The sequence below is a fragment of the Columba livia genome, chromosome 18 (genome assembly GCF_036013475.1).
Source record: "Columba livia isolate bColLiv1 breed racing homer chromosome 18, bColLiv1.pat.W.v2, whole genome shotgun sequence".
Lineage (NCBI taxonomy): Eukaryota > Metazoa > Chordata > Aves > Columbiformes > Columbidae > Columba > Columba livia.
The window spans coordinates 10,020,119-10,142,014 of record NC_088619.1 but is presented as its reverse complement, the minus strand read 5'-3'; the positions used below and the strand labels follow the sequence as shown (position 1 = coordinate 10,142,014).

The following is a 121,896-nucleotide window of genomic DNA, read 5'->3' as shown; positions in this document are numbered from 1 at the left end:
TCTGTTCTACTGGGGCCTGAGGCTGGGGATGGCGGGGGAGGCCTGCAGAGAAACTGAGGCAGTTAGGGCTAAACCTCAGAGTAAACCTTGTCAACCTTGCATCTTGTTTTCAAACAATGTTATAATCTCAATTTTGCTGAAGAGCTGGCAACATTGAGAGAGAGAAAAGGATCTCTAGGCTGACGAGGTTTGAGTTTTGTTCCCATTGCCTGAGATACGGAACATCTTTAGCAAGTTGCTGGGTTTTTTTGGGTGGTTTGTTTTATTTTTTCACCAGCTGAATATTCAGTGCTCTTCCCAGCTGTGCCACTGAAATGCCTTTGTAAGAGCTGCTGTATCTCTTTTTGTCTTTGTGCCTCCTGCCACACCTCGTGTGGGGGTTTTGGTTGTAAATTCTTCAGGACAGGGATTATTTCTTAGTAGGGATCATTTGCAGCACAGTTAACTGTGCAGTGGAGTTAACTCTTCTCCAGTGAGCTGTACAGGGAATTGACAGAGGTGGCTTGCATGTGATAATGTCATGTTGCTTCTATGTAGGGTAACGTGCTCATTGAAAGCACCCTCCAAAGTCAAAGCTTTTCTGTGTAAGTGGTACTTTGAGTGAGGACAAGACCCACATCGTTAGCTGAGTTAAGTCAGTGGTGGAAGGAAGTCCTAAGTAACTGTGCAGCCCATAAGAAATTGTATCTCTGGTCTTCTCTGAGGCCACCAGACATTTCTGAAGTGAAAACCGTGTTAATTTGAAGCTGTGACCAGTGTTCAGGTCCCCTGATGAGTGATGTGTTCATCTAAACAAACTGTTCAACTCTCTGTCTCCTACAGCAGGATGTAAAGGACTTTCCCATCTTCTCTGAATGGAACTGAAATAGTATTTGTATGTTCTGGTGTGGGTTTTGGGGCAGGAGCAGGATAAATCCCTCTAATTGTGCCATTCAGTAGACACAGCTTTGTTTATTTTTTAAGCTGGCACAGAAATGCAGGATAAGCTTAGCTGACCACAAGCCATTAAGCATTATGACTTGAATTGAATACTGAACGGTATTGTTAAAGCATAAAGGGAAACTCTGGAATAAATTAACAGGTCATATAATATCTCACATTTCCCAGAAATGCAACAACAGCCACTCATCTCTTTTCAACTACTTTCCCAGCTAAGGGTGAGATATTTCTGCTCTAACTCAAGGCATCCAGAAATCAGACATGTAGGTTTGAGCTGGACACAGCTGGAGCCGCGCTCCCTTCGCAGTGATGAGGGGCAATGGGAACCTCCAGAGGGTGATTCAGCTAAGACGGATGTTTAAGATGGATCAGATGAGTTAGTTGCTCTCAGAATGTTCCTGTTTCTCTCCACTGAAGGAGTTCTGTAACCACTTTCTCCTCCCAGGTATGGGTGATTATTGCTTCACTGACTTTATGAAAGGCTGGTGTGCAGCTCTGTACTGCTGTGCCTGGAGCAGGATGGTGCTGATCACCCTTTCCTTGGACCATTGGGATGTTTGGAGGAAGAGCCTATCTGGCGCTTATAGACTTCTGTTTGCCATTGGCAGATGGCAGGGCTCACGTGGCACACGGTGGATCTGGTTCATCCATAGTCTGTTTTGTTAGTTTTCCTTGTGTTGAGGAATTCTGCGCTTTAAGAGAATTCAAATCACACACTGACAGGAGCGGACACAGGTATGTTACTGTGAGAGGGCACAATTGCGCGTCTCTTCTCTCAAACAGGCTTCAGCAGATCTGAGAACAAAATAGCTCCTGTCTTTTCTGCGAGGGTGATTGTGGGACCCGGCTCTGCTCTGATTAAAGACGTCCAAAAGCTTGGGGGCTGCCAGTGCTGGCGCTGGGGCTGAGCTCAGCCCAGGACACAACCCCAGCCCATGCAGGCTGCTCAGTGTGATACACGCCACTCAAAATAGGTGGTGTCACCACACTGGGATATCAAAGCCACCTTCTATAGCCGACTTGATGCAGTGGACATGTCTTCTGGTAGTTGGTATGTGTCTTTGAGCTGGCTTAGGGAAGGGTTTAACACTTGAGCAGTGTCCTTACATTCGTATTTTGACTATTTCTAGGAGGCAGCAGGCAAACTGCATTGAGACTGAAACCTTTTTTTGTGTGGACGCTGTCTGCTACAAATCCACATTCACATGTGTAATCCCAGAAACTTTGATTGGAAGACTGGAGCTCATTGGAGTAGGAACTTCCAGGATTAGACCCTAAAAATATATGTTGTTATACCAAATAATACATATTACTGCTTAAAATAGCACAGTTGTAAAGCAGTGGCTGGCATCCAAAGCCTGACATCCATATTTCTGTTGCCAGGATATTTTCCCACTAAAAGTGAATTAAAAATATAAAAATCAATGTCTATTTAGACTGTTCATTATTATTGCTTGGTTAAGTATAAACTATTTGTCAACACATAACAGACACTTGGAGAGGATATTTCCTTGCAGTAACACAAATGTGCAATTCTCCTGGCTGTTTCTTAACCTGGCACTCGCAACCTTGGATCCCAGTGCACAACTCTCAAGTTTTGAAACTAGCCTTCTGAGCTGGGCTGGGCTGGGGGGAAAGTTTCTCGGCAGTATATAATTATTCCCGTTATACCTGTCGTCAATGATTCATTGACCGCTGAGGCATACATACAAGCTATTTTTCTCTTTATGACTTTTCGGGGGGATGATTCACTGGTTATAAGTGTACATTATCATATGACTATATAAGAAAAAAAGATAAATGGAGTGAAGCACCACTGAGGTTTTCCATATTAAAATGAAAAAGAGCTCGGTCAATAAAATGGTGATGCTTCTCCCATGGAAGGCCAGCAAACATCTGTAAAGCTTCCAAACAGCCAGAATCCATACAGCTTTACTTTGGTTTTACACTTCTACAATTCAATACATTGAAATTGGTGGAGTAAAACAAAGTAAATCCAGCTGGGAAAAGGCAGGGGTGTATGAGCTTTTCTTCGGAATGACCTGACCGTTCTCCGCTCAGACGTCGGTCATTTGTTGTTCCTTCTGGGGTGCCAGGGGAGCGCTCGTTCCTCGCTGTGCACGGGGAACTGGGGTCAGTGGAACCGGGGTGCTCCAGCACGTCTGTTCTGCTGCGTCTGGCAACAGAACAGGGGATTGATCCTGGGCATTGACTCCAATGGAATGAGATCAGTCCTGGGAGATGGTGGGGCAGCTCTTGGAAATAAAATAATCCGTGTCTGTGGTTGGTGAAAACCCCAAGCAGTCACAGGACTCCCTTGACTTCAGTAGCTTTGAGTAAGTTTGCAACCCAGAGGTTGATGCAAAGGTGGGTAGCAAGCACCATTCAAGGTGCTGACTGAAAGACAGAAAGAAAAAGCCTCTTCCACTGCAAAATCTGGTTGGCAGAGTGAGATGGTTGAGCAAGAGGGAAAATAGATTTATGTGTCACTGTTAGCTTCTACGAACAAGCCAAATTGCTTTGGCACAAAACTCATGATATTTATTCACAAAAATGTGGAATTAATTGCTATCATCCAGATTTTTTAATGGGAACATATTTTAATTTTTTGGTTACAATAGTGCCGATGCTCAGTCATTGTCAGGAGCGGGGCTGCCGCGCCGCGGGAAGGGCCTGGCAGGAAGCGGTGCTGGGTCCAGGAGGGAGCGCGATGGGAACGTCCATCCTACGGCAGCCTTGGAACGGAGGGAGTTCACTTACGTCTCTGTGGAGTTCACGTGTATGCCCGAGTACAAAAGTCTGCTTACATTACTTGTTACCAAGAAAACAGCCTCCCAGACATTTTACTCATTTCACAGTCTGTAACATTTAGTTGATTTTCCTCTTCTCTGGCTTTTGTAAGCAAAGGAGGTGAATTCTCATCCCTGCTCTCTGTCTATATCTCTCTTCATGGATGACCTGACCCATCTTGAAACTGAATCATGGGTTTATTGTCTTGGATCCAAAATTTTCTACCTGGATCATCCAGGCTCTTGCCAAAGGAGAGGCTGAGCTGGGGCAGAACGTGCTCAGTTCCTCTGTTAGGAAGGCAGTTCCTTTGGGTTAGCAGGAGACGTTTCTGTTCTCACCTGAACTGTGACTTGGGTGTTTTCCGGTGTTTGTCCGCACCATTTGTACAGCAGCAGTGGAACTGTAGCTGTCCCTAGACAGACTGTCCATGGTAGTACTGGAGATGCTGAGCTGGGCTCAACGTGCTGTATCCACATGTGCTGCACTGCCTGGTGTAGACCTGCCAGTTGATGGTGATACGTGGTCTATAGCCAGCAGCAGCACTAAACTCTTCTCTATTTCCCCATTCTCATTGTGCATTTTAGGACATAATTTACCTACGCTTTGCACTCTTCACAGTTTTGCTGTATCTGGGTTATCTGCTCCTTCCATTTCCTTGGTTGATGAAGAATTGACTCTGTCTTCTCAGTGCTTTCATACATGGGCAGAAGAAAGAGATTTTTATCTACAGAGACAGAGATCGCAGATATATGAATTATGTGAGGGGTGAGCAGGTCATTCTGATGCAATTCCATGGAAACAAGCAATTACATTTATAGGCACAGTTGAGGAAGGTGAATTGGAGCACAGCTGGCCAGTAGCAGGGATTTTCTGCTCTCTAATCATTGCTGTGGACCCACAGGCTGGAGAAAAGCCCAAGTTGAAAGGGTCACTTGCAGGCCAATAAAAGAATATATGTTGGCTGGAAACACACCAGACTCGAGTTTCAAAAACATGTTTTTCTTCATCTTGTTGAAACACAAGATTACACTTAGTCATCACTTATATGGTTGGACTCTTATGATCTCACAGCTACAAACCTTTTCCTTTCTTCCTCCTCCCCCACTTTTTATTTTTTTTTAATTTTTTTCTGAAGAACCATTTATTAAACGTATGTTTTATTCTTGGCTGGGGATTTCCACTCGCTGTTCTGTGGTTGATATCCCAATGCCTGGAGAGTTCTCAGATGAGGGTTGGGGAGATCTTAGTCAATGCAGCAGGAAAGAAGTCATGACTATTCCCTTGCATTAAATAGGTGGGTCAGATTTCCAGCTGGTGTAGATTATCCTGGCCCATAGATCTGTTCAGATGGTGTTTGCAGCTTCTTTTGGAGATGTGGAGGAGTAAAGCTTTGCTAACAGAGATGCTGAGGGAAGCGTTCAGTGCTCGTGAAGACGTGTTCGCGTTGCCAGAGCAGTGTCTTGGTCTTGTCTCTGGGTCGACTCTGTTGGGAAGGATTGTGCCTTGTCCGTTCAAGTGAGTGCTGCATTAAAGTTTGTGAACCGTCTCCATTCGTCTCTCTCTGCTCTCCAAACCTTTTTCACCATCTCCTAGAGCTTTGACTCTTGCCTGCAGTACCCCTAAGCTTTCTTGGTACTGCAGCAATTCACTGGGGCTGGTAAAGCTGGCCTCCATATCTAAACTGCCACCTTGGTTTTTGGAGGATTTCCATTAGTTTATTGCAGTGATGCACTTTTCCTCGTCCCTTTCCAGGCAGAAACTCTGTCAGCTTCCCTCTGCTTCCCCGCTGAAATGCTGCTACACAAGTCACTGCTTCACCCTCTCACCCCAAACTCATTATTTCAACCCGTCTTCATTATACAATGTTCTTATTACATTTACTATCGTGTCTCAAAGGCTTAAAATGCAGACACACAAAACAGATGAAACCCATTTGTTCTGCCCCAGTGATCTTCCTGGTTGCTAGAGACTACTTCAGCAACCTCCAGCTCCATTTACTCGCCAATTAAACCAAATCCTTGTCATTTAGTAGCTCTATATAAATATTTGCTTGAAATAAGTTTTCTATCTGATTTCATACTGTGTTGTACAACTTTAATTGATACAGTTAAAATACAGCCAAGATTTGAATGATTTTTTCTTGTGACATGTCGTGTGCTGGGGTATTCGAATTGCTCTTGTATAATGACGACTAATTCCTAAACTAAACTCCATCAGTAAAATCTCAGCTTTGTATCTTTTTCTTTTGAAGAATAAAATATCATTATTTCAGCTCCGTGATATTGTTTATATTTGTCTCTTTTCAGTACTATTGCACAATTATTTACCAGCATCTGTAGTATCATTTGTTGTGCATATTTTTCAAGAACTGAGTCTTAAGTATTGCAAGTGAATTTGAGCTGTCAGCTGTGGCTTACGTGGTGAATGTGTTCTCAGGACAGTGCTAGTTTAACCTTGAGGAAGGTTTTCTTGATTTTCAGTGGGGAAAGTTGTGCCTTTTAGGATCTTCCTGCTTACAAGCTCCATGAGCTTCAAACTAATCTCTATTTGGTCTCAGGTACTGCTCCCTCTTGAAGAAATTGTAATCTGAAGGGATATATTTTGGATAAGAGAAGGTAACACATCAGATGAGACACTGCGGCAGGGAGCGTGTCCCCTCCCCTCGGCACAACTACACCTGGTTACACCTGTGACTGGAGCGAGGACTTACAGCAATATCGCTGCATTCCTGCGGCTCTTTATAGGTTTGGTTTCTCTCCCAGTGTTCTTCCTTAGCTGTGAGTTTAGCTCAGCTCAGAAGCAAACTGGATTCCCTATTTTCAGCTTGTACAAGGCTGAGGTAAGCCTTGTGTTTGGTTTTGACTTTTCATGAGACGCACTGCCTTTACATTTGTTCTTCTCATTTATAATTCAGAATAGCTCAGCGCTGCTTCACCTCTGCCTAGTGCTGTAGAAGCCTTTTGTTGTCGTCATCTCTCTGTCCTGTCCTCTGTGATGTTCATGTACAAGATGCTCGTTAGGGGGTACACTAGAAAAGCCAAAGAACAGCACTTCTGAAGTTGTATTTTCAAGCAGCCATTTTGCACATTGCACCACTACAGGTGAATCCGTTAGGCTGCTTTGTTTCATTTCACTGGGATTAATTATAGAGTGAGAAGGTACGTTTTATGGCAGTGAAGAGCAAAATCTTTGCTTTTAAACTCCCCAGTCTCACAGTCTGCAGGGAGAGACAGGAGAGGCAGCACCTCTTCTAACTTTGTGTACATCAATTAAAATTTGTAACCTGGGGTCTGAAACTTAGAGAGTTATTCAGTAAACAGAACCTGTGCTGAACAAAAACCCTACTCCAGAACAGACCCTGCTTGAAAAGGCTGGTACCCCAGTTTCGTCCTGGAAATAATAGCTCATCTTATTAAAGCCATCGCTTGTTCAGTGTCAGAAAGTCTACAGCCTGGGCAGGAAAGTCAGTAGAAATAGAGTATGCTTAATAAGTTATTAGTCATATCTAATGTATAGAAAAGAGCTAAAACACTGTAGCTGTCTCGCCAGTGCAGTCCATGCCCGAGTGATGTGGAAATAGCAGAAGCCCTTGGTTTCCAGTGTCACCATTGACTGCCAGACAGCCTAACATGGACTGAAACAACAGGCTTCAGATCAGAGGAGAGGATGTGGGTAATAAGGATGGGATAACAATATCCAAGAGTGTAATTTAGGAAATAAAACAGCGGAATTGATAAAGCAAGCTTCGGAAGCATGCAGCAATGGTTCCGGTGCCTGCAGAAACCATCACCAAGTCCAGTTGCTGTGAGCAGGACCCTGTGCAGTGGCGCCTCACTCTTCCGTGCTCCTCAATCCCTTCATCTTCTAATGCCTCTATTCTTCAGCTGCAAAACAAGGACCCAGTATCACCTTTAGGAGGGTGTGGATTGTCTTAAATTATGAATGTCTGTAAAGCACTTTGAAATCTTCGGATGGCTCTTGTTTCAGCTCTACAAGGTATTGTCTGCTCTATCATTGCTGTGTTTGTTTGGGAAGTGTACAGTGGTTTTCATTTGCAGCTGTGGTCCCAGTGAGCCCTGCGGTTGGATGCTGGGGGAGAGGTGTTCCATTAGAGCTGCATGTGGGAGCTTGGCTGCCTCTAAGTGTGAGAGCTGCAGGAGTCATGAGAAAGAAAGCTGCAGGATAGAGATAGGTAAATGCTAGCTGCAGCTTTTGCTTTATTCTTCCCTTTTTTTTTGTCACAAATCTGGCCAACTAGAAATAAGAATTTATGCCTGTATCTATTAGGGAAGCATGGCTGGAATGTAAGATTTATTGGAACCAAAATAAGGAGCAATTTCAGAAAGAGCTCTGGAAATAAATTCATGTGTTGGGGTTTAACTTACTCTGAACTCTTCCTCTACAAGAACAAGTGAGCAGATCTGTGCCAATTAATCATTAACCCGTGCCACCTTTAGCAAAGATTCCTAAACCCTCTTCAAGGTTGGCACTTGGTGCCAATACAGCTGTGGGGTGGGAATTTTAATACTGTTTTCAGCTGGACTGGAGAAAGTGTGTGATTCATTCCAAGCCTCACCAAGTCAATGAGAGCTTCAATAAGACCCAGGCATGAGTGAGAACTCTGCTCTGCCCACATGGCCAGGGCTGAGTTCCTACAAAATCCGAGCTCCCCGTGTGGTGGAAGCACACGAGAACTGTGTGAGATGTAGTGATGAGCAATGATTTAACATAGTTGTAAACGGAGGTGATTTTTCACCTCCTTTGCTTTTCTTGATCCTCTGGATTTAGCAAAAATCCTGGGAAATGATGTCCAAAGTGTCTTTCTCCCCACCAAGCTGAGTGGCAGCCAAGAAGGCTCCGTTCTTTGTGTGTGAGGAGCCTTTGTGGCTGGACACCTTCTTTCCTTAAACCTCCAGGATGCCCGGGAAGTCACAACTTGGAAGTCATTAGGAAAGGATCATTAGATAAACCGTGTTTATGTGTGAGATAGTCACCTTAGCACTGGCTTCTCACTCATGCACAGCTGAGGCTTAACACTGCTCCAAGAGATCAGTGTGTAACGATGCTTTTCCACGTCATTCCAAAGAATGTTTCTTGTGCCCCTCCTGTTCACCTGCCTCTTTGAGCTCTGGTGAACTGCAATGGAGAAAGTTCACTCATGGAGCTTATTCTGCTTTCTTGCACTTTTGCGATTGGTTGCTCAAGGAAAGGCAACTCGGTCTGGTTTTCAAAGCATTTTTGTAGAACTGAGTGTAAAGCTTAATGGGATGCGTACTGTTTTACACAGAATGAAGCTCTCATGCTGCGTGCTGAAGATTTACAATTATTTTAATTTAACCCAAATGAAAGTATTATGAGCCAAGTTATTTTGCAGACATCTTTTCTGGATGGTTATTTGATTCCTTACACTTCATATGGAAGATTTAAGTTGAGGTTTGGCCGCTGTTTTCATGTGTCCGCATGTATTTTGGGGTTTGGTTTTTCAAAGCAGACCTCCTCAGCTTTTGCAGGTGCAGTTTTTTGTCCTTGCAACTAATTTTGCCTTCAAAGCGGCATTTGGAGCGGGTAAAGCGGCGCTCCCCTTCGCATGCAGAACAGCACAATGTGGTGGGCAGAAATGTGGGGTGAGTTTGAAACAGTCCTGCAATTCTGTCTGCAGGGATGGGGAGGATCAGACCAGCTGTGTTGTTGGGGTGAAGGCTTCAGTATCAGGCGTTGCGGTTACTTCTCTTGCTGTGTTCTGTGTGCTGCCATGGGCCTGATGTGCGATATGGGCATCTGTCCCTGCAGAGCCCCAGGGCTGATGGTGTGCGAGGCTGCCTTGGTATCACAAGGTACTCTGGGCAAGAAAGGCTGTTAGTGCAGAGCTCTCTTTTACCGTTCATGAAGAGACTGAGCTGCTGCTTGGTCCCTGCGGTGTGCCTTTGTGAGAGCTCGCCGAAATGACCCCTAGAAAGAGAATCTGGAGGCTGTTCAGTGCAGATGATGTGAAGAAAGGGCTGTTGCGTCCTTGCTAGCTCTGCACTGGCATTCAGCTTCTGCACGGGGTGGCCACGAAGTCAGGTGTGATCCTGGGCTTGTGTTATAAGATGTTTTCTAAGGCACTGGAGAAGAAGAAATGACAAGTGGAGATTTTTTTGTGTATTTGATTTGTATTCAATGCAGCGAGAGCCGAGAGAGCCCAGGCCAAACAGAGACATTGTTCAGTTGGTCAGGTAACTTCCAGAGCTGTTGTTGCTTCTAGCAGATCCCCAGGGGCCAACAGAGGGGCTGGTGGCTCCGACAGGAGCGGGGACTCGGGAGCGGCGTGCGGCCATCGCTCCCAGGAGCCACCCTCAACCCTTGTCAAATGCCTCACCTTAATGGAGGAGGCTCCTTGTCAACTGCAACTGTAAATTGTATTTAACGGGCTCGGCTGCTAACACCCCTCCCAAAAATGTTCTCTCTTCATATTTTAAATTCCAGCATCCTTTTGTGGAAATTATTGATGTGGAGATGGTCTAATTGCATAGAACTTGGGTTGAGCAAGAATCAAGATTTACTTAACCTCTTATTAAGCCCATCAGAAAGGTCTATATATTTTTTGAGGTCATATTGTTAGCGTGATGTGCTTTGCTTCATGTCTTACGGAAGTGTTCAAAAGATACTAGCACACGGTGAATTGAAGGGAAGAATGAAGATGCTGATATGAAGCCCAAGAATTTTAAGTCTGTTAAAAGTTTAACCGTAAAACCTTGGTTGCTGGACCATCTGCTTTTAATCTTCCTATTGCTATGCAGTCTTCTGGGGACTTCGGCTTGGCAACAGATTTCCAGATTGCTAAATTAATCTTGTCAGCTTCAGGAAGCACCAGAAAACCCTTGGGAGGTGGATTCCGCGCTCAGTTACACCTGTGTGAACTCACCGCCCTGGGCCAGCACAGTGACGCTACGTTTTCTCTATAGAACCATGCAATCGTATATCTAGACACATGGATCTGCAAACTGAAATCTAGCTGGATTACTTGTCCAAAGTCTTTTACAGATAAATAGCCCTGAAATACTTGAAACAATCTGCATTATCATCAGGCAGTCTCAAATATCCATGTGAATATTGAATAAAAATACTTAGCGACACTGCAATAGCAAGTCTTTCACAGCAGTATTTTTTTTAGTTGAGCCATTGGTTTATGTGCGGATGAGATGCCCTCATTGCAGCCCTGTTCTGTCAACAAGGGCTGCCAGGATCTACATGGCCTGATCAAAATAGCCAGAGCAAAGATGTTAAGTGCAGAGTGTCCCTCTAAAAAAAAACCCAAAGTTAAACCTTCTTCAAGTTCCTTATATCTGGACGGCAGGCAGAGCTGGGAGCTGGCTTTGAACACCTGTTAGCTTCAGGAAATAGCCATGCAGAAACTCTAATTCCTTAATGTGCGTGTCCAACAGCATGACAAGTGCTCAACAAACACTGCAACGGCAACGGCTGTTGCTGCCGGAGGCTTTGCTGGTATTTCACTGTAATGAAAGGTGCCACCTCTGCATTTCTGGCCTTCTCATTTTTAAAGGCTACAGCTCTGGCAACAGCTGAAGGATTCTATTAGAAAGCTGTGTTTTTGAAGACCTGCTCTGCACCTGCTTTGTTCTGCTGCAGAACATTTTGAGGCTCCACGTGCCTCATTAGATATATAAGGCCTGAACATCTCCCTTGTGCTGGGAACCTCTGGACAGTCCTATGGGGCCGGTCCCTTTGGAGCTCTGCCCTGGGGCAGCCGAGGTGGAGCCCCAGCAGCACAAAGGGGGAAGCAGAATTTCCACGTTGTTTTTCTTTTTCAGTTCTCAGGAAAAGCCTTTAGAAAAAATCCTGTCAGTCTCAGTTGTGAAATTTGACATATAGCCTAAAAATAGAGTTTCGGTGAGAGCTGAGAGCATCTACAGTGACTTGACTGGAGGAATAGGAGTTGGCAAATCCACACTGCTCAACATTTCCAAAACTAATTTTCTACATCAAGTCTCCTCATCCTTTCCCTGTGCTGTTTAAACAGGAATGTAAAAAGAAACTGTTAAGGAAACCCACATATGTAATTGTTAGGGGAGGAAGACAGTTTTGTGGCCGAGAAACAGGAGAAGAGCCAGATGATCCTGTTACTTCTCCTGCCACAGACTTACGTGACCTTGGCAAGGCAACACTTCCCAGATTGTTGACTAATATTGGCTGTTCGTTCCTTGGACGCTCAGCGTGGGACAGTTCGGGTGGGTGTTTTCAGAAGTGTTGAGCAGTCAGAGTTCCACTAGGTTGCTCGAAATAAGATAGATTTTCAGCTGTGCTTCTGAGCTTTCCGTTCCTCTGTCTGAGTGATGGAAGTCGCCTCCTCTGGGAGGTGTGGTGGTGGCCGGGGCTGCCGTCGGGCAATGGCCGTGGAGCTGTGATTTTTCATACCAGCCGAGCATCTGTCCTTGTCCCACGTTTCCTCATCTGCAGGATATTCAGTCCTGAAGCGTCAACAGTGAGTTCCTGTATTTAAAAAAAGCCTGTGCCCAGAGGAGTGGGGGAATAAGGCGGCTCCTGGACTGTACAGTTCCCCTGTTATATGCTCATTTCTCAAGATAGTTATATTTCTCAAGCGCAACTTGTGGCTTGGTGTTTGCGTCTGATTTATTTCTACGTGAGTAGATGGACATGGGAGCAAGATGACGCGGGGTCTCTGCTAGGTAAAGACAGGCAATGAAGCCGCTGTTCCCTAGAAGGGAAAATAAGAGGTTGTTTGTGTCCTGCACCTTCCCAAATTACAAGGGAAGACTTTGAAGTACAAAAATAGTTGCTGTATTATCCACATATTGTAGGATGTTTACCACTGGAGACTAATGCCTAAACAATGAATTTCCAAGGCACTCCAAATGTGATCCAGCTTTATTCTAAACAGTTGTGAAAAAAATCCTGATTACAACAAATGAAACTCTGCTATTTGTTTTCTTTTCACAGTTGGAGATTCTGTACACACAGAGAAGTTGCTTGGGGTCTGAAAGTGTTTATCCTGCCAAAAATAAATGTTCTAAAAATGATCACTTAGCATTCCCTGCATCTCTGCATATTTATTTACCATGAAGAATCTGCTTACAGAGCTTTTATTGTATTTTTTTTTACATTTCAGCTTCAGTGAAAAAAAACCGGAGCGTGCTTCTTTACCAACACCCATTTCTGCTCAGAGTCATAAAACTGTTTTGTAACTATTTTTTACGCAGGCTGTGGTTAATCTCCAGACAAGTTTATTTAGCAACCAAAGGTGATGCTAAGAGCCAGATTTTCAAAGCAGCTTTCTAAATACAGGACAGTATTTGGAACAGCTTCTGTTTGTATGTGCGAGAGCTTGTCAACTTGCAGGTTTTCGTGAATACAGCTGGTTTTGTATCCAGTATTAGTAAATTTAGAGATGATGATACTAGACGGTTGAATAAATTCACATTACAAGAGCAATGTGTGTATCAGAACAGCCTTTCTCCAGGAAACTGCTGGAGGATGCTTCAAATTCTGGATATTCTTGGCCCCACCTGTGATTTCTTCTCCTGTACGAATGCTCTTTTATCTCTGGATTTGCATAGTTACAGAGAATCTTTGCGGTTTTATTTGAATGCTTTCAGAATTAATGAGTTGAGCCTCCTGTGAAGTTGTATCACCACTTTACAGAGAGGGAAACTAGGAAAGAGAAGGGACTTACCTGAGGTCACAGGAGATGTCTGGGGAGCTTTGGAAGGTGCTCAGCATGTTACCTGTCACCACCTCCCTCCGGGCCATCTTCAGGAGAGTGCAGCAGCTATTGACCCTTTGCTCTGGGCTTAATGATGGCCCCTTGGGGAAATTTCTGCAACTGTTCCACCCCATCTTTCCATACGTCAAAAGTTTGTCCGTCTGTTCCCTTTCAGACCCGTAGAAACCTCTCAATGAATTGCTAAGGTGCAGTGGGAGGAAAAAGCCTCTAGAAGCTTTGCAAGTGCGAGATCACAGAGCACTTAGCGAAGCAGAAACGCAGTCTCCCCTTCGGCAAGGGGCTTGAAGACCTGGCTGCCTGCCTAAGGCTTCTGGGGCATTGGGAATCGTTTCCCATCGAACTCCGCTGGGCAGGACAGCAGGACAGGAGCTTCCAAACCGGGGCAGAGGAGCACCCGGGGGTGCCGTGCCCTGGGGGTTCCGTGCCCCGGGGGTGCCTTGCCCTGGCAGCGAGGGGCGTGAGCAGCTCAGCCGCTCCTTTCTGCTATGCGGGCAGGTTACGGTCTCTCAGCGTGGTCCAGCTGCGTGTACGCCTGCCCAGGCCAGCATCTGCAACTCAGTTGCCTGGTTTGCACGCTGGAGTGTTCTACTCGGTCAATGGGAGATGGTTTTGCCATGAAGTGTAATACTCTTGCCTGATCTTTGGAAGGAACTCCTGTGCGGAGGGCTTGGCATCTTCCCAGCCGAGCAGGGTCATCTCTATTTCTGTGACTTTAGTGTGGAGACAAGGGTCTCCCTTTACAGGCAGAACATGTGCAGGGCATGCTGCTTAGTGGCAGGTAAAACCATGATTTTATTTATTTAGCTTGTCCATCTCAGTAGGTTTATAATTTTAAGCCGGTGTTATTCCACCCCCAGTTCAATACAGAGAACGTGATGATCAACCACAAAGGTGAGGAAAAGCCCTCTGTGCTTGCAGTGGATAGCAATCCAGCAGCTAAACTCTGTACCGTGCCATTGTCAGATGTCCCTGTCCCCATGGCAGGATGCAGTGCAGTAGATTGCTTTTGTTATCACGGCACGGAGTGGCACTCATCTAAATAGAAGTCACTTGTCACTTAACGTGACTGACAGTTGCTATGTCATAGCTTGCACAGATACCTGCTATTGGTGTGTTTAGCAATTCTTCTGATCCGGTTGTTTTCCAGGCTCTCTGGAAGCCACTGGTCCCTGTGTTACCCACTACTTGGCACAAGCTGTGACTCAGTTAAGGGAGCCCTTGTCTCTTGTCGCTGTAACTTGTCTTCTGACAGCTCGTGTCTGAATCCAGTGACTCGGTGGAAATGGTCTCATTTGCAACAGCCATTTCACCTCCTAAAGCTGGGACGTTCGCTGCCGTTTGGATGCCATTACAGTTCCATGACCTCAGGAGACGGCTCTGCATCAACACTGCCAGGTTAGGAATAGTTGGCATTGAGCAAAAATTGCTATTGTGTCAAGGAGTTGGCCTGGCTCCCTACATGATGGGAAATAGGCGCAGAGCCCAGGCAGCATAATGCACTTGGTTTCTTGCTGATTTTTACCTGCCAAATCCGGAGCAGAATAAGTAGTTATGGCTGATGTCATTCTTTTTTAGGTTCTTATTTATTTTTACAGGCATCTGACTAGCTAGATTAGTGAGATCTAAGCTCATCCTACAAAATTCTATGCAAATACTTGACTGTTTTAACATTTCAGGTTCAGGGAGTAAAGTACATCCTGATCCGCCTGCCTTATGAAATGCCTGCGGTCTAATTGAAGAGCTCATAACTATTTTAAAGAACTAGTTGAGATTTTTCTGTTTCCACTGCAAAGCAGCTTTTTCCAGTTTTTTTCACCATCCAGCTAAAATGAACAACACAAATGTATCCAAAACTTGCTTTTAATGTGGTCCTGGCACAGCTGAGTACTAGGTTCAGTAATGAAGGCAGGGCGAACTCATCCAGAGCCCATTTTATAATAAGAGAAGGATTTCCCACTGCTGGAAATACAATAAATTGCCCGCATATTGATATACTTCTGACCTCACGTGCATCTTGTGCGACACGTTGCCATTTCTTAGGATAAGAAATACTCTGTGCTACAGCGACAAAAGTCAAATTCCCCAGCAGTGTTCCCTTGCCCAGCCGGCGGCTCTCGCAGCGTAACGCAGCCTTCTGCCCATCGCCTCTGGAATGGAGCTCGGCTGTGCCGAGCTGAACCGTGCTTAAACCCCACCATGCAAAAAGCCTGGTTATTTTGGCCTGGAAAGCTCCGTTTCAAGGCAATGCTGCCCATACGGGACTGTTTCCCTGCCAGCCCCCTGCCTCCCAACTCAGGAGATGGGATCAGTCCCTTTGGTGCTCGGTTTTGCAGCCCTGGAGCCCAGATCCTGAAAGGAGATCCTGGAACACAGACCTCTGAGCTCATGCAGATCAGTTTGCAGGACTGAGCCTTGAGAACCACAGTAATTAATAACAACTTGGCGAGAGTGTCCTGGATTTCAATAGTAGGAGTTTTGCACTAGAGCAGGATGAGAATACGGCATTAAAATAAGGCAGACAGTTCACAGCAGGCTGAGGAGAGAGGCCAAGATCAACAGGATAAAGCTCTCCTTTTACAAAAGCTGCCCCAAACCTTTTTGTCCACACACATAGGGCCTTAATTCAAGGCTTGTTGAAGTCAACGGAGAAAAAAAGCTCATTAATTTCAATAGGTTTGAATCCGTTTGAACCCCAGTTCTGTCCAGAGGACAAGTGTATGTAAGCTGGCTATGGATTAATTTAAGTTGGAAACTCAGGGTTGGTCTCCAAGTATGGAACAGGGAGGTTCTGGAACCACCTTCGGCAAAAGGGGGAGTGTCAGAAATGTCTTAATAATTATTAAGTTGGAGCTTGACTGAGCTAAAAAGGAGGCTACGTAATGCGCTGGGTGTGTGATGGCAGAGAAGAGCGCTCTGGTCCCTCCCCAGCCAGCAGCCCCGCGCGGGCCAGGCCGCAGGGCCCTGGTGTGGCACATTCCTGCTCTTCCTCTAACTGCTCTCAGAAAACCCTATTTTAGGCAACTGCTATTTTGTGCTTCCGGCATAGCTTCATTTCGAGGACATGATATATGCCCAAATTATTGAGTATTGGGGGCTATTTTGTGACAAACGCTGCTGACAGATTCCGCACAACCACCACGCTGTCTGGAATTTCATCTAGCATGGCTTTCTTTTTATCGTACTGATGACATATGATTTCCAGTCATGCTACTCTTTTTGTTACAGAGCACATGTTTAAAATATCTTCTTCTTAAGCCTTTTGTGTTTTAGCTGAGCCCTCATTCCCCTCCCAACACATGGTCGTACGAGTTCCTGAAAGCCACAGCGACATGAGTTTCTGATGGCTGAACTTCGATGTTTGGTGTTTCTCAAATGTTGTGACTCTGCCTTGTTAATGGCTTTGATGTGGTTGAGCTGGCATCCTCACTGCATTCCCAAATTGCCGTCTTCTTCCTCAAAGTTTCTGCTTCTTGGCTCTGTTTTACGTTGCTTTGTAGAGCAGGGGTATGTCTGTGTACGACCAAATAATACACTGGCTGTAAACTGTGCCCACTTCAGATGCCACAGCTGAGCATCCCTCTTTGCAGGGACGGAGAGCGTAGTGTTTGCAAGCATCTGAGGTGTAGAAAATCAGTTTCCTAAATGTTAGTGCAGTTAGTAGGAAGCACATAATTAGGTATTTTAAGGAGGGGCGTATTGCTGGATGTTACCAGGAGACTGTAACTGTTCCCTGCTGCTGGGTAGCACTGTCGCTGGCTGGCTAGTGTAAAAAGTGCACTGTTTGGCCTTTAATTCACATTATATTAAGTAAAATGTATGTGATTCAAATAGCATCAAGTCCTCACTACTGAAATTAATCAGACTCTAAATTAAGTTAAACCTACTTTATTGGCTACTTAACTTAGCTCACTTTAGTGGGAGAACGATCAGTTGCTCACTGTAAACATGCTGTAGTACTGAACAGAGCTTTGATCCAGTCTCTTAAAATCCCTTACAAAACAAAATTACTTTGTACTGTCATATTTAACTTATTTTCTTTTATCTGACATTACAAAATATATAACTAGTGGATTTCCAGTATCTCCCTACCAAAAAAGCCCAAATTTGAGACAGTGATAGCTTTTCACAGATAATTAGTAACATTAAAACCAAAACAAACCACATGTCAAAAAATAACACTTGTCCTCAGTGGATGTAAATTAGGAAATTACTTCAAAGTTAAAACCAAATTACGTTCTTTCTTGCTTGTATTTTCTTACTCCAGAGCGGAGTGCTGCCAGCAGTTAATGAACTTTTTAAACAAGATTGCGAAAATAAAAGTTCTGACATGGGGTTGAGCAAAATCAATAACCCTGCAAGAAATGTTAATTTCTGGGAATTAGCTTTTGATGGTAATTACACTGTCAAAACCAAACTTATCTCGCTTAATGTAATCGTCCTGTATGTCAGATTGAGAGCCACGTTGTGATCGAATACAGACCAGCACCAACCTGGGAGAATCGAAGCCGGTCGAGTTACTCCGAGTTTGCACCAAAGTCAAGCAGAGCAGAATCTGGGCTTTATTTCTTTTTCTTTTTCAAAACCAAAGCAGAGATGTGGGTGCTCTGGAGCACGTTCATCACACAGATTTGTTTTTCTTAACAACTGTGAAACAAACTGGCTCGGAGTTTGTGCCAGATTTGGCTGAACTCCTGCCAAGTCTCGTTGTGCTGATTTGTATGGCAACACTGGCAACCCGAGCGGAGGTTTTTGCGTCGCCTGCCACGTTACACATTTACACGGGGCCGGGGAAGCGGTTCCATTCCAGTCACCTCCTGCTCTGTGTGCCCACGGCCAGGCTGAGGGAACAGTCATCTTTTAATGAGCTCCTGACAAAGTGCTGGGGCTGAGATTGAAAAGCCATTTATGGGGCATACAGTGTATTGTGGCCTTTCCTCAACGCTGCTGTGAGCACAACATGCCATCGAGCGTTTTGGTGGTGGGAATTAAGCTATTTGTTTTATGGATAAGTATAGTCGCAGCTATTTCCTGCGCATTCCAGGGATGGAGAAGTCGCCTTGCCAATTCGCTCTTGACATATTTACAGACGGAGAAGCCACCTTTGGACTAGTTTTTGCAAACATTGTGTTCCATTATGAAAATGTTCCCAAGGCTGAGGGTGAAGAGTCTGGCTCAGAATATCTCCAGCTCCAGACAGCACAGGCCAGTGTCTGATCTCAGCCGAGCTGGGGAACGTCTGAAGTAATTCTGTTAACTTTTCAGCATGTGTTCTGGACGAGCAGTGGAGTAGCTGAGGTTAGAGCTTGACCTTCAGTCTTCAATAGGTCCAAAGTGGGCTACATTTCGCTGGGTTTTTCTTTTCTGTATTTTCTAAGCAGGAAATAGCCCCAGTGAGTCCTTTTATGGGCTCTGCTTTCTCAACAGTGAGAGTCTGGAAACTGTAAGGACATCCACTCGTATCCAAATTCCACAATTAATGATGCATTCCCGGAGTGGAGGGGGTTTGCTGCGGTTGCCAACAAGGGCTGGTAATTCCGCATGTCAAAAGCAGTATTGCGGAGCAGGCGATCTCGGAACGCAGCTCCGGCAACATTAGGGCCATGAATAATGAACAAAATGGATGTTCCATTCTGGTACTGGCCAAGCTTTTAAATCCATTCTTCAATCCTAGGACTAATGCTCATGCTAATGGGCTGGACTGAGCAGAGCTGGCCTGTTTGATTTAGGAAAATTGTGCTTAGCAAAAAAAGCAAACGAATGACAATTGGGCAGTGAGTTGTGTTTTAATAGGGCCTTGGAAGATGATGGGAAGATTCCCCCCACCCTTCGGTGAGCATTAAATGAGGCCATTGTTATTGCGTGGGCCTGAGACTGGTGGAACAGATGAGAAGACAAGTAACCTCTCTGGGAAAAGGGTTACACTGGTATCACAGTTGGGCCACTTCAGTGCTTGAATGGAGGTCTTTTCGGTTTACTACCAAAAGGTGTCTCTGCTAAATACTACTCTAGAATAAAATTTTTATGACCAAGTTCTAATCTCTTGGAAAAAGGTGTTTTAGGAGAGATGCTAAACTCCTCACACAGGCCTAACTACAGAGCACATTGCTTTACTGCAAAAGGAGATGGAGACTTTTTATTGAACACAGTCCTGAGTAGGCAGTGCAGATGTTACAGTGATGTGATGTTCAGATTCCATTTTGCAACAGGTAGGTTGCAAAGACAGCCTGGTTTGCAAAATTGCCAAGGTGTATTGTGCTTGCTCTTACCTGTCCGCTGCCGTTGTTGAAAAACGACAGGTATCACCAGCACAGCCGCTGGCCTGTCGTCCTCGTTCTCTGTATGTGTTGTCAGGTGTAAGTGCCCCTTGTCTGGTGACGAGCCTTAATGATAAACCTTGCTAGCAGCAAATAAGATACAGTAAAATGATGGAGCTCTCTAATAACAGAAAAACGTGTCTAAAAGAGATTCTGGCAGGTCCCCCTGTCTGTGTGTCTGCCCTATGTGGCGGGCACAGTGCTGCCTGCAGCAGGCTGGCCCGGCCGGAGGGGCTGGGGCCGAACGGGAGGATGATTGGGGCCAACCTCCTGGGTCGTTGCTGCTGAACCCCTGGGAGACTGTTGCTGACCGATCAGCAGAATGCACCAGCCAGAGGTTATTTTGTGTGTTCAAAGGGAAGGTGCTGTCTGTGGTCTTCCTTAGCAGGGAGTTAACCCTGTTTGCGATAAGCTTTGCTAAAACACATCTACTACTGAAATCATTGGATGTTTGCCACTGGCTTTGTAACAAGGTCTGGAATGAAGCTGTCCTGGAAAAGGAAGGGCTTTAAAACAGACCTCAGACAAAGCCCATGGAAATCATGGACTTTGTTGTGGTTTGGCTGAAGCCTTCTCACAGGCTAACACAGGCTAACTCAGTGTGCGGGGCCAGGTGCCTTATGTGGGTTTTGTCATCTCCCGTCAGCTGTGGCCAGGGCTGGGATCCTGGCTGGAGATGCACCAACAACCGGGGTGCTGCTGGAGGCAGAGGAGCTGTGTGCCGGGGACAAAGCCGCCCAACCTGCCCGGCCAAACCGCATCTTGCCCTCAGCCCCTCCTTGGAAGCCAAAAAGAGACAGGACATCGCCAACCCTGGGGATGGCTTGTGGTGCAGGTGGTCAGAACGGGCTTCCTCCTAACCCTCAGTGCCAGGCGGGAGCCTTGAGCTCCTGCAGGTCAGAGATAGAGGAACAAATCTGGAACAAATGGACACTGAATGTGTCAGCCCACTATGGGGATATTTTTAGTAATAGGCATCTGGATCCCAATGGGTCTGTTCTGTCACCTGATGCAGCAAAATATTTCAAATGCAGCAAAACACACAGTCACTGGATAGGAAGCATGGGAGAGGATTCATGGCATCTTGTGATTTCAATGAATTGCGATCTGTGTATCATTATCACATAAGCGTATTGCACAGGGATTCCTCAGAGATCTTGAACCTCTTGTTGACACAGCTTACAGATGACTTTCTCAAACACCGGAGTATCGTCTTGCCAGCTCTTGAAGTTGATAAGTATTGATTGTATTTCTGTGTGTGTGTGTTAAATATGTAAAAGCAGCAAGGCTGGAGATGTGACTCAGGTCATGAGTCAAAGAAACAGTGGGATTTTTAATTAAGTCTGCTCATTTTCTTTAAGGCTGACAATGCATCTGAGAATTTGACATTTATTTATGAATACATTCCAGATTTGCACACTGCGTATCAAAACCCAGGACAAGCCTAGGGAGGGGTGGGGTAGTCTGCTGAGATACTGTATCTTGACTTGCCCTCCTGCCCGCAAGGGAAATTCTTTCCATCTGAGTCCTCGCGAGGTGGTGCTGGGTGAAGCGCAGCCCTTGGCAGAAGGTTGTCTTGTCCCTGCTCCTGTCCCGGAGTCAACCGAGAAGGTTCGCTTTGTTTTCATCAACTTCTGCCTCCCCTCTGGCATCCCGTCTGCCTCCGAGGGTGGTGCCTCCGCCTCCTGTTCTCACCAGGGTGGGGAACGGATCATCTTGCCTGCCTGCGTTTTTCCACTTGCACTGTTGGAACGGGCCCCTGGGATTAAGCAGGACTCCTCTCCTTCCCCCATTACCATCTTCACAGTTTAGACCCACAGTGTGTCCTAACACAACTCCTTATTTTCCAAGCCTGTCTATGTGATGTTCTCAGGGAACAGCAGAGGGGGAGGCAGCCCCTGCTCGCAGCCCTCCCCAGGCTCGATGTTGTGCATTGTGTAGGTACAACAAACAGTTGGGGCAAAGCTTCTAACAGAGGCGTTGCTGGTGTATAAGCAGAAAGCGGCAATGACTCTCTTCTCCCCAGGGCCGTGCTGGCTCCATGGGCTAACAGCAGGGGCAAGCAGTGAACACATCCACCTGGTTGCTGAAGTGAGAGGCTTTGAGTTGGAATTCACGCGGAGATTAGGTCTAGTGAGTAAGTAGGCAGTGTTTGAAGATGACAATCACTTTGATGGCCTTATCTGCTCTTTGAAGCCAAGGAGCCGCTCCCTGCCCATACCCACGTGATAAGCCCCATCAGATTCTGCATATCTTCTCTGCAAAAGTGAGGGGCTGAGTTGACTCAGCTGGCGCTGGAGCCTGCCACTCGGAGTGTGGGTGTGCGGTGTTTTTCCCACACGCATGCCGAGTGGCTGGTGCTGGCACGGGGTGGCAGGGCTGGCATCTGCCCCAGGGGCTGCCCGGTGCACTCGGGCTGGTTGAGATGCCAGAAGAGGCGGCATCCCCACCTCCAGCTGCTGCCACCCCTCCCTGGAAGTGCAGAAACTCCATTCAGACCCAAAGGTGGTCAGTGACTCAGGAGGATGTTTCTTCAGGACGGCTTCAGTTGTCACACGTGGCTTTCGGGTGCCCATCACCACTCTGGCAGGACTTTGCCCTGGAGGTGCAGGGTCACCATAACTGGTTCGGGGTAACTCAGCGTTGAGCCGTTGCTCGTGGGGTTCCTGTGGGCAGTATGTGGGGAAAAGAGAGCTGGGCAGCCAGAAACATCAGCAGCAATAAAGCAGAGCAAAATTAGTTACAAAGCAACTGAATATTTTTCCTCCCTCCCCCTCACATTTTTTAACAAGCTTATTTTACCACTAAGAATTTAATCCTAGAGAAAACTGGCAAATGTCTGAGAGGCAGATGTACGTCTCACCACGGCGGGGAAGGAGCTGGGAGAGGGCTCGCTCTGGAAGGAAGACCAGCGAGAAATTGCCTTGTCATCTGAATTAAATCTTTCTAACCTATTAGTTAATGCAGCAACGGCACTTTTCAATAGCTGTGTCTTGGCAGGCATTTGGGTATTTCTGAGATATATTATTTGCCAGTAAAAAATTCACCTAGGCAGAGGGCTTGTGTGTAAATGGAGAGCAAGGGGATTGTTGGCCAGGGAGGGGCCCGTGGGGTGATCCATCAGCCTGTGCAGCCTGCTTCGAAGCAGTAAACATCCCGTGCTAAACTTGCTGTGGCAGTGCCTGATTGTATGTTAAATGATTTAATAACTAGGAATCCTGATAGCCGTAGATGGCTTTTTCTGACCCAAAGAATGTACATTCCACCTTGAGGCAAAAAAAAAAAAAAGAAAGAGTGATAGAAAGGAGAGAGGAAAAGAAAAAAAGAAGTTTTGTGTTTGTAAATTCTGCTCTGGAGCCAAAAGATTTCATGTCGAAAGCCTCTTGGATCCCTACAGTAATTGCAAGCAACACATACAAGATCTGAGCTCAAATAGCTCCAAGTGTTGAAATTCAACCCATTTTGGGTCAAGAAGTCAGTGGGGAAATGCTGCTTTTGTTAAAAGACAGTTGAAGCTGGTTTAGAACAGATAGAAAAAATGACTCGAAGCTACAAAGCGAAGCTGTCAGAAGCGCGTTTCACTTACCAGGCTAAAATGCAATTAGGGCCTGATTCAGCTCTTATAAAAAATGCTGGAGGCGCTTCCATCGATTTCCGTGGGTGCTGAGTCACCAGCGGCTGCTGAGTCACCAGCCCCGAGTGCCAGTCAGAGCCGTCAGAGCCCTGTTGAAGGCAGCTCTGATTCAGCGGGGAACAGAACCTTATTTCTGTGTGCAGCATCATGCCGGTGTGTGTCGTTGCCTTGCCTGCAGCAGCACTGTGTGTAACAGAGTGGCCTGACAGCAGGTGAAGTGAATGTTTCTTAAATACCTTCTGAAATGGCAACTGCTTTCTGTCCCTAACATATGTAGAAATTTTACATTGTTTCCTCCTCGGCTTTCTCCCCTGTCTTCTGTGGCAAAAATGGGAAAAGAAAGTAAAGGTAAAAAAGCGGCTTCTTAAAAACTAGAAGGGGACTTATTGTCAATTGCTTTCTAACAGTGTATAATCAGGACATTTCAGGGACCTGAAAATGGTCATCTTTTACATGTAATAAAATAAAAATAAAATAATTGTGCCTTGGAAACACATTCCATCCACTCCCTAGAGAATGTGAGAAAACTGTCAGGGCAGTCAGAGAGGAGGAAATGGTGAATTCAGCTGAGCTGTTCACTGCGTGGAGACTCTTTGTTGCAGAACTTCTGCAGAGGGCAGGAGCGCCTGAGCAGATCTGGGTTCCCGCAGCACAGGAACACACCAGACTGGGCTGGGAATCTCTCCTCTGTGCTGGCACCACTCAGACCAGTGGTGGGATGTGCTAAGGGCTTGTTGGGAGTAGCTGGATGCCCTGGAAGGGCTGTTTGTGGGTCTGTCAACAGCAGTTGCTGTCTCTGGAGAGGTTAGTGCTGGTGGCATCAAAATAACCAGGGACCCGAAACCTCCACCTTCCAAGGTGTGAAACATTAAGAAATCAGAATTGTTTTGGCTGGGGTTGGATGATAGCACGAGGTGAGCAACAGTGCAGAGCGATGTATCAGGTTTTGTTTTAATGAATTAAAGCTCCTGACTCTTCTATAAGTCAGGGTTTGGCCGTGTTTCCTCCTGATCCCTGAGCTGCTGGCTCAGGTGGTGTGAGGAGGGTGCCGGTGGGTTTGCAGAGGTGGAGGGAGCTGGGGGCGCTCTCACAACCTCCTTCCCTCTCCCCTCAGCCTGCCCTGCCTCCCCTGCCGCTGCCTGCTGAAGCTCAGAGGAGCTGGTGAGACTTCTGTGATGCTCCTTATCTCCCACTCCTGTGCAAACATCACAGGTACAAGCTGGTGATTTGTCCCCGCTGAGCTCGGCTGGCAGCTAAAGCAGGCAGCCCCAGCTGGGTGCTGGAGGCAGACAGAGCGTTTTCTCTCTTCTTCTCTACCTCCCAGTAAATGCACAATGTTCATAGCACTTCTAAGGCCTTTACCTGTTGAGCTTCACCAGACAGGAGCCGGCGATCTGGTGGTGGAGCGGGTTGGGGACAGGCGGGCAGTCACTTCCAGTCTCTGGTGGGAACTCCCAACCGCAGGGCTGCTCCGGAGCACCAGCCCTGGCGCGGTCGGTTGTGGAGGAAGTGCCAAGCAAAACAAATAGTACTTGAGGTTAAAAAGCTCAAAGTGTGTTAGTATCACAAAACCCGATCTCTGCATCTGCTTCTGCTTTTCCAAAATCCAGAGAGAGCAGCGAGCATCAGGAGGTCATGGAGATAAGTCAGACCCAGCTGACGCAATGCCACGTCTGGTGGAGGAGCTCTCAGCCCAGCACCGAGGGGACGCGCTTTCCTTTCCCTTCTGTTTCTGCTGCTACTGACAATTAAAGGATTTCAATAGTAAAACCAATGGACCAGGACTTGGAGTAGCCTGTGACACCCAAATAGTGGATGTTGATCCTAGATGGATGGGGCACTACAGCAGACGTGTGAAGAGTGTCTGCTCAGAGACCTCACTGCCCACCGTAAGAGATGGTGTGAGGTACACAGGCGGAAGGTCATGCTGACAATCGCAAGATCAAGCAATTACATGGGCTGACAATAGGCTCAGTTTGAATTGCAAAAATGTATTTGATCTTCACTTACAGGGGCATGAACTATGTGCGCGGCAGGGCTGGCCAGCCAGGGACTGACTCCCAGACGGCAGCCGGGAAGCTGGGGCCGACCTGCAAATTCTGTCTCATTTGGAGAGATTAAAGGGGGGAGAAAAACATGTTTGCAGTTACAGCTCTGGTACTTATAGGTACTTGATGGTATTTTTAGATGCTGTGGTACTTGTAGGTGTAAATGACAGGTTTTACATGAAATGTGTGAAGTTTGGGGCCTTTTCCAAATGACGACATCAGCCCAGGTGCAAACTGCCAGAGCCTGTGCAGCTGGGAGCGTGGAGCAGTTGATAATAGCAGATTCTGATCTGTAACGCCTCAATTTGTCCTTTTCTACCTGTAGTACTTCTGCAGCTCCTCCCTGGCATGCCCCGGGTTCTGGTACTCACAAGTACATCCACTGATCTCACCTGGAAATCGTTCCTTAACATCTGATGTGTTTTACCTCCATTCAGCTGATGCCTATCTCATAATAGAATTTCCCATGGCTTATCAGCACTTGACAATTAGATGCTTAACATCCCACTTAATGCAAAACAGATTACATCCTGGGAATTAACAAAACAATCAAATGCCTAAAGGGATAATGGAAGATTTTATATAGACGTGTATGTGTTTATATATATATTTATACGTACACATACATGCCTACTGAGAAATCTGGAGATGCTGATCGGCTTTCACTGCTTGATTGGTTTTCATGGCTCATTCCTGTGCTTGTTCTATGTTTCTGCGACTTTTTTTGGTAGAAATTGTGTTGCTTGCTGGAAGTGCCGCATGTTGACCTTCTCGAGGTGTGACTAGAAACCGGGGACAGGCAGGGGGTCCCAGTCGGGAGATCCCCAAGTGGGGGGTCCCCAGCCGGAGACTGAGCTCTCCCTGCTGGCCACTTTGCTCCCTCTTGTGGCAAAGCGGAGCCCCCAGTGGGCCTGTCCCCAAGAAGGGGGTGGCGTATCCCACCCAGCAAGTGTCTGTGGAAGTGGTCAGAGAGGGAGGACATGGGAGGGTGCTGGCCCAGGGCTGTGGGTCCCATCCTGCATCAACTCTGCCTGCCAAGTTTAAATATGGCCGGTTGTCTCGAGCTTTTTCACGGATCGTGATCGTTTTAACTCCCGTTCTTGCACGGTGCTGAGGCCGAAGCTGTCAGGAATAGCTGCCTTGCTGGCAGGGGCAGAAAGTTTTGCCTGCATTTTCTTATCCTGCCGTTAGCACTTTTGTCACTTGGGCTTCCAGAGGAGGCATATGGTCCAGCTTCGTGGGCTTGTGGAACCTGTCCCCTGGGACTTAAAAATTAGAGGAGAGGTTGAAAGGACTCAAGGGTCCCAGCAGATGCCCTGGACGCCCTCACGGGGAACGGGGCCAAATCCTGGGCTCTGCGATTCAACTCTGTGTGTCTGAGTGACCCATGTGGGCCTGTCCTGGCCCGTCTGCACGCTGTGTGGTGCTGGAGCACAGGTCCACACGTCCCGTGGGGAACGGTTGGGATGCCCTGTCTGAGTGCAAATGCTGATCTTTTGGCTGCCTGCCCTCAAAAAAGAAGAAATTTCTCTTGCAGTCTGGTCATCCTTCCAATAACGGACCAAATGCAGTAGTTCAGATCCTAACACACACAGCGTTTATTCATTTAAGTGGTGGTTTGTGTGACAGTGGTGCTCTGTGGAACCCAAGAGGAGACAGCAGCCCCGTGATACTGTGCCCCACACACGCACACAGAGACAGCCATTCGTGCCCTAAAGCGTGTAAATAAATGCCAGGCATAGCACTGTTACCTCTCTTCTGAAATATGAGAATATCTCCGTCTGATAGGGCTTTACAAAGAGCAATACTATTAAACCCATTTTGCAGAGGGGAAGACTGAGGAATCAAGCATTTATCCATGATCATCCAGCAAGCCAGGGATAAAATCGAGGTCCTGTGAGTCCTGGCCCTGCTCATCAGGTCCCAGTGCCACGTCTCAGGTCAGTAACTTGGCCTGTCCTCTGTCCTCCACCATGGTGAACCTCTGGAGGATGCTCAGGTCCTGGTGTGCTCCAGCTTCTGGCTGAGCTTCATTTGCAGTTTTTAAAGCAGTAAGTGACTCTCAAAGCCAAACAAATGGCTGGCATTTGGCTGTGCCTGTTTTCCTGTCGCCAGGCTGACCTTTATGAACACTGGAGTGACAACTGCGACAGGCAGCTCACTTGAGCTGTCCCTTCTGGGAGATTTGGACATTTTGTAATTACTGAAAGAGCCAAAAAGTCTTTCTTCAGACCCTGATTTTCCTTTAGCAACCAACTTTCCTCCTTGATTTCTCTTCTCTTCACCTTTCCCTTCCATGGAACACCCAGCTGGTACTCGTTCTTGAAACAATCTTTTTATTGATACAAATGCAATCGGCAAAAATGCTGAGCAGTTGCAGAGTTCAGCCCAGCTCTATGAAATCACTCATAAATGTGCCTGACTTCACTGAGGCTGTTCTTGTGCTCAGTCTTAAGCGTGTGCTTAGGTCTTTCACAAGTCCTTGGCCTTCTCATAGCCACAGCTGGGTCACACCGATTACCTGAGTGATGGCAGGATGAGGATGAGGCTCTCCTTGGGATCTCTGGGAAAGCATTTTTCTGAGCCTGTGCTCAGTGGTCTGCCCTGATGGCAGATGAGTGCAATTTGTGGTTGTCCAAAGAAGGAACAGAACATGAAATCCCCTACTAAGGTCCTCTTAGATATGTCTGCAAAACGCTGAGTAGCAAGGAAAGCGCCCGTGGCTGCCGCGTGTTGTGCTGGTCTCATCACTCGCAGTTACTCGTCTGTCTCTTGTTGGCTGGTTTCTCTATCTTATTCTGGGCCTTACCAAGTTTCCATCTTGCTCCAATGTTAAAAAAAAAAAAAAACACAAAAAACCCCACAAAACCACTAGCAAGGGTAGCATCATAAAGTTTTGAGATGGGTTTTTAAATGTAAGTCTTCAATTGGGATTTACTGTCTCTGCTTCGAGGAGTGTTCAAGATACACTTTACCTTGGAACCATGAGCGATAGATACCTTGTTCTTTTGCAGCGGATGCAGGATGCTCACCTAATGGCTTGACTTGAGGAATGAAAATAGGATTATATACTTTATTATTGCTATGTAGTAAAGTCCTATAGAAACTGTGGTTAAGGTCTGATTTGCTAAATGACTGAGAAGCACATAGATTCCATAAGACGTATTTTAAAACTGCAAATTGGCACGTACCACTCACTTCGGTTGCATATTCTTTGTGGCGGGGCTGCTCCCTGCTGTGTCCTGTTCAGCATCTAGCACTCTGTGGTGTGGTTCGCAGCACCCGCTGAAGGCAAATAATGATAATTAGTCCTAATAGCTGCTGTGTTTCACACCTCTTCTAGCTAGCCAAGAGAGATCGCCAGGAGATGTTACTGAAGCAAGTAATTACCATAATGCCAAACGACTTAGCAGGATTTCAGCACAGAGCGGGAGGATTTGCCTGTATGATCCAAGACAGAAGTGCTGAGGTTCTGTACATTTGCCTGCCCAATATTATATATTTCCGTTCCCAGCTTACAACCTGCGCTGGTTCTGAGTCTTGTTTGTGCTGAGGACTCTGACACACAGGCGAGTTCCTACAGCACAACAAGCTCCTGCATGTCAGGTTCTTCACCACAATTGCCTTGTTCATGCTCTTGCCCCGTGAAGGCAATGCAGCCATCCCCTTTCTTGTGGAAAGGGAAAACTGCCTTGGCTTACTTTGTGTTTGCCAAAGGTGGAGAGCAAGCACAAAAGGTAGTTATTACAGAATAGCTGGTACCTGTTAACTTGAGTTACTGTTCTTGTTCCTAAAAGTCGCTTCATATGTTGGGGTCATGCTCATCATTTAAGATACAAACCTGGTACGGAGCAGCCAAACGCTTTCATGGGTCTCCTCATTACCTTCAAACCATAAGGAGCTGTCTCCGTTGGATGAGTGTAGTAGCTGTGCCTGGGGCTGTTCAAGCTGGGGCAAGATATCACAGGCAGAAAAGAATCAACATAGGAATATTAACAATACTTTATTTTGCTGGTGCAGTTTTCCCATATGATTACAAGTGATGAGCACTCCGTGGGAGCGTGGAAAAAAAAGCTTGGGCCCATACTGATAGACTGTATTCAGCTGTTCACAGTCACACACCATCCTTTACTGTTAATTCGTTTGCTCTTATGCTGCTGTATTCTATCCTGAAGGCTAACCACATATCATATATATTTAAAAGAACAGTAGCATGTAACTGGTATAGATCTTAGGGTTTCTTTCCCAAAACATTATGATATTCCTGCTGAGAATATAAAGATAAAGGCTTTAATCCTTGGGAACAAAAGGGTGTGAGTAATTCCATTTCATTGCATGACCTGGAATCTCCACCCATATAAATACATCAAAGAGTAGCTGTGATTTCACTCTTTGACACCCATGGGTTGAGGTTCTCACCCTGGGAAGCAAACAGCTCCTGTGCTTGGGCTGGAGAGGGCCCGTGTGGCTGGGTAACATGCATGTTTTTAGCATTCTTTGATCTTCCTACTGGACCAAAATTATTCACATCTCCCCAGTGTTGCTGAAAACTTATCCAAGCACTCAAGGCAATTATTTTTAAACGTATGTATGTTTTGGGCCAAGTCCATGAATCCTGACTCATGACTGACTCAGCCCTTACTTAAGCAAAACTCCACTTGATTTCCTTACAAACGGAGGCAGGACTTTGTGTTTTAGCCCCCTGAGAGCTGGCTCTCGCAGCTGATGCCCTTCCACATCTCCCAGTGTGCTCCTGTGCCCCAAAACCCTCTGCACCTCTCTGGATCGTGTGAGACGGCGATGCCGTCTCCTTGGCAAAAGGACCCGTTTGGCTGCACTATTCAGGCCAGCATGATGGTGACGGAGAACCGCGCTGGCCCAGGGCTGTGTTGACTAACAGCTCTCAGGGCTAATCCTACCAACCGGCCATAGGAAATTCAGTGACCCGTGTTAATCAGGAGACAGACTAGATGATTGTGATAGCCTGACCATCTGGCCAAAACCTTGTACTGTGGATTTTAGTATTTTAATTTTGTTATAAATTAATTTCAAACATAACTCACCATTGCATGTTAGAGGCCAGAGTAGTTCATGTAAGGAGAGAAACAAGATAATAAGAGCACTGGGAAGAAGAGCGTAAAACACCCAGACAGGTCTACACGATAGAAGCCCAGCTAGCACTACTGAACGCTGCTGGATCGGAGCGAGTCCCGGTGCTGAGTTTCCTGGTGCCGCTGGCTCCGGGTGCGGGTAAAACCGTGGAGCAGCGCTGGACCTGACCCGGCTCCTGCTCCCACGGCTGCTGGAGTCAGCTCGGGTCTCGCCAGCCTTATTGCTCTGGCTCAGTGCCGGCAATTCCTATTCAGGCTGGCTCCACGCAACGTGCCTTGGTGTCTGCGACCTGCACATCCCGACATGGGAGCGGTGTCCTGGTGTCAGGAATGTGGGACGGAGACGCTCAGGCTGCCTGCTGGGAGCAGCATGGTCACATTCACACAACCCAAGAGGCTCTGCTGAAGCAAGCTGTCCTGCCTGGAGGCAGCCCAAGTGTCTCTGTGCTGGCACCGCTCATCCAGAAGCCGCCCAAGGGAGACGGGGAGTGAGAAAATAGTAATAAACTGTCTTGAAGCATCCCTGCTGTCCAGCGCTCCCAGGAGAGCCTATTAGAAACCAACCATTTTCTGCTTAGCAAGTGCGACTGCCAAGATGTGGCTAAAGCAACTAAAAAAACTTTAGTGGAAATGTTATTTATTTACGTGTCATTTAAGATAAAGCCATTGTGTTTTGCATGGCTGCACCTTGACAAATGGTCTGGTTGGTTTTATTCCTAGCTACAGCTAGAAATAACAGAGCTGCTGTGCATATTAGTATCATCTGTGTTATTTGGATTTTTGGCCTCGTCAGAAGAGGAAGCGTTTGTGGGTTTGGGCTCAGTGTATTGGCCTGTCAGATGTTGCTGCACCCCTGGTTGCCCTTAACCATTTCTTTCATCAAAGTAAACAGGTTTGTTCTCCACTTTGAGTAACTTACTGTTCTGGCTTTTGTAATGCTGCATTAATTGACTTTGAAGAGATCCATTTTCTGCCAACGTAAACACTTTCTCGAATGTAACAGAAATGAGTCCTCGCTTGCATTAGTTTGCTGTGAACATTAGGAAGGCTAGAAAATAATCATAAGTAGATGGCCACATCTGAATCTCCTTTAGGGTACTCCAGGGTTTCCTCAATAATGACTAAATGAGGGTCTCCTCAATAATGACTAAATGAGGGTCTCCTCTCAGCAGGCAGGTTTTTTCTTTATTTTATTTTATTGTATTGTATTGTATTGTATTTGTTTTTTTCCTCTGTCTCTTTTGAAAAGAGCAGACCTGGAGCAGCCTGGCCCGGTGATGTTCCCCCATCCCAACCCAGGCTGCCTGGGAGGACACATGAAAAGTGACTGTGCCCAACCCCGTGTTCTGCACAGCACTTCACCTCTGTGATACCTGCAAAGGAGTTCTGCGTCTCTTAGATATTCTTGAAAGGTCAGTGTATTTCACAAAGGGGTTTAGTCCTTTGTCCTTGGCCATCTCTGAACTCACAACTCTCACTTTTTCTGCTGCAGTGCCTGCTTTGCTGTATAGACTTGAGATCTAAACCCCACCATAGTCAAACATGATTCCACAGGTGTTAGGTCAGCCCTTTTATTTCTTCAAGGCTATCTAAGGCCCAGGCAGCAAATATGGTAAAATACAGAAAACTCTATGGAGAAATGTAAATATGTTGTCTTCAGCACTTTCACATCAACTACAATTTTGGCTCTTTAATTACGTAAAGATGCAGAAAGTAGAGTCACCGAGGTCTAAATCAAGACTAAGAAAAGCTGGTGAGTGGAGAAATTCTTCAATGTTAGCTCTTTTGTTTCTGCATTCTTATGACTTGAATTGAAATCCCCCACACTGAAAAGCCTGGAAACAAGATCTTCAGGTCTTTCCTATTTGTAATGAGAACACACCCAGGCAGGGTACATGAGGGGAATTAAAGAAAGGAGATTTGCAAAACCTCTTGAAACAGCAAACTTCTTAATTTTGCTTTAGAATTCAAAGGAACCGTCAGCCAAAAAATACTGGAGGACTGAAGCAGCAAAACCCCAGCAGAGTGCAGGGCTGGCTTGGTTTGCTCAGGCTTATCTGAATTTTGTCCTGTAAAAGCGTGAATTACTGACTCTCTCCTTTTCTCTGCTCTAAGTCCTCAGGTACCTGGAGGGCATCCCAGAAAAACACGAGGTTGAGCCAGCCCTCTCAAACGCTGGTGTTTTCTAAGTGCTGACTGCCTAAACCCAAGTTTGAATATTTAAAGATCTTCAAAATTCCCAAGCAACACCCCCCACCCCAAAAGAAAAACCAGCTGAGCCGCGGCATTCCCTGTAAACCCAGCCCAGACACACTGTTCTTCCAGCCTAGTGGTTTCCAGAAGCTGGGCTTTTATTGCTGTGGGTGAAATTCATACTGTGCATGGAGAGAACCAACAAGGCTGACAGAGGAGTGGGACTGAATAATGCAGAGGCCTTTGCGTAGGAATGGTTCCCACGTCCTTCAGGCACAGCAGAGCACATCAGTTTTGAAGAGTCTCTGCACCAGTACTGCAGCAAATTAGAAAAAATATTGCGAAGTATAGAAGAGTTTTGGTCTGATGCTCTTTAAACGTTTTTTTGGTTGGTGATCAGGCTCTTTAGATGTCTCAAATGATGTATTTGTTCTTGCAGCTCTTGGCCGTCCAGGGCCCTGGGGGCTGCCACAGAGCTGGGTTTGCAGGGCGCTGGGCTTGCTGTGCTTTTCATGGGGTCTTTTGCTCTCCAGCCCTGCACCATTTGCTTCTTTGTGCAGGGCAGGGTTCAACACTCTCCCTTGTAAAACCTTGAATTAAAAAGCAGTGTCTTAGAAGGCTTAGATGGGATTAAGAAGCACAAACCTCTTACACACAGAGCTAATGCTAAGTAAGCTTTTCTAAATTACCAATACATGATGTATTAAGAGGAGAGCTCTCCTATCACTCTCCACCTCAGCTGGGTTGTTTCAAGGGATATAATGGAAACTGGGTTTATTGACTTCCACTGGGACTTGGGTTTTTAATGCCTTTTTTTGGTCTTCTGATGTTCCGTAACTTCTAAAAACATTCACCACCTTCCCAGGACAAAACCAGAACTGGTGTGGTCAGATGTAGTTTCAGTTGCTTCAGCAAATCTGTGCTGAACTACAGCAACTGTAAATCTGGAGGTGGCAGGTAAAAGCAGAGGACCTTGGCTAATTCTGGCTCTGCTGCTGACCTATTATGGGATGTTATCTGCAGCTCTGCTATCCCCTCAGCCCTATCTTCTTGTATTTAGAAGACAAGACCTCTGGATAAGGATTCCTTTATTATTCTTTATTGCAGGAGTTAGTCTAAGGGGTTACAGTCATGTGCCACTTAAATAACTGACCCATGATATAATTTGCATTGCACAATTCAATGTGTGAAAAGCTTTCCTGTCCTATGTAGAGGCAGCTTGGAGATGTGGGGAGAGCAGCTCTGTCTTCTGTTTCCTTTGCTGCCTTACCCTCCCAACATAGCCCCAGTTAGAAGATATTTATTAGGTGGGGAAAAGTACAGAAAGGTGTAAATCTTGAGTATCTGGAACAGCATTGCTGTGTGAAGGAGCGCCTCCTTTTCGCATACATGCAGGGTTCTTGTTACATCTTTAAAGAATCACAACAAAGAAAAGGAGCTGACACAATGAATTTTGATCTGGAAGATGAAATCTGACACAACCAGTAGTTACATTTTTCTTATTTCCTAGTAGTTTGCCTAAAGGCAGCTTTTAAATAGTTCCTGCTTTTCACCTCCTGAGAAATAATCTATTTGCTTCTGAATTAATTAGGCAACATCATAAAAACCCCCTAGAGACTTCGAAAGCTGCTGATTTAACTTTCTAAAATATATGGTGGGCCTGATCCTTAGAGCAGTCAGTGAGAATCCTGCCCTTAACTTTGGTGGGAACAGGAGCAGGTGTTTTATGTGTGATTCTACTGAAAACATAGTGTTCCCAGGGGACAGTAGTAGGTGTTGCTTTTTCTGTCTGCTTTACTGGCGTCTGTTTCTATAATATCTTGAGTCTCGCAGTATTGAGAGAGTACATCCTTTCTGATTACATCTTCCTTTAGACAGACAGTGTTAGCATTATTTCAGTAATATTTCCATTGTTTGCTGCCTTAATGAGCAGATGTGTGCAGGACAGTCAAGTGTCCTCTCTCCACTTATGTCCAGTGTGTGGCTGATACACAGGAGTGGGTGGTTGTGCGAGGCCAGGGAAATCAGTGGAACTCTTGTGGGCATAACAGATTGTTTCAAGCTTATTTTTAGTCTCATTGGTATGAATTTTTTTGGCTGAAAACCAAACCAAAATAAAAAAAGCAGCCTTGCATTGACCAAACTGAAAATGTCTGTGCCAGTCTGTTTACAGGTGATGTGAAAACTTTTATTTGACAAGGCAGAAGAAGGAGATAGAAGAAACAGATAAGTTTTCCAGGGTCATGAGTTTTTCTGAAGCTGGGCTTTATGGCCTGGATGGTCTCTCTCTGTTCTACATTTCTTTGTTCTTACATTCCTGACTTTGCCTGTTGCCAGTGACATTATCACCAATACAAGTCAGGACAAGGATTAGATCAAAAGATGCATGAGGAACCCACGATGGCTCTGAGTGAGATCTGGAGCTCAGATTAGGAGATCTACACACCTGTATGTCTCTCAGGTGCAGGTTTGTGTACTGCTGAGGGGTTCGCTCACAGAGCTCGAGGAGCGTTCGCGGTCAGCGCGACGTCTGGTAAACGCGTGTCTTGAAACCGTTCTGCTCTTCAGAGCGACACAGACTAGAAATGAATGGATTTGCAGTGTGGACCAGAGAAGAAAGGCTTATTTCGGGGATCACCATGTCAAACCTCATTATTTTGCAGGGTTTTCTGCTAGCTTTTAGAAATGTGAAAACAATGTCCTTACGCTTCTGTTTAAACCGTGAAACCAAGTTCTATCCTAAAACCAGAAATGCTGGACCCGTTCCTCTCCCTTTCTGTGAGCTGGCTCGTGAGCGCAGCCGTGACTTTCACCATTCCTTCCCCAGGTCTGCACCCAGGCTCGGTGTCACCCGCTCCGACAGTCCCGCTTTGGGAAATAAAATGAGAAGAATTTGTCACAAGAAAGCCCAGATTGCAAGCAAGAGCAGGAAGGTAGATCCAACTGTACAATTATCAGTCTGATTATCCCCAGCTCTCCCTGGCAAAATAAGAGGTTTGGTGCCTTCTCTGTAAAGGTGTTGGGTGTTTGGAAGGTTCCTGGAGAGCCCAGCAATTTGTGAGGTGTGGGCTGAGGAGCCAACTCCAAAACCAAGTCAGCTCATCTCCAGCAAGATTTGTGTGGAAAGGAATGAAAGGCCTTGGGCCCAGGGGGCTGTTATCTGACATGTTCTTTTTTCAGCCAATGCCAGAGATTTTATTTGTATTTTTTTCAGATCTGCTTGTATATATTTTATGCACTGCAGCCTTGCAGAGCACAAATAACATTTTCTAAGATGGAGAGGTTCGGTTACTTGTGTTCCTGGCATCAGCTTGGTCTTCCATGTCAGTCTGCCCTGGGAGGTTTTAAAAGTCAGTGTGTTCTCCCTGCTCTGTATCAAGACTGAATTTCCAGTCAGGAAAAAACATTGTTGTGGGCAAAGTCCAAAGAGTTACAGCTTTATTTACAGTTTAGTTACCAGCTACAGCAACATAGCTCATCACTAACAGGGCCTTGGGCAGATTTCCACTGAGCCTGTTTGCAGTGTTGTCAACAGGAGAAATAAAGGACGAGGTGGAGCTATGGCCCTAGTAACATGAATGGCAATGGACTTCGTGGAGCAGCATTTCACTAAGTACCGTATGTGAGGAGCACGTATTTTGTTGTCACCTTGATGTCTGCTTGTTCAGCTGCTTTTCTCAAAGCACCTTCAGCCCATGGGCAGCCTCGTGGGCCCTGGTAGTACCTGAGGTACATTTTCTGTGATGATAAATTGCAGGTTGGTCTTCCTGTCACATCTGTCACTTTCTTCTCTGTCTTCAGATCACTGCTGTTTCTCTTTGGCTCTTGGAAATTATTTTATGTCCTCCTTTATAGTGGCTCTAGATCTGAATCCATGTAACGTAGGGAAGAGGAAGCAGAGAGGATGTCCGTGAACTTTCCCATGGCTACAAAAGAGGATCAGGAGTCAGTGAGAATTCCCTAGATTAACTAATCATCTGGTTCATAGGAGAAATAGATGAATCCTCCTGCTCCCTCCCCACAGCCTTTTTTACCCTCCACCCAGTTAACTTAAGTTGTGAAATTCTGGGCAGATTGTGTGTACATACGCCCACCAAGCCTACTGTGTAAAGATACACACATAAACACCCTGCACAAGCATACACTTCACATGGCACACAGTTTGGTAATATTATTTCCAGCAATTAATGTTCCTGTTTCTGAGTTTGGACGGATTCCTGTCTAATCTCCAGAAAGATAATTTCTTTCTACATCCTGAGTGCTGGTGATATGCAAAGGCCAGACTGCGCTGCACGGTGCCCTTTGGGAAGAGACTCCTGCTTAAAAGCCTTCCAGACCCTGGCTGTCACAGAAGACTATATTTGGAAGGATGGGAAGGCAACATGAGACGCACATGGAGCAAAACTGTGAGCATCAGCAGGTTACCACAAGTAAACAGTTTCACTTCTCTAGCTGTTGTGTTCATCAGTCTTGTAAACAGGATCTGACTACAGTATGATAACAAAACTGTGGGCCTAAACCTATCTTCTTGCTTGGCAGTTTGAGTTATCAACTGCCAACGCCCATGTCAGCCATTCTGTTTCATCCCTGTATGATCCACCATTGCAATGTTTAATACCACCATTGCAATGTTTAACTTGCCCCTGCAGGGTCCTTTGCTTTGCTGGAAGTGAAAAATCACCAACCTCGCTTCCTGCTCTTGCAGGGATTTACAAAGGAAGGACTTGGTTAACTCCCTGGGACCAGGCAGCACTCCAGGTCACTCCGCAACTGTCCTCTGCATTTTGGAGAATAGAATATTACTGTCCGTGTTTTATCCTGGTCATCAAGAGACAGACGGTGCTGGCAGCTGTTCCTGCTGTCCTGGTTAAGAGAGCTGCGTGATCTGGAAATGAGGGTGCAGTCTTGTCTGATAGCATCTGCTTTCCCTGAATAATTGTGGACATTCCCACCTCTCCACTCCTCCCTCCAAGCACCTTGGAGTCATAAATCGCAATGCTAGAGCAAATGGAGTCATGCCTAGGGAATGATCTCCCTCTTCAAGGTGAATCCTGATACCTGATGTATGAGAAGACCAGGCACATGCTAAAAATTCCTTGCTAATTTGGGTTGCTAGTTCATCAAAAACATCCTCCCAAACACGCACAGGATGTATTAAGTTATGGTATAGTAAGCGATCAGCTTGTCATACTGACATTTCTGCTCCTTGCCAGAAAGTCCTGGACTTCATTATTTCTCTCAAGAAATCGGATCTGTGAGTGTCACCCTGCAATAAATTTTTGTAACTGGAAACCTCTCCCCAGGCACACAAACATATGAGGACAAGTGAGCATTGCTGTTCTCTGAAGACTGATATATAAATATATACTGGACTGACTGACACGTCTTCCCTGTTTCGGGTCCAATGAAGTCATAGTCTCCCGGTCTTTATTTTGCCATTTGAGCCTTGGTCCAGTAGCACTTCAGCATAGGTGCATTGCATGTGACGAGGTGGGGCTTGGCTTTTGGGACTGTCAAATGTGGGGATTTAATTGTGTGGAAGTTACTTTGTGGTGTTAAACCCCTCATGCTCTTTAAATAATCACCTCAAGTTCTAGAGGGCTGGGGTGCCTTGTGTCTCTGAACCCCACAGTAGCTCTGAGTCCCCCGCTGTGGCTTCTCGGTGCGGTGTCGCTAGAACCGGACACCAATGTTACACCACGGGGTGTACGGCTGGAAGCCATTTTGGTAGAGTTAGAAAGGAGCATCCATCCTCATCTATGGCTGATACCAAAATTGGCCAGTGATTTCTTGCAGATAGTTAAACTAGTAGTAAGGAATCTCATGGTGTAATAATTTTCCAAATTAGCTTTCAAATGCAGTGCAGCAGGTAATAGTTTACCAGGTGCTCCTTGACTTCCTTATGAGGCTAATTTTGGCATACTTTGTTAATTTCAACATTTCTTATTGGTATTTTTAAGGAAAATCAGTATAAATAGTCTGTTTTGTTTTGCAGAGATCGTGCCAGTCAGGTTTTCTGTTTTATCCAGTTTCGTACTAAGGCATTAGCCCACACAATTGTCTCTCATTTGCAATCTTGGCTCATTAAGGTGATAAATTGATAAAGCGGGTTGTTGTCTTTACCTTGGGGGATCTCTTCTGGTTGATGTATTGATACTATGGACAGACCTGTCGTTGTGCTGCTGTTTGTTCCCGGCCAGCGCTGTAGCACGTCCCATGCTGGGATTCACGGTCCCCACCTTGCGCAGCCGCCAGCCCCGGCACCGTGAGCTTGGCAGAGCCATCTGGGGGTGTCCTGGGAAACAGCTGGGGATGGGCCGTGGGAAGGAGGTTTCTGAGGAGAACCCCATGGCCGTGGCTCCCCCTGACTCCTCTTGGGCGCTGACAGGAGCTCGGGGAGGAGAGCTCGTTTCTTTGGTAAGTCAGGTGCTGCAATGGATTGAGGAGGTCACAGAGGTCCATGAGGGTGTCCTGGATAAGTTTCCCTCAGGGAGAAGTCAACACACATTGAGTGGAGAGGAGTTCATTCGCCCTAGCAGCGATTAGGGGCTTGGCCAGCACCAACCTGCTGCTTCGAGGACCAGTTTGTCACTCGGGTGCCTTGAAGGGACCCAAGGGGTGGAAACAGCTTCACCCCAGCAGCCCCGTGCGGGGCTTGTGTCCCCTGCAGGGACAGGGCAGGTGTCGGAGCATCCCAAAGCGAGCAGGTGGCGATGGTAAAGCTGGTCCTGGGCACGTGGTGGTGACACAACGTGGGGCTCTTCCAGGAGCACCTTCAGGCAGGAGTCTGCAGGGAAGCTCCTGTCCCATCATGTTCTCTTGCCTGTTTGAGAAACCTGAGTATAATCCTGCTCAGCACCAAGACCAGTTATTTCCACACAGGGCTGGCTTGAAGATTAATTAATGGCACACAGCGTATGTTATATATTACCAGTAATAGTATTTTTGGAGATGGAGTGCTGATAAAGAGCTGTTTTTGGGGGAGAGGCGTAGACATTTGGCATTAAAACAGTGTACCAGAGCAGGTACAGAGGCTGGCCATCTGTGGGAAAAGGCAGAAATACACCAAAGCAGCCCCTGCCTTTTCCATGTACAGAAACTTGGTGGCGAAACATCACCTGCTCCTCCCCGATGATAAAAAGACAAGTTAGATAATTAATAATAATCCAAGTCTCAATGTGACTACTAAATAATTTTCAGTTAGACATTATGTAAATTTGAAGTATTTTTTTTTTTACTGGTTGTGCATAATAAAATAAGTATAGTGATTAATTTTTCACCTTCATAGTTTAATTAAGATCATTGAGGAGGTTTGGGCTGATACACCATCCTATAAATCACAGTCCAAGCCACTGAAAAATAACTGCCTAGCTTTCAGATTAGCTAATGATATTTTGGGGCTGGAAATGTTGCTGACAGCCTCACAAGTTGTCCTAATCAGGAAGGACCTTTGGTCTTAGCACAGAAATTATATACACTGGTTATTAATATATGCAATTCAATGTGTGCTTTTCTGGGTTTAATTTTAGGGATGGGCTCATTCCATCATCTATATTCCTGCATAACTCATTGTGAAATAAATAGAACGTTGTTCTATGTTAGCATAATTGGCTTTTAAAGCCAAAGTAACTAAACTGTCCAAAGGGATAAAGCGGGTAGTATCGAGTCACATTTCATTTTAGAATATTTGTGCCCAGGCTGCGGCGTTTTGCAGGAATAGCCATTGTGGTTTGAATGCACAACCTCTTAGTTTGAATCACTTCTCAGGCTTAGACAAGCCCACGTTTCCCAGTCTCAGCAGAAGTGCTGCAAGACACGCAGGGCAGCGTGGATTATGGTTCTTGTAATTGCAGCCTCTGCAGAGCCGTCAGAGCTCCTCCAGAATGTCCGGAGTCCAACACCAAGGAGCTGCTTTCCAGGACATACGCAGTTTTCAAAACGTGGAGTAAAATGAGCAGCATGCTGATATCCTGGGAAAAAGAATTGCCGGGGACGTGTCTCCTATAGGGTAGTTGCTGGGGTGCGTGGTGTTCTCCCTGGTTCCCCGGGTGTTTCCACGTGACGGGCTGCGCACACCTACGGCTCTGCCCCACAAGTTGCTGCAAGTCTGCGGGATGTGTCAGTGCACAAGACGGACCCTGACGCATGGGGAAAGCACGTTTGGAAAACATTGCCCTACTCCTACAGATGCTTGTTTTTCTTTTCTGCGTGATTCTTTTTTCCATTTTAAATAAATCAGGAGTTTGGCAATAAGAGCTAATGCTGAAAGGAAGTGGTGCAGGTGAGCCCTGTAGAATTTCACACTAATCATGAACAGAAACTCTTCAGGAGAGTCAACTGAGTTTGGAAAAAAAAATAAGGTGGAAGGTAGTTTCTCTGATGCCCAGAAGGTAAAAAGTAAAATGGCCATCTTGCTAAATCTTCATTGCTATACTTGCTACACCAGAGTTACGAAATAACAAGACACTACTTTGGAGTACCTATTCCTGAATCGTACCATTTTATTCCAAAACAAAAAGTGTCTTTTCTTCTAATTCGGCTGCATTCTGGGGACCCATTCAGTGCTTTAAATTCACATTCTATATTCTCCTAATTAATAATCAAGGATAGGCAAATTCTAATTTTCCTTTTAGTTTCGTTGCTGTAAATCCAGAATAACCCTGCTGAAATGAGCCAGTAGTGTTCAGCCATACCTGGGAAATGTATCGTTCCAAAGGAATTGCTCTGGATTTTACCACACAAATCTGGCCCACAGTGTGTGAGAAGAGACTGAGTTAATGAGACCAAACGGCTGCCTCGGCTGGAGCGTCCTCAGCAGCCCCGCAGTGATCCAGCAGGCAGCGGTTCTCACTGCGGCGGCGGCAGGAAGAACACAACAGCAAGGGAGTCATTAGCATCTAATTCAGCAGTTAGACCAGGACCTAGGTGGGTTCTGCCATTAGGTAATTGCTTCCAGAGGTGGGCAAGGTACCTTGCTTAAATGTAGTTACTGCAAGTGGCTTTAGAAACCTCTTAATTTTCCTAAAAGCCGAGGTTCTCAGCATAATCCTCTTTAAAAATCTGTCAAAGGCTTGTGGTTTGTGTTAGAGAAAATGGCCAACTTCCAGGCAGGTCTCTTTCTGGAGAAACGTGATTTGCTTTGCCAGATTCTTGGTGACTGTTTCCTACATTCTGCAAGTTTGGGTGTCAATGCATAATGGAGCACTGGGACCTTCCCTGCCAAGCGGCCACCTTCAGTGTTCCCATCACCAGCCATCGCCTCGCAGCAACACAACAAGATCTCATGAGAGGTTCAGGATTTCACATCCCCACTCTGTAACTCCACAGCTGGTTGAGATGGTCGAACCATAGAAAGAATAGTGTCTGCATCCCTCTGTCTGGAAAAGATCTGTGATGGAGCTCCATAACCTTTCCAGCTCCCAAAGGCAGGGACAGGCCGCACTTGTGTGTCCCTTTGTAGCCACCTCGTGTCCCCCGGTCCCTCCCGTGCTTCTCATCACAACACATACCCCATCAGCTTCAGCTTTCCCTGCCGTTTGGCTCCTCCCCAAGGAGACCACATCGTTTCAACACTTCTCTTTTTTTTAAATCCTTGATGCAGATTCTGGCTTTGATAGTTTATTGCCATTTGAAATGTATTTCTGCATCCTCTTGCTGTCCCCGTTCCCCGGCAGCGAGCTCCCCTGGCTGCGCAGCCTCTGTGCCCGCTTGCAGGCAACTGCTTCTGAAATTTTAATTTCTGTCATTGACTTGCTGGTCCCTTTGTTCAGCCTTTTAAATTTTCCTTTATTGTTTTAGCCTGTCTCTAAATATATATGTTTTTCTTCCAAAAATAAGCCTTTCCTTGCTCAATTAGCAAGAGAGCTCTTTGTGGAGGATGCCATGGCTCTGTTTCTGCCATGGCTGAGTGCTTCTGGAGCATTTGGCAACTCCTCAGCGAGGGTTTACCCTGCTATCCTCACAGCTGGATGTCTTGGTGCGTGTGCTGCTGTGGCACAGGGGTCTAAATGTCTTTCCATGGGCCAGGCTGATCCATGCTCTCCCAAGCTACGATTTTAGCTGCAATTTTTGCTCCCTGCCCTATTGGGTCAATAGTGTGTTTTCCCCACACATGGGCTCTTGCACCATCCAGATTTTTGTATTTGCTTTTGCCTTACTTAATGATTTTGCCGCTTTGTTTAGAGCAGAGGTTATGAGGATACAAGTCGAACCTCTCACATGTTGGGAGAAAAAGGCGAATGCCGGCTGGGGTAATGCTGGAAATACCTTTGGAGGTTTGCGTCCCACCCACCCCAGTCAGCTCTGATCCCTGGCCTAAGGCCCCCACCCTCAACTGGGACCTGGACACGGTCCATGCAGCATGGGAGGAGTTTGCAGAAAGAAGCCTTGATCTGAAGGCACCTCCCTGCCTGTCCCCAGGGCAGATGGGGCTGTCCCCAGCCTGCCCGGCCACTGCTGCACCCTGGCCCTGCAGGACGGAATTCGCGGGGACTGCCGTGCTCACCCGGCAGGACAGGCTGCAGGAGCCTCTGCCATCACAGCCACACTCAGTCTTTGCCTGGACACAGGATGAAAAATTTCTCCTCTCGGGGGGTTTGTGGCACTTTGTGTTGCTATTTTCTCTGTTTTTACAGTCTGTTTTACTTGTGGGTTTGGCCGGACAAGCTGAGGGCTAAAACCTAGTAGAAAACCATTTATAGTGCTGCTTACAGAATCTTCATGGAGTTCAGGGGCTATTTCAGCAAGGCATTCCTGAACAGTTCTTCCTGTTGGCCCCAATCTACTCCCTTGTCCACTCTGCATGCTATGGCACAACTGCTTGGACGATGCCCGTGGACCTGCAGCCTCCTCAGGCTCTTTAACCGCCACGTACAAATGAACATCGCGACTTTGTGAGTGTCCCATGATCGCAGGTAAATATTAGGAAGGCTTCTGGAGCCTTGCAGCCTCCCTGCAATCATGGGAGCTGCTTTGGCCTGAAAGTTGAGCAGAACTTGCCTTTATTTTTTAGGACAGAAATCATTCTTGCATAGGACACCCACTGTTTGGGGACGTGGCATTAGGATCTCTCACAAGATCCTGTGATCTGCACCATGTGGGTGCTGCTGGCACAGGGGTGACGTTTGCCCTTGCTGGGACTGGGTGGTTGTTGGAGCTGGTTATTTGCTTTGAGTGATTGATCACATCTGTATGGAACATAATGCTGCTTTGCGAAACAGCCCTTTTACGTGTCAGACTGACTCACAGCGTGACCTGATGTAGATTTAAGGAGATATTTAAGGAACAACTGAAATTCACAGAGAACCATGCTACTTTTTTATTCTTGCCCTGGAGCTAAAGGCCCTTGTCAGCTGATGGGAACAGGGCACAGTGTCCTACGGGGTCCCTCGTGATGGCCATGGACATGGAGCTGTGCCGCTAGGTGCTGCAGCGCTACACCCCACCTCTGCCTCGCCAGGGTGAACCTGTCCAGTTCACACCAGTGTAATTTGGTGAAGAGGATGAGGAAACTGTCCTGGTGTTCCCTGATCTGCTGCACCCCGCTGTGCGGTCTCAGGGAGGTCAGCGTGAACCACACCACAATGGCACCGAGGCCCCGCGTTTGCAGGTGGATGTGCCTCCTTCCAACTCCAGGTGATTTGTCAGTGGGAACTGGGCATCTAAGACAGATCTGACCCTGCACCTCTCTTTCTCCAGCTGTGTTTTGCCGGTTAGCTTGAACACGAGGTCTGCCTTTTGCCTTATGAACAGCACCCAGCACAGCGTGAGGTCTTTGCAATCTCGCTGATGTCTTCATGCACTTGCTTAGTGTTAATGCTGGGACTGCAGAACAGAGGAGACAACCACCCGGCTGGCTCATGGCCTGCTAGGATTGCAGAGACGGAGCTGCTGGGAGGGTGGGCTTTATCCCATCAACACCTTCCTATCACTGCTGACGTGATGCTCCCCTTACATGTCAACACTGAGAGCGTATCTCTGCTGCATGCAGCCCGTCTACTGGCAATGAATGCCAGAGTGAAAGATGCCCTTTAATTAACATACCTCGTAACAAGTAATCTGAAAATGGATCTGTGCTTGGAGCCAGGTGCTCCTGCGTGTGCTGTGGGGCTACTTGTGAGAGGAAGGGCTCCTCCTGTGCAGCGTTTGCATGACTGGCTCTTGAGCATTTGACACTGGATGGTAAATTGGCTTCCAGATGCCCAGTCTTTAACTATAGTGGATGCGTTGGTGAAGGCACCACTGCCTCGCTCACCAAGGCCGCTTCCGAGCAGCAATGAGCTGCAGAGTGACAGGAGCTGCACTTGTGTGTGATCTGGCACACTCACGCGTGGGACACCTGGCTGGGGACGCATGTGACAGGCACGCAGTGGTGGGTGGGTGACAGGAGGGATGTGCTGGGACACACGAAGGTTGCATCTGTGGCTGTGACCCTGTGCACAGAAGGAAAACCAAAACCAGCAGCAAAGTGAAAGGGATAGAGAGGCCTGAAATTAGTTCAGAGTTGGCCCTTTTATCTGAATTAGGATGAATGTGCAGTCTCTTTCCAGAAACCTTCTCATGACCCCAGCACTGAAGGGCGCAAGGACTGCAGGTTTGGGTCTCCCCATCCTTTGCGTTGGCCCTGGCCCTGATGGGAGGGTGAGATGGACCAGAATCCATTTCCCATCTCTGGTAAATCATGAAAGGCAGAAGGGAAAAAAGATCTCATGCTGAAATCTTGGTTTTAAAATGAATTCAAGAGTGTCTCAGAAAACTGAAAACAGGCTTGCCTGGCGAGCAATGTGCCCTGCTCTGCACAGGATTTAGTATTTTAGCATCCATGAAAACTGGCTCGGTGCACCTCAGGCAGAGCCAAGACGCAGGACTTGGCACCCGGGTTTGTTAGTGCGTTGCTTTTGAGTCCTGCCTGGAGTTGAGCTGAAGACGGCAGATGAGCAACCATTTAATGCTTGTTTGTCTGGCCCTGTTGACTACAATGAAATGCTTTTGTTTCACCAGGGAAGCCCGAGAGTTCCATACCCAGGCCCATCCTGTGAACTTCAAAGATGTGGGTGCAGATGTTGGATGGGAATCCAGCCCAGCCCTTCACAAGCTGCTGTCCCCGCAGGAGCCGCCGCTGCAGAGGGTATGTTGCCTCTTTCTGTCCTTTAACAAACACAATAACTAAGAAGTCTCCTGTAGAGGTGTGGTAACTCCATGGGACGCTTGTATACAAACCCACAACAGCAGAAAATCCCCCTGTGCAGCTCCGATTCTGTCCCAGCAAGTGCAGGGATGTGTTTGTCTGTGTGAGCTGAGCCAGCACAGGGATCTGCACCATGAGCCACAGTGAGAATGGCAGCTCTCAGAGTAAGAGTTGTGCAGAAAAAACGGGGTGGAAGCAGTGCCTGCTTTGGATTGATCAATAATGCCTTTTTTTCCTAGTGTTTCCTGGAAAAAAAAAATCCAAAACTCTGCTAAAGGAAATTATATTTCAGGTTGAAGCAAGTGTTTTATTATTATTTTTGAAATACTCTTTTCAGGCTGGGGATGCAATTTGGTTTGGGAATAGAGAGCCTGTCAAGCAGTGAGCTGAAAAGTTGGAGTTTTCAAAGGGAAGCACAGCCCCTCAAGTGCTGCCCGTGTTGAGGGCAGTCTGAGCTCCTGCTCATTCCCTGACATCTCAGCGCTGAGGGCTGACGGGGCTGGGGATGCGTCAGCCCTGTGCCAGGTAGTGGATTTCAGCCTGCAGCAGCACCAGCTTTTGCCATTTTACCCCAGATTTTGTTACAGTTGTTTTTCAAAGCTCTAGTTCCCCATGTCCTGTAATTACTTGGAAGTTTCAGCATTCTGAAAGCTGAAGGTAAATTGACAACTTTGGGGATTATACAGAATAGCTTGGAAACAACCAAAGAGTTTTAAAAGGAAGAAGGGCAAATAGAGGAAACCCCAAATTGTGTTTCTTTGAAATCTCAAGATTTGTAAGGCAAACTCATGATTTTGTGGCCTAGGACATGACTGCTAAGTGCTTGGTGTTGGCAGTGCTGTGCTTATTTTCCATGCTTGGATTTCTGTATAGCTTTATACACATTATGAAAAATACAGTATTTTATGTTATTTTTTAAAGGAAGCAGATCACTTTGTTGGATGATCTCCAAACCAGACTGTAACATACCATAAAAATTCTATAGTGCACTGTAACAGACTACAAAAGGCTAAGATGTTACTTTACCAGCACAAAAACCAGGCGCATTATGGAGGAAGATAATTATAAGGTATATTTATAGCCAAAGAGAAAGAAAAAATATACACTGTGTGTGTATCCTGCATATTGAAATTTCAGAACAAAATTTGATTAGATCTTTGTAAATGAAATCCCCATATGCTGGTTTATGATATACTTATTTCTCAGCCTTTCAAACGATGGCTGCCCTCGCCGCGAAAGCCGGTCATTGCAGACAGCAGCTCTGTAATTCACAACTGGCACAGGCAGAGTTTGTGGATTCGAGTCTGGCAAATGCCAGTCCCAGCGTATCTGTTTCAGAGGCACATGCCGGGATTCCCGTGAAGGAGGCAGAGGAACCATATTGCAAAAGACATCTATAACAACTTCTTTTTCTTCTTCTTTTTTTAAATGTGTAATTATAAAGATGAAGTCACTAGTTTTGTTCATTAAAAACCAACACTAATATAATACATAATTATAACCAAAAAGAAAATGTATGATCTTTGTAGGCTTCATCTAAATGTCCCCTTCCCTAGAGGGGATACTTCCTGCTATATTTGCAAAAAATGTGTGCTTAGTGCCCAAGTCATGAATGAGAACTAAAAGCAACTGGAACACGGCGCTTTCTCCTGTGAGACAGAGCCAGCTCAGGACTGGATCAAGACCTAATTAAAGGAGCATCTGAAAGGTGAGATTGAGATGCCTTTTCTCACACTAATGAAGTGTCAGTTTTCCTGAATCACGTTGCTGTACCATGGACTTCCACGGCTTTGCCCCTGTACTGAGAGCAGGTTCGACACCTGGGGTCCTTTCCAGCCCTGAGCAGGTTTGGAGATTCCTGCCTAAACGACTTGTGAGAACAAGAATTCAAGCATGATTTCTTGATGTGGTTTGAGCCATATTACAGTTTGCTGCTGCTGGAAGAGGGAGATCCTGTTCTTCCATGTGCTCCCCAGCTTCTGGCCACGTTCCTGCCAGTCAAGCTCTGTCACTCAAACCAGTGGATGTGCCACAGGGTCCTGATGTGACGTCCTCAGCTTCTGCAGGGACACCCGGGCTGCTGGACACAACACAGGACACACTTTCCCGAGCGCCACTTCTCCCTTTCTGCACGGGCCAAAGTTGCCTCCAGCTGCCACACAGAGGTCTGCAGGGAATAAAACACGAGTACTCGGTGCCAGCTCACCAGGAGTGTTACCTGGAAGGTCTTGATCAAAGCCTCGGAGGAAGGTGGTGGCTCAGCGTGAACCTGAGTGTCAGGCTCTCCTTTCACCACTCTTCTGGTTGTAGAAATAGGAGCTCAACTAGGGACAAAACAAGAACTAGAGGTTTTAGTGACTTCTGACTTCTCGCTGGAGGATGCGTTCTGTTGCGGACCAAAAGGAGCCCGCGACAACTGATTCGACTTTTAAGAAAGAAATTCATGGTTGTAACCACCTTAGCCTCTGCCATGGGGGATGTAAGAGGCTGCGATGGGTTGGTAGTTTAGTTTTGCCTCCAGTCCTGAAAATGGGTTTATTTTATCTCTTGTGGAGATTGGTTTGTGTGTCCTTTACTATGGAGCCTTCACGTCACGGGGCCCAGCTTTCCTCTCTGAGGTTGAATGAGGCAGCTTTCCCGGAGCGGGACTGTCACTGGGTGATGGCTTTGTCTCCACGATACTGAAAACAGACATCAAGGCACTTTTCACTAACACATTCCATCAATGCTAGAGGCTTGTCATGCAGGGAGCAAACACCGAGAGAAGCAAAGGAAGCATTTACAATTTGCTGCTGCGAAAGGAGACAAGATAAATCAATAGGAACTAAATTAGAACAGCCAGCGGCCCTCACACCTACTTTGGAAACTCTATTAAAATCCATGGCCTAGAATTTGCAGGAGGGATTGTATGCGTGAAGGGTGAGTCAAGATTTGAGAGCGAGCTAATGTAAGTGACACCCACTTCTCAAACTGCCTGAAAACACTTGCTGCCAGAATGCGCTGCCAGAGACAAGAGTTCTAGTAAGTATTTGCTGGCTGTCATTGGCCTCAGATAAACACGTTGGGAGGGGAATAGTGGAGGAGTCAATCAAAAGATAACACTGAGTAAAGCTCAGTTGTGTAACACAACAAGAAGTCAAATTTAACCAAAGCTGAACATATGTCAGAGTACCGGGGGCACAGCGAGACGTGTGAGGGCCCAATCAGAATCCAGAGAGTCCTATTTGAGAACAACACACAGGACTGAGATCTGACAGACACCTTGTGTGATTGAGTTGGTTGTGTGATCGTGCTGCTCTTGGGTGACCTTTTTAATTCAACTGAACTGAAATCTGTCCTAGGCGTTTGCAGAACTTTGTAGATTTCTGACAGCATCCCACTGACACGCTGAGGTACAAGAAGACTTGCTAAAAGTCAGCTTGAGGTAATTAGTCCTGCAGAAATCTGTTTATTGGTGCAGTGAATACAGCATTTGCAGGAAGCATCCGGTGTGCGTGTTCTGTGCAGTTGATCCACGCATGCGCAGTGATCTCAGACACTGGATGTAGTGTAGAAGCACCAAACAGCTCAAATCTCCAAGGCCACATGTGTTGTAGAGTTGATCCTGGTGTATGTGACAAATCAAGGATTGCCAGAAGTCCTGTAATTGCTACTCCCAACCTGGCTGCTGGATGTTCGGGAATCCTAGGCGAATGTATGAAGTCTGCTGCTTCTGCCAGGCATAACTTGTACAAGAAAAAAAAAAGGAAAGTATCCAGGAAAACCTGAGCACATGGCAGCTCTGTGCAAAGAAGATATCACTGTCAGCACGCTCGGTCCTGGCTCCCAGACTCTCACTTTTTCACAGCACCTTCAGGAGAATTCCCTTTTTCTCTGGCACTGACTGGTGTTTGGCTCGCTGGTTGAGCCCCCTGGACCTGCAGGGGAAGAAGAGCTGGTCAGGGCTGGCTGTGCAGCTGCGGATTTTTCAGCTCTGCCCCTTCCCAGAGCTTCCCAAGGAAATCAGTACATGGAAGCCCTGGCTCTATGCTATGAAAAGGGTAGAAACCTCAGAGTCGCTTACCCAGCGCCTGCCAGAGGAGCTGCGGGGAGAAACGAGTCTGGTCCTGCACCAGCCTGGCAGCCTTTGCAGAACACGGGCTTCTTGCAAGAGCAGAAAGGCACCACTCGGTAGTTAAAAGACAACTTAAAGTTGTCAGAGTAGTTACACAACAGGGGGTTCTGCCAGTCTTGGTGATATTCTTCAGCTTCATTTACATTTCTAAAGTGAATCGAGCCCTTCACCTGGGAGATGCTGTAGAAACACAAGGCACTAATAGCATGGAATATGCAATAAAAACTAAGCAATGTAAAACACATGCAGTATAAGTGGGAAGAGAATTCTGTGCATGCTCTCTGCAGTTGCCTGGGTCTTAAGCATGCATTGAATTGCAGCAAGTAAAGGCTATGGAGTACAGATCATAAACTTGAATTCCACTGCAAAACTGTGAGGGCAGAGATCTGACCATCACTATAAAATATGAGAAGTGGTTTTAGGAGCATCTGTTTTGATGAGAGGGATTTCAGAATTGCTTTTCAAAGGTCGACTGCACAGCGTTTTCCGAATATCAGGCGCCAGGATTGCTCTTCTCTTTGTAAACCCCCTGATGTTTCTTGTGCATTGGCACTGCACCTCGCTGGGGGAGACTTTGTTTCACAATGGGATATTTGGGCACTGTGGTAATGGGAACTAGGAAAAACTCAGAAGGACTTTCATGCTGCATCACAACTTATCTTCTGCATAGCAGAAGGAAGGGTTCCAGATCTTCTGCTTTTTACCTTTAGGATATTTATGGCAAACATCTCTTAAATGTCTATTTTTTTCTGTCTTTCCTACAACAAACAGCTGGGAGATAATTCACTCTTAAGTGCTCAGGCTAGCTGTGCTGGCTTTGCTGTTGTGTGTGTCCTGGAAATGAGCTACAGGTGGCAACGCAAGCTCCATACTTGGGCACCACCCTAACGTACCGTGTGCCACCCATACGGACGTTGTTTTTGCAGAGCGAGAACTAAAACCTGGAAGATGGGCTTGTAAAGTCTCTCTAGTGGATCGCTGGTGGGAAGGTTTGTCCTTGCTCAGTGCCTGTCCATGGGGCAGCCGTTGTCACCAGGCTGTTCTGATGTGCCAAGTTCCTCTGATCCATATTGGGGACCTTGGGGCTTTATGGGAGGTGAAGGTGAGGAAGGCTGCTCAGGCAAAGCCTTTACAGTTGAGCTTTAAAGTATTATTAGATACATTTAATGTGAAAGCAGATTTTCTCTTCTGTCCCTGTACAGGTTGGTGAGGCCGGGAGAGCCTGTGGTGCTGGCACTCTGCCTTGGATGAGTAGAAAGGACTTTGTGGGGCTTTGGCTCAGGGTCTTGCAGGCCTGGACCTTCCGCCTGCTCCAGCACTTCTACACCACATCTGGTTCAGTGATGGTGCCTACAAGCCTCTCATGGACCAGACACTACATGAACTGAGAGCGGCTGATTTCCCATCCCAGCAGAAGAATGCTTTTGGGAAGGAGAGCTGGAGGTGGCCGTACCAGTCCCGTGGAGCACTGCAGAGGAGTTCCCTGGGACAGAAAGTACAGGAACGTCCAGGTGAGATGCTGGCGGGCAACGGCTGTTGTGAGAAGTGGCCAGGTGCCCTAACCCTGAGCCCAGCCCAGGGGAACACACCGCACTGAGCGCACACAGCCCAGAGACGGACAAGGACTGAAGTGTGTGTTCAAAGAAATGTGTGTGCTGCCCTTGCCGAGGGAAAGGTGATCTGAGGAACATCAGCCCCATGCCTTGTTTCATCCATGACAAAAACCATCAAAAAGGGAGGGGACTCCACTAGGGTTAGAAAACACTTATTTAGGAAATTTTGTGTGCAAGCACCAGTGCTGCTCTGCCCTGCGTGTCCGGGCGGCTGCGCTTGGACATGGCACCGCTCCAGCGCCCAAAGCTTGGCCTTGGCCTTTGTGCAGCTCCCCAGCATCCCCAGCTGTGATTCATGGCACACCTGGTGCCAAATAGGATCTTTTCTATTCTTAATCTCTGATTAACAGGGTTGTTAAAGTCGTTCTCAGCTCTGCTGAAACCAAACAGAATTTTATATGACACATTGGGCAAAGGCTCTGTTTGAAGTAGTCTTTAATCTTAGTTCTAGCATTAAATCATATGTAAACAGTCACATTTTATCAGCTCAGCTACAAAGTAGTTTATTTGTTAGTCTAATTTTAGTAACTTGTAGGTAATTCAATATTCTTTGAAAGAGGTTATATAAGAGTGAGCAGATCTAACTTTCCACCGGTAGAGCAAGTCAGGGAGTCCCCTGATCCCACAAAAGCCCTTTGCCTGCCATGGGGGGCTTCACTGATTTTAGAGAAGCTGTTCCAAATGTGTGAAAAAGCCGAGTGACCAGATGTGGCTCTGCCAGACCAAGGCCTGCCGGTGGGGATTTTTGGCACTTTCGTTTGACATTGCAGTACATTTTTTGAAAGTGCTAGTCTTGCATCTATTTTTACCTTGTTGTGCAATTAGCCTTTTAGGACAAAGCTATAATTATTGAACATTTTGCTGGAAGTTACTGTATCCCAATGGAAGGCATAAGCTGTGTTTTCCTTATAACTAGAGCAGGATGTAACTGTGGAATCCCAGTCTCTTTGGCAAAGAGTTTTAGTGCCTTTTCTGTCAGCTCCTTCATGCAGTTCAACAGTATAATCCTTTATCATCCATATTTACTCCATGGGCATTCAAAGGTGGGAGGGTATCCTTGTGAATATAAATATTAGCTTAGATTAGCCTTTACTATAGGACTTAATTTTTCCTACTGGAAAAATTTCTCTCCATTGGAAACCTGAAAGATGTTCCCATGTGAAATGTGGTGTGCAGGGTGTGAGACTATTTCCCTATGCGCGAAGGCATTTCAAGATGATTTCTGAGCAAACGTGGATATAGTTTTGCTGCTGCTTGGCCCAGTGTGTTAGAGGAGGGAAGGGGCTGATTGCAGTGATCTTACATAAAATTGAACTGAGTCCAGGAACATTTTATAGATTGAGACTCTCCTTTCCGAAATTGCAGCACCTGGGATCTCCAGGTGATTTTGATGGGAGCAGGGGAATCTCAGCAACCTCTGGTGAAGGATTGTGGCTCTTTTTCCTATTCCTGCTTCTAGCCAGACATTGCAGAGTCAACTTCCAAACGGCCTGACTGTGCGTGCCCTACTCCTGTTTCATCGGCGAGCCTTATTGTGTCATGGGGGAATTTCACCCATAAATGACGATCCCTTTTTTTTTCTGTTGGGAAATTCAGGCTGAATAAATGCCAAAGAAAGCTTCAAATGTTCCCGATTTTCTGCCCAGCATCTTGCATGCTTGAGTACTGGTCATACCCAGATCAGTATTAACTCACGCTGGTAACTGAAATTCCTCCTACAGGGATCAAAGTTGTGCGATCTAAAGTAGAAATGCCTTAATTTGGTTTAAATTGATGTAATCCGGGATTCGGCCACGTTTGTAGCAGCTGGCCTGAGTTCTTGACTGTACACATCCCAGTCCTTTACAAAGGCAATGTTCACAGGAAACATCTTTCCCCCTTTATTTTGCAGTTCAGCCAGCTAAAGACATTATCTGCCTGACTTGTATGTCTGTATTTGGGGAGGACTGGAGTTTAAAACACTTTAAAGAATATTCCGAAATCGTAACCTACAAGGTTCTCACTTGGTTCACATGGTTGGGAAATCTGGATACCAGTGCAGGAAACACCAATATGAAGAGAATAATGTGGTTCAATTGACTGTGAAATTCTTCTAGGAACAGGTGTAATTGTGATCGTAAACATTTGTGAGATATTTTACTACCAGCTTTAATCCCTGCAGAGGGGGAATATTTAGGAGCAGGAGAATAAATGTGGAAATCACTTCAAAGGCTGAGTTAAAAGATCAGGAACACAAACCTCAGGTCCTGCCAACCAGCAGCTGAGCAGAGGGGTTTGTGGTTGGATTTGATGCACCGTTTTCCTCCAGGCTGGTGCACCCACGACTCCAAGAGACCCCAGTGGGAATCCTCAGGGTGGTGGTCACCCTGGCCAGACCCCTCTCAAGCATGACCTTGTATTTTTTCCATTAGTCTCGTTTCTTTAGTGGGGTAACACAAACTGTGTAACTAATTGATGACAAACCCCAGGAGAGGAAAAAACGAAGAGCAAAATTTTGCAGCTGTGGCACTGTCTCTGCTAGGGAAAGCGGTGCTGGGTTGGAGCAGCTCTTTGTGGGGGGAGGCACTGAGAAAATAGGTGAGAAAGGTCGTGTTTCCTCATGCCGTGTGGAAGGCACAAAGCTTTCCTTTAATGAATGCACAGGAAATGTAAAAGCAGGCGAGGGTCTGAGAACTGCCCAAGGAAGTTTGATACAGGTTGAATTCCTTCCTGTGCTTAGGGCCAGTGTCAGAAGCAAAATGCCATTTACGTTCCGCTGGAGCTCAGGTTTGCACGGTTCCCTGCAAAGGCCTCTTTGCTGGGTTTTTCCCACTGCCATTAAGGAAACGAAACTCATCGGTGATTTCAAAGAGGGAAAATGAGAAGCTATAAAGACAAACATGTAGGAAGTGCTATAGAGCGATAAGGAACCTGGGATGGTAAATCAAAGCCTAAGGAGGAAGGATATGAAGGGGCATGTGAGTATAAATCTTTCTAAACCGAGCAAGGAGCTGGTGGGGCCTTTAGAGGGATGTGAATGGAGAGTCAGTGGTTGGAGCTGCTGAGAGCTGAATTAATTCCTTGACTTGATAAGCAAGGGAGAGCAGCTAAAGGTCACATACTATAAGGAGGACAGGGAAACACAGTGGTTTTCTATGTGGGGAGAGAAGGCGTATCATTTCAAAGTTTTATGTGTGTAACCCAAGCAGACAGTGGGGAAATTGTAACTATTAAAATTGACAAGTCACCAATTTTAGATCAACTGCAACCTACAATTCCTGGACTTGGTTTCTGGCCTTGGTGTTTGAGAAGTCCCTGGGAGAGCAGTGGTGTCTGAGGAAGGAGACACAGAAAGCATTGTCTCCTTATTTCGGGGAAAAAATGTAGAGATGATAAAATAGATATTACTAAAGTGCAAGCAGCAGAAAATGTTTGAGAGCCATTTCTTCGTTATGGTCAGAACCATTGCCCCATGGATTTAATTGAATTACAGGGTCTGAGCCGTCAGACAGACACACCTTCCAGCGCAAGCTGTGAGATCTCATCCTGTAGATGCTGTGCTGATGGCAGAGAATCTTGGTCAGGTTATTTTAGCCAAGCCAGTGTTTTCCAACCTTATTTTTAATTTGTGGAGCTCTAAACATTTGACACTGCAAGTCTGAGCCCTTTTACAGCAAACCTAAGCCTGTTTACTATCTCTTTGCTGATCTAAATTCTTAGGAGCTTTTCACAGCCCTATAGAAAGAGTCGGTGTGCCTGAAGGGACCACGGCACAAACCACCTGGTTTAATGAAGCTATTGCTGCTCAGAGCCTTTTATTTTCATAAGCTGTGTGAAGATGGAGAGGAGCAAAGAGAGAAGGATGCGGTACCCCAGGCTCTTCTCACCTTCATGAAATTAGGAATACTTTTTATTTCGAGGAGAGTTTCAATAGAGTTCCCAAGACTCGTGTCCCACTAAAGAGCAGAGGCACAAGGCTGCTCTTGTGAGGTGTCACGTTACCCAGGAGACAGACTGAGCAGCTGAGAAATGTTGCAAGTTTTTGGAAAAGAGATTTATATATAAATGTGTTACGGGAAAAAAATACCTCTGCTCATACACATGGTAATTCTTCTGTCTTACTTTGTTTGCTATCTTTCTTTCTTTATTGTTTTCAGAGATTTAAAGGAATTTAATTAAAAAGGCAGTTTAACTACCCTCTTCTTGCCAGATGACAAACACTAAAATAAAATGAAGTGAAATATTAGAGAGCCTGCTTTATACCCCTTTTAAAACTAAACACAAAAGCCAAATGAGATCATAGGGTTTGCTGGGCAAGATATTTCCAGAAAAGATGAGGAAGCGCTTCCGCCACTGTATGAGGAGCAACTGAACCTTCGTGTGGAAAGTCACGGTCAGTTCTCATCATCCATCTCTGGGAAGGATAAATCCAAATCAGAAGGTGACTGGGACAACGGGTGACGCTTTACAAGGAGTGAGCAGAGGAGCATGGGTCATTCAGCGCAGCAGAGCTGAAGTGCGGGCACTGCTTTCTGTAGATGCAACAGGACAAATACATAAACGAAAGGAAATCTTTGGTCGACACAGCGATTATAAACTGTCATGGAACACGCTTAACCTGGAAATGATGAGGGCTCTGGACCTTAGAGCAACCGGTTTTGTAAGACCTTGCATCAGGACAGCAGGGCCAGGGTCCCTTGCGTAACCCATCTACAAAAGGGATCGTGCATGAAGCTGTGGACGTGGAGTCTGGCTGCAGTGATCATCTCCAGTCCTGAACGCTCCCAGAATACCATTAATTTCTTCCATTAGCCTGGTATTCCGTAGGCAACTGTCTAGCTGTGATATTCCAGAGAGCCGAAAGTAAGCTGTATTATTTAGGGTTTAGCTCAGCTGTAATACATCATTTAGAAAAGATCCTGCTGTGGTGAGATGCATTCAGTAACGCGGCAACACCCAGTGTATATATTAGGCTGCACTTTGTCAGCTCCTGTGTCAGCAGGTGAGTGACCAGGGTGCCCCAGACCCACCAGCTCTGCTGCGTGGAGCTCAGCCTGTCTCGGTTTTACATCTTTTGCAAACCTGGTGCTGCCACGTTCCTCACCAGCACCCGGCACGCCGGTATCAGTGCATCTCTGCTGGAACGAGCAGGCTTCGCTCCTGACCCCATGTATCCCTCTGTCTGCCTTTCTGTCCCTTCCCTCTGCGGCAGGTTTCAGCTGCTTGGTCCTCTGTCCTCAAGCCCCTCAAGCCCCTGCCCACATTCCCTTTCTAAAAGGTATTTTGGGGTTTCAGCTGTAGTAATCTGGGTGTGAGTAGCTGAGGGTGCAAACACCACGATCCCTGCAGGGGGTCTCCAGCCCTGCACCCCGGGATCCTGGAGTTCTTTCTCAACGCTGGTGTGACGACGGGGTCTCGGGGCTGCACCACAGCTTGGTCCAGGCAGTGGCAGGTTTATAAAACACAACGTGTCCATTGCCTCCAGCACAGACCGTAGCCTGGCTTTTCTCCTGGTGGCTGCCACAGCCATAAGCCTGTGTCTGCTGCCGTGCCTTCCTCTGCAGCAGCTGCATCCCCGACCACTCAGAGCTCTCCCATCGCGGTGGGGGCACTTTCAGCACCTCCCGGGCTCCTGGTAGCTGTACTTCATCCCACTTACTACCAGTAGCTGGAGGCGGGGTCTGGAAACGGCGATGCAGGAAGGGAGGGGACCCATAGGGCTGCTTTCATCCTGCCGTTCGCGCTGTTTGTCGGTACCGAGAGCTGTCCAGCTTTGCCGAGGGTCTCTGCTGGACCCTCCCTGGGCAGGAGGCAGAGCCGGGACGGAGCAGCCGGCGGGTGTCAGATGTCTGTTGTAGCCTCTGACCAGTGAGAAGGTCTCCATCTAAATCAACAGGAGCTCTCTGGACTTCAAACCATGGCGGGTGGATATTTTTAGAAGCCAATCAATCAGTGGTGACTGTTCAAGTTCAGACAAGTCAAACACAGCCTGCAAAGTTACACAGAAGCGCTGTGTGTCGTGGAGAGGCTGGTGAGCCTGATTATTTGACGAGCTGTGCCAAAGCCATGAGCTACCAGAGCTGAGCTCTTTTTAGAGAGATAGCTATAAAAAGTAGAAGTGTAAACAGACTGTGGATTGTAAAACACACACTTTTAAAATTGAAGCAATAAATTACAGTTTGGGCTTCCACAGAAACCTTCTTTCAAGGTGCTAAAACTGTTTTCCAAACCTGAACACAGTCCTAGGTTGAGGGTTTTTCATCCTGACCTTTTTGCAGGTGAGGAAACTGAGGCACAGAAGTGTTTTGGGGCTACCAAGGTACCAGAGTCTCTGAAGAACCCAGCTTGTCTCCAGGTAAGTGCTGGAAGAAGAAAACACACACCTGTGTGCTGGCATTGCCTTTCCCAGCCTGATCAGCTGGAAGCGCAGCCGTGGGGTCGGTCACCCTCGGGCTCTGCATGGCAGGGGCAGGATGGTGACGTTTCAGTGGCTCTGCTACAGGGCAGCACCGTCTGAAGCCCTTGTAGATGCTTCCTCAAAGAACACAAGCCAGAGATTGCTAACACTGAGCACAGAGAAGAGCTGATTCTTGCAGGAACCTCCAGATGCTATTGTAGTGTGTAGGGATGAAATAAAGTAATAATGAATCCTCTCACTTCATGAAAAATGCCAGCATGGCCTAGAGTCAGGCTGAACCTCTAAAACCAGCTACCAACAAATCAGTAGCCAGATTAGAAACTGTTGCTGTTCTGACTTCCAGAACCTCAGTTTATCCATCTTGAAAATGGGCCTGATGTTTTCCACTGTTAACCACTGAGAGAAGAACCTGTGGCTCCTGCCCTGTCTGCTTCTCTGCTCCTTCTTGTCCTTCCCCCTGTCGCTGCACAGCATCTGCTCCAGAGCTCCTTGCCGGGGTCTCTGCACAGCTGCACAAAATGCAGTGCATGATCTGATTCTCAAATTGGGCTTAACTCTCATGTCCAGTGCCAGCTGGAGGGGCCTGCTGAGTTTTTGCTGATGCATCAGAAATACATTTTTAGGAAGGTTTCTCTATAATTATCACATTATAGCTACTTCTGGTTTGCTCAGAGTATAGTAAACAATTGCTATACTTGTTAGAGGTCATGAATACAGAAAAACATTCCTCTGTGTGAAGTCTGCTGTTAAATAATAACTTGTCGTTTCATGGTGTAGGGGCAGCGAATGCCCTCAAAGGGACGTGCTGACATTGTTAAGCCAGTGATCCAGTTCCCGTGATTTACATCACTTTCTGCAAGCTGCTCCTCCGCACGGGAACAATGGATGTGCCGAGGGACAGCAGTTGCTCCACTGCAGCTCCCATCATCTTGTGTCTTGATCCTCTCGCTGTTTCGTCCACTACCCATTCTGCAGTAACAGGTGTCCTTGTCACCAAAGGTTTGGGTCTCAGGGTGATGGGCAGGTGGGTGAGAGAAGCTGTTAATGTGACAACTGTGCAGGGTCCAGCTCCAGGCAGGCAGGGAAGTGAGTGGCAAGAGGAGGTGATCTGGCACACTGAGATTATTAACGAGTAGTTTCATGATTAGCAGTCTAATGAACAGCATTCACCCTTGTGGCGTCTCTGCTGTCTGATCTGGAGGGAGCACTCGCTGCTGCCTTTTCCTCGGGGGATGCTAATGGTGTCTGTGTGCTCCATCTGTCATCCCCAGTGCACCTCTGGGAGCTCAGAGCTTTGAGAAATCCTCCTGTGTCTCGTTGAAGTGGTCTGACGTGCTCAAGAACTACTCGCACACACACATGCTGCGATCACATGTAAAGCTTTGTTTCCTTAGGAAATACAGGCTTTACAATAATCACCTCGCCGTTTGCCCAGACGTAACGTGAAGTTGCAGTTTTCAAGAAATGCAAGGATACAGCTGTAGCTCCAATCAGTTAACAAAATGGGAAAATTAATGATCTCAGGGCCCCAGGAGTCCCATCTCAAGGCCAAAGCAGAAACTGAGAAACCTGACTGAGCTGCAAAAGCTGGGCAGAGCGGAGAGCACCGGCCTGGGCAGGTGGCAGACGTGTCATTGCTGATGACTCTCGGTCTCTTACTGTGGTGGGGGGAATCTGTCGTTTTTATATGGTCAAAAGAAAATGATGTCTTGGCAAAAACGTGGCAAGTGTAAGGATTCCGTCTGAAAGGAGCTCAGTAGGGACGTGTAGGAGCTGATTGCAAGTTGAGGAAAAGCTCTTTTGTGAAATGGGCCTTAAGGTTTGCAAAGGACTGCAGAGATGGAGGAACATCTTTTGCAGAATAAGCCCTGAGAGAGAATAGAAGAGCTGAACTGTATCTAATGAACCATAGCAGCGTATGAGGGCGTGTTGCTGAGGTGGATTAGGATTTCAAGAAGACTGATTAAGTTCAACATCTGTGACAATCTGGTCAGTATTTGCAGCCTGGGAGGCTGACACCAGTCCCATCTGCTGCCACTGTGGTTGCTGGTGTCTGCTCCCTGTGCAAAGCCCAGCGTCCTTCCCTGCAGCTGCTGCCATTCGTGGGTTGGTGGCAGATGGCACACGGTCCGCAATCCTGGAGATGAAGAACACTTCAGGTGCGCAGCGGAGCACAGACTTCTCTTTAATGGTGGTTTACTTAGATTGGAGGGAGATACAGCTGAGGGTGGACACCTGTTGCCTCTGGGGAGATGGCACTGAAGCAAAGGTCTGCTTGGGGAGCTCAGTATGTGTGAATTGGCGGCTTGCATCAGAGCTGAATACCTGTCCCCGCTTCTGAACTGGGATCTGGGGAGGAGCCAGCCTCGGGTACAGATGTGGCACTGCCCAGATGTGCTGTGACCACTGGGCTCTCCACCCCTCCACGCTGCACTGCAGCGCTGTCCACAGTCATGGAGAAGAGGATGACTGAAGGAAGGAATGGCAGTCTCCACACTCAGCCCTCTTGCTTTTCTTGGTTTGCATTGCATGCTCCATGTTGGTTTAATGCAGTTCCTAGTATTTAATGCGTTTTTATTGCTTTCTCTAATAACACCGACTGAGCACTAAGAGCCAAATTAAACAAGCCGTGCCAATAAGCCAAACATCCACTTCAACCAGCAAGCGGATGCCTCTTACCCCGGCTCCAGCTCGGGGGTGTAACTGGGAGCCCACACGTCAGAGGGGCGGGCAGGGCTGAGCCGTGTCCCTGCACGGGTCCCTGTGCCCCCTCCCCGCACCTGCTGTGCTGATCACCCAGGGGCTCCAGGTGCAAGGCTGGTTGTTCTCAAGGCTGCAATGTGGCATCTTGTCTCCTGGGCTTTAACAAGTTTGGTCTTGTTTTTCGGTGGCTGTGAGCACCCCTAAACCACTCCGACTTCGGTGGAAGCTGGAGGTGGTGATCTGCATCACTGAAAACCTTTCCATGCAATTAAAAACCACCCTCAAACCTTCTCCCCTGGTGCTGAACAGTGGTGTGGTGTTGACGTAAGTGTGCTGGAGTTTCACTTGCAGCAGTGGGTAGCTGGCACTTTTATAGGGCATTTTTTTTATTTATTCTCTCTGTCTTTTGCACAATATTCCTGAAGTTTTTTCTCTGTTTGCTTTTCTCCAACAAGCCTTCATCTCTGTCCTCCGAGCGCTGCTTCCTGTTGTTCTCTGTGATCTCCCTTGTTCCATCTTTCTTCTCTTCTCTGGTTTCCTCCCTTTCATTTTAGGTCTTTTTTGTTCAGCCTGGCTCAGCCCATCCTCCCAAAGGGGAAGCGTATCTGTTTCAGTCCCTGTCTCCGTTTCCCTCCCAGCCCCACAGCTGTTCCCTCTCTCCCCCGTTCCTACAGGCCCCTCTCCTGCTCACAGCACCATCCACTGCCCTCTCTTGTTCCTCAGCACGTCCAGCCCCTTTCCTCCATCACTGGAGGTCAACAAGAGCGAAAACACAAAATGAACCAGGAGGGGGATATTACAGTGAAGAATAATTGTGCCTGCGAGATGCCAAGTATTGTCTCACCAGCGTTAGTCTGGACTGCTTTCATCTGGCTGGACGAGTTGCATCCACCAGCTCAAGCACTGACAGAGTTTTCGATGTTTAGTGCCACAAAATCTGTGATTACGTGAGAAATGTTAGCCTGTCGCTCTGCCCCAGCCTGAGAGCCGTGAGCTCTGCAGCGGGGAGGTGGTGGGTTGGCAATGTACACTTCATTTCTAAGGTCCTTTTTCCCCCCATGCACTTTACCAGCCAAGCACCAGGCATCTGTAGCTGCAGATCTCTGTGCTTTGGCCCATGTAATTACGTGTTTTCTGGTTGTGCTCAGTCAAAAGTAAGCACAGAGCTACAGTCTCAGCTGGGACAGAAAATAATCTAACGGGCTGGCTCATATGTGATCATAGAAGATACATTCTGCCACTAATTTGTTCTGCCGCTGTTTCACCCTCCTAAGTGGGACAAGCTGGTGGAAGAAACAAACAGGGAGTGCAGCTCATCCACGTTACAGGTCTGTCTGTTCACCTGGGGTGAATTAAACACAGGGCTTAAAGGTGCAAAGAGCTTTTCACTCCAGAGGGAACTGGGTTGCATTTGGGCTGCACTGTGCGTATCTGCCTCAGAAACCATCTGACCCCTGCCTCAGGCATCTTTTTACAGATTTAGGGAATGATCAAATCTGGAAAGAGAACCTGCACAGGCTGACCCGTCAGCAAAAACCTGACGGAGCCCACAGCCACCCCATGGGCAGCCAGAGTGGACGAGACCCCAGAGCTCAGCTGTGATTGCATCTCCAGCCTCTTCCCTCTTGCCTCTCCCTGTAAGCCCTGGTTTAGGCTTTGCCTTCTGCAGCAACAAAGAAAATGTCTTCAAAAACCTCCTTACGCTGCTGCAGCGGGAGGCTGTGATAGATGCAGTCAGGGCTGGGGAATGAGCGCGGAGCAGTGCCGAGCTCTCTGTGCCATTATTGTTCTCTGCTGCAAACTGGAAGCAACTGAGAGAAGGACAAGGCAGCCCGTCCTTCTGGAACGGCCCCCCTGGGACCGGGATGAACCTTCCGTGTTGCAGGGTTTGCACAATAGTCAAGACTGGCAATTTGTTGCGTGAAGATAGTGATAAAATCCCTCATCTCAATTTAGTGTCAATATCTAGTATTTTCACAGAGATTATTCAACAGTGATCAGCATTTAAACTGTGTTTTAAAAAAACAAGTAAAGACATGAAAGAGGAAGATGTGAACTTCCAGGGCAAATGCAGGGTGTGCTGAAAGAGAAAACAATGCGGCGATGGCCCCGGGTCAGTCTTGCTCAGTCTGACCCTCCTGGGGACAGTTAAACCACTAAAGAGCTCTCGTCCCATGTGTCACGGGCAGTTGGGGTGTGTTTGCGAGCGGGGATCCTCACAGGTTCCCTCCCTCGGACTCGGCTCAGAGCAGCGCTCTGGTACCTCAGCATGTCACAGACACCACAGGCGATGACTTTGAAATGACCATCAGCATTTTTAGGGGCAAGTACTTATGGAAGTGAGATGAAGAAAATGTCAAAGGATACTATTAGCTTGCATTACCCCTTGCTAATGTAGATGACTGAATTAAAGAAGCAGAGTTACGCCACGCAAACCGTCCATTTCCGAATATATCATAACGGCCCTCTGGCAAGCTCCATAGCCCATAAAAATGCCCACTCTGCTTATAGTATTTAATTGTTTTAGCTTTTGATAAATCATCTGTTACAGCCTGTTGAACATTTTAAAGCGTTTCTTGCTAATGGATTTTCACTATGTGGTTTAAGGGATGTTGTTATTAATAAATGTAACTGCACTGAATAGTAATTTGATAAAGATGAAAGAGGCATTTATGAATTCCACTTCCCTTTCAGCTGTTGCTAGGAATTTTCACTCCTTCAGAATATATTGAATTTAATCTTGATTTCTCATTGTTAAAACTGGGCTATTATGTTCTGATTCTCTAAAGAGAGTGTTGGTGGAGTTGGAGCAGTTGCAAAGTCCCCTGGGGTGGTGCAAACGCAGTTCTGAGTGCATCAGAGAGGTCTGGCCCAGGTGTCCCATGCAGACATCCTTAGTACTGCTGGAAAAGTGGAAAAGCCGTTTGGGGTTGGGGTAGGGTTTTTTGAAGATGATTAATGGATCTTAATATTGATGACAACATGAAAAGAAAATATTTTGTCTATGCTAGATAGCCAGTTTTGGCTAATGGGTTGCTCTCTGTTACGTTATCATGGCAATGACTGAAGTACTTTGTTGTGTATGGAGTAATTAGGGGCTTGAATGTCAGTGTGTGATTGGCTGCAGTGAAGCAGGAAATGTGAAATGTCCAAAGGCTGGTATCTGCCACAAAAATGGCTCTGTAAACACTTGTGGCACACAATAATGGGAAGTACTGTGAGTTATGTTGGGACTGCATCGTAAAATTATCGTAGGGCTAAACAAGGGCAATTGTGAGGAGGAATGTTAGCAGAAAGAATGGAAAACATATTCTTTTCTAAGAAGAGAGCTTTGCTTTACTAGAATTTAATCTATGCAGAGACTGATGTCTTTAGCACAGGAGACAGGTATTAATCGCGGGAAGGAATTTGTTTGCACAGCTAGCAGAAAGCTAGTTCTCTTGAGAAATAAGAGAAAAACTATTTTCTTTTTCTGGATTGAGCTTCTAGTTAAAGATGCATCATGTCCACACGAACAAACAGAAAGGACCGAGAGGCCGCGTGAAGCTGGAGGGGGCTGAGGGACACGGGCGCTGCTCCTGCCGCTGTTTGACGTTGTGCAGCTACCGCTCCATTCCGTGCCTCTTCCCCACCTCCCACCCTCTGTGTATTTTCTTTGTTAGCTCTTTTCAAGAGCAGAGAATTTCTCTTACCCTGTGTTAGTACCGCCTGTAACTTCTCCAGATGCTACAGTAATATCATCAGAACTAATAGCTAGGCTGCCACCCAGCTCGTTCTCTCAACTCATCCTTTTGCCACGTGGCACATCCTTGGGAATAGGCAGCTAAGAGATTTATATAAAAAGCAGTAATATGGATCTGCCTCTGGTCTTATGGATAAATCAGGGGTAACTTCAGTGAAATTCAGCAGCAATAAAATGGGTGTTTGCTGTAGAGGAACAGAGACATTCTGTACAAAATACACAAACATTGCTTACAATGAAGTTTGTAATTCAGGACAATAAAATGGTGTGAGATCTTGGCTGCCTGCACCTTGCACTAGACTCCTCCCTTGGGATGGCTGTATTACATTATAATCACTCAGTTTTTCTGGACTAATTCCCTTGCATAGCAGGCTATAAATAATCATTATTGGTATTGCAAGGAGACTGTGGGTTCCTGAACAACCGTGACCGCATTCTTAATTTGTCAGTTACTGATACAATCCATCTGTTTTTCTAATTATTTTAATGATGTTTTATATGCAAAGGAAAGAATACAAAATTAGTTTTTTTTTCTTTCTTTCTAGATTCATGGGCTAATTGGAGGACAGCCCACCTGTGCATGTCTCTGTGTTTGTAAATCCTGGGTCTAGACTAATGCGATACTCAGGGGTAAGTGTTTTGTGTATACGGTTTAGCAATGTAAGACCTTAGCCCCTGGCTGCTCTCTGCAGACAATACCAATATGTTACCAGCATCCCATGGGGCACATCTTATTACTGGAGGAAGAGTCTCAGCAATGAAAATGCAGTTTTATCCTTCTCAAAGTGCCCCTTGCCAAAGTCAGCTGTGCATCCAGAAGCACTTTGAATGATGCATCATTAATATTCTGCTGACTTGCTAAGAGTGCAAGGCAGACACGGTCTTCCCTGAGGTTTTCATTTCTATCATGTCCAAGTCTTGCTACCCCAATTTCTTTTGGTCCAACTGTGCCCTCTTGGACATCCAGGGCCTGGCAGCTCTAATTTCATAGAATTCAATGGATCTGAAAGATACGGTCTTGATGTAGGAGAGAGATCAGTCAGGCCCATGGAAGAGTCTCCGTGATTTCCGCGGCCGCGGTCGCTGTCACGCAGGTCTGGGGAGCAGGGCGCTTTTGTCTGGCTCAGCAGGAGCGGTGAGTGGGGACGGGGCGTGCGTGCCGCTGGCGCTGCGCTCAGGCTCAGCCGTCACCTGCAGCCCCTCCTGAGCTCTTCACGCAGCGCGAGCAGCCTTGTCCTCGCGTGCTGGCTCTGCAGTAGCCAGGAAGGGCCATGGAGACAGTGCAGAAGAGGCACAAAAGGGTGTTTTTCTGATTTGGTATCACTGATAGACCATGTTACAAAGTCTGAGATTGCTAAAGAGACCACAATGGGAATACGACATTGTGGAACATCGGTGTCTCACTCCCCTGAGCAATCCCAGCTGGAAGGGCTTTCCAGGACAAATGGAAATGTGGCCCCTGGATTTGTTATTACGATTGCAAACAAGCCTCAGGCATCCAGGCTCTGGCCGTTTTGACCAGTTGCTACGTGCTTCTGGGGATGCTCTGCTGCCTTTTCACTAGAAAGCAAAAGCAGTTTTGTGCCCAACAGGCAACAGCTTCTTCTCTTTTTTTTTCTGTTGGTCTCCTCCATTGCCTTCCCCAGCAAAGGGGGAGTGAGGGGGCGGTGCAGCCTGTGGGTTTTAACTGGACACCATCCCTTTAATGTGGAGTTGTGTTTTTCTTTCAAGGCCAAAAATATATGCTAGTGAAGGGATAAACAGACGTGAAAAGAGGGCCGGGACACTTGGGAGACAAGACTGCTTTGTGTTTCTCAATGCAAAGAGCCTGTTCACAAGGAGGTTGCTCTTTTAGATAAACATGAGTCTCGTGACACTGTCAAGGTCAGTAGGTGCCCAGCGGAGCAGCGGGCATTTGAGGCGGACATGCTTTGGTAGAGGAGCAGAGCTTTCTTGACTCCAGGAAGTATTTTCAAGTATATTAATGGACAGGAGAAGAAAGGAGAGAAATTTACTTTGCTCTGGTGTTTCTTCTCTTTCTACAGGGTTTGAACATGCAGCAGTTTGCCAGTGAACGATGGCTTCCATCTTCTTTGGATGGCAACATGGCCTTAGTGCTGCGGTGGTGTCACTCAGGCCGTGTTGGGAAGCGAGGGCAGTGCTGCCGTGTCTGTGGCTGAGCAAGCAGGTGACGCGAGGCCGCGTGTCACAGCGGATCCCAGAGCGCTTCTCAAGGGAGCGGGAAAAGCCGTGAGTGGGTAGATGCCCACTGCTAAGGTTCAAATCCCACTTTCAGTGCAGATTCTGTATGTGACTGTAAGATGTGGATTTTTAAAGGGGCTTAGGGGCCGTTTCTCCAAAGTGTTTTTAGGGAAGGGCTCCTCTTGTCTAATGTTGGCCTTGTACAGCCAGTCCCAGCGAGGCCTTTGCTGCTGGTCTTGACTGTGTCTGGGGCAGGTCAGTCTGGATGGGCTTTGCTTTCAAGAATTAGACAGAATTCAAAGGAAATTGCTTGGCACAGACACCTAGTTTTGAAGTGAGAGAGGTTTGACTGCTGGAGGGATCTTGGTGGGTTTAGGAAGCTTTGCACTTCACCTTAGGTGCTTAAGTAATTCCTCATACAATGCAGTATCTTCTGAAATGTGATCTTTAGGCTCTTTATGTCTCCGTTGTGCGTAAAATGAAAATGCTAGTTAATACTGAGAAGTGTTCTGGGGATACAGTCTCACACATGCGAAAGGCAACTGCAGTTCTTGTAGTCTCTAAAGCACCAGGCTGTGAGTCATCCAGCCTCTGAAGGCTCTGGTTAAGAAGCAGGAGCATTTCAATGTACCTCATTAGGGCTGAATCTCCAGCACTGTCTGTAGTCACACACCAAATGTATTCATCTCAAAAAGGGCAAATGTTGAGAAATTAAGGGAACTAATTAGTGGAATCAACTGTGCTGAAGAGCTGAGGAGTTGAATGTGATGGAAACTGGATTCCAAAACTAGTTGGAACATGCAGGAGGACAAACCCTGAAGGGAAACACTCCAAAACCAGTGGGATAAATGACCAGCCCCAAACACATATGGGGAGTTAACGGGGAGCAGGCAAGGAATGGACAGATCTGATCAGCAAGAGGGTGTTTGGTTCACATGCAGCCAGGGACTGAAGTCAGGTGTCGGGAGGGGATCCACCAGTGGCCACCCGTCTACATATGGCTTGACTATGAATTAAAAACACGTTGCCTACATTTTCAGATCATGTTGAACAGCAGGGCAAAGACAGGATTTCCAGCAGGAACATAAATAAGGAATGAAAATTATCACATATAAGATGGAAAGAAAAGCTTAAAGAATTCGGTGTGCTCAGATCAAGGTGCACTGGCAGATTTCCATCCCAGGATTTGGAAAGAACTGGCACATTAAAGGAGCTCAGCTTAACCTCATATTTCTCTTTGATGACTGATTTTTTTTTCTACACAAATGAAATACAGGTGATTTACTCTATCCAGACTTGACTCAAGAATCTGATATTATACCACATGGGAAATTACTCGTTGAAGTTGAGAAGATGGGGATTAGTGCAGACGGCAAATGCAGAACTGCTAAAGCAAATGACAAGGAGCTCTGTGGAAAGGAGAAACGCGGGACAGAGGCGGTTAATACGTGGAACTCCTCAAAGGTCAGTCTTGAGCCCAGTCTTACTTGTTTCGTTAATGACTCTGGCACAGCAGTAGGAATGTAGTAAAAAAATCTGCTGAGGACACAGGCTTTGTTAATACAGAGGAGGATCAGAACATCAATCAGCAAGAAGTGACAGAATTTGAAATAGAATAGACAAAGTATAAAGACATGCAGTTAGAAATTAATAAATAGAATATCACATTACTCACTTGAGAATGACAAAAGCAGGGTGGTGGAAAAAAACATGGTGAATTAGTTGCTCCGAGGGATAACTGTGAGCCACCAATCTGATATGGAAAGGCAAACACAATCCTAGAAGATACAGGTTCACTCATGTTCAAGGAAGATTAGCAGGTACAGAGAAGGGCACTGGGGATGATCAGAGGGTTTAGAACAAGAGGAGACTAGAAGAGCTTCATTTGTTTAGTTTCTCAAAACAAAGACTAGAGGAGATAGGATTGTTTTCAGTAAATACATCTGATAGGTAAAGATCAGAGAAAAAAGAGAATTGTTTAAACTAAATTATGATGCTGGCACAAGAACAAATGGTATTAAGGCTGGAAATTTAAAATGAAGTGCTGGAATAGCCTGCCAAAAAGTGTGATATGATGTAATTGACTGTAATAGTAGGAGACTGGGTCAGCAATTCAGAGCCTTGTGTTCCTAGAGAACTTCTTTATGGGTGGGGAGTCATCCACAGTGATGGTTACACGCAGGAAACTGAAAGGGACAGCCTAGACCAGCACCACACGTGTTCCCAGAGATGGAGGCTGGAAATGAAGGGGAAAAAAAGGAGGCTGACACAGAAGCTTTTATTTCAACAGCTAAACTGAGGTCCCTCCCTCCTCCTCCCCTTATGGGAACTGGCAAACTCAGCTCTTTAATGGTACAAGCTCATCTCAGCCTTGCCTATAAATAGATAAATGAGATTCCTCCTGTCCCAGTGAGTAATTCTGACATCCTCCCGTTGCTTCGCAGAGAGCTGAGTCACAGGCGCTCCGCACTCCAGTCCCTGCATTACTTACATGGTCTCAAAGGAAATTTTAACACATCCAATGAATCATCAGGGATTGGATCATGTTTAAAGTTGTTCCATTGGCATTTCCCTTCTATTGTAGCAAGTCTGCCAACACCTAAAACTTTTGCTAATCTGGACTCAAAATGCATTGAGGAAATAGCATGTTGACATACATAGCTACTAATAAAAATAATAAAAAAGGTCCTTTTAAACCTGGATCAATAAACAAGTGACACTTAGTGGATTCCTTTAGCATGCTGGACCCGCTAATTTTGTCAGACTGTGTCCTTGTTTTGTAGCTGCTTATTTAAAGGAACTCAAAAGTCTGAAATGTTTTAATATTCAGTCGTTAGGCCCCTAATTTAATCTCCTGCAGGTTTCCTGCCAAAATATTCTTTGCACTGAGCTGAAGCTTGCAGCCCCATGCTCATTCTCTCACAGACACACATTCCTGCTCTTACCCATGATAAAAATAAAATGCCTGCAAAGCAGAGACAAAACCAGAGCAGTGTTAAGTACAGAACACAGGGCAGTAATACGCTGCTGTACAAGGCGCTGAGCTCCAGCCTGAAGCAACATCTCCTGGTGGGGCATTTTCACTTGTTACCTTCCCTTCTCCCAGACTGTACAGTGTGGTCTGATCAGCCGAGAAGAAATGCAGCCTTTGAAACGAGAGCGTGTCTCTTTGTGTTGCTCAGAGAGCATCTGCAAGAGTGGAAAATTTGGGAGCTGTGAAGCATATATAAAAATATTTCTCTTTTGGTTTTTCTGGCTTGCCTTTTGTATCTTAGAACTGGTCGGGGCATTTCACTCGTTATTACCAGACTGAGATTCAATGAGCGAGAAATGCTAACATTTGCTCTTAGACCTAAAACCTGGCTTGTTCTTTTGATAACTGTAGGAAATCTGTGTCCTGTTTAAATACCATTTTTCTAGTACCTTTTCAGCAAGCAATCCTCTGCCTGTGCATAGATTGTTAACAAGCGTTTGTTCAACACATTCCAGCACGAGCTGCAGTTGCGCCATGAGATACGGTGTCTTCTGCTCCGCGGCTCACTGGGTTATTTATCAGCCCGGCGCAGCCTTGGCTGCCAGTTTTCTGCCAGCTGTTAACTGTATTGGGAAAAAAATCAGTTCTGGCTCTGCCACTGGAGTTGGATATAATTCAGCTACCTGTTGACAAATGATGATTTGTTTAACAGCAGAAACTATAATATTTTTATAGCTGACAGTTTTCACCCTCCTCTACAGCTGGATTTTTCCTGAGGAATTCCCAGAAGTTCCTCACTTGTGTCCTTTTCAAGTTTTCATATAGTAATGCCCTGTACTGTGGTCTCTGTGCAGGAAAAGCCATCCCTAATGGGCAAATCCGTGGTGTCAGCACGATGCGGGAACAGGGCGGCTGCATTAACTGGTGCCACTCAGCTCCTTGCTTGGAAAACCCCACTGGCCCGTCAGGCCATGGAGATGATGAAGGACACATCAAAGGCCTGAAAAACAAGCCAGCGTTTCTGTAACGTATTAATCACCCCATGCGGGGCCGGGTGTGGGAATGGGGAGAGGGTGCGCTCTCTCTCTCATCACACGCATGTTTTCTATCTAAGCTTTGTTTCCGCTGGATCTTCCCCACTAACGCATCCTTCTTTAGCACCTTGTACTCATTTATTGCCAGGCTGTTTAGCAGCACAAATCAATTAAGTCCTGCAGAAACCCACTGAGACAGAGTGTGGTTCCTATCTCTGGTTCAGCTGGGGTGGGAGGTGTGCAGAGGTTAAGCCTGGACTTGTTGCTGCCCATCCAACTGCAGCACCAGGCTTAGCGTGCAAGAGTGAGCGCTCACCATTAATCATGAGTGTGCCATGGTCCGTGGCTATTTTAATCACTGTTGAAATACACATGCAGTTCCCGATCCTAAAAATGGTATTTGACTCCAATGCACATGATTTCCTTTGGCTTCCTTTCCCCACTTAAAAGCAAGCCATAACTCCTGGGAAGCGCACGCGCTGGCATCCATACATTGCTTCTCGGCTGTCATGGAGCAAAAAAGTTGGTTCTCCCTGTAGCATAAGATCTGTGCTGCCAGACATAAATATCAGAATATATTGTAATGGGCTACTGTGGTATGGATGTGGGGTGGCTGTTGTGACCACAGGCTGGTGGCCAAAACCTGTCCCATGTCATGGAGCACTGGAAATGCCATTGGCCCCACTGTCGCATTAGTCCTTTATTATGTAATGATTAAAAACGGCTCTTGTATATGCTGGCACTAATTAGGGGATGTCAGTTGGTGCCAGTGGATGAAGGAGAAGTGTGTTTGTAAACTGCAGGCTGCAGAAACCACTAAGACTTTTTTAATTTTTCCTTTAAAAAATGCTGAACAAAAGTCACAGGAAATTTAGTGGGAAAAATTGCTCATCCACAGAGTGAGGAGCGCAGTCAGTCGGGTACACTAGTCATCCAGGATCCCTTCAGCATTTATCACATTGCGTCAGGTTATGGGAACCATGACAAATAGTCAAGACAGCTATGGACAGTTATAATGTAGGATTTAACGCATTGCACCTGACACTGTTTTTTTTCTTGTATCTTTATTTTTCCCCCCCTTTTATTTTTAAAGCTGCACATAAAGCAGCATCGGGCTCAGTAACGAGAGGCCTTTCTGTCTGCTGGGCTTCCAGATTAGGAAACCAAATCCTGCTACAATGACATAACGAAGTTTTCAACCTTGCTGTTGCAAAGACAGGTGCACACACACGTCACACTGTCCTCATCAGCTGATGCATTTGTGTGCTTGAGACTCAGGGAAGCCTGTTCACTTCACTTTACGACGGTTTAGTTTGGTTTTGCTCTTCAGAAAGTACCAAATATCAACCTTTGAACCCCAGGAAATTCAAAGTGGGCACCAGAACAGGGTCCAGCTCTTGCCAGGGCCAGTTCTGCTAAAGCCAGAGGCTCCTTGAGAACTTGGATTTCTTCAGTATTGCTGAAAAAGAAATGTTTAAACTATGACCAAAAATTGCCTAAATAACCATATTTCCTCTGTAAAGCAGCTATTTATCAGGAACTACAGCAAACTGCCAAAGGCCTTCAGTAGATGGAAGGAGATTTGCCTGTAAAATTATTTCCTGCACTAGTTTTATTCCATTTATGTGGCTGACATACAATTTCTGTTTGAATGTACCACGTTAAGCTATTCTGGACAGAAGTTGAGCACTAAAAGCGGCTGCTAATATTACAGGGCAGTTCAGAAAGTGTCCCCTGCAGCCTGGAATGCTGGTGCTTGAAAGACGTTAATCGAATTGCTTGTACTTGAAGAGCAATTTGGTTTTTTTCCTTTTCCCTGTTGGGATCTCATCCTGCAACCTTTGCTGCCTTGCATCTATTCTTTGTGGGCTGTTGTAACACTCTCACCAATTGAGATGCTCTGTGTATGAGTAGTGGGTCAAGTTTAGTTCATCTGCCGTTATCCATTTTTCAGGGAAAGAATTGTGTTCGTGCAAGTACCAGGGTGTTTTATTTCAGGAGGGTCTATTTTAATGGCCATGTTACCTAGCATAGACTAGGGATGGCAACATCACTCTGGTGCAAAGCTTAAGGCTGATGGCATCACCTGAGATGGGAACTTGCAGTTTGCCATAAGGTACAAGACCCAAGGTTATGAAGCGCTGGACCAGCCTGTCAGACATTTATGTATGCAGAGTTCCTATAGAACACGAGAAAATGATCCATTCATCGGGGCACTGGCTTTAGAATGAATTGCAGGAGTTGCTCTGTGCACAGCCTTTGTTAGAGGATTCAGACTCGTCCCTCTGACTTTAAAATCCATAAGTGGATTCTCTTGATAGTGGCAGAGCAGAGGTAGGAAGAAGCTGGGGAGGCTTATTCCAGTATTTCAGAGCAGAAATGTGTTTATTTAAACATATAAATATTCTTATTTTGAGTAAGGTGGAGATACTAAAGATAAAAATTGTAACATAGAAACACATCCAAAAAAGTTAAAAGCCCTCATTTCAGATCTCCCTGTTTTCAGCACAAAGAATATTCCACTGCAGTAGGCGGTTGCTCTGCAGCCTGTTAGCGGTTGAGGCGATTCTGTCCAGTTGGTTTTGTAGGTAACAGAATAAACTGATTCCATCCACACATCTTGCCAAGGAAACATTCCAGCCCTTCCATCTTATTTCAGTATCAGATGAAGACACAAGAGTTGCGAGATGAAGAAATCCTTGTGGAGCGGAGCAGAGGGTCCAGGGCTTCCTGTGGTGAGGCCATCTCAGAAACCAAAGGTGACGAAGCAAGAAGTCCTGAACCAAACAGTTCCAAAGCGGCACATTCCTGGAGTCAGCCTGCAGGGAAGGATGCGCCCGGGACGGTCCTGTGAGGCCTTGAGCAGCACAAGCTCCTTTGTTCCCAGATGGCTGAACAGCACCCGTCTGGCACTGAGGGTAAGTTCTTGCGCCCATTGTCTCATCTTATCTAGTCACACAGTCGCTGGGACACAGATTGTCCTTTAGGGCTTGCTGACACAGGGCAGTTGACTATTCTGCAATAGCTACAGCAGGATGACTTCATGTGAACACACTCATTCCACAGCAGCTGGTACCGCTCCCGATTCATACCATACCTTAACTGGAGCAGCGTCAGGGTGTCAGTGTGCCTTACAGTGCTACGCGGGACCTGGACTCAGTTTGGGCTTCTAGTCACTTCTCATGTACAAAGAATTCAGCTTTAAGAAAAGCAGCTGAAATGCTCCTGAGAATAACAAATAACAAATTAGTAAATCTTGCTCCAGAGCCATATAATCCAATTAAAAATAGATAAGTGACATGTAAAGGCAGGTCTACCTAGATGGTATGCTAAAGAAACAAAAAAAAGCACATGCATTTCTAATCTGTTGGCACATCCATATAAAGCAGAATTAATTGATAATCATATCAGTGAATTGATAAGCATTATAAAAGCCTTAAACAAAGCGTTTTCAAAAAGATGATGAGTAATCCAACCAGACAGTGCCAAAAGGGACTGTAGCTGTCGTGGGACCAGATTAATTGGTCTATCCATACCCCTAGGCAGAGTTACTAAAGGCTAAATGCTTGGAACATTGGTGCAGAGTTCAATGAAAATAAAAACTTTTACTCAACATATAGAAGCTCTTAGAAATGCAGATGAAGTTAGAAGGCATTAAAATGACAAATAATTTAATATTATTGTTCTATTTAACAAATTGCTTCTCTGCATGCAGTTACTGCATCCTGGTCTGATCTGAGAAAATGAGGCAACTAATGCTCAGAGAAAGGTGCTGAGGATGAGCAGAGACCTGCAACGGCCTCGAGCGGTTCGGCAGAAGAGCAGTAAAGCAGAGCTGGGGAGGTGAGTGGTTGGGGTGGGGGGCTCTATCTCTGGGGTTGGGTGTGAGCACCTCTGCTTGCATTTCACTCTGGGCGGGGGACTTTGCAAGACAGACAGGACAGGGAGAGAAAACACTTGGTTTGTTTCATTTCCCCACTTTGGGCTTCATACCAAGCACACTCTCCACACCACAGTTCACAGCAGCATGTTTTCAGCTCCGGTTGAACAGAAATGCTCTCCCCAGCCTGAAGCATTGCTCCGATTCACAAACAAGCCGTGTGAGCACTTTCCTTCCAGGCCTCCCCGTGCCGGAGGTCACAGTTGACCATTGCAAGAACAATAAGGATTTTTAGGGGCATTATGACTGGGTTAGCAAAACACAGCTGCCCCTGAAAGTCCCTCATTTTTCTTGCTGCCGCTCAGTCCGTCCCTAGGAGGGCAGAGGTCTGACAAGGTCCTTTCTCTCCAACACGGCTGTGCCATCTCATGCTGGCACACACGGCTTTGCTGATGTCCCCAGGAGCCCCCCAGCCGTGACACAGCCAGCAGAAGGTGTGGAACTGGTGTCATCCCCGCAGGCTCCCTCCTGAGCAAACATCACACTGCATTTTAGTGTAAGGCAGATTTGTCTGTCTGTCACTCAGCAGAAATGCCATCAAGCAAAGCCTGGCACAGCTGGCTGCAAGCAGCCCTCAGATACCCCAGACTGCTGGGGCAGAAGGTAATAACAGCTCATCCTGCAAACACCCACGGTGCTGGCAATCAGTGAGCACTGGCGCGGTGTCCAGGAGCAGTGGAGACGCCAGGGCCGAGCAGCTCTCTGCACGGACACCGCTGCACATCCTGCACTTGTACATCGTGACCTGCGATCCCCAGGCTGCCCAGCTGCAGCACCCACCTGCCTGACCGCAGAAGCAGTTGCTGTTTATTTATTAATACCTGGGATTTTAATTAGGGAATCACTACTGATTTCTCAACAACTTCCTACTTAAGGAAATATCAGAAAAAGATCTATAGGTTCCCTACTGAAAATGTACCAAATAGTTGGCTGGGAAATTTCAACTCTCACTCCCAAGTCCTCCTGGAAAGCCCAGCCCAGCCCAGCATACCCTTAGGACAATGAGCAACATTTTCCTTTTAATTCATCAGTAATTTGAATTTTGATGGAGGTGGATTCAACAGAAACTACAGGCAGATTCCCACAATTCTGCTCTGTTGTTTCTCCATGAACTACAGGGTGCTAGGACGTATCCACCCCCATGGTGGGCTTGCAACCATCCCTGCAAGCCGCAGCCAAGAGGGATTTTATGACAGGCTTCCACCATGTTTGTGGAAGAGCAGGGAACCCCTGAAGACTCTCAGGGCTTTTTTTTTCTTGCAGCAAAGACATCGTGTCCCTCAGGAGAGAACCCTTTTCCCCATTCCCAATTACAATCTAGGAAGAACCTGTCTCTGAAAACCTGCAAGGTGCGCAGCCATCTCCCAGAGCACAGAGCCCTCCGCCTGCCCCGGCCCAAGCACGCACCGGCCTCAACCGCTGTGTGACATTCAGCTCCAAAACAAAGAGGCCGAGTTGCCACATTGAGCCAGAGCAGCATCTTGTTTGGAGCTGCTGCAGTTCAAACATGCCATCTCCAGGGACACGCACACATGCAATGGAAACGCCGAGGCTTGGGGCAGTCACAAAGATCCCAGCCACGTGCAACACAAGATGAATATCCTTGCCCGTCCCAACAGAAGGTGACAGTCTGCAGTAGCAGGCAACCTGGCAAAAAACACCCGAGAGTCTCTTATTACAGTGCAAAGCCACACCTTACTTTCATTAGAATTTCTTCTACGGCTTGCAAGTCAAATGAAAGCAAACCCTGTGTCCTGATTTGTTCATAAAACATGAGCCATGATTCCGATCCAAATATTATTTGCATCTTTGAGAAAATTACAACAGCAGTATAATAATAATTAAAAAAAAGCAGCAGCCCTCTGAATGCTAATGACGTTGGTGTCCTAAATGAAGCACAAAAGCCAGAGTCTGCAAGAAGCAAAACATGAGTCAGAGCATCAGCAGTCCCACACTGAAAGCAGCACTCATGGCTGCTTCATTCATTTAAGGAATCAATTCCTTTGTAATGAGCATCAAGTAGTTTTAGGACTCAAATTAAAATGAGATGCATGCTGTTATTATTTTCAAAAGTTCTTTCTTTTTTTCTTGGATTGACAATAAACGACTCCTCTGTAGTTGGAAGGAGCCCCAGGCATGGACCAGGTCCCTGTGGCACTTGCCATTGTACGGACACGGAAGAAAATCCAATGAGCCCCTGCCTCAGGGAGACCACAGCCTCCCCAGCACCAGCACACAGAGCACACCCACGTACAGAAAAGCAGGTAATCAGAATCGTTGCAGATTTCAGCCTGGGTAGGCTGTCTCACCCCAATTTTATTTTACTCGCATCGGGTTGCTGGCAGATTCCAGCGAGGATGGATGTGTGCTGCTGCGGGGAACGCCTTCACGGAGCCTTTACATGTTCCTTCTCAGGCTGCAAAGCCAGCGGGAGGCTGCGTGTGCTCGCTGAGGGGAATCCTGCCCAGGCCGCTCGCAGCTCCTTGCCACCCCAGTTCCACTTCTAGGTGAGGCACGATCAGATCTTCATCAGCAGAGCACAGATCTCTAGGCTACACTGATGTTATCAGGCTGATTTGGGACTGAAGTCTTTTTGGTGCATTGGATTTGAAACTCAGAAAACACAAGAACAGCACAAAAGCAAACCAAAGGTAAAAAATTATTGCAGTTTCTAGAATTCTTCCAGCTTTAGTCATCAAAAGGGATTGTTAGAAACAGACAAAGGGCTGTTTCCCTTATTTTTTGTAAGTGTGAATTTTGTCCTGACAGTTTCCTTTCAGAAACAAAAATTGAAAACAAATTGTCCTATACACAAAACAAAGGGACAGACCCTCAGCTGGAATGGACTGGTATTACCAAAGAACAACACCCACTCACAGGAGAGACTGTGGCCCTTTTAACGGCTGCTGATCCTGCTCTGCCCAGACAAGAGCTTCAGCCTCTGGTTCTAGCACTGGCTCTAGGTAGCTTGAAAAAAGTCAAAGGGGCTGTCTTCAGAGCAGCTGAAAACACAGCAGGGCTCCAAGGACTGCACACTTCCCAAACCTGGAGCCAGCTCCAGGTGCGTAAGCCAGCAAACACAACAGCAAGAAAATAACCGATACCAACATGGACCTGAAATTCATGAGCTGCTCTGGAGAAATGCTGGCAAAGCAGGCTTCCAGAAACCACTTACATGTGGGGTTTACTTTCTGAAAAGAGGCTTGTCTCAGATTTTTCTCTCAAAACCAAGACTAAGCTGATCATCATCTTGAAAATGACATGAGAAGTCCCCAGGAAAATATTAACTGTGCAGTGCAGAACAAATGCATGACTAACTGTGATCCATCCCAGCCCCCATGAGAGGCCGTGACACAGCACTATTGCACCCGGCGTTTGGGAAACGCCATCAGCCATGAGCAAGTTACTAAGAGCAGCAGTTATTGGCTTTGGGTCCTGTCAGCACACAGGATGACTCTCATCGGGCTGTCCTTTGTTCAGGCCCAAGCACGCTCCAGAAGTGCCCATGTTAGCCAGGTTCGTTAGTCTCCCTCACCCACAAGACAACAAAGACATACACACTAGGAAAATTCAGGCAGTGCCTCACTTCACCAAGGAACAGACGACATCCCCATTGCCGCCGTCTCCAGCAGCAAGAGCTGCCCGGCCTCCGCATGGAGGGACCCAAAAGTGAACAAACTCCTGAGCACAAGTGGAAGAGCAACCATCCTCTAGGGTGACAAGGGTGGGTTTGGGCACGTGCATTTTACATTTCACTCCCTTTGCAATCCTGAGTTTGGAGCATCACTTCTCCTCCCTCCCACCCTCAACATCAGCAGAGGAACTGGAAAGCCAGAGTTATTTTTAGGAGATAGTACATTTAGGCCCTGTTAATCTTGACTGGGTCCCTTTGAAAATGACGTGGTTGGGTAATCAAACACATTACACAGACTTTCCATGGAGGCCGCTTTGAAAATGAGCCTCCACCGTTCAGCAAAGTGGGAGCCAACAGTTCGAATAGTAACGTTTGATGCTGCACTGACTTGCCTCATTGTGGTGACCTCACTAATATTTTTATGCAAAGGCACGAAGAACAAAGAAATTAAAGCAGCTAACTGACGTTAAGTATAAAAACTAAAACAATTAGTCATCAAAAAGCCTTCTAGAGGGTGCTGGAGTACACCCACCTTGCATGGCAAGAGACCATTACCTGGCTCAGGCTGGCCAAGAAGAGGATGGCAGTGCTGCCCTGTCAAATAGAGAGGCCAAATGAGCACGTTGGCAAAATGCGCTCAGAGCAACTCAGAAGGGAGCTGCTGGTGTGATGACTGAAGTATTACACTGGTTGGCACAAGGAAGGGTGCAGGGAAGGAGAACACTGGGAGGAAAACACCAGGGGAGGAGCTCTGGCTCATAGGGGCTCCATGACGGCCAGTGAGTTCACCCGGGCACAGCCAACCAGCCCAGCCTGGCCACAGCTGTCCCACTGAAGTCCAAGCCACCAAAAGAAGTGGGGGGCCACACCTGCACACCTGTGGATGATGGTCCTTCGCTCATAGTGACTTTCAGACCATAGTCAGGACTGGCTGCAGGAGTCCCAGGCTTCTACCTAAATTCTGACCAGCACGTTACAAGCAAAGCTGCCAGGCGGAAGCTGTGCAGATTGGGCTTTGCTGGAACAGAACCTGGTCTGGCCGGCAGTAAGGGAAGCAAAGAGTTATAGGAGAGCAGCAGGAAATCGCCAAGCAAAAGGGATTTTTAAATCATTTAACTTTAAACAAAACGAAGGCATTAGCGTAAAGTAAATGGCCACACCTTGCTACTTATGTGGTTCTGCTAACAAGACCAGCTTTTCCATAGCTATTCAAATATAATGAGGCCTGGGTGCCTAACTCACTGGGGTTTAAGCTCATTTCCAAACTCCAGCCAAAAATCACTTTCTGATTCACCACTTTCTCAGGCACACCAGTATTTAGAGAACACCTGCAGGCTGGTACTCTGCTCCACAAAGTACATAAGCACATGTTTAATTACTCCATGGACGTGATTAATTCTATGCTTAAAGTTAAGCATGTGCTTAAGCGTGCTACTGCCCTGGAATTTTCACTGGATCTGTCAGGTATTCTGATGATCCCTATTTTCCCATTCTTTGAGGCTCCATAAGTGGAAAGAATGTTAAGAGTATTCCTCGGGTCATACACCCCAAAGAATTCACCCAAATCTGGTGTCTGACTTCGTGTTCTTAAATTACAACTTTTGTACTTATTCTCCCCATGTTCCCACCAATACTGATTATCAGCATGACAATAGCATGCATGTTATCAGGATATGTTAGCATTAAAACATGAGATACTTATTACAATGAACAAGCTTTTAAAAAGCTTTGAGCTTAGTTTTTGCCTTTCCTGAATAGGGCTTTGAGTAAGAACTTAATTTCATTTGCACATTTTAGGGATTAATTCCCTTATGCCTGGGCAGTGTACAATGTCCTAAAAAAAATATGAATCATATCATTAAAACTGTTGCCCCTGCTGGCAGTGGACTCATCACATGGAAGAACTCGAGCATAAAATATGCATCAGCTATGGGTGGTCACGTAAATTCACATTTCATTAGTCACAGCATACATGATCCTGGGGATTTTCTTCACTGCACTTTTCCACCTTTTCAGCAAGTGCTTATTCCTAATTCATAATAATTTCAGGAAGGTCGAATTGTATCCGTTCCCCAGGGAGGAGCAAGCAGAGGACACTGGCATCTGAAAGCTCCATTTTTTTTTTTTTTAAGACAAAACTGCCTGTTTTCTGACTCAGGAAATCGCCACTCGAGGATGCTGGATGGGCTGGACTAGAGCCGCTTCTCGAGGCAGATGTGTGACCCGTCTGCGCTGCCAGCTGGAGCATCGCGAACTCGGGAACACCCGTGCCCCAGGTTCACCCACTAAAATCATTTAATATTGACAAGCCAAGAGATTTCAATTACAACACAGCACGTGGAAAAAAGTTTTCAACAACCAAGAGCACACAGGAGTTGATTACGAGAGAGGAGACACATGTCTCTGAAGGAAGCCTTCTGTGAAGAAAACAGATACAATAATTGATAAACATTTTGGCTGCTTCTAACTTGTGCCATCACATGCTATTTGTTGCCAGTATAGTCATGAAAAGCACTTATTTTGGATACCAGGACGCAAGAGAGGAAAAAGCCAGTCAGCGCTGGCTGGCTGGGCCTGGGTGCCCTCGCTCTTCTCACAGCACTAATATCATGAAATCAAACTCTTAAGCTATGTTGCTCTCTGCTTAAGATGTTGCTGTTTCATAGTAAGTTTACAGCTCTTTTTTTGCTACAAAATGCAGTAAAATCTGTCACAAAACAATGAAGTCTATATCACTAGGGAACCTAGCATTCATCTGTAGGTTTGGGAGAATTTACATGACTTTTTCTCTCATTTCAGCATTACTTCACAGTGATAACTCTGAAATGTTTTCCTAAAAGGACCAGATTCCCAGATACAGGTTCAGTCACCAAAATGAGAGGACGGGACAAATCCTGAGCTGGTGCAGACCAGGATATCCCCATTGGCTTACAGGAGATGTTTTACTTAGCAATGGGCACAGCTGCTGTTTCTTTAGAGAGCTGTAAATTCCTTCTGTGATGTAGACAACCTACAAGTCTAATTTATATTTTAAGATTTAAGTCCTATCAGATGTTTTGAAACGAAACTACAGCTTGTGTTCTTTTTGAAGGCAATAATATCTGAAAAGTGTAAAGACATCCAAAACTTTATGTAACTAGTATTATATAACACCTTAAACTGGCTCATAGGCATTTTCCTTACTCTGAATTTATTACAGTTTTATTTGGGGCATGTGAAACAACTCACTACACAAGTGCAGTCACTCACATGGGGTTGGGTTAGGGGGAGAGAGTTCACTCCAGTGGAAATTCTACAGTGTAGAATATGTTTGCAAAGATGTCTGCAAAGAAACACTGTTAGAAAAAACCATTTCATTGTGTCTCACTGCCCTTAATGGCCATTGATGACAAAGATTAAATAAGTCCTGGAAAGAGGCGAGAGATAGTGTTCGTTTTAAAGGCCAAATGCATGCAGAAGCTCCGACTGCATATAGCATTAATGTCATAAATGAGTGTGAATGTTCTCATTCAGGCTATAATTTATTCCCCAAGGAGATGCAAAACTAGCACAAATATGCTACATGCAAACCAAACTCTTCCAGTGAAGCGAGTGCAGTGAGTGAATCCTGGAGCTTAATTTAGGCTGGGACTTGGAGTAACCCAACTCTGATCTCGGCGCAGCACTAACCTGGCTCTGATCTCGGCGCAGCACTAACCTGGCTCTGATCTCGGCGCAGCACTTTGAGCGGCAGCTCACAACCATTGGGAAGTGAGTCAGTGAAGTTCTCCTTTGTTACAGCCTATTTTGGATGAAGTTTTTGGAACTGTTTACTAACTCAGATTAAAGAAATTCAGCTGAAATGAGTTAAGTTTCGTTGTTCAGTGTGATTGTTAAAAAAAAAAATAAAGTGTTTTAAAATGTAGATTCAAGCTGGTTTTTGGCTGCATACAATACCCCGTGTGAAACAGACACTTAATAAATCGAAAGCCATATGTAAAACACTAAATGTAGAGCTGAATAATCCACAACATGGGAAAAAAATTGAATGCTGTAAATACCCAATTAGTTTTTTTCACAAATGACATTATTTGTTTGGCTTTATGGTCCAAGGTAAATTAGAATGGGCAAGCTCCTTTGTGATTAAGCACTTCTCTGTTTCTTTTTCAGTACAACTGTTACATTTGTATGTGAACATTTTCCTTGACCAGAAATGTTTCCTTCAAAATTAATAGATGAAGTCACAATTACACAAAATATCTTTGTAGTCAAAGCAGATCGTGTAATAAAAAACATTTTAAATGCAACTAGGACTTCAAGTCTACTTTATAGTATCTTTCAGATGTAAAATACACCCATAACGCTAGAATTAAGGAAACTTTTATCTTTCATAAAATATCGAAATAGCATTTGCCGTTTTAAATCAAGCATATTTTAACTGAACTGCATTCAAATTTGTCTTTAGGAAACAATCTCTCTTTTCATACAAGATTTTTCATGCATATTCTGGCTCTAAGGTTCCACATCAGTTCACCACAACTTGTTTCACTGGAATTCATCAAAAGACTAGAAAGCCAAGTGCCAAGGGGCCGAGCTCCCGGCTCCAGCAAACACTGTCCGACCAGCCCCTGCCGCCCGGAGCGTCCCCGTTCTCACAGTGCGCTGCTGGCTTCAACGAGAGATCGTAATCCAAATCACCATTCCTGACAAAGTCTCGATATTTCACTTACAAATCCGTAATTCATTTTCCAGCATCCGTAGGTTGCTGCTAGCTCCACCCTCTCAAATATCAGCGATTGCTGCTGCTCTTAAAGAAAATTCCGTCTTGGGAAACGTGATACTATTCCAGATGTTTCAGCATACGGCAGTTCTGCCTAACCCAACCTGACTGTCGCTCTGTAACGAAGCTGAGCGTTAAACAGCTTCTGAAACTTATTCCTTAAACTACTGCACTTGCATATTTGAATTTAACCCTATTGACAGTATCGCGTTCAAAAGCCCTGGTCTCTGTAAAACAACAGAGCCATTCCTATAGAGTTTTTTTTCCAAAAACATAAACCCGTGACTAATTCCAGCAGGCCTTTGGGCCACTTGTAGATTAGTTCCTAAAGACTGCTGATTTAATTAAATTTAAGTGTTTTAAATTGTGTTCCTCACCACGTTTGAAAAGTTATCATGCAAAGAGATCTTGCTGAATGTAATCTGCTTTCACGATTTCTAGTTTGAGGAAATTCCACACTTAGAACTGCAAAAAAAATGTAAAGTCATTTAGAGTGATTAAAAATAGCTGTAAGAACTGGTATATCACTATTTCATTTAATCCAGATTCCAGCAGGACAAGGACGGGAGGAGTCCCTGCCCTACCTCCAGCTGTACGGACCGGCCCTTTTGCCAGCTCGGGCAGCTCAGGGTAACGTTTTCTCCTCAAAATACCGCTGGCGTGCATTCCTCTGCCGTCTGTCGTCTGCCCTGCAACTGTCTGAGCAAGACTCCAAAGCCTTGGTCAGATGGGACGCTTTGTAATTAAAATAATAATAATTACTTACGACACTAGCAGGCATCATCTAGGAGTCAAGACTCCAGTCCTGGACCTATAAATGTTGCCACTAACAAACCTGTATTGGGAAAATACTCAAATCCTGCATGATGCTATGGAATGTGGGCACATCATCCACCCACGTGGACCCTCAGGACACCATGAGGGACTTTCTGCCAAAGGAGAGGAAGAACAACAGCCCATTGCCTGCTGCCATGGGAGGGAAAAACCAACAGCCGAACCCTCCTAAACCGATAGGCCACTGAGATCCAAATAAAATCCACTTAGTCTATACAAACCTAAATCTCCCAACCAATGTCTTGGCAATATTTTGGTTATTCAGTGCTAAAGAAATATGCCATGAGTCCACAGTCCATCAGTTTGGCAGGGAAGAGGAATCCGTCTCTTGACCAGCATCACCCCTGGCTCCTTTCCTTCAGTCTGCAGCCACGATTTCTTTTCCACGCCGCTGCTGGCTCACATTGAGCTTCACACGAATGCACAGACTGGCGATGGGATCTGAATGACCTGCTCTGCCCCCAGCAAGGAAGGGTTTCCCACTCCAGAGTCAGACACTCCCCTCTGGGATCCCAGCAGTTGTAATCTTCCTGTTAGTATCAGCACATGCAAACACCCCCTTCTCACTCACTCCCAAGCAATTGAACCCTGGCAAACAGCAGAAACCTCTCCACCAGACAAACATCATACCCGGCAAAGAGAGGCAGCGCTGTGCCTTGTGAAAGCCACACAGATGCCACCAATCTTTCATTTTACAGGGATGTCACTGGGACTGCAGGAAGGGGCCGAAACCTCAGAGAGGTGTCCCCGCCTACCACCAGGACGAGCCTCTCCCAGGCTCTCCTGCCTTCCTCCTCTCCCCACTGGCATCTGTCACTTCGGGGTCCCCAGGAGGGGAAGTGATGAAACCAGCAGGAGCTGGAAGGATTTTCTCCAGCAGGCCAGCAGTGGGAAAGGAAAAAGCACATTCTCTTCCACGTCTGGTTTGCCTCTGTGCGCTGAAGAGCAAGCCTGCAGCGGGAGCTGGCACAGAGCACACCCCAGCTCGGGGTTTGCCATCTGCGGATGGGGCCAAGAGCAGAAGGAAAAGCGTCTGCAAGCCGGGTGCACGCTGGATGCTTCACTCTTATTAAATTTAGTCCTCACTATCGGTGCAAGGCTCTAACACAAGCAAATCCAGGCTTCTGTGAAAGGTCTGTACTGAATGACAGAGCCAATATCAGGCACAGTCTGAATCTAACCTGCCCCTGATTACATGTATTTGTAACTCAGAGACCGCAGACATGCCTTGTTGTGTGCCCTCCTGCAACTTAAAATACAACCCTGGCTTGAAGGTCTCTATTTGCAAACGCAGAGGAACAGCGGTTCCTAAATTGCAGACAAACATTTGACTTCACTCAGCGCGATTCAAAGAATAACCTGCACGAACCCCACCCTTCTGCCCAACAACTCAAGCCCTTAATGCCCAGATAGTTTTCTTTCAGGCCTTATCACAGATAAAATATGGTCCTTTTTTTGTTGTTGTTAAAGGAGTAGAACCTGCCAAATATTAATATTTACCAACTCTTTCAGAAGGCTGCAAATGTCACTCCTACAGTGTAATAAACTTCGCCGGAAGGGCCCTGATAAATAGAAAGCCTTGCTGTACTGCCCAGAACTAGTTCAGTGTGGCCCGAGTATTGCCAGGGCTGACTGAGGAAGAAAGCATATTTGTACACACAGAACGATTAGCAAGAGAGGCATAAAGTTTAGAAGTGAAAATAAAACAAAGCCCCATTATTAACCAGGGAGGGGGGGAATAATTGAGTCTGCATCCCAGAGAGCAAAGTACATTATGAAAGCTTCAGAGCTAAAACAGTAATTTAAGAGCTTGTCCACAACTTGCAGCAGAAGCTTGAACCATCTTTAGCATTTGGAAAGTGCTAAAGCGTGGCATACCCCCAACCCAGCCTTCAGAGCAATATTATTTAAAAATAAAATTAAATATTTTTACTTTGTAATTTGACCCACAAAATGTCATTTGGGGCATGAGGGAATGTTCCCTTCCTGCCTGAGCTTTAATTCAGAGAGAATGTTGAAACTCAACAGTGTAAAACAGATGCTGAGAAATATATTTGCATTGCACTGTATGTTCTTTGAGGCACAAACAGAAGTTGGAAAGTCCCCGTCAATGCACTGTGTGCGGCTACAATCTAGATAATCGCTAATAATGTAGATAATTGAGAAAAAAAAGTACATTCCTAGGATCAGCAGGTTTGTCCACAGAGTTCCAGCAGCTACAAACAACTACATCCATGCTAGTTCAAACGGATGAATATTGCTTGAAAACATGTATCCTTTCACCTTGGCAAACGCCATTATGAAAAATATATATTTCTAAAAGTGACTAGGGAGTTGGAAGCTCAAAATAACACGTTTAATAAGTCCTGATGACCATAAAATGCTGAGCACTCACTCCGTACAGAAGGCGGGCTTTGACTGGATCTTGAATGATGCACTCAAAACTCAGAATATCAGTAACTTGAATTATGCCATACAGTGCTCCAAAATAGGTACTGGGGAGACAAAACTTGCCAGAGCTACTTAAAGGCAGGAAGAAATAAATTATTACTGAAAAAAAAAATAATCCAGATTATGTTAAACCTGGCAAAAGCTAAACCCAGCAGCTCACCCAGCTTTACAAAGCAAACCACAATTAAGAAAAATCTCCTATGAAAGGGAAAACTTCAGTTTAGCCTACCAGCCAGTCCAAGAGCCTGAACAGCAACACAAACCACCTCAACAAAAATTGCTGCTTGCCAGAGTCACCTAAGAACTTGTACAAGAAGTTGGAAGGAGCAAGCTAAAGAGGCACAGAAATCTGCTCCATTTCCCCCTTTCACACCATCAGGTTTTAATGTTAATGGTACGGCTCCGCGTGCTTAAAGTATTTTTACACTATGCTCGTCTTCTTGTAGCTCCATCTTGTTCCAGGGCAGATGATTAGAATCAGATTTCTGTGATTTCACTGCAGATTAATTTCGTTAAGAGCTACAGATCTGCAGGGAGAAGAGGCCAGCAGAGCGGTCTCCCACAGCATTGTGTCCAAAAAGGGTAACAGTATTTCTGCCTTTCCTCCTTACTTTCAAATACTTTTCCTGTTCGTGGCCCCTAGACAGAGTTCTTTGCAAAAACGGACACGCAGGGAAAAGAAACGTGCAAAAAATTTGCCTTTAAATTTTGGTTCCACAGAAAGCTCCCAACCAGTACTTGCGAATAAGTTTATAAAGAGAAGAGGCCCAAGGCAGACCCGCCTGCGCCTGCTGTCCCCGAAGGCAAACACGCAGCTGAGGGGCTCACACGGGAAACAATTCCGATATATCAAGGTCTGTACGTCCCAACACATGTCACAGGAATAGCTATTAATATACATTTCAGTATGCTGTGCATGAGTGTTTGGATATAGAAGGCTGAAGAACCAAAAAAAGTATGTGGAGGTCTGTAATACCATTTGCAATTTTTTTGCAATCATGAAAAACTAAGAAAACATTGTTATTTTATGGGTAAATGCTACAAAATATAGCAGTGAAAACAGGGTTTGACCGCAAAAATCTCATGGGATCAGAGCATAGAAGTTGTGTGGAGTGTATAAATGCCTGTGTACACACATGCAGAATATCCTGCAATGCTACATCAGAGATAGAATTAAAATTCTATGTGGCTCAGAAAACACACAGGAAGATTCTAATTTTTTTTCATTTGCTTTCATAGACCTTATCCATGAGAATACTGTCTCCACTTGGCCTTCTTCCCTATTCTAGGTCAATACCATTGACTTCACAAGAAAGAGGCAAAAAACATCTCTACATTAATTAAAAAAAAAATTACGAGGATCCTCAAAATTACTTTAAGAACTTAAAATGTAATGTAACAGAATAGCGCAGAAGTTATAAATACAATGCTATATAAGCAAACAGTAATATACCCACACTGAGCTGTATGTCTACCGTGCCCAAAGAAGGGGCACAAACCAGCGTGTCTACAAGCACGGTGTGCGAACCCAACTCAAAGACAAATAATAAGGAACATCGGGAGGGTGGGGGGTGAAAGCACTTAGGGTGAATAAGAAGAGAATTACCGGGAGCCTTGCCACTTGGTATGGATGTGACTAGATTTATTTAAAAAAAAAAAAAAAAAAAAAAAAGGAAAGAAAAAAGAAAACAGATGTGTTTTCTGAAAGTGAAAGCGGTAAGAAGGATGCGCATGGCCTTGCAGGAGCGAAACCCGGGCGCTTTCCCTGCTAATGCAGAGCCCGGCACAGCGTCTTGCCGGCCGGGCAGCCGCGGGGAGGGCCGCCAGCACCGGGGAGACGCGCACGTTTAAGGCACTTTCAGAGGTGGAAGAGAACAAAATGCACTTACGGTTCGCGGAGAACCAGCTCCGTCCTCTCCCTACGGCCCGCCCGGGACACCCGGCAGCCCCAGCGCCCGCAGCGCGGTGGTCCCAGGCACGGCGGCGAGGGCGCCCGAGCAGCCCCCACCGAGCCGGGCCCCGCACCCCGGCGGGAGCGGCCCCGGGCGGCGGCGCCTCCGCGCTCCGTCTTCGCCCGCTGCGAGCCCGGCAGGTCCTGGGAGCCGAGAACTGGGACTTTGTAGGCCAGTTGAAGACACAAACCTCTCATCTCGCCCGCAAAGACCCAGCCCTCAACTCGCCCATCAGGCGCAGGTTGCAATTTCTTATTTCTAATTCTTTTAACTGAACTCCTCTCTCCGGCCGGTGCCACCGCAGAGCCCCAGCCCCCACCCCGGGGCCACCGGGGACCCGGCCGGAGTGCGACCATGCCCCCGGCAGCACCCACCGCTCCCGGCCGGGGCAGGCAGCGATCCGCGCCGCCCCCTCCCCGAACTTGCGAGCTGGGCCGGGCCGGGGCAGGAGGGGACGCGGCCGGTCCCGGAGCGCAGACACCCCGGAGCCAACACCGAACCTCGGGCCGGGCCCCGCAGAGCATCGCGACTCGGCACCGCCGATTCCGATCCTGCGGGAACTTCGTACGCGGGGAAAAGGGAAAAAAAAAAAAAGAGACAACACCCTGTACAGCTCAAACGGCCAAAAAAGCCCGAGAGCCTCAGTTACCTGCTCTGAGGAGGAAGCAGGGGAAAGGGGCTCGGGGGGGAACCCTGCGGCCGCCTCCCCTCCCCAGGCCCGCAGGTCCTCGGGATTACGCACAGGAAGGACTCGGGCTGAACTACAACCAAGTAGGGAGAAGCCCCTCTCCTGCCTCCCGCTGCCCAGTTCCTCGCAGATGGGTATTTAAAGGGGTATTGATCACGTTGAGATTTTTTCCACCCTTCCTCTGTGCCCTTCCAAAAGGCAAAATTGAAGAAGAAAAAAAAAAAAAAAATCGTTGCCACAAGGGACGTTGCAACATTTCGCTCGGCTTTTCAAACGCTGCGTCCCGACCCAACAAAAAGCAGAGAAGTAGGAGAAAGAAGAGGGAAAAAGAAAAAACACCAGAATGCCCAAAAGCAGCAATTAGAAACAAAAAAAAAGGCCAAAAACCAACACCCAAAAATCACCAAACCAGACACAGACGAGCCGCTCCGTGCAACATTAAGGCGCAATCCCGATGCGGCGGAGTTTCTGTCCTGCGGCAGACACACGTCCCTCGAAAGTTTGCTCCACGTGTTGCGGCTGCGTCCCGGGAGGGTCGGCGCGGCCCGGCACACCGGGGCGGTGCGGGCCCGCTCCGCCGCTCCCGCGCCGTTTAAGGAAGCGGCCAGTCCCCACCCCTGCGCCGGGCAGCTGCAGCTCAGCTCGGCAGAGCTGGAGGCTCTCCCAGGCCGCCCTCCCCACCCCCTGCCCTCCCCGACGCTCCGCTGGCCCATCCGGCCCCGCACAAGGCAGGAAATGGGCGCCGGTGCCCGCCGCCGTCCCGCCGCGCAGCCGGTCGCCTCCCGCCCTTCCCCGCGCTCCTCCCGCCGGCGCCTCCGCCGGGGCAGCCCCGCCGCGCCGACCTGCGCGCCCCGCGGCACACCGGCGGCGGAGGGCGCCCTCTGGCGGCCACTCTGCGCCGGCCGCGGCTGGCGCCGGGCGGGGACCGCGGCGGGACCGGGGGCTGCGCGGCAGAGCGGGACCGGGACCGGAACCGGGGCGAGGGGGTGTTGTGCGGCGGAGCGGGGTCTGGCCGGCCGCGCAGGCCAGCCACGCCGAGGAGCCGCCGGAGCCTCCCTTCCTCTGCGGCGCTACAGCCGCTGGAAGACTCGCGGCCGCGCTACAAGCCCTGGGGATCCCCGCGGAGATCGCTGCCCCGAGCGCAGCAGCCCCTCCGCACCCCGCGAGTACCGGGTCTGCGCGCAGCCAGCATCTCCCCGAACTGTCCCCGATACGTGTCCGCGTATGGCCAGCGTTCTCCTGCATGCCCAGAAGCAGTCATGCAGACAGCTTGCCTCTGTCATAGGGTTGTCAGGGGACACACTCTGCCCTCCCGTGTGTCCGGGGCCTTTTCATTTACATATCCAGTAAGGCTAAGTGATCAGAATCTCTGCACAAAGTAAAGCTATACAATGTATACATTCTATAGAGGTTTTGCAAAGACCTACTCATTTACACACACATTCAGTTAAAAAAGCGTTTTAAAAAAATCTCACAGGTCCCTCAGTACTGTGGGGTCAAGACAAAAGGGGCAGCTGAAATGCCATAAAAAAGAGAATTTACTTCTTCCTGCTTTTCAGTCTTACATTATTCCTCTGCACCTCCACACCTGCCTCATATTTTCCAGCTTTCTGGACTTCTTGGAATGAAACTTTTATATGCTTTGGATACCAACCCAGCATGTGCGGGCCCTACCCACACGTTACAGGGGACTGGAGAGTTACCACACCTCCCTTTGAGCTTTGCTACAGATCCTCCAAACACCAAACTGTGGAAAACAGGACAAAACATGAACATACCACAGGCATTTTAAGTTACTTGCACGACCAAACCCCTGGACAGCTTACTTCCAGCATGACAGCAAAGTAGCAACCAATTTAGTAGCATTTTGAAGCCACCAGAAACATGGAGGATGGCTTGCAAGGTTTTGTCCTACAGAGGAGATCACTCACTGTTCCTGCGAGAAGACAGCAAGCAAGGTGATCTTCACTGAAGATCAAAGCAGGAACACAGCTCCGTCAAGTTGACCAGCAGGCCCACAAGAGGCACAAACCAGAATGAGCTCACATTGATGGGACAGGATTGTCAACACACCGGCAACACATCTTCTGTACCTGGCAGGAAAGCCTCAAAGGCAGCATCCAGAGACTCCTCTTTTAAATATTTGAATTCATCAGGACACGAATGCACATCCCTGCTGTCGTCTTTGGATTTCTTTTTCCTCTATACTGAAGCAACCATGTGTACGCAGGTTGAACTAGAAGCTTTTCTGTGCTCAGAGCTTTATGGCATCAGCATCATTATGGATGTGGCAAGTGATTCTACCTTGCTTGCATGGATAGAACAGGACAGAGACAACCTGATCTGTCATGTAACTGCTCCTCTTGATCAACACTGCGAAGCCATCCTCTACACAGAAGAGTGTGTTCCTTGGCTGGAAGCCTGATGAATATTTAGAGCCAAGGAACATGTTGTTTAAAACCAATAGTAGAATGCAAATTGAATCATGGACCATGGGCAAAAAGATTTGAAAGAGAGAAGAAGTTGTATAAACATTTTGGAAATAAGACATACTGGTGGAAGGTACAGAAATGAAAAATTTCTTGACCATGTGGAACGGTGACACCCAGGAATTTGTTCTGCAGTGATGATGCCCAGTGAGTACTGGTAGAAATGAAGACTTCCAAAAACTGTAAAAGACACCTTTTCTCTGGTGAAAGGCATGGATGCCCTTCAGTAGAAATCACTTGGGTTGAACAAGAAAAGGTCTCAATGGGTTTTAGATATTAAGAGACTGTTGCTCTTACAGAGGCTGCAAGTTACAGCTGCCAACCTCTTAATTTCATTCTCTCTTTTTCCTTAAATACTATTCTTGCTTTTTGGCTGTATCAAAGAGCTACTCATAACACCACAGACCAATGCTGAGCACAACAAATTCATAGCAAATACCATACTTATGTGTATGGAAGGAAGAGCACAAGCCAGGGAATGGAGAAGTTTCTTCCTAATTAAGCTGATGGCATACTGCTTAGCTGATCAACTCTTTAATTTGCTATTTTCAGCAGCCTCATACATGCTGCCTCTTGTCTCCATCTGGCTCCCACTGGTGCTGATGTGAAGCACCTCCTAATTTCCATGAGAGCAGGGCAAGACTTTCACACAACATTTTTGCCCAGCGGGAGCTCTCATGCAGGGAGCCCAGTCCCATGAGCACTGGCAGCCCTTTGGTGGTAACTGGATACAGCACATTTCAGACAAGTCTTCCCTTGGCAGGAGGTACTTCCGTACCTGAGAAGGTCAGGTCTTTGGACTTCATCTCCTCTTGCAAATACCTGCTGGCTGCTTTCCACAGTGTGCAGAACCCATGTGCTGGGAATACATGAATTCAGCCCCTTTCTGGATGGGAGCTGCGAAGAGGATTAGCTCTGCATTCAGTTCAAATGTAATCACAAGCATATCAAGTTGTAAAGCATCACAACTTTCACAATTCTATAAATAAACATAAGCAGTTTGTTTCAAGCTATTTGGCAGCCAAAGGGCTAATATATTAATAACATTAGACCAACAATAGCCAAGAACAATACTATGGAACAATAGATTCTATCACTCTGAAAACAGCCCTGTTTGGAAAAAAGAAAACATTTTTACAAGAGCCATGAACCAGATGGAGTAGCTTCTTTATAGGTCTTCACAAAGTGGAAGACTGCAGTGATACCTCCAAAGTCAGGAGGGAGCTTCTGCATGTTGGTGACTGGGACACACTTAGACCCTGTGGATGCCATTTGGTCGAGTTGAATGCATGCATTAATCTGAGTTTTTCTTTCTTGATCTTGCCTATACTTAAGCAATACCTTTCTCTGCAAGTAGATCCATTGACCTGTTAACCCTCCAGCCTGTGGTACTAAGCAGCATGTAAGCAAGTGTGACTTGTAGCCAACAGCTTGGTATTTCAGAATCAGACCTTGCTGACAAAAAAGTTAAACTTGAAGATAATGTAGTGAGAGAAATAACTGAAACCCCACTGCTGGCACAGCATGAAATTCACTGGTCTTCACCTGAAAATATGAATCCATGCTGGAGACCGAGTCAGATCTTTTCACTTCCAAAGAATGTGTGCTTGTGTGTATATGGGGGGAGAGCAGAGAAATCACAGGACTAACGAGCTATGATTAAGCTCAGAAATAATGGCTTCCTGTTCAAACACAGAGCTATGTCTCTTCTTAGTACAACTATCTCATCCCCAATTGTGTCTATTAAAGACAATTACCAGGGGAGACAGATATGTGTAACCAGATGTGGAAACAACAGTCATGTTATGCACAGTGCCATATGCAGTTTAAATTCTTTGGGGCTGAACAAGTTACATATAAAAAAAAAAAAATGTGTGTGTGCATGTTTGTGCACTGAGGAGCAGCTGTCAATGGGGAAATCCCCTTAGCCCACTTTAATCCTACGTTCCACAATCCCCAGGGATTAAACAAATGCACTAACATTATTTACTGTAATGCTCCCTCCCTGGGGGGCTTCAGTCCATGAAATCCACTCCAGCATTTGCAAGTTCCAGTTGTGAAATAGGCTGCACACAGTCTATATTTGGTAGCTTGCAAGAACTCTCTCAGTTGGGCCTGGAGTGATGAAAGGACAGGAGTCAGGAATTCAGCTCAAGCAGAGGTTAACAGGCAGCGGGCTTGGAGGGGGAGCTCATTTCTTGCTGTACAGGTCTTACCCAGGCACCAAGGTACCGCAGTGACCGCTGAGAGGGGACAGTGTTCACAGGGCTACACAATACACTTTCTTAAAGGTGCTGCCACAGTACTGTTCTTCCCAGCTACACACTGGGAGTATGAAATGAGGCTTTAAACCCAGCTACCCCAGTAAAGCCTCACGTGCTTTCTTCTTTCCTCCTCCTATAACTAAATAAGTGTTTGAACTAGGGTACAATTAGTGACAAGGATCACATCAGTACAGATGCACAATCCTCACAGTCCCCATAAAGCTGTGACAGTGCAAACTGCATAATGCCATCAAGGTCTCGTGACTATTTGGGTTCAACTGACGACCACAGCACCCAACAATAACATACAAAAGTTTCAAGCTGGGGCTCTCAAGAATCCAATGCTAGCTGATTGCTCTGTCTCTTTTTTGAGCTTCCTATCTAAGTTTACTATAGCTTCTTCGAAGACAGTAAACATTACATTTATACATAGTTTAAATTCTTCAATTTAAATGGTTGTACCAACTATGGTTTGAACTACTGCTGGCACAAATGAGACAGCAGGTGACAGTCACAGGGAGCATTGCCCTGAAGAAGCCACTGCTGTTAGCACAGGGACAGGTCTGGCCCTGTGTCCTTCAGGCAGCCACAAACAGAACAAACTTCAAAGGCAAAGGAGTTTCACAGAATGGCTGAAGTTGGAAGGGACCTCTGGAGGTCTCCTGGTCCACCCGCCGCTTGAGCAGAGTCACCTAACGGCGGCTGCCTAGATGGCTTTCAAATATCTCCAAGGATGGAGACTCCACAACCCCCTGGGCAGCCTGTTCCAGTGCCCAGTCACCCTCACTTGAAAAAGTGATTCCTGATGTTCAGAAGGAACCTCCTGTGTTTCAGTTTGTGCCCTGTGCCTCTTGTACTGCTTGTTACTGATGCTTTTTGCACTGCTGACACGACGTCTCATGCTGGACTCTGAAGCCTGGCTTTGGCACCATAATCACCAGGCCAGTGGAGCTGTGTTGTTCTAAAAGCAAAGGAAATCTTTCTCCATGATATGAGATTCATATGAGGACTGATAGTTCAGAAGCTATATTAACCCAACATCTGACACCGTTTCCATGGCACTGCATTTACAAACATATAATTTCATCAGCTCCAGTGTAATTTTTTTCCAGTTTATAGCAAGGTCATAATAAAAGCTGTACTCATGTTACTGCCCTACAATCCGCAACAGCTTGCTTACCATGGTAAACTTCAGTCAGTGGTAAAAGCAAGAGGGTACTCACAGGGATAAGAAGAACCCCTGTGCACAAACCCTCCGGGCCTGGGCTCTGAGTTTATGTTTCTTTCATGCAGTTTATAGCAGGAATGTGAATATGCACCTGAGAGACAAAGAGGGAGATGAGCAGGGCTTCTGTGACCAGCAAGCACCGTGCTGCTGAGGCTAAACAGACTGTGGAGGAGATGAGATTAGAAACCTCCCATCCAACCCCCTTGTTCCTCCTTCCCTGCGTAACTGAAGCTCATTTCAGACACACAGCCTAGAGTCCCATCTGGCATCTTACAGGCTTCACAGAAGCAGCCACTGCCATTCAGCACCACTTTTTCCATTTAAATTCTGGTTTCACAGGTTCCCTTGGGAACCCAGCACTGCTCACATCACACCAGCAGGCCAGCAATGACTCCCATTCACTCTCCAGGGTGCCCAGAGCTCATTCACAAAATCCCACTGCAAACACAATGTTACACCTCGTGCTCTGGGGAGCAGCAGCAGCTGTGCTGAGCCCCTCATTCCTCCTGGTCAGGGAGGCACATCCAGACCTTTTCATTAGTATCTAATTATAGATGACAGCAGCACCCTCAGGGCTGGACCTCTCTGAGTTGCTATGCTTGTACCAAAGCAAAAATGCAGCTGGGATCCTCATGGAGGAACTTCACAACTGCTGCCCTCCTCATGTTTCCAGGGAAGGGGACACCACTAACACTGCCCCTTGAACACAGAATGAGGACGCTCACTTTGCCTTTCCTACAGTTGCCATAGACGGAGTTCTCAGGTGAAAAAAATATATTCTTATTTCCTATCTCACTGTCTTTTTTAAAATTATGAACTGCTGCAGCATTCAATGGATTACTACTCACAAACACGTACCTGCTCCTCTGGCAGAACAAATCGAGTAATTTCTGTTTCTGCTCGAGCCTTCGGCATGCAGACAAAAGCATTTTTTATTCATCAGTGGTAAAAGGCTACAGCCATTTGACTTTAAACACAGACACGCTTCTGGGCTCTCTTCCAGGAAGTCTGTGTCACCCAGGCTTTAGATCGATATGTTTGTCTGCAAAGTCACCCTTTTGATCTGTAATTTTTCATTTTGACACAATAAATGCCTTTTGGTCAAACTTCAGCAGTCCATTGAATTCCAGGCATAATGGAAACGGGAATCACATTGCTGTAGCCATGTGAAGATTTCCACAGTTTGGGGTTTATTTACTCATGGGTTAATTTACCCAGCCATATATTTGTGATTCAGGTAACACTGCAAATACTGTTCTCCTGCTTCATCTACGATCTCTGCCTTCCCCTCAACTGTTGGTGGCCTCACCAGCAGCTGTAGCTTTAATAAAACCCCTTGTACATTTATTTGTCTAATCTGTAGGAAGCATTATTGCAGTTCCCTGTTGAAGGTGCTGAGCATCCTCACAGTTTGGCCCTGTCATTTGCCGTGTACCCAGGCAGGACCCGGCTGCCAGGACGGCAACCGCGTCGCTGAGAACAACACCCGCTATTTGCACAACTTGGCACCTGTATTTTCTTTCAAAGTTCAAGGTTTCATGGTTTTCCTTTTTTCCCTTTTTAGTTTTTTTTTTAAGGTGTCAGCCAGCCCATGGAGGGATATCCAAAAAGCAAGAGAGCTGGGAAGAACAACCCAACACTATTAATGGGACGAGTGGGTCTGAACAGCTTTTGGGACGATCCCCCCGCCCGGCTCAGGCAGCAGGGTCTGGGCAAGGCTTTCCAGTGACCGCACCGCTCTTTCTGAACCACACACAGCTCCTCCTGTGTTGCTAACACACTGGTTTTCAGTGAAGTTTGACCCTAGGGAGGGTGCGACAGACACTCAGGAGAGTTGCAAAGCGCTGAAAATGTTATTATAATCCGAACAAAGAACACAATGCTTTTAGTCCCCATTCACATCTTACCTTTCAAAAGCAAGCATTTTCTGTCAAAAATGCATATAACACACAATTCAGAAACACTGGTGTTATAATTGATTCATTTTTACACTTATTTTAAAGTAGTCATTAAGATGTCTGGATTCCGAATAACTGGTTTGTGAAACCAGAAAGGTCAGGAAATTCTCTACCTAAATATGGCCAAGATTTTCAGCACTATCACATCTTTTAAGTACATTAACTGCAATGTGTTTTAGTAGGTAATTAAGAGGAGCCTCATCTTTATCCTCATTTAATAACTTCTCATTTCATGACGCGTTATATTCAGAGGGAGACCGCTCAGTATTTTCTGGAATAAAATCAAAGATTTTAGGCAACTCAAATGAGGCACCTATATTTTTTTATGGTTTTGGTAAGGACTTGCATCCAAAATAAACAACTCTCTTTTACCCACCAAAAAAACCCCAAACCAAAACCATCTCCAGCACAGTTACGATCAGATCATAAGCATCTTGATTAAAGCCAATTGACATATCAGGACTTTAACTGTGGAGACTGAAGTTAAGCAACTGTTGAGCTGTCTGGATGTGTTTTAGCCCCAGAGAACAGCAATGCCAGAGCTTTACTGAAATAGCTGGATCTTAGTCCTGGGTTTGTGGCACACGTTTGGGCAAGACTCAACTGCTCGAGTTTATGGGATGGCAAGCCTGTTTCAGGGAGGACCTCAGTTTCACAATTGGTTTCAACCAGAAACAAGCCTACATGATTCTGAAATTCTCTGCAAAAGCTGCAAGACGGCTTTTGAATAATTAGAAACAGTGTGGTTTGACATTCTGATGTGAGATGCTGAAGAATTTAAAAAAAAAAAAAAAAAAAAAATCAAAATAGGGTGTTTCAAAGCTGGAACTTTCATCTTCAAAAGCCTCCAACAAAGCTGACAAGGTTTTGACAGCACTGCATTTTCCAAATAAAATGGTGTCTAAATTTTCTAAACAAGTTGCATTTCCTGTTTTTATATAAAAATGTACTACAGCTTTTTTTGTGGCTTCTTAATAACATACTGCACAACCATTTTGTACAAACCTCCCAAACCACCTTATGTACACGTACTTCCAATACCTATTGAGAAAGACAAACAGCCTCCTACCCAGTCAGTCCCAGGCTAAGGGGTAAACCGCAAAACCAGCTTTTTCTAAGCATCAAGGAAAGCAGCTAGTTTTTTGGAAGAGGCTTCTTAGCTCTTCCCAGATACATGGTTATTGCGATTTTGCAGTGAAATGACTCTATTCTTTACATATTTTAAGCTGTCTGAAAGCAGTGATAAGCAAAGCGATGTTATCCAGAGCCAGCAGAAATGCCCTTGCACATGTAAATCTTCACACAGCTTTATGTATTAAGAACCAAACAACCAAGGTCAGTCCTGGGTAAATGGTACAACTGCACTAGGCTTTTCACAGCTGTATTTGTTTATTTCACGATTTGGCTTCCCTCTACCATCTAAGGATTCTGTATGTGAGAATTACACCCAAACCAGCACCTATAGAGAGGGGATTCATCACTTTGAAGCTCACCAAACACTTCCGCTCCACACCAACGCAAACATCAGGTTTATTTTAACGACGATTCACTACATTCAAAGGAACTGTCCTGAAGCAAAACCACAGTGCAATCCCTGCTGCAGCAGCAGTCGCTCTGGTCCCACAGCAGAGCTGTGATGCGCAGCACAGCTGGTCCGCACCAGGGGAGGGGCTCCCGGGGTGCAGGGCTTCGGCCCGGCCACACCTTTGCTTCTGCACTCCCAGGTTGGAGACTCCGTGGATGCCACCCGTGGGCTCAACCCACGGCCACGAACTCCCCACCAGCTCTGTGACGAAGACGCCACGGCCACGGTGGGAACCCACGGGAACTGCAGCCACCCACGGGCTCTGTCGCCCCGCTCCCTGGGATCCGCAGTCTCCCCGCCGCGCTGGGCCGCGGGGCTCCCCGGGTGAACACCGCGGCTCCGGAGCAAAAATGGTCCGCACAAGAGGCGGCGTCCGCGGCCTTCCGGAGGCGCGGTTAACCAGCGCTTTGCGCTGCCTCAGCAGGCACGGACGGGGTTCGAACCCGCGATCTTCGGTTTACGAGACCGACGCCTTACCACTTGGCCACCGCGCCTGACGGGCTAACAGCACCCCCGCGCCGCCAGTGGAAGCCGGCGAGTCACCCGCCCGCCGCCGGGCGCGGCCCGCCCGCGGAGCTGCCGGCGGGCGAACGAGGCGGCTCCCCCCGCCGGGAGCGGGAGAGGCCGCCCGGAGCGCGGCGGGACCCGCGAACACGTGCGGGCGCGGGGCGGTGCCGCGGCGGGCGCGGGGCGGGGCAGCGGGCGGTGACCGCCCTGCGGACCCGCGCAGGGCAGGCGTGGCCCAGCGCGTCCCCGCCCGCTGCCGGTGCCCTCCCGCCGGCGGCGCTCGGCTGTGGCCCTGCAGAGAGCTTCCTCAGAAACCCGCTTCTGCTCAAACCACCACCGCAGCTGACCCTTCCCCGTCAGGGCTCTTCGGCATTACCCAAAAAAGACCATCAAATTATCGGGGAGCATCTGTTTTTCTTTTTCCTGTTTAACAACTCCCGATGTTTCTCATGACAGAGTGAACCTGTGCATCGCCACAGAGACACAGGCTTGCCCAAGGAAACGAACTGTACCTATTTTGTACCGAAAAAAGTCTATTGCTAAGCTTGCACGTTCAGCTCTGTTGCTCTCTGGTGTCTGGCACCTGCTATGGAGCGTGCTGGCCCCATCTCGCAGTTTGGGGGGGGTCTGCCCCCCAAAGCACGAGCGGTGGGAGCAGACCCTGCTCACAGCCTGTCCTGCTGGGGACACAGCCCCCGGGGCGGCTCAGCACACGGGGACCCGGCCCGGGGACACAGGCACAGCTCAGCTCCTGCCCTGCCGCTGCCTCCCATCCCTGTGTGCCAAGCGACAGCGTTTCCACCCCTTCCCTTGGGACAATATCGGGCAATCTGACATGATTTTGTGTCAGGAAGTGTTTCCTGATATTCAAAGTGAATTTTCACATTTTACTTCACTACCATTATCTTCTGTTTACATAGTAAAATCATAATAGCATAAATCATAAATACAATACTACATTATTAATATTTCCTCCTTCTGGTTTCCAGCTACCAAATATTTAGTCTTATGGCTAATGCTTGGTTAAAACCCAAGAAATGAATCAGCTCTCATTTTTATCACCACTAGCTGTAGGGCAGGAGGGAGAAATTTGAAGGATGTGGTTTTGAACCATTATTTTGTTTTGAATTGAAATTTCTCGGTTTGATTGCTAGTTTTCAGCCATTGCTGGGCAGCAGAAAGTGATCTGGTATTTTTTGGCTTGCATACTCCTCCTAAAAACACCAACCAAATCAACCAGCAGCTAAATTCCATCTACCTTATTTAGTGCCGCAGTCCAGCTGTGAGTTATAAGCCTTACGTTACATGCTATTGAATCAAAATATTAACTACCTTGTCTGATAGCAAGCTAAGGCACAAAGACCTCAGTGTGAAGAAATAAGAGTTTAAGCACTATGCCAGAAGACAATGCTGACGCATTATCACCACAAAGTTGTTTTAAAATCACCATTGACCCAAATAGTTATGGTTATACATCAGGGACAATCTTCAATTTACTAGTTGTATGCTCTAATCCCTTTTTTGCATCCAAAAAGCAGCTGGCTCCAAGGACAAAGCTCACCCCAAGTTATGCAGACAAGGAGGGTCCCTGCTGTGTTACGTGGGTCAAAAGACATTTAGAGTGGAGTGGCACATCCCAGGCCCCTGTCTGCCATCAGGGATCTGGCAAAACGTTCCAACATGCTCCATCAAAACAGCACATGGAGCCAGGGAGAGTAAAGTCACGGCTTTGAGACCGCTGTGCTGAACAAAAGATGTCTGCCGAGACAAGGTGAGGTCAGAGCCTGCTGCCACATTACGGGAGCTGGCCCGTGTACTCGCTCGCAGCTCACAAGAGATGTATTTCCCCTTTTGTAACAGCTCTCCTTGCCACCATCCAGGTTTTTGGGAGTCAGAACCACAATCTGTTTCCTACTCTGTTGTTGCCTCGTTTAACCTTTGTCTGGCTTCAAACCCCCTTTCCCTCCTCCCTTCCCCCTCCATCGATAAGAGCAAGATAAAAATCACTTCACAGGGAGTTCTCAGCTTTAACTCCTGGTTGCAAAATGACCTGAAATTTTCAGCTTTCCCCAGCATAGTAAGAACAGCATCATTTGTTAGAAACTATTACAGACTTTGTGATACATATCGTTGGCATATTCCTATCCCTAGAGTAACAACTGATTTACTTTTCCAGTGTGTCTTGCGTACCAGTAAGTAACTGATCTGGAAGTAGGTCAGTAGTATGGCATGTTAGCCTGAGCTGCTGAGATTTGGGAACAAAACCTCTTTTAGGTAACGGCAATCACAGACACGAGACCAGGCCCGGCTGCTCCTGAGGAGGCCATGACTGCAGCACCCTCCCCTCACTGCACACAGACTCACAAGAACAGTAGCCTTGAACCTGAACAGCTCATCACTTACTAGGCTACTTTTTTTGCTCTAACAGTTAAAATAAAGACCATAGAAGAGGCCAGCAAGCCTGGCAGCTCAAACAAGAGAATATTAAAAAAAAAATTACCTCAGAGTGCTGGTCAAGTGGACTCTGTAGGCACTGGCGTGTCCTCTGCCTTCCCATCTCACAGGGAGCCTGTTCCACTGGCAACACGGCGAGTCCTGGCTGAGCAGCCCCCAGTTCGAGGGTCTCCTTTTGTCCCCACAGCCTCCACACACTGCCCTGGTGATGGACCCCGGCTCCTAGGCACTGCCCCAGGTTTCCACACACTGCCATGGTCCATCAAGCACTAGCCAAGCACACCTGGGCAGGGACAGGCTGCTGCCAGGGCCATCCCTCAGGCCCCACCCCAGCACAGGTGAGCATAATAAAGCCCTTTAATTTAACTGTGAACCTCTCCTCTCCGATGCCTTGTGGGCACAACCTGGGGTGGTCAGGGTTGGTCATACAAGGTCACTGTGTGTGCTAGCCCCCCTGAGAACATGGCTTTGGGCTGCACCCTCCCCGTGACAGCTTGCTGCTCCTCGAGAAAAGAGGCAGAGCACATGCTCATTAGTCACACGGGTCAGTAAATAATTATATTTCAGTTAAGATTACAAAGCTGGCTCCAAATCCTGCAAACAGTTCCCAGCTGGAGTTGCCATCAAGTTGAGAAGGGGAGTGCTGTGAGTGGGGAGATTAATGGGTTGGTCCTGTGAATCTTTGGCCTTATGCATCCCACAAAGCTCCTGGAAATTTAGCACAGTTGTGGCTGTCAGGTAAGGCATGTGCTGAGACAAACTCAGTCCCCAGTGTCATCCACATAGCTAACGAGGCCGGCATTCGGGCAGGCGAGAGCAGAACCGTGCAATCCTTCTTTAAATGATGTGCACCACCGCGTGTGCCAGGGATCCAGCGTAAAGAGGGACACTCAACCAGCCACCCACAACACACAACTTTTTAATCATGCAAGGAAAGCAAATAATTTATTTACATTTCTGATTGTACATTACAGCTACCTGAAAGGATCCACATTACCAAGGACAGCTTTATTGTCCCCAAAAAGTATTTCAAGAAAATACAGAGAAAATAGTGTAATGGCACATTGCAACAGTACTGACATCACTTCACTTGTGTTGTGAATTAGAGAACAAGATTAAAAATAGTCATATATGACTTTTGCTGGCTGCTTTTTTCTGTTTTTTTTCAGTAATAATGGAGTGAGTGGACTTTGCTCATTTTTGTACTAAGCAGCCTTTGAAGTAAAAATTAAAACCACCTCCTTGCTTCTAAGGCAGCTTTATAAAATCTGTCAAGTACGTGCCAAATTCAGTTAAAAAAATTCGCTCCGTGAGAATGGCACATATTATTTTATAGATCGAAACTTTGCATTTTGGGAGATTTAGGGGATATTGATGATTTCTAACTTGTGACTTACCACAATTTATTATCTCCCTGTGTCCAGGGGCTGGTGAGTGGGTATTGATTAACAAGGTGCAAGAGAGGGAACAATTCAAGCATCTCACCAGATGAGGGGGTCAACACTCAAGAAATGAAAGCACCAGCTCAAGAAGAGTTGGTGGAAGGGAAGGACACGTCCAGGACCAGGTGCCTGTTTGCAAGTTACAGACGGCCCAGTCTCAGAAAGGATCTATTTAGCTTCCCAAATGCTGCAGGAGGGTGCTGCGCTACAGACCTCATGGGAAGGAGTTTATTCTGCAGTTGCCAAAATGCAGAAAGCAAACCACCAAATTTCTCACTCCTGCAAGAGAAGATCTCCAGTCATGCAGATCCAGGGTCTGTCCTTAGGAAAAGCTGCCACAGAAGTCAGGGAAGGAACAGAAGAAGTAATCCAAAGCATCTCACCCTTTCTAAAAAGGAGGGTCTATGGATTGGTAATGCTATTTTTCTTTCCATTTCAATGGGCGAAGTAAATCAATCGCCCCCTCCCGCAAAAATAATCCCAGAACTGAAGTTAACCTGAAATGGAAAATGTATTCAAATGAGGTTTTGGTCTGATGTCCTTTTCAAGTATAAAAAGAAGCAAATAAGAAGCAATTTGGCTTTAGTGTGAATAAAAACTATAACCACCAAGTCAGGACCATAACAATTAGTTAGGTGTTTTATTATTTTGATGTAACTGAAATGAGCAAGTGGATAGAATTGGTCTCATAACAATACTAGAACAATAAATCTGGGGAGTGTGTGTGTGACGTTGCCTTACAATAGAGAACAGCCATCTGACACAACATTTCTCAAAGCAGACAAAAAAGTGCTAATTATGTTAAATTTCACTTGCTACATAATTTAGACCATGACCTAGTGCTTCTAAAAAAACCTGTACAAAATGAGTATTTTTTACATCTCAGAGGCACATGAATACAAATCTGATCTATTTTATATATACACATGTACATTACAAGAAAACCCGAGATGAAGATCAAATGAAAAAAGTGTATATAAAAAGCACCCAAACCAGGAGATAAAACATGAAAATAAAAAGAATCCTCACAACAGAGAAGTAAAAGGCACAAATACTAAAATATGTAACCATGCAAAAATGTAAGTACAGTGTGTGCAACAAAGCAAAGCAAATGGCTCCCACAACTGATTCAATTCTCAAAATATCTCAGTATTTAAACATACTGTCAGTGCAACATTTACTGCCCTGTAGTGTACTGAAGTGTTCACATAATATGAAATTCTTGGTTCCTCTTTTGACGTGCCTTCTCCAAAGCCAGAATAATTTATCTGCGGATAAGGTATTAAATAAAATGGTATCTTCAGGACCTCACAAAGGGCGTGGACAGGACTGGCCTGGTATAAAGACAGCTAAAATTCTTTGTCTCAGTAGCTAAAGCTGTACTGGAACAGAAACATTGTGCTTGTCCCTCCCATCTGCTCAAAGCGGCTGCCCCAGGCACACGGACGCTCTGACAGTGGACACGGTGGCTCGGGACAAGACCGGGAGCATAGATGTCAACAGAAGATGTATTGGGGAAGAACCCCACAAAGAAACGACTCTCTTGCACACCAGAGCAACTCCCGTGAGCTATGCAGGATTACAGGATTCAGACCGAATACATACTGCAATCCTTATCAAACTGTAAAGGCACAGGCAGAGTTTCATTAAGTAAGAAACCCACATGTGCCACGTGCTTCAACAACAAACTGCTCCAAGGATCAGTATTTTGGATTGAAAAATACTGAGAAAACCATGAGGATGCTGCAAAGGAAAAAAATGCAAACAACTGTTAAACTATATCCTTTAAAATCAGCTGCATGACATCATCTGTCCTGCCTTCTTGACAGTGTTCCTTGAGTAATAAATGACATAACGAAAACATGAGCATTGCTACTTACAGCAGAACCAATCCAGGGACTGTCCAGTATAAGTTTGAGTCAAGTTTTCACTGAAACCAAGAGACGCCAAGCCACTGGTTTGGCAAGTGTTTGATCATCTGCTGCTTCCTTCCTTCCTTGGAAAAAGTCCCTCAGATCACACCATACAGTATTTGTTTTAATACAAAACCACTGTACATTCACTGCCATTAAAGAAGGGAAAACAAGTATTCATTTATTTGTAAATTCTAGTTCTTAGATTCAACATATGTCATTAGCACTATGAAGCGGAGACCGCTGGACAGTGACTGATGTCACAGGCCACAACATATGTTTATGTATCAGCTTCCAAGCCCTCAATTACTGACCAGACTGGGGAACCCAAATACTGGGCCAAGATGCTCTCTGGTGAGTAATGCAGCTCTGCTGAAGTAAATATAGCTTTGCTGCATTCAGACAATAGAATATTTGTCAATATACATATCTTTGGGAATTAATAACACTGTGTTCAACTCCCTACAGAGCTGGCTGAGAAGTATCATTATTTCTCTCAAGACCACAGAATGGCAGTTGGCAGCAAAAGGGTATTAGGGTATTGGATTCTTTTTTTGAGACTTGCTACAAACTTGCATATTAAAATCTCCTTAGAAACAGATGGGATGGTTACAGTTTGGCACCGTTGCAATTTGAAACATAACGAATTCTCAAACAGCTCGAGTTTTTAATAAAAGTTATTAAAAAACTGAGAACTACTCTTTTGATGTCAAGATAGTTTTGAATCAGCATCACACTGAAATCAGAACTAGGCAGCAGCTGAAGAGTGATGTCTGGAAGGAAGCAGCCAATAGCAGAAAAATCTCAAGAGACTGTATTTCAGGTACTCGTAGGTGTAGGTTTTGAAAGAGGCATTTTTTCCGTGGCAGCGTGTGTGTGGGATTAGCTGATGTAGGACAGCTTCCAGCCAGAAGCAAGTTATCCTTTTTCACTGTACAGAAATACCTGCAGTGGTTTGCAACTGGTTTGACCAGAGTATCACACAGCTTTTCAGAATTAACGGTAGAATGAGCTAAGGAGCAGATCAAAATACAGTACCTTGCATTGTCTGTGCATCCCCAAGGGTTAAATGAGAAGCACAGTTTCAGCACAAGAACGTTTACTGGATTTGCGTATTGCTATAATGAGATGATAACCCATTTCTGTTGGAGGTTATTTACCCAGGGGAGTGAAGCCATTGTTCCCCCCACAGTAACAGTGACACAGAGGCAGACTGTACTTCCCCAGCTGGCCTGTGAGCACAAAGGAAGCTCACAGTAAAGAAATAAGAATTTAACAGGGAATAGACACTGAAACCAGTGTCTTCCTACCTCCCATGATCTCCTGTCTGTTCTGCCAACAGATCTGACACTTGATCAAAATATGCGCTATCTGGAACGCCGATATCGGATTACTCTTCTTCCTGCCCAGCGACTCATCATTACCAAGTTACCCGCATGTCATAAAACGTGATGACTTCTTTTCTGGGATAGAAGTTGTCTCCAAGGCTTGGATTGCAAGACAAGTTGATCTGTAGTTATTGTAGTTATTGTACAATCTGTAGTTATTGTAGTTAGCCTAGGAATGCAATTGCTAATTAATATTTTTAGAGGTGAACACCTTAAAGGAAAATGTATCTGTCAGTGAAATGCCTCTTCCACGTGCAGCTCACACTATTTGGCAAACACAGCAAGTATTTGGATATGTATTTGAACAGTACCACAGATCCAGAAGTATAACTCCTTTACGCAATAAGACAAAGCTACAAACACCACCAACATGGTGGTAAGACAACTCTTCAAGTGCAAACACTGGAGCAAGGAACAGCTTCTCAATTGCTAAAGCAGCTGGGTACAGAGCTAAACCAGACAACCTGGAAGCCTTTAGAAAATCCACTGCTGTGTACCCTTGGCTAGAGTGCCGCTTCCAGGATTTCCACCACATTTAGTGACCATTTGTTACTATCAGAGACTATTTAACTCTTGCATATAGTTACTTGCACAAAAACTTGTCTATCGCTATGATCATGTCATCTTCTGTTCACATCCACAGGCTCTGTGGTCTCAGCGAAGTAAGCCAGGCTCTCTGCTTCCCAAGTGCTCAGCATAATTTTCAGTGAAATAGTCCTCAACATTTGCTGATGTTCTATCTTAATGGGAAAGGGGTTTAGGCTGTTAATATTTTGAAGCTGAGTCCAGTTTACTTAAAAATGTTTAGGGGAAAACCCTCAGTCACCAGTCTGACCTGCAACAGCTTCACTCATCTTCAAATCCACTGCATGAGAGCAGGACAGAAGTGTCACTCATGGAACAGAGCAAGGGACAGCTCACCCAGCCCTGCTTGTCACACCAGGTCAGCAACAGCCACCTGACAATTTGAAACAGTCCTGTGTGGCGTAACAAAAAGAGCAAAGTCCTCGGCACAGCCCTCAGCACCACACAGAAGGAAACACCATCACTAAAGTGCAGGGGAAGAGTCCTGTAGGCAGGGAGCTGGAAGTAGCACCAAGCTGGCTTAATTGTTTCTCTCCTACCTTCTGGTGGCACATTCAGAAGCAGCAGCAGGTGGGAAAGGTGTGTGCGTGGGGTGTCCATGGTGTTCCACCTGCTTCTCCACAAACAGAGGCTGCTGCAATTTAGCACAGGACATTTCACACCATCCCTGGGTGGCAAAGGAGTATTTTTTAAATCCCTTCCTCCAGATGAGCCCTCCTGGAGCCTCAGGAAACCAGCCCCGAGACATCCGTTTGAACAAGACTGTACCATTTCTCCCAGAGCACTGAAGTCCTACAGACATCTTTGTGCGCTGGGATGTTATATCTCATAGTAATTCCTCTGGTTCCTCTTGCTCTCCAGTTACTTTACACCTGCCTAACGCAGATACATAGAAACAAATTGGTTTTATCTTCTTGCCTTCAAGAAAGCCTGATTTCAGTACTTCACCCCCCCTTCTCATCACTGAAGGCAAGAGCACAAAGATTGCAGAAAAATATATATATATTTACATCCATAACTGAATACGTTTTATGTATTCAAATTCAGGAAAAATGCATCACATATACACACCAAGATACATCAATACTAGGGGCAAGACACTGCCAACAGCAAGAAATACAGAGAAAAGCACAGTCATTGCTACTGTAACATTCTTCTGGGGAATGTATTCAATAGAGGAAACATCTGTATGCATTGGGGAAAGCCAGATACTTGGGCCTATTTTTCTGTACCAGTTGGTGTGAATCAGAAGTGTTAAATTTTTACTTTAAAAAAAGTGCATGGCATATTTTTTTTTTAGCACTCAACTGTCCAATTCCATAAGCTCCTTATTATAAGCTACATTTTTAATTAAAAAGGTACACAGATCCAGCTCAGGAGGACACAGGCACCCGTTGAAGTCCATCCTGATTTAAGGCAGCATTTAAGCACACACTCAACTTTAAGCTTATGTTCTGTCCCACTGACTTCTATGAGCAGTCACAGTACACATTTAAAGTTAAGCACCTGCACAACTGCTCATCTAAATCAGGATGTTTCCTATTCAGAGCCTTAGATATGCATGTGTGCACTAGGTCTGGATTGGCAATTTCTGTAAGACTATGCTCTTTTTGGTTTTAGTGCCCTATAGGTAAAAGTCACTCCAATCCCCAGCCAGTCTTCTGCACAGCTTGCCCACAAAACATCCATCTCCAAGGAGTGCAGCGTGTCTGGGGTCAACACATAATTTAAGGTCTGCTCCTCCTCCCCCTTTAGTAGGGTATTTCATGCTTTTTTTATTATAAGAACTGGAATGTGTTCCTTCAGTGAAATCCTTAAAATTACAGATGAAAGGGCAGCGTTCCAGAATTCATCTCCATGGCCCATAATAAACCCCTGAAAATAGGGGAACAGATTTGAGGAGTTTCTTGGCCTCAACGCTACAGGGACCTGGCATAATAAAAACACACATGCACGCACACGCTAAAGAGCAGGCTGGCTCAGAGCACCCCGAAGCAGGTTTTAAAGTGATCCCACATAAAAAGCACTTTGTGCTGACAGTGGCAAACAAGTGGATGGTGATTTTTCACAAACAGCAACAATTCTGCATTATCTTCCTCTTCTTCCCTTACACTTTGTGTCTTTTCCGCAAAGGTGGTTTTTTTTGTTTGTTTTTTTAATCCTATGTGTGGTTTAAGTACTAAAACTAAATCAAACAGGAAATTACACAGTCAGCACCAGTCAGGAACTGAACCTGGGTATGTTAATTGGTTTGTAGTACCCAAATTCCTGGAAGAACGAAAGAACAATTCTTGCTCCTAACCTTAGGGCCGCCTCCATATGCTTCCATTGTCTTTTTTACCTTTACGACTAGAGGTAGAGTGATATTGTCCAGTATCTAAAACAGCATGATCCAGTTACATTGTTATTACATTAATATACAGTATCCATCTTATCACAGGTATTGAAAGTGCATGGAAAAGTCTAACCAAGCCAATTCAATGACAAATAACAGTGTACCAAACATCATATAAACACACCCGCGCACCCACACTCACACGTAGTGTATATATATATTTATAGACTAATTTACAGTATCAGAGTGTTGTCTAGATCCAGTGGCATGTGCAGAGAAATCAGGCAGTTGCTGCTTTTCCTTATCACATTCTCTTCAATTCTTTATTTCCAAGATAGAGGGGTTGTGGTCTAGGATTGCCAAAATGATCTTGTCCATATACTGTCGCAATCTGTAATTTATCTCTTCCTGTTCTTTAAGGGCTTCCATGAGCTGAAACACAACATTTCAAAGTTACTCTTGCAATATTCTCACTAGTTCACACAGTAGCATGAAATTCAGACAAGTGAGAGACTAGAGCCTGCTCAGGATCACTGGTTCTCTTTTGTGATGGGTCTTCTAGCTCCTCCCTGTTATCTCTATTAATACTTTCTCCAAGAATTCGGCTCTGCTACAGGGAATATACAGCTCTAATTTACATCTAAGTGAGAGGTTGTCACTGAAGTAACTTAGAACTAAATCTAGAACAGAAAGTAAAAATTTCATTAACTAGGTATGTTAATTTCTGTATGAAATTAATGTCATCGTAAGATAGAAGACATTAAAATAAATCCATTGTAAAACAGTTCACTGAGATTCTGATAATTCCAATTTTTTGAGAGACAAATAGAAAACCATCTAAGAAGCACTAAAAGCAGCATCCAAAACCACTTAGGTTTAGGTTGGGTTTAAAGCAGTCATCCAACACTCTGGAACGCCTAGCAAAGCAGATATTTCTGCTGTTCATTTGTTAGCTTGAGATAGTTCAACCTTGACAGTTAATTACATTGAAAAACGCATACTTTTGGATGTAGCACTTGATTAAAAAAGCATATTACCTCATCTCTTGATGCAGAATCAATTTCAGCAGCCAGAGACTGGGCTTTTGTTTGCGTTGCAAAGAGATTTTTAGCTTCATAAAGACTAAGACTTAGGATCTGTCCATTGAGATCATCATTTTGGTCACGAAGTTTCTGGTTCTCCTATTTAAGGATGAAAAGACATTGCTTTTAAATTCTTCCTACAAGGTTTTATTAAAAATTAACTGATTTTTAAAAATCACAGGTAGCTTGGATGATACATGATAAGGCTGCAAGCTAACAGCAACTGTTACCACCAGTGGCAAGTCCTCCCTCCCTGAATCACAGGTGTTTCCCATGTGCACAATTTACATCACCTGTGCAAAGAAGTCCTAGACAGAAACAATGTGGGACTTGTGCTCGTATGAGAAGGGGGGGATAAAATCTTAAGGCAGTGTGCTGGGGCGTTGCAGCTACCGGCATTTTCCAAAGCAGCTCTGTATCTTTCACATAGATCGAGAGGCCCTTCCCAGCTCACCTGCTTCAGCCGCTTTATTTCATGCTCCATTTCCACCTCTCTGGTTTTGGCGTTGAATTCACTCACGCTGGAGGAAGAACTTCTCCCACGTCCAGGACGTTCGCATTCCAGCTTGTACAGCTGCAAGTGCTCCAGTTCCTTCCGCAAGTCTTCAATGAGCTGCGGGCACACAAACAGGCCGTGTGTCTCCAGTCCCTGCACTACCAGCCCCTGGCAGCAGCCGTGTCTGTGCTGCGCCTCCGTGTTCTGACACCAGCGCTCTGGGAGCCCGGTTGAGGCCGGACAGTCCTACAACACAGACACTTGCTCTCCTATGGAAGCACAGGCCACCCAAACTGCTTCAGTGCTAGAAGTGGCCCTGAACTCAAAGCTTCACGTCTAAGAGGCATAATTCCCCTTGCAAATACAGCAGAGGAAACATTAGGGCACACATTCAAGGCTGCAAGTTCTCAAAGAGCTGTAAACCCCTTGGGTCAGGGATTGCCATTTATTCGGTATTCTTGCAGCATTCATTGCACTATGAGTACCGCCCCCGTAGAAACACAATCCAGCAATAAGTTCACTGGATGTTGTGTTTTCTGTGTTCATCCTGTCTGTCCATTCTGTGTCAGATGGGCTTACATGCAGACGAGATGTGACTGCCTGGTCTTACAGCCCTCTTCACACCCACCTCCTGTGTGGCTTCCCTCTCCTTGTTGAATTCCAGCCTGTTCTGCCGCAGCTTGTCCATCATTCTCTTGTACAAATCCATCTCGTCCTTCAGCCGCAGACTAGTGTCTTCCAGCCTGTCTGACATGCGTTGCTTTTCCTAGAATAAACAGGGAACTTCATAGCTAGCTTGCAAGTGCATGAACCACCTTCAGTTTTACAACATGAATCTGTAGACACAGCCAGTCAAAAACTGCTGTGTCTTGGGGCATTCCTGTCACTAAAGGTGACCAATGTTCCAATTCCAACAATATTCTCATTTAGGGAAGGCAAGTTAAAGAAGCTGGGCCAATGGCTATACAAGTTTGCTCTTACACAAATCAAACAGCTGTTAAATTGCTCAAGCACTCGGGAGTTTCGTTACCTCATCCAGTCTCTCTGTTTGTGATTTCAGTCGTGTGACAGCGCTTTTGAGCTCGTCATTTTCTTCTTCCAGTTGTTGAACCCTGTGTCAACAACAAAAACCTTACAGGAAATGCCTCTTCAAGAATGCAGACATGCAAACCAGCATGCTCTTAAAAAGCCATTTCATTTGCACTTGATAGAAATAGCAAACAAGAAAGTATTTCTAATCTTAGCATTTTTTATCATGAGCTATTGGGTGCCTTTTGTTTGGTTTAGGGCCAAAAAATTGCTACACTGACCCTCAGATTCTTATGCTCCTAACAACAGGTATCTAAAAACAATTAAGTAGGAAGAAACAAATGCAAACACAAGTGTTTGCTACAGCTGGACACAATTCCCTCCTTGAATCCATGCCAAATATCCAGCTAAGTGGTCTACATGGGCCGCATGGATTAAAGCATTAATGTAAAGCATCCTCCAAGCTTTGGGGCATTAGACATGCAACTGCACAGCTCCTTGACAGAACTACTAACCTGTTACCATCTGTGCACTGTCTGGTTGTGAACAGTCTGTGTTTACATGCAAAGTGAAAATGAAGTAAGCACCAAGATGTTTGTTACCTTGTATTTAGTAGTTCGATTTCAGTGCCTTTCTCTTTTTCATACTTGGTATATGCTTCTCGATGTCTCTTTATCTCTTCTTCCAGAGTCTGTTCTGCTGATGTCTCCTGGTCTTTCAATAGTTCTTCTAGCTCATGAACTCTAAGAGAAGCAGATCTCATTTCAGTAACAGCTTTACAAATACTTAAAAAATGTGTGCAACTTCACTGCCTCTCTCCTCCCTACTCTTATTGCATTCTACTTCACCATCTCTCTTGGCATTCAACCTCTCCCAGTGTTTCTCTTGGTATTTAATCTTCCAAACAGTATAGAATTACACAGTATCAGTTCATCTACTGTTCTTTCATTCTCAGTCTCAAGAAATTGGGACTATGATCCAGCCTTTTGCCCTTGCTACATGCAAGAAAAATGCTAGTGGTAGCCTCTCTTATAACAGGAGAGCTTGCTCTGTGCAAATCCGTAACTTCTCTGTGCTAAGAAACTTGCTTGGAAGGCCTCTGCTTGCTGACAGTTCAGCCAGGCAGCCCTGTTCCACTCAGGCTTCTCAGATGAAGCCTTATCTTACTTTGTCTGTCAGCATTAAATCAGAAGACTTGGTCATATTTTATAGGTAGAGATATTCCTTCCCTACAACTTTGTCCTAGCTCTGCTCTGACTTGATAAAGACAACTGGCTCTGTGTTTTATTACCTGTGAACTAGCTGCGTGTTCTCTTGTTTCAGTTTGCTCTTCAAGTCACCATTTGTCAGGCTGTCATTCTCCAGTTCTGTCACCTTTTTTTCTAGGTACGTTACCTGGAAGGGGAAGTGGAAAAGATTAAAAGTTTCACTCTGTCTTCATACACGCCCTTGCTGTTCCCAATTGGCATTTAGCTGTGCGACCCTTTTCACAGGGGCATGCGGCCCTGCAAAGCCAGCAGTGAAATTAAGCTCTGAAATTCTGAGTTCCCCAGACCCTGCATCTTCCTTGAAGTGACCAGTGCAAACACACAGTAAAGAAGTACTAATACAACACCCAGATCTGTATTTGAAAAATTCTCGCATTTTTGTGAAGCAAAGTCATAATATTAATGGATTATCAAGGACATTTTGAACGAGCTACTTCAGATTGCTGGTAACTGTGAGCAAGAGCACTTTGCCAATTGACACGTCTCCAGCAGGATTTTGTTGGGTACACTAATCACAGTGCACAAAGCTGCTCACCTTTTCAGTTATATCATTATCACAGGAGTCTATACTGTCTCTGAACAGGTCTTCTGTGCTGCCATTGCTGCTGCTGAAGTTACTGTTGTGGAAGAGTTGCCTGAAAGATCAGAAGGATAATTATTTTGCCTGATGAGGTACGAGGAGAAAGAGTCTGGGTACTGTCTCATGGCCTGGCTTTGCACTTCACGCAGCTGATGCTAAAATCTGTGCAATCATTTCAGTGACAATTACGACTATTTAAGCACAAGCGCCTTGTAAGATACTGGTAGCTAAATGAAGTCATATTGAGCACAATCAATTACATTAGCTCTAGGGTGTGAGTTCTTTGCTGCTTTTTATAGGATCTGCCACCAGCATTAACATAGTTTAAAAACCGCTTAGCCTAATTCACACTATGTACTGAGTTATATTTGCCTTATGAGACATTTACAATAAGGTCACCACTGTGCACTGGTTGGCACAGGTTATCTAGAAAATTTTACACAGTAAGAACTTATTTAAAGAACAGAAATAAAAAGAAATCTCAAGCAGTCCCAGAACAGAGCCAGAATCCATAACACTGGAGATTACTTAAAATATTCTTGCAACTTCTAGCCTTCCCCAGACCAGGGCTGGTTCATTTGGCCAAAGGAAGATCACATATTCTGGTTGCTCTTTTTAAAGGAATGCTCTTACTTTCTTTTGCATTTCAGCAACAACAGCAAAAAGTCCCACATTATGAGGGTGCAAGATGCAATAACTGGACTGATGGAACAGCAGTATGAAGGAACAAAGCTGGCAGACAAGGAAGTAACTGTGTTCTTACCAGAGCTCCTTCCAGTTCAGGGCTCTGCTCCAACACCAGCAGTGGCTCCTACATTTTGGAACACCCCTACCCAAATACAGGCCCCTTCCTCTGCAAACTTGTCTCGGCACGTTTTTGTCTCCCTAAGCTTATTCCTCCTCTCTCCTCCCACCCCCACTTCTGGAATTGTTATAGCTGATTCCACGGATATTAAATAGAAGTTGAAGACTCTTACCTTCCAAAAGCTGTGCTTGATATTTTCCTGTTAGGGCTACATGGATACAGAAGGTATGATATAGGAATTAAACACTTATTTGATCAGTGTTGGATTCAGTCTTAGTTTAAACTCCAGCTCAATTGCACAATGAAACATAATACTGACTTTTTTAGTGAAATAAAAAAAATTATTCTTTAAACAATATTCTCAGACAACTTAATCAAAAACTGCAGTTACCACAATGTGAAGATGAGCGGAGCCACAAATTAATGTGATAATTAATAAGTCAATTTGTGAATACTATTATATTTACAGAGATTTGTCAGTGTAAATCAGAATGAAGCTAACATTAGAAACACCACAAAGGGACACTGAGTTAACGATGGACATTTCTTCTGGATGCCCAGTTTTTAGATAATTTTATAAACAGTTAGTTTATCCTTCCCCATAGCGCTTCCCAGTTCAGCACAGGAACTAAGATGCTCTCCATTTCTGCAGTTCCCTACTGCAGCCAGGGACTAGCATTAGCTAAATGAAGGACCAGACAACAGCACTAGACCTGAATCAACATATCCAGCTGCATCTCTCATCAAGAGGACGTTGCATCTCTGTGTGCACACTGGCACACGGCTCTTTGCCAGGGCATCACTCTCTTTCAGCCAGATCTATACAGCCTCACCCATAAAATCACCAAAGAGGTCACGGTCTGGGTGTTAGCGGCCTCCTTGCTAGGGCAGGAACACTGTTCACGTCAAGTACTACGCTGCTGTGTCATCAAGAGAAGAAGCCGTGCAGAGCACTCTGTGCCAAGGATTACACAGACAGGATTTACATTCAGTTTCTAGGGGGAGCTAGAAACCCACCAAAAAGTTTCCTCCAAAAATCCTAGCTGATTGTTGCTCGGACTGGATTCTTTCCAGGTGCTCAGCACAGTGTAGAAATGGATGGAAGGGCAGAGATAGAAATGTAAGGAAAAAGCTGAAATTGTAAAGAACTGCAAAAGTCACTTCTGCCATAGGATTCATCATTTTCCCAAGCTCCCTTTAGGACAAAAAAGATCCCACAGGAATGAGGTACCTCTGCTGACCAACACTGCACAGGAGAGGTTGGACTTGATGATCTTTAAGGCTTTTTCCAGCCAAAGTAATCCTGTGATTCTGTATGTAAAATTATATGCATTAGTTAAGGATCTGCCAGATCCCTCCTTCCCACCTGCAGCTAACTGGAGACCTGCACTAAGCAGCACAGCAGACCCCAATTCGTGGGAAAAATTCCTGGAAATACCACTCTTTCTCCGCAATCAAACAGCTCATTCGGTAAAATACTTGGGTTTATTAATGCTGTCTGCACCTTAAGTCAGAAAAATACTTCATTAGCTAACGAATAACTGCATTTTGGTTCAGGCCAGATGTCAAGGTCTGAATTTCTTACTGTTTTGTAAGAACGATGATCTGTAAGACAGAATGGGACACAGGGAAGGAGAGGGCTCTTTCTTCCTCTCCTCCTGCTACTAGCCAGTCCCATTCCAAGGGGGCATTGCTAAAAGCACTGCAATAGGCTGCTTACCTGTTTCCTTTCAAGTTTTTCAGCCTGGCTTCCAAACCGTTGAGTAGATTTATCTTTTTGCAGCACTGCGAGCAGTAAACATCCAGCAACTCGCTGTTATAAACATGCCTCATTTTTCGGGGTGTTTGGCCAGCACTGTTTGCAGGAAAGGAGAGATGTTACTAGCTATAGTAACCAACTCACAACAGTTTTTCCTCTTGACTGTGTGTCAGAATCACAGATGAGGCACTTGGGGAACCACCTCTAACTAGAGCTCATCTAACTTGGAGGTGATGATGGAGAATGCTCGTCTTAGGCCAAGTCTACCTATCTGAGGTGAGGCTTTAGGACATGTTGTGGTGTTGGTGGGAAGAATCAGTTTGGGTGGCTGGAAGAATAGCACAAGATACACACGGTCCATGTGATGTATGTAGCAAAAGCAGCTACATTAGTATGTTCCACCTCAGCAATGTCCCCCTCTCATCTTGCCCATCTTCCCACTAGAGCCTGGCATGCAACCTGAAGAATCTTTTCTCCAAGAAAAAGACAGGAAGATGAAAAACAGAGCGGTCTGCTAAGAAGTAGCCACACGAACCCCCTCAGATGGTGGGACAGAAGGAACCCTAGGATGAGGAGGGAGGGAGAAGTGGATATAAGTCTAAAGAGGAGACAACAATAGCTCTTGGCATGATAAAGAGAAAATTAACTCAAATAAAAGAGAGCAACCATGGAATGAAGTGCACAGAGCCCCAGGAATGGGAATGAAAAGGGCTGCATAAACCCAAATAAATAGGGGGTGAAGGACACAAGCCGTCATGGGAAAGGGGCAGCGAGAGGGGTGCTGGCTCTGCATGCATGACAGAAGTGCTTGAAACAGGGTGGCACACGGGGCTGCATGCGGAACAGAGGGACGCGCTGAGCTTGTCCTGTGTTAGCAACGAAGCACGAGACCTTCATGTGCTATTGATCCAAGTGGACAAATCCCAGAGCATCTTCATGCTCAGCTCTTCCCCAACCCTGCTCATCCATTCCCTTGCTTGGGGAAGGATTTTAAAATCATCAGCTGACTTGGTTACAAACAGGTGTTATCAGAAACAACGTATTTGCTATAGCTCTGACTATTAAATGCAGTCTGTCAACTGCAAGGCAGAAAATAAACTGATAACATTTTGCTTTTAAGGTGAGTCTGTGTAACCAGTGTAAGCTCTGGTATGGTCACCCATGCTCAAAGAAGAACAAAATTGAAAAACTGTTTATCAATAAGGAGCAACCTGGAAGATACAGATGAGCCAAGGTCAGAGTAGGCGTTGGTTCTGGTCTCGTCATCAGGGCATGGGCTACTGGGACTAAAATCCACATCATCTCCTTCACCGTAGTCTTCAAACTGTTCTTCATTACTGATCAGAGACGTGGTGGAATAAGTTGAGAGGTCGGATGCTGCAGAAGGGTTGTGAGGACTTGACCTGAAACAAGAGGTCAAAATGTCTCGAAGGCTGACCTTGATAGTATCTCACCTCACATGGAATCTTCCAGCTTTACAGCTTGTACCCTCATTTGAAGCTGTAACCCACTCATTTTGTCCTAAAAAACTGGAGTACTAAACACATCTGGTGCACATTTGACGTGGTGCCTTGAAAGACAGGAGCAGGAGAATCTGTGGACAAGCTACCTGTGGTGACCTGTCGATCAACACAAGCCGTTTCACTTTAAAGCACACCTTGACAATCCTCAGTCATCATTTCTATGTGGTGGTAAAGACTGCTGCTTATGAGACCTGCTCTGAATGCAGGAACTGTGCAGACAACTCCAAAATGCATGGGACAGTGAGAGGAACATGTACAGGACAGAGGCTGTTGCTGTATTCCACAATCAGAGTTTCCCAGTAATCCCCATAAACCTTCTCCCACACCCCACGGGCTCCAACCACCCTCTCTCATGTGGCCAGAAGCAAACCTGAATTCACCACATGCCAGAACTAACAAAGGCTGGGTTCCTGCCCTTCCTTTGTGACAAAATGTGTCTTCCAGAGGAGACACAGACCACAAGAAATGGCCACTTTGCTACCAGAGAAGTACCTGAGATAGTGACAAACAGGAAGGGAATGGCAGGACCCTGTGACCTCAGAGAGAGAGGACATACAGGTCAACAGATCAGCAGAGCAGGATCAGAGGAAAGCAGCTGGCAGAGCAGTTTTGAGCACATCACACCCCATACAACGGAGCAAGTTTGCTGCAGAGGGTGCACAGCGATTGTCCTGCCCAGAGCCCAGACCGCCCTGCAGTGACACAGCACGCTGGCTTGCACAGGCAGGTTATTTTACACAGGTTTGCTCAGCTCCCACCTCAGTAAGGCATTCAAACAGATGAGCCAGTAAATACACATACAAGTTCTTATGAACAAACTTCTCCCTACAGAAAATGCACATCTGAGGCCTGAAGCACACGCTCCACGTGTTAAGTTGTCTGACACATTACTGTTCCCACTACAAAGCAGAATCCACCGTCTGTGCAATACAGACAGAGCACTGGTTCCATCTGCAGTCCGGGTTAAGTTTTTTCACTCATGGTGCTTTTATCTTCGACTCCACCAGCTGAGCCATGGGACAGCAGCTCCCAGTTGATGTCATTCTTCAGCAGCTCAACAATATTACTTCCCAGCTTTCTTTCGAGTCTCTTAACAGTGCCCTGCACTGTCAGAGACAAGGAGATTCCTCTTCCTGTAATCCTACATTTGTGAGCCGTAAACAAGAGATGCAATGGTGCTCCTTTGGTGGATGGTGCAAGCAGCATTATTTGCCTATCTCTCCCCTCCAAAAGCAATTAGCAGAAGAGGAAGCTTGCCAGTGTTTCAGACATATGCTCTTTTGTTTCTCCTGTTTTGATGAGATCCATTTATAACCTGCAATTCATTTATCTAATTCACATTAACAGAAATTAGGGCAAGTCAAGCCTGGCACACTATTAAAGGATGAAGATCATGAAGATAGGAATACTCACACTAGAAATAGATCAAACTTACCTAACGAGGCTCCTGGCTGGGTTAGTGAGAAGCAAACCACATCCCACTAACATCTATTCATAAATAATTGCTGTGCCACAGACACACTGTGTATTAATAAGTTTTTGGGTGACTATGATCAGTGTAACTGCAACTACTGTTTTCATCTCAGTGTTGTTACACCAAGTCTGTTTGAGAAGCAGTTCCTTATAGCACTGCCACCAAGGATGGAGGTAAATGAGCAGTCCTCAGCTGGGATGATAACATATACTTGTCCATAAAACCCACTCTCCTGGAACATCACCACTTGCCAAGAGACTGGAGTTGAGCAGCCTTACCCCTCACGCATTGCCTGGCTCAGTTTCTCTTTTGACAGCCAGGCAAATGGTCACCACTGCTGGACCCACCTGGTAATGTTGCTTAGAACTTTCAGTTTGTAGTTATGAATAAGCTTTGCCAAACTGTAAACTGCTTGGGTGGAAATAGTCTGTGCTCAGGGTAGATCCTGAATTCACAATCAGCTGCAGGCCAGAAACTGTCTAGTGTGGATACAAGTGACCACAAGAACTGAAGAACTGGGAATCGCAAGGCAAGGAGATAAGTTTGATAAAGAGCTGGTGAAAACTGAAATTATCTTGAGAAAGTCTCTGGGATTGCTTGAGCAAACGGGAGCAAATGGGAGTTTCTCAGTTAGCTGAGAAACTCAGGAGGGTGGGAATGAGGCGGCACAAGATGCATCTTGAGGAGACGCAGAGAGAGGAAGAGGAGGAGGACTGCCCTGGCAACGAAAGGAGCTCGAGAGGCACAAGTCAAGATGACAAGGATAAGGAAGACAGGGCAGAGGCTTACAAAGGAAGCCCAGCTGAGCTCTGTCCCACGGTACTGCATTAACTTGGTTCAAAGCACAATTAAATCAAGATGGGTCCCTTCGCCCCAGTCAGCTTTTACCAACACTCCATGTACACACCTGGGAAGGGTCCAGTTAGGATTACAGAGACACTCTTGTGTTAACAGCAAACTATGGTTAGATGCGCACATGCCAGGACACCCTGAGTTAAACACAATTTACTGTTGCACACTAGAAGTTATGGAAAATTAGAAACACACAGAATTAAGTTGGTACATGGGAGTTACAAAGCAAATCTGCATAGCCCACATCTTCAGACAACTAGATGTACAAAAGACTAAAGCAGCATTCCCCACACTGCACTGCTTTGCAGGAAGTATTTGTTTTAATTACAGCGTGTAAGGTTATGAGAACACAGAAGATGCTAAGTTTTTGGGGATGCTAACGAGGTGATCCATTCTGGAGAGACCCAACACCTCCACTTCAACACGCAACGCACAAGTCCCGTGAGTGCTCACAGAACGTGCCAGAAGGAGCCAGGGCTGAGACTGTCTAAGCCACTTAAAAGGACCTGGACACCCATCTCCTTTATATTGTAAATGGATATTAAGTTTCTAAATCCTTCAGGCATCCCCAGCCTCCCACAGTAGGGATTAGTCAAATAAAGGCTCCTTCCTCCCCGGTCCTTTCGCATATGCCTCAAAACAGGGCTGCCACAGGGCAACACCACCACTCACTTGTCACCAGGCAGAAACAGGCCACCCAGCACACCGTCCTTGTCCTCGATCCGACACACATCGGAGGCTTCTGAGCTCTGGGCACTCTCAATAGCACTGTCCATGTCAGACTCATGGTGAACCTCTTGCTGCGCCAGAGTCATCGCGTCCTCATCGGGAAAGAGCTCCGACTCGCTGTAGGTGCTTTCGCTATCCAAGTAGGCACAGTCCTGGATCTCACCACCCTGGCAAAAGAAGAATTGGGAGGCAATTCAGATCATCCTTCAAAGCAGTTAAGAGGATACAAGAGAAGCAAACCCCACACTCTGAATGCCCTGGTAAGCAAGAGTGATACTGAATAAAAGCCATAAAACAAAAAGCCTGGCCTGCTTTACAAAGGACAGTTCCTGCAAACCCCCAGGGCAGCCTGCACCTTCCAGAAGGGCTCAAACACTGTTTCTGGCTTGGTGTCTCTCTTCTATAGGAGAGAGGGACACAACACCCAGATAATAAAATGCAGTCAATTTTGCCCTAATTTACAATCAAAACGCACTAGGAGTAATAAATATCCTCAACGTTTTTTTTTTTAATTAGGACGCATTCTTTGTAAGAACACAATCACAGGACCAACTCGCAGTGACTTCAGGCATTAATATTATCAATTAAAAAAAAACCAGGCCAGATAAGTCTAAGACTTTGAGGATGGGCAAAAATCTGTAAGGTGAAAAAGGAGCTGGCAAGTGCTTAAACATTTACGTTAAGTCTTGGTGACAATCAAATGCATACGATTGCAGAAAAAAAAAATGAAAGCCATCTGTTCTTGCCTCCTGGAACCATGTCTTGATTAAGTATCAATTAAAATAAGACATCATTCTCATTACTGCAACACTCTGCTCTTGCTGTTCATCCCTTCCCTCCCCTTCTTGCCCCATGAACACTCACAACAGCCAAGACAAGCTGTTTTCTATTTGCTTGTCCCTGAGGGACACCCAAAAATTCTTAATAAAAGAAAAAATAGAGCTGAAGATTTTACTCTGTCCTTTGTTTGATACACAGCAACACAAAACTGCTTTGGCAATTCCCATCCAGTGTGACACAAATAACTGGTGACTCCAGAGGGAGTCCTGCAAATGCTCTGACTCAGAGCTCCAACCCAAAGCTCACCTGCAAGCTCCACCGGTGGTTTTACCATTGAATTATTGCTGACAGGTTAGGACAACCACAAATTTAAAGTT

The 121,896-nt window shown here is 46.1% G+C and overlaps 1 protein-coding gene, 3 long non-coding RNA genes and 1 other non-coding gene across 23 annotated transcripts in view; 1 reads left to right on the top strand and 4 right to left on the bottom strand.

Annotated features, from left to right (window-relative positions):
• Nucleotides 1–923: 923 nt before the first annotated feature.
• LOC135575775 (uncharacterized) lies at nt 924–19,228 on the bottom strand. The gene is made up of 3 exons (XR_010467064.1): nt 17,962–19,228; nt 13,421–16,981; nt 924–12,445 (listed from the first exon to the last, which is right to left on the bottom strand). It is a non-coding gene; the product is annotated as an uncharacterized LOC135575775 (long non-coding RNA).
• On the top strand, nt 4,907–82,596 carry LOC110359292 (uncharacterized). 10 transcript variants are annotated; one of them, XR_010467056.1, is made up of 8 exons: nt 43,693–44,405; nt 45,771–45,897; nt 46,295–48,978; nt 51,274–51,582; nt 57,942–58,018; nt 65,072–65,156; nt 66,572–68,192; nt 70,557–82,596. It is a non-coding gene; the product is annotated as an uncharacterized LOC110359292 (long non-coding RNA). The 10 variants fall into 10 exon arrangements; XR_010467054.1 differs by having other exon boundaries at nt 46,295–51,173; XR_010467062.1 differs by lacking the exon at nt 46,295–48,978 and having other exon boundaries at nt 43,696–44,405; nt 66,572–66,776; nt 68,005–68,192.
• LOC110359291 (uncharacterized) lies at nt 19,244–25,125 on the bottom strand. 2 transcript variants are annotated; one of them, XR_010467063.1, is made up of 3 exons: nt 24,782–25,125; nt 23,372–23,508; nt 19,244–22,479 (listed from the first exon to the last, which is right to left on the bottom strand). It is a non-coding gene; the product is annotated as an uncharacterized LOC110359291 (long non-coding RNA). The 2 variants fall into 2 exon arrangements; XR_002414358.2 differs by having other exon boundaries at nt 19,244–22,451; nt 24,782–25,124.
• Nucleotides 82,597–98,940: 16,344 nt separating the features above from the next.
• On the bottom strand, nt 98,941–99,012 carry TRNAT-CGU (transfer RNA threonine (anticodon CGU)). Its single transcript has one exon. It is a non-coding gene; the product is annotated as a tRNA-Thr (tRNA).
• Nucleotides 99,013–107,791: 8,779 nt separating this feature from the next.
• RAB11FIP4 (RAB11 family interacting protein 4) overlaps nt 107,792–121,896 on the bottom strand; it is a 91,848-nt gene continuing 77,743 nt past the window's right edge. For 4 of the 9 annotated variants that reach the window (XM_021288423.2, XM_013367228.3, XM_065034913.1 and 1 more), the window contains 12 exons: nt 120,683–120,906; nt 117,373–117,564; nt 116,123–116,257; nt 114,575–114,610; nt 113,553–113,652; nt 113,041–113,144; nt 112,352–112,492; nt 111,751–111,832; nt 111,349–111,486; nt 110,679–110,837; nt 110,180–110,323; nt 107,792–109,574 (listed from right to left, as the gene is read on the bottom strand). In XM_021288423.2, the coding sequence (XP_021144098.2) occupies nt 109,458–109,574; nt 110,180–110,323; nt 110,679–110,837; nt 111,349–111,486; nt 111,751–111,832; nt 112,352–112,492; nt 113,041–113,144; nt 113,553–113,652; nt 114,575–114,610; nt 116,123–116,257; nt 117,373–117,564; nt 120,683–120,906 (1,572 nt within the window). In that variant the 3' untranslated portion in view covers nt 107,792–109,457. The remainder of the gene's footprint in view (nt 109,575–110,179; nt 110,324–110,678; nt 110,838–111,348; nt 111,487–111,750; nt 111,833–112,351; nt 112,493–113,040; nt 113,145–113,552; nt 113,653–114,574; nt 114,611–116,122; nt 116,258–117,372; nt 117,565–120,682; nt 120,907–121,896) is intronic. The other 5 variants (XM_065034911.1, XM_065034917.1, XM_065034915.1 and 2 more) reach the window with 2 other exon arrangements.